Raw genomic sequence first — 128,326 nt, 5'->3', positions numbered from 1 at the left:
TAGCATTAATAGCTTTCTACTCATGCCCTGCACCTGATCTTTATGCTGTGACCCCTCCAGAGAAAGCCTGCTTTTGTGTCTGTACAATATTGTGTGTGATGAGACAATGCTGAATGAAGCTTTTGACTTCAATACATGTTTGACCAAATGATGAAAAGAACGGTAGGACTGGGGCTCACTGCTAGATCTGTTGTCGGCTTTGTGATTTCAGGCAAATGACTTCACCTCTGTACAGCAGGATCAATGTTTCAACTTTGCTTAATATGTATTTAAAATTCACGGACAAAAGCACTCTATAGAGGCTCGATGTTATATTATTACAAAATTAAATATGATTATGCCCTGAAACATGGAGAGTTCCTGATCTGTATATCCTCTTTTCATCTGGTCACATCTGGCCAACCAGAAGGTTCCCATCATGTTTGAGGATCCAGCCACATATTGCCAGAAGGAAATCTGAGAATTTACGATGCTAAAAATCAGATTTGTGGGACACTTGTGTGAAGCTGAAGCACTGTTCACGGGAGAGTTAACTTTCCAGTAACTGTGCTAATGACCAGTGAGTTAGCTGCCAGGCTGCCAAAAGTCCTTTCCAAAGGATGATCGATGCTAAAAGTTTACTCTTCCAAATATGGCATTAATTCCCTTCAAGAATCAAGTGCAGAACGTGCTTCTGTTGTGCTTACTGATACAAATAGGACATGGCTCCACCTTTTACATGGTCAGTTCCATTTCCTAAAGAGTGAAAATAAAGTAAATAAAACTGGGTAAAAGTCTACCTTCTCTTGTGTTGTCTATTGTTGCTTCATTAGTGCTGTTAACATGGACTCAGGAAATTACCAGTGAATCTCCTTGCCACTGCTGCTCACACATTGCTTGAGCTTGCTCTGCTGCTTCATTGGCTGCAAGTCATGACACGGGGTTCAGAGGATGCTGGAGGTACAAATTCAGTGGCTGTGCTACGCCAGGATTCCCTTAGATAAAACTATGTAGCGTTGAGTAGGTTGCTGGTATGAACTTTGTAAAATAACTGGCTCAGCTACAACCGCAGATGTACACTCAAGAGTGCAGATGGGCATGTAATGTTCATGACACAATAGGTGAACGACGCAACACAATCCAGGTATCCCTTATCCTTTAGCAGAGTAAAAACCACACCCTCACCTTTTGTCAATAATAGTAGAACATATAGCCTTGAAACTCTTTCAAAAGAATATTTAGTAACAGAATATGGAAACATTTGTCTTGTGTTCCTAGGCAAGAATTTCAGGAGTCAGAAAAGATGGTAACAGTCAACACTGGCAGTAATAGCTTAGGTCATCTTGAGATAAAATGCCTAACATTTTAGAATTAAAACATGAGAATGGCTGTAATGAAATAATTTCAATGCATAAATAGAGTTTCATTGTTCTAGATAATTGGCTAGTTGGGTGGGTAAAACAAAAGGATCATTATGCCTACGAATGGGTTAGGAATAGGAAAATTGAATTTTCAGTGAGGTGCTTGTGTTACACAAAATTATCACTGTATAGATCTACATTCATGAAGGAATCTATATTAAACATTGCTTTAATGATTACCAAATATCTGTACACTGCATTTATAAGTGTTGCCTAGTTGTATTTCTGGTTGCAACCTCTTGTACTTAGCAGAAGATGTAAATATTTAAACCTCAGGAAATTTTTGTTCGCTTTACTGATTACATGGTCATGATTTAGCCTTGAATAATTAATCCTTTCATATCTTTGCTTCCTTCTCTTTTCTTCTGTGGTTTCACCTTAGAAATAACTTATTCCTGCTTTTTATTAAGTTGAAAACAACATGTATTCTTAGTAGAATGGCTATGTAGCAGTCTTCCTCCCTTACATACCATTTTGCCTTGGTTGGTCCTGGCTGCAAAACAGCTGACCCGTTTACCAAACAAATATGCTAGAGACCTAGTTGTACCCTGAGACGTGTCCAACATAATTTGACTGTGTTGATTTTCTGGCCAGTTTTTTCTTTCCAGTAAGTCTCTTTGGTGATTTGGTAACAAATGAGGAACTATTTGTGTAGCACAGGCAGAAGGGAGAGTTCTCAAATTGAGTTTACTTTTTTCTTGCAATTATTTTTGAGAATCGTTATTTGTTCAAAAGAGCCTTCTTCACCTCAATTTTGATTAGTATTTTTGTCAAACAGCCATTGGGAGACTATCCAGCACCTTCCCATTATTCATAGCAAATATTCCCTCAGAAATACAAATCAGAAGAAATATGCTTGTGTTTGTAAATCAGTTCCTGAATATCAGACTATTCTTATGGCTGTCTTGGAAAAACAACTGTTTTTTAAACTTATGAACATACTTACATGTCTTAAGAATCTAACTTGAAAAATCAGTCTATACCATTTCAGAAATGCTACAGTGATCCATTTTAACATTTCCAGTGGGGTTTTGTTATTGTTTTAACTGAAAGTGTTCAGTGGACTTGACTTGAACACGTAGATTTTTTTTTTTTTCAGATACTCCAGAAGTTGATTTTCTTATGTAAAAATAAATGCCAAAAAGAAATGTTGAAAACCCCAAAAAAGTAAATATTGAAAAAAGTTGCCTACTTTGCTTTGCTATCCATCATCAATATGCATTACGCTGCTTGTACTACTAGTAAACTATACGGATTAGTGGGCAAAATGGCCTTCGCTAGGTCAATCAATGAGTGAGTGATAATTAGAATGAGAAATAGAGATGACTAAAAAGCTGTCTAGTATTGAAGTTATGCTGCTAGTGTGCTATAAAACCAACTGCTTTAAAAACAGAAGCAAAAAGTGAAAATGAAAAAAAAGTTTTGTAAGTCATCTTTCTCTTTCTCTTTCAATATGCAAAACTTGGGTAAAAGGTACATGGCAACATTTTTGCCAATCCGATAGTCCACTCTGTGCAACAGACATTCTTCCTCACCCTTCCTGAAGTGAAATACCTGGAGGATTCGTTGAGTCAGCAAAAAACAGCTCTTAGTTGCTCTGCACGGAGAAACTTTTGTTTCTTTTCACTTATGAAACCGGTGCAGATATTCACTACGCTTCAGTTCAAATACAGGATGGAAATGGTTCTGTTTCTAAGGAAAAGTATGAAATTTATGTATTTCATGTCAGTTATGGCTTTCCATTTTGGAAAGAATTCATGGGATATTTTGCTGCATGCACACTGTGAATACAGAAAATTTACTCACTTTAGAATGTATTCTTAATTAATGATGGGATATTACATTTTTTAAAATCTAAGCAGGGAAACTGCACCGATGCATGATTGCTAAAAGTCATTTGGTCTGTGACTCATGTTTTGGTGGTCATTTTTTCCAGTACTTTTTCTACAGCATATAACAATGTAAAAGACCCTTCGATCTCTGTAAAGAATAACCAAGTTTGGGGTTTTTTTTTTAGCTAATGCATCATTGCTTCAAAACATAGTTCTTATTTTGATTTAAAATATTATTACAAAGTTTCAAAATTATTTAACAATCAAAAAGGCCAAAAGTCAAGACACCTCACCTTTACACTACTTCTGAAAATACCTCATTTCCATAAGTCAGATGTTTGATGGTTTGAATGAGCTATTATCTTATTTTTAAAAAATCCTATAGCCTTTCCTTTTCATGCTTACTTACTTTCATACAGTTCAGATTTTATTTAAGCTTCATTCAAATGTTAAGGAATTAAAAGAGAACCTATCTCCAAAAAACAACAGAAATGTGTTATAAAGGAACAAAATCAATATAGTTCAGAAGATTACATATATTATTGCATTGTCACAGCTGAGGTTTTTCTGAGTCCCAGAGCATAGGATGTTATACCTCAACATGCTGAAAATCTACTAAAATACTACAAACCCCCAAACCATGAGTTGGGCTCAATTAAACATCATTATTGAGCTTTGAGCTGTTTGTGCCTTATATAGGGGTATCAGATGCAACATGGCAAGTTCTCTCTCTTTACTGATTTACAGAGATCATTTTCAACTGTTGATTCACTTAGGAAAGGCTGGTTTTCAGACTGTCTGCAAAAGAGAGATTGCAGTGTATGCTTTACCTTGGGGGCAAGAGCAGTGAACTCCATTTGTTAAACAAAGAGATGCACTAATTTGTGGGAATGAGATAAGTAATAAATTCAAATATTTGCTGAATATTTTGTAATTACTTGAGAGGACAGAGCCTCAATAAACTAAACAGAGCCTCCTCAATAAACTGAAATATTTGTCAGTATCTGCTGATAGTATTGGTTTGGACTGGAACTTATTTACAGTGACATTAAAGGAAACAGAGCAAAAATGTAATATATTTCACAATAAAACCCTGGCCTGTGAAATACTTTGCTTGTACTTTTTTAAGCCATCAGAGGAAGCCTGACTGTCAAAAAAATCCTAGAAAAATGATGGAAAGTGTATTTGCTTTGGAAAAATGTACTCCGCATTGTCCTGCCTGACTTCCAGGATTAGGTCTGAACGCTATTAATTCAGGATGATGGTAGTAGAAAAATGAATGTCACATTTCTTTTACACATCATCTGCGCTCCACGCTGGTGCACAAATCTGTTTACAGGGAGGGAAGCACAGGCCTACATTTGAAACATTAATGGCACCAGCATAATAAAAGCAAATCTAAGTATTTAGGGTCAGTGAAGGAAACTGAATCTCAGACTGACATACATTTGAACCATGAACAGGAAAACAATTATATGCTTGAATTTATTTTTTTACTCTGTAACCTTTTTCTTTCTCCAGGTTAAAAATTAAAGCCAGAAGAATTTTTTCCCCTTCCTTCTCACAATTTATGAGAGGTATAAAAAATCTGGCCTATTCTTAAAAGTTGTACATTAAGCATGGATGTGGATTCCTACCATGCGACAGAGTTATAGCATCTATTATTCTTGACCCACATCCCCTATATAGGCCACAAATTGAGCCAAGTTTTTTACTAGCACCTCCGTGTATGAATTTCACATAGGCTGTTACTGACTGTAGCTTCTGGGCTTCACTGACAAGCACAGAGTGCCATCTGATGTCCTGAGAGAGCAATAAACTGTTTCTAAAATCTGTTAAGTCACATAAACGCCAAAATCTCAAAATTATAACTTGACCATCACAGAACATGGCTTCCCAAGCCTACCTGGAAAAGAGCCTCTAAACAACGTGCCTCTGTTTTCATCAAAACAATCCTAACCTCGCGTATGAAACAATGAGCTCTGAACTAATAATTACTGCAGTACTGTCTTAGTATCTTATACATGTTGGATATTAATTCTCTCACACACATGTAAACAGCTATATGCAAATTTGCTAAAATTGTATTCGTGCTCCATAAGGGCTTTAAAATGGTTTCTGACAAAGCAAGATCCAGCCCATCGCAGAACCGTGAGCAGCTGCTGTCAAAATCCATGCTACAAAAATATCTGAAAGAAGTTAAAAGAATAAAGCACCTTCTAGACTCCAAGACTGTTCTACCCATGTACACATGTGCGTGTGAATATTTACATCTTAATATGGATAAAATGCATTTGTTCATCTGGGGGGAGATGCACACATTTGCCTCCCTGCATAGTGCAGACAGCACAGGGGATGCTGGCGGGAGTGGATGACAATTTTGGGGGCCAGGGATGGTTTTGCATGTGCGGTGGATGTGGATGGTGGTGAAACACAGCCATCTACCGGCCTCCGGCTCGCTTTGTTTGAGCAGCCTTGTCTTCTCACGTCCCAAAATTCCGTTTGGTAACACGAAAATTTAGCCTAACCCGTTTCAGCAGGAGTTTTACTTACATTTATGGGTTATAAATGATTATGTTTGTTAGTGATGGGCATTTATTTTAGATACATTTAAGCACAGAAGAGAGTTGGAGCTGCAGACTGGATTATGGAGTCTCAGCCAAGGTAAACTGCATTTGAATTTCAAGATGGGATCTGAGCCCGTTGGGAGACTTGCTGAGGCTTAGCCATGTTTCCTGCTACGTTACAGTATGTTGGAACCTTACTGCAATGTATTCCATATTGAAACACACATGGAAGACACTTTAAAATTTAACTACAGAAAGCATTTGCCTTTATGGCTATATTGATAGCTGTGTATTTTGTACCAGACAGTGCTCTTTCTGGTTCTTGCTTCAAAGTTTACTTCAAGGACCTACAATAAAAACATATTTAGGACAAAGCTATCTGGAGTCAGCTATGTATACACAACATGTTTTTTTCCCACTGTGATTATTTGGATGTTTACTAGTTTATAGGGACTCAAAACCTGCAGGCTTTCAACATAATAATTAAATACTTTAATCATTTAATAATCAAAAGTTAGGTCCTCTCTAGGTGCAGGGAAGCAACTTTTCTTTCTCTGTGACGTCCTTGGTTCTGCCTGTTTAATAACTTAGGACAGTAATTGTTCATCACTTCTTAGGCACTGAGAAGGTTAGAAGATGGTGCTTGAGATGGCCTTTTTGCAATAGGAAAACATTGCCCCTCCCTAAATAAAGAACCAAATTCTAAGACCACAGCATGACTATTTTCTGTCTTCTCTCAACTGCATCATATCTAACTGCAATTAGAAATTAGGCTATTTGGAGAATTTATCAACAATTTGCAAAAGTACCTATTTAAATATTTTCAACATGGCTACTTTCTACATCAGTAAAACCAGCTCTCGTCATTATATACTTAGCACTGTCAGTGTTGCACTGGACATTGTATTTTTCAGCGTTCCTGCAAAGACCCCAGATTTTATTATTGTTTCATTCACAAGAGATAATTCAAAACCACTTACAGTCAAAGCGTACGTGTTAAGGGAGGCCTAGCATTTATGGCATGAGATTAGCACCTAAGAGACTGATTCGGTCACAGCCCTTGTCACATCAGACGAACAATGTGGATTTCCTGTAGACAGGGAGTCCCTCTGAAGTACCTCTACGTGATTAGCCCTCTGTGGAGACGTTCAAGGACAGCTCTCCGATTCAGGCTTCAAGACTGGGAAATCGTTCCTCCTCATATACTGGGGAATTTGCTGGTTTGGTGACGTTTACCTCATGTCCACCGACTAGAAATTCAGTCTGGGACCTGATAAACCCTTCCTGTCAAAACTGAGATGGGTACTCCCACAGAAAGTCTGACTTTTTAATACACACATTTTTTTATTGAGGGAAGGAGGAAGGGGTTTCATAAAAATTTCATTAGCAGACTATCCGACAAGCTTTTGACGTCACCACAACCCTGAACGGGGTTTCCACTCTTAAGGCTAACCCCACCACCCCACACGTGGTGCTTCGGTAGTGACACTGGCGCCCTTGCCAACCCTGCAGCACCTCAGGGATGCAGCAGCCCCAAACCCGTCTGCCACTGATCCCCATCCAATGCGGGCCAGAACAAAACCAGAGCCAAACCGGACGCCCCGTTCAGGCACATCCCGGCGTGCAGCCACCACAGCCGTTCCCTGGCCTGGCGCTACGCGTTGAGCAAAGAGGGCCGGCCGGGCCGAGCGGCGACTCCCAGAGCGCCTGTCATTTCCCCAAGCGAAGTCGGGGTTCACAAACTTTCTCCCCTCCCTTTCCCCAACCACCTCCACCGGCCCCCAGCGCGTCCCCATCAATCTGTTAGGCCGCTGCCGCGGGTTGGGCCGGGCCGGGGCGGGCAGCGGGGCGGGACCGGGCCTCAGCCAGGGGCGGCGCCCACCAGCCCGCCCGCCGCCACCATGAGCTGCGCCGCGCTGCTCGGGCTCCGGGGGCCGGGGCTCCTGGGGGCCGCCGCCCGCCCGTCCCGCTGGAGCAGGCGGCGCAGCACCGGCTGCGAGCCCCCGGCGGGCGCCGCCGTGCGCATCGGCTGCGCCTCGGGCTTCTGGGGGGACACGGCGGCCGCAGGTAGGCGGCGGCGCGGGGCCGGCAGCGGCTTGCCCGCGGGTCGGCGGGGAGACCCGGCTGGGCGGCGGGGGCGGTCGTTGGGGCGCCGAGGCCTGGTGGGGCCGCCGGTCGGGCCTGCAGGCGAGCGGCGGCTGCGAGCGCCGCGAACAGCCCCGTTGCGTAAGCGGCCGGGCCGGGGCTGCCGCCGCACGCCCGGGAGGGGCGGGTCGGCCGCCCGCAAGGCCGTCACCAAGGGCAGGGGCGGGACGGCCCGGCTCGCCTCAGCTCTGCGCCGCGGCTGGGCTGGGCCGGGCCGGGCCGGGCCGGGCCGGGCCCGCCGGGCGCTGCCCCCGGCGCCGGGTGGCCCCCGGGCTGCGGGCGGGGGGGGGTACCGCGGTGCTGACGGCGGGTTCTCCCCTGCCCCGCCAGTGCCGCAGCTGCTGTACGGAGGGAAGCTGGATTTCCTCGTCTTCGATTATCTCTCGGAGATCACCATGTCGCTGCTGACGGCCGCCAAAGCCCGGTCTCCCGTAAGTAGCCGCCGGGAGCCGCTGCCCAGCCCCTGCGTGCCCGGCTTGGCTCGGGCCAGAGGGCCGGGCTGGGCGGGCTGTGTCCCCGCGGTGAGGCGGGCGGGCTGTGGTGCCTCCCGAGCGCTCCTCCGACCCAAATCACGCTCGGAGGCTGTTTAAAACATGTCAGGTTATGGGGACACGTTTGCTTTTGTATACTTCTTACATGCATGTATTTGTTTACTTCCATATATTCAGTTTCATCTAGTAAAAGCGTTCACATCCTTTTCTATAGCATTATCCGAACATTTTGATGGCTAGTTGATCTTCCCTGTTTTCTCTTTTCTGTTAACCAAGAAAAGGGATTGGGTTGACTTAACCATAACAAATGGTTATAGCTTTTAATTCTTTCAGGTTTTAGGTTACACTCCGGATTTTGTCTCTGCTGCCATGGGTCCCTATATAAAAGATATTCACAGGAAAGGTATGCTACTCTTTGCAGAAGTTTGTATATTAATTAAGTTCACTTGCTTTAGATGAGTTTTGTATAGCTTCTGTTTTGCTGTCCTCTAGGAATAATGTTTTAAACGTCAGCAAAAATCCCATCGTAATAGATGTGAAGTGCAGGTCTGACGGGGACGTTTAAATTGGGTTAATTTGAAATGTTTGCTGTAATTATAAATATATACGTATATCTCCATATATTTCTTATTGTATCTTTAATTTGTGAGTGGAAGATTGCTTTACAGATCTTTGTTAAAACGTGAGATCTAGGTGTTTTCAACGCAAACTAAAAGTTTTTTTAACATTTCCATACAGTTCTAGAATATCAGTTATCTTCTGATGACTTTTTTTCTGTTTACATTCTGTTTACATTTCACAACTTTCTAAGCTTGAGAGGAGAAAGGGAATTACTTCTAAGTACCCGATACCTTGCTAACACAGTCTGGAATTTATAGAGATAGATGCATATTTCTGCTAAAATTCAGTTGTTTGGAGAGCATGGATGCTTGAGTGACTGGTGTCAAATGCTGTTCCTGTAGGAGCTGCTTTGATTCTGTCTGTCTGCCTCATCATGTATGTCTTTTTGGTCACTTTCTCCTTCTGGGCATAAAGGAAAGATGAGAAGTATCTATAACAATTCTTTTTCTGTAAACAATTTTGCATTGGCTTATTCCGATCTTTTCACAGATTAAATGACGTTCATATTTTAATGTGATTTTAATACTTTACTTGATTAGATGTCTGACACCTTGCAAAGATGACACCTTGCAAAGATGACACCTTGCAAAGATGACACCTTGCAAAGATGACACCTTGCAAAGATGACACCTTGCTTGTGTTTCAGCACGCTTTGTTTTTAAAATACAAGTGATTGTTGACGCTGCTGAACTTAATTTGTCTTTTTTGTTTAGGTGTTCGTGTCATCAGTAACGCTGGTGGAATTAATCCACTTGCTTGTGCAGCTGCCCTTCAGGAGGTGGCAAAGAAAGCAGATGTTGATTTGAAAATAGCTGTTGTTGCTGGAGATGACCTAATGAGTGAGGTATTTTACTTTATCTTAATGCTTAGTAGCGTTGTGGAAATTATTTTAGTCTATGTAGCATGAAGATGGCATTTACCGTCCTATAGGAGCTTATTTTGTGTATCTTTATCCAGTAGCCTTCTACCATTAAAAGCATCTAAAAATTGTTGCTTCCTTTTATTTTTTTAATGCATGAAAACAGTTCTTAGCACATCTTAAGTTTGTTGTGTGTTGGGGGTGAATTTTATAAGACTGTGTATCTGTTGTGTATCTTTTTGAAGCAAACTGTGAATCTGATCTAAGGTCTGCTTGTTCTGCAGGAGGAGCTAGGATGTGGTGTTACTTATTGTTTCTGTCTAAACTAAATAATCGTGAACGTTAAATCTCTTAAATTTAAATGTGGTGTAGTTTTCGTGTGTTCAAATGTTCATCCCTTCTAACTGTTTTTAATAGTTAACAGGCATTTCCTGTTGTTATTTTGTTTACAGGTAGCTGTTTTTCTGTTTTTAAGTAATTAGTTTATAGCCAGTAAGGTAATGTTAAGTGGAAGGATTGACGTTTTAATATTTTAAAAAAATCTTGAAATCTAGAGATGAAATATATGGCTTTTTTGACTTAAAGGATGATGTTTTATGTATGAAGTCTGATTCCGCAAGAAGTGTCGGCCATACATGAAGAGATACTGTGAAAACAGTTTATACATTGATAGTGGTTGAGAGGGGATAGGCTTGCACTATGGTTAAATCTCTGCCTATAACTTGGAAAATTATTTATCTGTGTAGACTCTGTTACTCCTTGCATTTTATTGAATGTGGGAGATGGTCAAATAAGATTCTTTATTTGCAAATTATGTGCAGTGCTTGGACTTCCTTTCAGGAAACTTCTGCCCTACTGAAATTACTTTAGCATCAGTGGTCCAGAATTCCATTACTGGTACGACAGTGAAATGGTTGTTACTTGAGCTTGGCATAGACGTTTCTGATCTGAAATGGATTATTTTCTATGCTATTATCAGTACATAACTTAGAGGAGACAAAAAGAGACAACTTTTACTGTCTAGAGACAGCTTTCACTGTTGATACCAAACATCATAAATTACACTAAGAAATGTTATTTGTGGTTTGGAGGATTTCAATCCTTAACATAAAATACCAAGTTAATTCAAAATGGGAGGATTTTTTCCACACTATAGATCCCCCCTGTAACTGTTGTTAGACATTGAGTCTATGCAGTCATTGGCCCTTGGGTTTCCCAAGCTGCCTAATGTGTGGTCAACCTGTCCCCTGCACCCCCCACCTACTACCTCTTTGGAAACACAATGTATTCTAAGTATCACCTGAAGCTGCAGAATTAGACTTGTTTTCTGGCCACTCCACCATTGCTGTTATGGCAGACATATTTCTGTTTGCAGAGTTTGATTTATTCAGTCCTGCAGCAATTAAAGACGGTTTAAAAGCCTAAGGAATATACCAGTTCATTGTAGTTGATCATCTGTGAATGGACTAGCATTCTTTATAGACTGGCTTTTTTTCTGTGAGCTGGAAAACTATGGTTAAAAGTGTGTCTAGGGCTTTTAGCCATTCAACTTATTTGTATTGTTTCTAATTTTAATGATTATACTTTGCTTAGGGTTGTTATGAAGTGGATCTATTGTCTGATAAAAGGCTTACAGTAGATACTACAAAATACTCATAGATTTGGTGTTTTGTTTGTTTTCTAACAGAAAGAGAACCTAAAAGGAGCTGGTATCACTGATTTAGAGAGTGGCAAACAATTTCCAGAGAGCATTCATAGCATGAATGTGTATCTTGGGTGAGTTATTTTAAGAAGTTGGTTTTATTATGGAAAAATAATTTTAACACGTTGACTACATGAAATTGTTTTGGTTTGTAAGTAGAGCCACCTAGTATGTGAGGTTCACCTTTGCATTATTCAGTCAACCAGAAAAAAAATTTTGCTTGCAACTTGTAAATAAACTTCTAATTTAGAACCTTGCCAGTTGTGACTCCTTAGCATTACATCTCCTGTGAATCCTCAGGTATTAGTTCAAGCCAAAATAGTTTTATTTTAATTATAACAATTGCAAAAATCCTTTTTCATACGTGAAGCATCCTGTTGCTGCATGGAGCAGTTGTTTAGGATGCTGTCACTAGAAAAGTGCAACTGAGGGATTAAAGTACTGGGACATGTTCTGAGTGCTGTAGGAGGTTCCATTAGGCTGCGCTGCATTGTGTGTCAGGCTTTGTACCGTTGAAATTTTGGAAGCTGGCTTTCCAGGATGGATCACTGTTTTGAAAGACCTCCCTTGCCTCCTTTATGATACTAAAGGCTCCCATAAATCTCTAAATGTAGGTGTTCTACCTACCTGTTTGTGAACAGTCGCATTTTCATTGTCACTATTAACTTCTTCTGATGAATCAGTGTCAATCAACTCTGTCAAAGGGGAAGGACTGAGAAATGGGACAATGGTCAGGTGTTCCTAAAAGCCAGTATCTCTTCCAGTTGATGACCCTGATGATCCTGTTGTTGCTTTTCCATCCTCCATATCAAATATATGTATCATCCCTCTTGTATTTCTGTTCAGTGTATTTCTAAAGTCTGCACAGTCTCCGCTCTTTTACATTAATCTTTATGGAAAAACCGCTGTGCTCTCTTATCATTATCATTGCACTTTCCAAAAATGCATCACTGGCAGATACCAGCATATGGCTGTACCTAATACAGCATGTATTTTTTCTCTGTAATATAAGAACCTTTTAATAGATGAGTCTTTTTGAATTCATATTTAGTGTTTTCTGTTGTTGCTGGATTTCTGTTTGTTAAACTTTGACTTGCAACATTTGCAGATCGTCAGTAACTGTAAATGAAATCTAAGAAATAATGTTTAAGATTTGTAATTGTGAGAAAGCGTTCATTTCAGTTCTGGTGATTCATGATTTACTCACAAATTAAAAAAACAAGGCAAATCAAAGCAGAGAGGACTAAAGCAGGCTAGTATGAGGATGAGGCATTTTAAAAATCCTTTACCTCTCTCTCTGCTTCATTAACAGATGCTAGAACAGCGGACTCTTGGTTTTCTAATAAAAGTGGTATTTCTTTATAGGCCCTTTAATCTCAGTTGCATTGACATGTAAAGCTAATACCAGCCTCTTAAATTAGTTGTTTCGTAAGTTAGATTTGTCTTTGACAGCATCAGCAGTGGATGCTTATTCGTAAAACAAATGATAAATTTATACATGCCTGTAAAACAAGTCAACATCAGAGTGTATTGGGTAAAATCTGTGTGTAGATAGTTCACTTTTAATTCTTTGAATCTGATGATCTTTACAGTTTGATTCTTGAATCAAGTGTGTAAACTCCTTCTGAAAAATTTGCATTGGGGTATCAATTCTGAAGTGTTTCTTCTGTCCCTCCTGATGTGGGCTATTAGGAGTTGTATGGACTGAGTTCATGTGCATTTTTAACAATAAGAGCCAAATGGCTTTATTTACTGCTTTTTAAAGGTAGTTACACAGTTTTTCTATCAGTATCCTGTATATATATATGCAGAAACCCCATTTGTGCTTTTTACCTGTTACTGTTACTTAATGCTATGCCCAGAGGTGTAAATTGTTTCTGTATGCTGTATATTTGCTTGTTGTTCTAGCTAGTATCCCTTGGTTCATGCAGCATTGGGGAAAAAAAAGTACATACTTACATTTTATGTTTACATCACTAAGAAAACGTCTGTGTCTTCTAACTTACTTAACTTGCTTCTTGACAAAAACGGGGCTAAGTCTATAGAAACTGTAGAAAAACACTGCTCGTGGTTTTGTTCTTCAAGGCACATAATTTACGTGGTTTGTGTTTTCAGCCTGCCTATCTCATGAAGAATAGAAGGATCCAGCAGATAGCATGAGTTTAGAAGCCAGGAGCCACACACTTTAGTCAAAGCTTGCTTGCTAAAGTGTATAAACTTGAGCGGTTCACTTGGGTGAATATTTTCAAGCCTGACTGATTTTTGACTGGGCCAACTCTTACCTGGCCAATTTGGAAAATCTGTTGCCTGAGTTTCTTTGAAAATGATGACTGCACAATGCTGCTCTTGAAGTTGGTTGATATTGCAAGTTCTGAAAACACTAACGAAAATTGACCTGAAAGGTTTCAAATTGGAGGGCAAAGTCACCAAGCTTTCTCTGTGAAGAATATTGGTCTTTAGATACTCATCTACAAATGAAATAAGAGTAATGAATCTCTGAAAAACAGTTACTATTTTTTGTTACTGATAATAGAAGTGACCCTTTATGCACTATGTTCAAGACAGTTTCTATGAGCATCAAGACAAGCGGTTCAATTATGTCATTTAGGTACCTGAATTTGATAGTGTGTTCTGATGATTGCTTTTTAAAATATTCTTGTTGTATGTACAAAATGACAGATCAGTTGTTAAAATTAATTTCATTGATTTCCTATGGGATTTTTAAGTGATTTTTATCCTGTGTGTGGCAGGGACCTGATTTTCTTTTTTCTCTTTTAAATGATGCTTTAAAAAGTAAAGGTACTTACCGTTGTGTTTTGTCATCTTTAGAGCAAGACCAATAAGCAGGGCTCTTGACCTTGGAGCCGATATTGTTGTGACAGGTAGATGCGTTGACAGTGGGATTGTATTAGGACCGCTCATTCATTCTGTAAGTACAAGTTAATTTCCATATGATAATGAACATATGTGAGTGAATATTCAGCAATCATTTTCAGTCAACTTTTGCTTCTTACGAAAATGTAGATACTAAATTAAAAATAATGAGCACCTTAAGTTTTTTTTTCCTTACTTGCATGAAAGTTGCTAGCTTTCACTTCTCTTAAACTTATAGCAGGGATATTTATGAACTTAGGTATCATGAAGCTGGAAAGTGTTGTGAAGTTAAGGGAAGTCTTACCATGTTTCACCAGTATTTCACTCTTGCTTTTTTCCCCCCCTCTTTAAAATTTGGTGTGTAAGGTTAAGAAACAAGTATATTTTTCTTTACCACAAGGTGGTGATAGTAGAGCTCACTTTGGTTTTGGGGAGGGGAAGGCACATGAGGTGGTCTAAAACACTGGTCTTTTTCAGTCAGTAAGCAGTTTTTATTTTAAGTAGTCGAGTTTCAATGCAACATTTCTCAAATTCGTTGAATTTCAACAAATTACAGAAGCAGGAAATGTGGTTTTCTGAAGTATTTTGAATAGGTTATACATTTTTGTGAATGGCTGCACACTGTGAAGTATGGTAGCTTTATTTTGGTGCGTATTTAAAAAACAATGAGGGTATGTGTTAGTGTCCAGTTACAAACATCCTTTCTAAAACTTCATACTCTTCTGACTTCATGCATGTCAAACACTGCCTAATCGAGAATTAAACTCTCCCATTTATAATTGCCATTATGACTTGTTATTTTATTTCTAGCTATTTACATTCTCAAAATAGCTGTCAATATTATCTATTCCAGAGAGGTCTTATCTAATTTATTTAAAGGTTTCAGGGAGATTTCTGCGAAGTTCTAAGTAAGAAACAATTAATATATTGCTTGTACTGTGGTGAACTCAGGGAAAATAATTTCTAGTTAAACAGAAAACATATTTACAGTTTTTAAGGGTGACTAGTAGTACTCCAGGAACTGATAGTTTTCAAATATTGAAAAAATATAGTGGTTTGTTTACATGTCACAAAATAGGTGCTAGACATTTAAACCTCTGGGTTATGCAAATTTTGAATGATACGAATATTGCACTTCCAATTTTTTTGAAGAGGGTGTGACTTTGAGAATTTATATTTGGGTGTATTAATAAGAGGAAAACTGAAATACATCAGAGCTCTTTTACTAATTTACTGTATAGAAACTCAAATACATGTACAGTGCCTGCCAATTATTGTTCTTTAGATTTCTGCAGTTAAGTAAAAATATAGTCAATGCATTGTTACTCAAAGCAGTGAACATACTATGCATTCTTCTGTACTGTATGAAACTTCTATATATGTAACATGCTTGTATTTTTCTTCTAGTTTGGCTGGAATAGGGATGAATTTGACTTGCTAGCTGCGGGAAGGTAAATGATATAAGAAGAAATGGGTAAATTTATGTTTCGTATCATATAATGTCAGGATAACAGAACTTTTTAAGCACTTAGTGATTTTTGCATATTATTACTGAATTAATTTATTTGAATATTTTTGTTAGGTTTTGGGTTCTTTTTTAAGGCTCACTTAATACTCTCATTTGGAATTGAAATTATAGAAACTTCATTCTGGAACTACTTAAAATAACAAAATGAGGGAAGGATGTGATGACCAAACAGAAAAAGCTGGGAATCACTGTTTGGTCATCACAGTTGATAGTTGAGATGGTAGCAGGTCTTATCCTCAAAGATGCACAGAAGGAGATTCAGTCAGAGGTCAGCATCCATGTATGGTTTTGCAGAAGCTCAGTGTCAGTACTCCCATTTGCAAATCCTAGTTTTAAGTCCTAAGGTTAGGAATCTGATGCAGAAAGCGTAGGGTAAAATTCTGTCACCTAATTTAGTTTTCGGCATCATCTGACTGTGAAGTCCATAAAAATGAGTGACTACTTTGGTAACCTGAGTACACCTAGTAGTAGTATGCTTGGACCTTCTGTTGCTGAAGAATAAATGTGGAGCTAAGCTCCAGCTCCAGTGAATTGGGGATGACAGAGATGAGGATTTTCCCTGTAATTCTATTGAGTGTTTATGGACTATGACAATCAAAGATTTGAAAATTATACTACTTTCTGTCCTTCACATTGAAAGTGAGATCTTATAAATCTTGGTTTAAAAATGGGCTTTGCATATTTAGTTAAACAAAGTGCAGACTGCTAAGATGCTGAATTTAGATAGAATTCTTGAAATGACCGAAGAAACTTGGTTCTTAGTGTCAGGTAGTCTTTTAGGTGTTCATTTTTTTTCAGGAAATTAATTTGATTCTTCATGTAGAAGTTACTCCTTTCAACTCTTCATATATTCATCTTTCAGAATCCCTTGATATGTTTAATGTGTAATTTAGAAATGTATTAGAAGCCTATGGAGGAAAAAAATAGCGTGTTCCGTTATTTAGCTTTATTTCCACTGTACTGTTATATTTTTAAAGCTGGATTTGTGAAACTTTATTTTTACAGAATATTTAGTTATTTGAATGCCATTTTCCCAGCCTTGCAGGTCATCTCATTGAATGTGGTGCTCAATGTACAGGTGGAATATTCACTGACTGGCATGCAGTACCAGACTGGTAGGTAACAGTGACATCAGCATGTGTGTTATAGTAGGAAACCTCGTCTTTGGTCCACTACTATCTGTATTGTGAAAACTGCTTCTGCTTTATTCTTTTGGGGGAGGCAATATGGGCCTCTTGATATTTTTCTGCCTTAATGTTACTCTTCTACAATTCTATTCTCCCTATTGCAGTTTTCCTTTCTGGTCAACTGGGGGCTTTCTTTCTTAACTAAGCAGCAGATGATTTGAAAAAAAATTTAGCCCTTTGATTTTCTTTTTCTTTTAGATTATTTTTTCTGATTCCTTTTTTATCATCTGCTTTTGGAAAGATTTGTTACTGGCTTTCATGTGTGATTGTCACAGAAAAGACAATGTGCATATTGTGGATGCTGTTTCATCAGTCTTCAGTTGGATCAGAGTTGTCTACTGTTCAGTCACAAATTTTATGTAATTTGCTATGGTAGGGATGAGTGTATGCCACAGTTCTCTCCTGCTGTATGACCTGATCTCCACAAATGTGTTGAGCTGTCAGTCCTTTCAAAAAGTTACGTGTGTATCTTGTGAAAGTCTAATTCAGTAGGTTTGAACATGTAGGTAGGTCCTTCTGCCCACTGAGAAGTACCACAAGAAAGGACTAATGTAGCCTGCTTTTGACCAACTTGTTTTTAAGAGTAGTTTAAAAGTAGTCAGGGAACATCTTTTGCATAGGATTAGTGATTCTGGCTGCTGTTTATTCCTGTTTTCCTTGGGATTAGAGGGAGGAATCGTGCCCTGTGCTGTGTCATGAGAAAGACAGTGCTTGCTTTACCTTATGGAGGAAAGGGCTGAAGAGCAGTGGGAGACATGCAGGAGATAAGGGTGGCTTTCATCGGGTGTGTTCTTGCTCCCAAGTTGACTCTGGGAAGGAGGCCACTGGGGGCAGCCTGTAGTCCAGGTGGATGAACCAGCAGGACACTGTGCCCTGTAATCTGAAGAGCCGCTCTCCTTAGTTCCCTAGGGCTGCTAAGCTTTTTTCTTCTACTTGTAGTGACTGTTTCTGATTCAGAGCGTGATCCTGAAAGATGTATTCTGCTTTTCTGAGTTCCTGAACACTGCTGATTTACAGGTGAAGCCACATACAGCATTGAAAGAAACAGGGTCAGACATTTCTTTTCACCTGTTAGAAGGCTACTAGCCCTGAACAAACTGCACTTACTCTTCACTATTGTGTTCAATGGGAAATCAAATGAGAGGGTTTACAGTAACGAGACACTCTGTTCAGTTTGGAAACTTGTAACTGCTAATCTTATTCCTATTTTGATATGTCTCCTGATGATTTTATTGGGCTGTATCATGAAATTTCTTAAAATCTCCAGTAACTGTGACTCCAAAAGACCTCGCTCTGTAAAAGAATGAAAGAAAACCCCAGAATATTACTTTTCTTATTAAAATGCTTGGTAGTTCTTTATTTTTAAGAATTTTTCTGTGACAAATGGCAGCTGGGTTAAAAAAAAAAAAGGAAGTTTGAGTATACTAAGCGATGAGCTACTGGACCGGGGATAGCTAATTTTATGGACAGGTATGAGTACATTGTATATGCATAGCTAATACTTTTGTGTGTGTATGTAAAAATCATATAACTGTCTCTAAAATTATAGTAGTCTTGTGCTATAGAGCTGACTGGTGCTGACTTGAATCACTACTAAAGAATATAGAAGGTTAGCACTCAATACTGCTGTGTTACCTTGTCCCCATTGATCTGCATGCGTACTTCTGAACCGTGCATGACCGTATCTGTGCTAATATAACTAACTTATTTACCTTCAGGTTAAGTGTACTAAAGAATTGATCATGGTGACTTAAAACTGGTGGTTCTGTTTGCAAATTCAGAAAGTCTTAGGCATTTAATATTAAATTATTGAAATAAAAGCATGTTACACGTCAGCCTGTATGATAAACTCCTAAAACTAGTCAAAACCAAAATAATGTGTGAGCTTTAATTTTGTATTTGGAGAGGCAGAGTAGAAGACTGACTAAAATGGACTTGTGGTTTAGCACATCCATTTAGGGTACAGCGGGAAGGAAGGAGTGGAGGAGATTTGTCAGAGAGCTTTGCTGCTTCCCCCTCCCACCCCGATAAATAGTTGTTTACTATATTTAGGCCCAAATGCAGGAAGGGGAAATACTTGGGCTGCAGAAAAATGCATTTTTCCTTTTGATAGCTTAGTAGTAACCTGTTGACTCCTTAAGTTAAAGAAACTAGGTGGGGTGGGGTTTTTGTTATTTAGACAGTCTGAATCCGTTTTCAATGTATACAGATAATGCATTGCATAGTAACGCACAATAATAATGTGATAATTCATAGTTTCAGTAATGACCAAAACATGCAATAACTGCTGTCACCAACATTACTTATATTGCAAATAGGTTGACAGAGCTCTGACAGAGTTTGCAGAAGTTACTTGACTGTAGTCTATTAATAATTTCTCCTTCGTTTAAGAAAAGCTATGTTTTTAGCAGTCTCCTGAAAATAAGCGTGTGTCATTTAGATCTCAGTAAATTACAGCGTCTGTGCTACATAAGGTTAAATCCAAACCAGCCCAATGAAGTCATTAGATGTGGGGGGAAGAAGCCAAGTCAAATCTCTGTGTTTGTAGTTAGAAGTGCCTTTCACATAGGAATGTCTCACTGCCATGAGTGTGTTCCTGCAGCCAAGACCACTTACAATGCAGCTTTGCAAACATTTACTGGACCTTCACGTTAGAGCTTAAGAAAACCTTTCACAGCATTTGTGCTGTTCGCTGGTGACTAAACACTAGAGGGCAATCTCTCTCTTTTCCTCACATCTTACTGCAGAGCGTAGGTTTGGTTACGATTAGACTCAGGTAATTTTTTGACTATCTTTTGGGTTTTTTTCTCCCTGAGAACAGTAGTCCACGTTGCTGTCTGTCTTTGGCTGCTGAAAAAGGGGTAGGTGTACTACTAAGGACTGATGTGTATGAGTTTTTCTAACTTTTAAGCAAAAAAAGGAAGAATTTATGAAATTTTAGGTTTATGGACCTTAGCTGTCTATTGTTTATGTATAAGCAAAAATAATAAACTATGTAAACAAGAGCACTTTAAACTGAGTAAAGCCGGGCAAGTCAGAGTCAGAGCTCACATTCCATGCATATATTATCATGTCCCTATGAGTATTGAGGCACTGGATTGGACCCATTTCATTTATCCAACATAGTTTTTTAGTTTGGTTTTTTAATTTTCTTGTAATATTTGATGCAGACCACTTGTGGGAACTCAATTCTACTGCAAAAGGGTGCTTTAAGTCTCAGGAATGTTCATGTAGGTATATTGTGGCCATTGAATGGTTAGCTATTAAAACCTAAGCTATTCTTTCTTTTTCTTTGTTGTCTTGGTAAAGTAAGTTTTTAATGTAAAACAAGTAAAGTGCATGTTCCAACTCACGACTCTCCGAGTTACTTTAGTTGATAGAAGCCAGACTTAGTTGATTTCTGTCTGCTGACCTAAGGCACTGGGATTTCTTTAATTGTGCTGGGTATATCTCCTTAATGTATTTGACTTAAAGGCAGAAATCTTGAAGCTGTAAAGTTTCGTTCAGTTTTCGTGAAAATGGGCAAACATGTAGAGGGGATAGATACTGTTTACTTTTCCAGTGAGAGGAAGGCTGCTTGACTCACCTCTTGTGTGGATTCTCTGATGTTTGGCAGAGCAAATGCAAGAAACCATTAGTTCACAGTTTATAGAAGACTAATGTGCATTCTTAAATGACCGATTTTAAGTAAATGTTATCAAAAAAGGCACTTACTCCTTTTCTGTTATTTGTATAGTAATATATGTCAGCAGACGGTCAGAAGGAGTGGTAATACATCACTGCTCCCTATTTAATGTCTAATGCAAAGCACTCAATAGGGAGTTCGCGGAATGTGTCAAAATGAACCGTGATGCTGGAACTATATTGATAATGCACAGCTCTGTATTTAATTCCATTTAATCCCAGACATTGCTGTCTCTTATTTAGTGCCAGTGGGTGATTAGTACATTGTTTTGTTTTGTTTTGAAATGCAGGAGAGAATAAACTAATGCTGATCAGTAGAGTAATCATTTTGAGGAGGTGATAAACACTGACATTTTGCCCTAAGCCAGGAGTGTACAATGGTTGAGACTGCATAATCCTCTGGCCTGGGATGACCAAAAGGGTAAGTCAATAGTTGCAGTCTCTTAAGGGCTGGATCCAGATTGCTGATTGGGACTCACATGCTGGATTCTGTTCAAGTCCCAAATTAAGCAATGTGGAATGCCTTTTTCTCTGCAGCACCATCTATTCCAGGCAGCTGAAAACACCAGGCAGCCTGTCTGATTGGCCTGAAATTGTCTAGGCATTAAGAGTTTACATACGATGCGTACTCTGAAATGCCCTAGTCAGACGAGATAAGTGATGCAATCAATAAATTTTGCCTAAATCGGAGCTGGAGCAGAAGTTAGGAAGCATGTTGGTACCTACATGTAAAGAGATGCATATACCTTACCCATAAGTTTGTGCTGACACATGTTAGCAGTTTTGAATTGGTTGAAAAAACACAGCCAGAAATGGTAGCAGTTTCTACTTTTTGCTTGATAGCATTGCAGTTAAAATACATGCCCAGGGAGTTGAGAAGATTGCCTTAGAGCTCTCCTCAGTGTGATGTTCATGGCATCACATCCCAGGAAACTGCATTAGCTGCAAAGTTAAAAGTTCATACCACAGCCTAGTTGGACCCTGGTTCGCTTCCATGTCACATGCATTGCTGTGGCTTTTTTTTGTTCTTTGTTTCCTTTCTTGCAGCATCTTCCCCTGCAAGTAAATTTACTACACTAACTGTCCCATCTTTTGTCACCAGTAATTTCCTTAGTCTAACGGTAGTGGCCAGAATGAGATACTTGAGGGGTTTGGCACCTTATGAGGGAAGAAATACCTATTTTATCTCGGACAATGTCTTTCTCCCTGAGCCAAACAGGACCCAGTGCTGATCATGGATTTTATTTTTTTTGTAATGCAAATGGTGTAAGATACGCGGCAAAACAAGAAGGAAGGCTGTCTTCATAGCTGCGTAGAGGTTGAATGAATAGTGCATTGTCCAAGAGTAGACAGAGAGGAGGTTTCTACTTAGTTCATGTAACCACCTGTGACATGCCCATAAACTGTAACCTTTCTGAGAGCCAAAACTGAAGAAAAAACAGCATTTTACATGGAAAAAATTAATCCAAGAGTAAGTCGTTGGCAGGCAGAGAACTGACAGGGGTCTCAATTTTAGGGTCCTGATTCCTATTGGAGTAGGACAGCAGCTATAGGTGGTTGATGAGAAGGTGGCTTCAGCAGCAAAACCGGTTTTGGAACTTTGTTAACCTTGTGCTGTAGTCAGTGAGGACCTGCTTTAACTGTTAACTCCTCACCTGACCTCAACTTGGAGGGGGTTTCTGAGGTTTAATCTTAGCTTGGATTTATTCAGTGCTCTGGTTTATTAAGGCATATAATTTATTTAATTGTTATATACCAAGCATGCAACCTGAAACAGACATTTTGGATAAAAGAATGGTAGTTGTCATCACCTTTCACAAACTGATGTATATTGCTTCTGTATTTTAATTCTGAGTTAAAAGAACTGCTCAAAATGTTTTAAAAGTAGTACTTTCATATTTCTCTCTAGTATTGTATTTTATTAATTACAAAATCATATAATAGAATTAATTTTAGTAGTTTCCTTTCAGGATTGTTTACATTGCTTGATATTGCCCCATCCTACTAGGGGATTTTTGTCACTAAACTGATGCAATTCTTTTATTATTGAAGGGTGCCACTTTTGATGCCATGACTGTAGTTGCTGCTGAAGTTCAAGTTCATAATTCTGTGTTTTAACTCCCCTGCTACGCTGTACAAAATTACAACTCGGCTGTGGGTTGTGGCCAGCATAAAGTTGGCGTGTTGCAGGGTGGATGTCATATAGTCTGTAGTCATTCAGCAAAACCTACCAGTGAATCGGACAGAGTTACTTCTTTCAGTGGAAGCGCTGATCAGGGTGATGGTGTGATCATAGTACCTGTGGTATGTGCTAGAATACCCCATCCAGGTAGCTATTGCTGTTAGTGAGCTCTAACACTAGATTTAAGTAGCTGTCACTTGACTGAATCATGCCATAGGGGGTGACTTAGCCCAGTTTGTTTCAAAGCTGAAAATACCTCGTAGCAGATGCCAGTATAGCATGTATGTATTTTCTCAGTTATCCAGTTACAATACAGATGGAATCCGGGGACTTCTTGCTCAATTCATTGCATATCTATGTTTTGGATTGTTGAAAAGCGAGGGAAGCTTTCAGGGCTGACGTGGCCTGGGAGAACACATATCTTCTGCAACTAACTGAGCATTCAGGAAAGTTCATGGGTGGCGTTGGACCTTGAGAAGGAAATATCCCTCACGCTTACCTCAGACGAAGGGAAAACGTCTTCCTTGATACCTTCACTAACTGTTGAAACAGAGTAACAATGAAAGAGATGACCAAAGAGTAAGTCACAGATTGTAGTGTTCTTTTCATTGACTTTCTGGTTTGTGGATTTCAGAATGGTTTAAATACAGCTAAAAATTCCTATCATGCTGGGACATTCTAGTGTCCTGTGTCAGCATGCCTTTCCTAGGAAGACTTTTGTTTTTTCCCTTTGTGTTTGTTTTTGGGTTTTGGTTTTTTTTTCGGAGGGGGTGGTGGTGTTTGTGTTTCTTTTGGTTTTTGCTTGGTGTTGTGTGTGTGTGTGTGTGTTAGAATGTCTTCTCTCCTTCATACAATTTTCTTACAAGCTTTGGGTCAACACTTTGCTGCAAGTGGTAAGAGCTGAGTGTCTTTTTTTATATAGCAAATATGTCTCAATCTTAGAGACAGTTTAGAGTCTGTTCCAGAAAGTACATTTGTACCTATATGATCTCCTTCCAGCTACTCTGACAGCATAAAAAATTCCGCCATAAAGATCCTCTGACTTTGATGGCCCTAAGACAACAGGAAAATCAGAGTCTGTCCTTTTTGCATACTAAGGGACCTGAATGATAGCGTTGTTTATACTGATACTGTTGTCTTCCATGATTGGTCTGCTTCTAATGACTTAAGTGTTTGCCAGATGTTAACCATTTTAGGGGTGACATTTCTCTCTTCCCCTCACTATATTGTTGTTGGTTTTTGGTTTTAATGGTTTGGATCTTTTGAGAGCGGAGCTTGGGCAAACAAGTTTAATCGATGTTACTCAATGGTTCAGAGTAGAAAGCTGAGTGTCTACACTTTACCTCTTCTTCCTTCAAAACAAAGATCACTGGGGGAGTAGGTGCAGGAATGTGTCATAAGAGTTGCATGTGCTGATGACTTAAATCAAATTGGGCTGCAGCAAGGATACCAGTTGTCACTGCAGGGGGATATACTTCACTGGGTAATCTGTCTTCTTGGAATTGGTTTCACTTTTGGGTGATTCAAGTAAGCTGCATTGAGCCTGCTAGCAAGGCACTTGGTGCTCTTGCCTTAAGACAAGACGGATAGATGGTAGGGTCAAAGCACACAAGCACGGCACGAAGAGGGTAAAAGCTCCTTAATTCTAGCCTTGTTCAGTCACTGATCCTGCTGTGTAACACTGGCAAATCATGATGCTTCCTGTATGTGTCTCCTTACCTGTAAAATTGGGATAATTACGTATGTTAGTCTGTTACCGTACATTAATGTTCAAGACCAAGAATTGAGAGGGGTTTTTTTATGTCACACTTTAAAACGTTGAATGTTACATACTTCATTTCAAAGACCAGTCTAATGAAGTATAATTTTTACTGATCTGTCATGGGCTTTTCTAGGTGTCCTCCCTCTCAGTATTAAAGTTGCTGATCTCTGGTAACAGAGCTTGTCTCTTAATCCTTTTTTTTAATAACGGGGTTATGTTTGAAGCTTCCTGAAGATAAGGAATCTGTTCAAACTCCCATGAACTTTTAGAAATGTCACTTAAGAGTTCACTGGTTTCTTTGCTTACTTCCTTCAAAACTTTGTGGATTTATGTTATACAAACTATGTTCATCTAACCTTTGCTGATAACCAATTTGTTTGTATGTTCAGCACGTTGTTCCCACTAGCACCCAAAAATAATTAATTTCAGGGATGGACTGATTTTAAGTATGTACAAAGGATCTGAGGGTCATTGATTTTAATGAGAATGGTGATATTCACCACCTTTCATTATTAGGACCTTTTTAGAACAGTTTTGCTTTTGTGAGCAGCTGTATCTTCTTAACTCCTCGTTTTCTGTTCTTTTTGTGTCTCTGGGACACTTTATTTGCAGAAATTTCTAAATTCCTGTGAGAGAGGGGTGAGCCAGGTAGCATTTTTAGAAGATTATTAGGGCTCTATTTTAATTTTCAGGTACTCTTAATTTATTTTCTTATTTTAAGTCATTACTTTTGCACAAATTCTCTGTAAGTAAAATAAACGCTTTTTAGCTGGGAAAGCAGATATGTACATCTCGTCCACATAACCCTGAAAATTCTGCCCTGCTACTGTAATGACCAGCATGTGCATCTTACTATGAGTTATTTGATCACTTTCTGTATATTAGTCTTACGAGAATGTGTGAGGAGGAGTATTTTCATTTACAAACATGTCTATAATTCTCTGTTTTACTGCTTTTCTTTTTGCTATGCCTCATAATTTTCTGTTCATTCTGTCTTTTATTATTGTTCTGGGCTGAAGATCTTAACTTTAATATACCTTTCTGTTTTCTGATTATAACTTCTCTTGTATAATTTATTATTAACATGTGAAATTGTCCTTAATAGGTGTGATTATTCCTGTTTCCTACTTCCCTTCATCTCTGAGGCTTCCAGCACAGTCTATTATTCTTCCTGCTTTGACTGCTTTTTTAATCCAGAGTGCAGGATGTATTTACACGTCTTCACCTTCATGCTGTGTGTGGTGCTGTAGCCAAACTAGCAATCATGTTTTTTCTTCTGAATTTACGTCTTTAATCATAGTCCTCTAATTATTTCAGCTTCTTTCTACTTTAACCATTTCTGTAAGTGTCCTTCTCTGTTCCCTTCCCCACTTCCATCTGTTTACTGTTGGTATCTCTTGTTGTATCTGCACTCCTTTGCCAGGCAATAAAATGTATCCTCTTATTGTTTTGGTTGAGCAGTTTGTCCAATGCTTTTTCTTGTGTATGTTTCTGTAGAAACAACCAGATATATTCTAACTCTTGGTCATTTTTATTTAATTAGTCATTACCATAAAATTCTGGTATGTCATTACTCATTTTTTTTCTTTTTGCTTCCCCTTTGTATTTATAGGGTTTTTTCAATGTTTTTCATATTCTAGGCACAACATAGGCTTTCCAATTGTAGAATGTTCCTCTGAAGGAGACTTCATTCTTTCCAAACCACCAGACACAGGGGGACTAATTTCTTTCGGAACTGTAGCTGAACAGTTAGTGTATGAATTGGGCAATCCTCAGCGCTATCTTTTACCAGATGTCACGTGTGACTTTTCTGAAGTTTCCATCACTGAAATTCCAGGTTAGTTCACTTACATGTTAAGAGATCTGTGACAATGAACTGGGTTATCAAACTAAAGCAGTTACTTTAATTTCCATGTTTTCTCTGCACATGTCTTGCTAAGTCAGTTCCTTAGAGTGTGATACTGTATTAAATTTTCAAGGACTTTTGCTAGAAATCCCTTTAGAAATTTTAACTATACTCTTACTTATCTTGCTGGCTGACTAATTTAAGTCTTTGATCACTACTCCTTTTGCTTTACTTTTTAATGCACACCTTGCACCTACCAAGTTTTTAAACTATGTATTCTGTGTGAGCAACGTTGAGACAGCTCCGCTATGATTTCAGTGGGTTTTCTAAACTGCAGCTCAGTTTCTTTGCTCAAAAAAAGGCATGTTTTGTACACGTTTTCTCATATGGCATTTGAAATGTTAGTAACAATGGAAAGTTGTGCCTTTCAAAGCACTACTTGGTAATGGTGTTTTTTCTTAGACATTTAGTTGGATCATCTTAAGTGGTAGAAGTGTGCTTAGCTGCAGGATTTCCACCAGAGAACCTCTGTTCAAAAAAGTTGATTTGCTCTCCTTGAAACTCTCAACAGCCAGTAGGCTAAAGATGGATATATATTGTATGTTCTGGATTTAGCTTTAAAAGCAAAACAAACAAAAAAACACAGGCTTAACAGATTTGAAGATCTGTAGGTTGGATAAGGCAGCTTGAAAAAAATGTTTAGCTACAGTAATTTGAAGTTTGTTTTTACTGCATCTGTATTGTATATCCTTTGTCATTCTAATGGTACTTATTTGTGACAGTATGCCAAGTGTCTTTATAAAACTTTAGAACAATTGAAATATCAAATTAAAAACTTACTGTGATAAAACTCAAAACACTGTAGCATGAAAAATATTTTGCTTCAATAATAAAAGTACTGTAAAATTGTACAGTGAACCTTCTGCTCATGCAACATAACCAAATGGCAGTCTGATAAGGCCAGCTTGCTGCTTTTAGCCACTAGTCTTTTTTTTTCCAAAAGAAAAAAAAAAAAACACACCCTAACCTTGCTATGAACTTTTAGCTTGTAAATGACCTGATATGACATGGTTGAACTTAAAATGAACTTTCACATGAACTTTCAGTTAGCCCTCTTAGAAATATAACAGATGGAAAATGGGCAGATTTCTTAAATATTTTTAGTTTGAAGTACTTTGACATGTACACCAGTAAAAACAGGCAAGCTATCTATTTTTGCTGTTTACATCGGCGATTTTATTGTCCTGTTGGATTACTTGACGTGTTTGAACTGAGAGGTGCTTCTGTTTTCTTTTTGTCAATGGATGCTATGCACTTTGTTTTGCAGGGTTTTTTCTTGGTATTACTCCTTCACTTTTAACATGAAACTCTTCCAGATCTTTACCCTGACTGTAGGGATATTGTTCTGTATTGAGAGAGTTAAATTAACCTTATGTCAATCTTGCAGAGAGAGTGATGATGTTGTTTGAGTGATGTGTAAAATTTCTGCTAGTCACATTCACTTTTTCAGATATGTTATGATTTGATCTCTTCAGAGTATTTGTGTAAAGCTTTGAGCTGCTTCCTAAATATGCAAATGCAGGTTAGGTACAGGTGAGCTACAGTATAATCCTGTCTCTGACATGAGGTGCTGATCCTGCACTGCTAATTTTCAAGGAATCACACCTATTGATTTTCTCGAGTTGAACCTTGAACCTGATGCTATGACAGTAATTTTCTCCAGTTTCTCTTTGGCATTCATATTCCTAATACTGAACATGGTAGTTGCCCTGGAACATACATTCAGACTGTTCTGTTTCTGTTATTGACAAGAAAGCTGAAGTTAAGTTATCCCTTCACTTACTGAGCTATCAGCAAATAAGCTCTCACTGGTTTCTCATCTTTTTTTGTTTTGTTTTTTTACCGAGTGAAGGACTGCAGTCCACTCCAGCCAACTACAGTAAATTGTATGCTCTGTGTGTGTGTGTGCGCGCAATAACTGGCTGTTAAGTGTAAAGTAACTATTGGGTCTGAAGTCCTAAGACTCCTTTCTGTGTTAAGTATTTTTTAAGTACATGAATAAACATTTCAAGTGCTCTATTAAAAGGCTTATTGAAGTCATAAATTCAGTCACCAATTTGCTGTTTGTGTTTCTAAGGCAGGGAGGACTGTTTTGTGAAAGGTTCTCTCTTCTGTGGCAGTACAGCTATCAGTGATACGCTTTTTAATTAAGTGCATTTGATTAATATGTATCACAAAAGAATGTCCTTGAAGTTATATTGAAGAAGCTTAAATATTGGGTTTTTTAACCACTATAGGTTTTGATGGTGGGGCAGTGAAAGTTCATGGAGCAAAAGGATCGCCTCCTTCAACATTTTATAAGGTATTACCTCTTTCTGTGGAGTGTAAGGTATTTTTGATTTACACAATTTTATATTTTGGAGAAGATACTAAGTATTTTCTGCCAAAAATGTTTCCACTTTAAAATCATCATCCTCCCTGTCCCAAGAGTAAAAGAAGGAAGGGAAAAAGAAGAAAATATAAACCTTAATCGATGCATAAAAACATGTTGATTTGTGTCACAGGCTTATCCACAAACCTCCAGAGAAGGCTGGGATGGTTCTTTTATAGTAATAATAATAATTTTTAAAACATCTTAGCCCACTAACACCTTTATACTTGTTGATTTTTATACTGGTGTGTTAATTTTGTTCTATTTCATTGTGAAATTTGTCTGCCAAGTAGTTTTCAAAAGGTAAGTAATGAGTAACTACATCTGGTAAGAGAGCAACTAAGAATGAGACTGATAGTCTCCTGAAATATTCTGTTGAAAGAAACCCGCACTTCCAGTAAAACTGTGGAGTTTTATGTTTGTTACTGTAGTCTTCTAGTGGTCTCCATTCCCTGAATGGATGCTAAGGTAATACAGTTCTGGTGAAGTACCAGTAGGGCTGGATCCTTTTCTTGTTTAAACTAGTGGCAAAACTGACTTTTACAGAAGCAAGGTTGAGATCAGAAATTAACTGCTTAGCACAGCCATATCAAAAGTGAGTCAACCTAAGGAGGGAATTGTGCTAATATTTCTGTTTAAATAATATAATGTATGTCTGAGCATATTTTTTCTTTGAAACTTTTTACTGCATTTTAAAAATATTTTTGACACTTCTAAAACCAGTTTTATTTAAGTTAGAGTTTCAGCTTTTAAAAGACACAGTATTTCAAAGGTAAATAATGACATGACCAAAGCAGGTTTGGTTTTGATGAGCTGTAAAGTCAGCATAGGAGATCTCTCTAAAGGCTCCATAATTGAAGTATACTGACAAAGCATTTTTAGAATCAAGTAGTATACCACAGGTCACTTTTCTCATGCCCTTATTTAGTTTTTCACTTCTGTCAGCTTTCTAGTAATCACGTTTGTATCAGCTTTATGAAAAAGGGGTTTGAGATTTTAAAAGTATTTTGGGAGTGTAATCGGAACATGAATTTTTCTGAACTTTCACCTAATATAATGAAGCATTGATTTTATATTTTATTTTTTTTAATTTTTTTGGTAGGCAGCCTACAACTTCAGTACAATATTGTCTTGTCAGCTTTTTGCATCTCCTCAGAATTTTAATTATTAGTTCAAGAGTTCTAGTTAAGTAACTCTAGAACAACAAATTTCCCTTCTCTGAGTGGTCTGTGTCTGCATTATCTGCATCTGGGAATAACTGTGTCTTTTTAATCTGAAAATACTTTTTTGTTGTGTTTGAAACAACAACAAAAAAGTCTTAAAACATAAGTTATAAGCACATTTCTAAAAGATGTTTAGTTTTAAAAATCAGCTTACAATGTAATTGTATAACTGACGGACAAGTCAATTTAGAAGTAATTCCTAAAAATGGCATAGAGTGAAGAGTACACTTTTGTAAAAAACATCAAATTCCATCAATCAAATGCTAATGCTCTTATTCCTGTAGTAAATAGTGGAATTTGATATGGGCAAATACAGAAGGCAGTGAATGTACGAAGCAGGAAATACTTTTTCTTCCTTTGTCCGAGCGTGCAGTTTGAAGCAGAATGTGTTTTGCTGCTTCTCAGCAGCTTTCAGCGACTGTTCTGTTCAGCAGCCTTGTCCTTCTGCAGTTTTTGTTCTTTACTTTACATTTCGATACTTCTGTATATCTAAAGGAAATAACTGAGATTTGAGATTTTCAGTTGATGAGCCATGAAATGGAATAAACAAAACAGAATGACCGTTTGTTTTTTACATAGGAGTAAAATAGAAATAAGTTTTAATTTATTTCTTATTTATTTATTATTATTTCTTAAGTAGGACAGTTGAAATATATGTGTTTAGGAATATTTTTTAATATATCTTATGTTTTGTACATTAAACAGTGTAATGATACTCTAAAATACGTAAGTTAGACTTCCTGTGAAATATTTCTATTTTTTGAAACTGTTTAATTGGCTGTCAGTGATAAATGGACATATGCTTTTCACACCTGTTTTGGAAGTAGTTTTTAGGAAACAAACTTGTATGTTCAACTTGGCTAGGAAGTGACTGAATGGACATAAGCTAGAAATACTTTAAGGGTGTGTTACATCTTTCTGTAACTTTGAATATAGAGGAAAATTATTTAATTGCTGCATTAAAGGTGAAGTGGAATTAGTAAAACAATGATAACAGAAAGTGAGATATAAGGTAAACTTCAGGGAAGATCATGAGAAATACATTACCTGTGGAATAGCTTCTCAAAAGAAATAGCTGAAACACGTTTTTTTGGGACATTTAAAAGTAGGCTGGGTAAAGTGAAAATATACTGTAGGAAAAACATTTCTGGTTGTAGTTATGCTAAATGTCTTATCAGGTTCTTCAATTTCTGGTTTTGTTTTTCTGTTAGGTAACAAATGTTGAAAATGCTCATCACGCTTAGTTTAGATATATCTACTAAAGCTTTTCTACCATTTATGGCCATGCATTATGGTCATTACTTTCACTGTATTAGAGCTCTGTTAAATAGCTGTAGCACTCTTAAGTCTAGTAAAATGCTTATTAGTTAAATGTTTGCATAGCATGTTCTTTTGTGCATGCATGTGTGTGTATATGATATTTTTCCACATTTACTGTAATACTTCTGGGAAACTTATGTCTAATCTATTTCACTGTGATTAGATGATTCAGCTTTTCAACATTAGAATATGTCCTATGTACCAAAATAGATAAGTGCAGGAGAATTTAAGGATGACAATGAGAAGTGATTCAGAGTTCCACAGTTTTGCAGATTTTAATCTTCCTCCAACAGAATTTTGAATTTTAAATAATGGAGTAAATTTTTGTGATAATGATGATGGTTTCTTGCTATTCTGCTTCTGCTTCATGTGTGGATAATGATTGTCAGAGAACATTTATAACACATCAGTACTGAATCCCATGTAATTTCATAATCTCTTTATCGTTAGGTAAATGCCACTTACCTTGATGGCTTCAGAGCTACTGCTGTCTGTCCAGTGGGAGGTCCAAAGGCAGTACAAAAAGGAAAACGCACTGCAGAAAGTATTCTGCAACGGTTAGTATTTCAGTCTTGGAAGGGGTTTTGGCTTTTTTCGTTTCAGAGATGATGAAAATAGAACTGTGACATACAATGGCAACCATATTAACCTTATAAGAACCCTGGAAGACTATAGTCTTCCAACTGGGAGGACATTTCAAGACTTAAGTAGCCTGTTTATGAAACATGTTTTCAACATATAACTACACTTCAGCTACATTTGACAGAGTGAGAAAGGTCTCAAATATTGTTGAAAATAGATGCCTGGATAGTGGAGAAAAACCCAAATTAATGAGGGAAAAGCTGTGATTTAGATTAAAATTTATTAGGTGCCAGAGAGAAACCCATGTGAAACTAGTTCTTCTTATCAAAACTTACCAGAACTACTACTTATCAAAAATCTTAGGGCTATGAAATGTAGACAGTTTACCAAGTTTGTGTGTTAAACAAAATTATCTTAGTACCTTGTAAAATGTGACTAATGATTTTGTTTACTAGAACAATTTTACAATTTTAAGACAGACTGAGAAACCTTTAGTCATATTGTCATGCCGGTATATTTGGGCGAGGAGGGATTCCTCTTAAATATAATTCCATATCCTCACGAAAGTCTCTGAGCATTTACTCCAATAGCCCCAGTCTTTCTAGTTATGAGATCTATCTCTGTGCCATACTTTATATACAACTTCCCCCCCATCCTATTATAGACCCATGCAGCAATTACAGCAGGATAGACACCTGCCAGAAATGCAAGGTTTACTGTGGACTTAGAGTGACTTATTGCTCATGTGCCCATGTACAGCACTGTGATGAAGCAGGAGCTGTGTGACTTCCCTCAAGAGACATAGTAGATGAGAGTGGGCTGAGGCAGGATGCGTAATTAAGCTACGGAATCCCTTTCTTCAGAGTGGTACGAATGCTAGAAGTATACATGTCCAGGGGCTACTGAGAAAATAAGTAAAGAAAAAAACCCTTCAAGAGCTGTTAAATACAAAGACTCAGGGACTCAAAAGTCCTCGAAAAGCAATCTTTTTGGAAGCTAGGTGATTATTTTGGAAAAAAAAATAGAATGGTATATTTTCCCTTTCATGTTTGCTCTTGGACATTATTTCAGACCAGACTATATGAATCTTCTGTCTGATTAAAACAGCTTGTGGTGCTGCTGCCTCTGGGACCACTAGAAAATTAATTCAGCCTGCTTACTGTGCTGTCCTGAGTAATCATCAGAAGAGGGCTGATGTGAGATAGCCAAAGGATGGTTAACTGGCTTGATAAGTAGTCTCTAGCCCATGAGGCATGCCTGGAGTAGCTGTGGCTTGTTCTGTGTCTTAAAAATCACAATATACAGTATTGCCGATCAATATGTTCTCCATCTCAAACGCAGTCTTAAACAGCTTGATGTGTGGAATTGCTTAGTCAGCACGTTCAAAAGATTTTTGTACGTCAACCTAGATACAGAATAAGAGTTAAGCTATTCTGATCACTGTCAGAGAATCCTCTACCAGCAACTACATCTCTTTAGGAAGCTCTGACTTCAGTCTTTCCACCAATTCCTGTTGCAAGAGAATGTCGTAAGGACATGATCTTTCAGGTAGCCAGCTTCCAGTCTGTTCTAGATTAAATTCTGCCCGGTAGTCTAATGGCAACAAGTAGAGAATAAGGTGCACAAATTTAAGGTGCTTCAATTGTACAGGTCAAATTAGTTGGCAGCCTAAGACATTAGGCAGTTTTGGCAGCTTGTAATATGACTTCTTCCACTACTTTCTTGCATGCTTCTCCTTTATTTGTTTATTCATTTTTGAAAACAGAAGAGATTTGGAGTAGTCTTTGGTGTCCTTTTATTTTTGATGGTTCTCTGTTGCATTACCAAGACACATGAAAGGCCTAAAAATTACCCATAGATTGTATTTTGAACTCTAGTATATCTAACTGTAATGTCTGTAGATAAATAACTTAAAATAAATTGTTACAGATGCGGTTTGCAAATTTAGATACCTTAAATCAAGTATCTGTCTTTCTGTGGTCATCAAAATAAAGATGGCCTCATTTGTGGTACATGGACCACCTTCGTCTCTTTACAACAGTTAGAAAATTACATTTTTGTATTTAAGTCGTGTACACTGCTTCATTTTTCAATAATCATGATATATTAGCAGTATCTTCAAAATGTTCCACTGATGCAAAATACTTTTCTCATCCTAACATAATTCCAATGTTTCAGCTGATAAAATCTTTTATACAGCTAGAAGGGTACCAGACCAAAATTACTGGGAAACCTGTTTAGGTGCTTCAGAATTTAACTTTTTTTTCCAATATGCAACATGTTAATAAGTTGGACTATTTTTAATGGTTGGATTCTTTTAAAACTTGGTTCTAACTTTTTTTACTGTGTTTTTTTTTATTTTGTACTTCACATGGTTATTTTTTTTAAAGCTATAGTGGCCATTTTCAGTTTTAGTGCTTGAGAGTTTGGCTGTTTTCCAAGAGTTGTTGCAAACAGTCTATTTAATCCAAATTCAATATTTGTCAAAAACCGGTATTAATTCCTGTTTCTCTTAAAACAGTGTGTGTTTTCATGGTGTATAAAAAGAAGGTAATGTTCATCCTCATTATTAGTTGTTACGAGACAAACTTGGCACACTTGACACAATGTGCTTTTGCTGGCAATGTCCTTACAGAAAGAGTTTGAGGAATTTCAGTGCCAGACTGGAAAGACACGATTAATGAAGAAATGTTGTCTTTAAAAACTTTGTCTACTTTTTGGCATTTGAGCTGTATGTTCATTAATCCCAGATAAAGACCTTTAAGGTTTTGATAAAAGCTCCTTCTTCAGTTTGATTTTTTTTTTTTTTTTCTTCCCTTCATTGGTGCCTGTGATGTAATGAGGTAGTTTCACATATTTATTGGTAGTTCATAATGCCTTATATCAGAAACAGAGTTAAGAGCTGAATTATCAGTATGAAACCCAGGAAGGCTGCATATACTGTAATTACATTTCAAGCTGTCTTTGTTTTAAAGAAATCCATTCATTTGTCTTTGCCTGTCATCTTTCAAATAATTTGAGTAAACAAAGGCTCAATTTGAAACCTAGGGATGAATTCAGAGCCATAGGTTCCTTGTCAGTAATCGCTCAATTTGTAGTATACAGATATATTTGTTTAGTGTAAAGTATTCATAGTCCAGTTTACATGACAGAGCTAACTCCTGTGGATGACACAGGGCTACTTCAGATAATCATTTTGAGGCAGTTTACTAATAAAAAAAAAATCATTTGTTGCAGGACTCGTCTTATTTTCAGTCAGCTTGGGTATGAAGATTACAGTGCAGTTAACATACAGGTTTTAGGGTCTGAAGATACATATGGACCTCATGCTAGAAGGAGTATAGATGGTGTAAGTATTCAGTGGAGTGTTCTTAAACTTTTACTGACCTCTTTTAATCTCTCCATATTGTTATCTTTTCCATAACTTTAAAGGAAGTCACTATCATCTTGGGAATTTCACCCCATCATCTTGCAAAGAATTCAGTGTCACTACTTAGTGTACAAAATTAACACTGACAAGGTTTTTGCAGTATTGGGTCTTCCAGAAGCACTGATATGAAATCTTACAAAAATGTTGTTGTAGTCTATTCTAATGTTGTTCGTCTAAAGAAATATCTTCTTATAAAAGTTCTTATGATGTAGACTTAAATTGTGTTAGATGTAACTCTAAACGACCACATTATAAAGATTGCAGACTCTAAAACTTTAAAACTGACTGTGAGTACTATTTGTGAAGCAGTCTTGAATTTTATAATTCTGCATTGTATTTGGTGACTTAATAAATTTGTATGTAAGAATATGAACGATGGCTGTAACCACTGCAGCTGTGATATCCATGGTCTGTTTTCCTAATCTAGGATATGAAAGTCCTTTTTAAAGGAACAAGACTGTAAATCTTGTCTTCACTTACATGCACTTTAAATATTTAGACAGTTTAGTTTTGTTCCAGAACAGTAGCATCTAATTCTTCTTTGTCAGTGGCAGTCTTGCAAAACTTTTAAGGTACACGTGGGAAAACTCAGTTCTGAGTTTGGTCTTAGGGGTTTCAACACTTAAAATAGCCAACAATTTGTATGTATAGGAAACACGAACATGATGTGGAGAAAGGCAGCAAACTTCTTATTATAGAAATCAAGTAGTCTTAGAAATTGGGCAAGTTATATCTGCAGCTATTCATTTTAGGGCTTGACCTTCAATTTCATTCTGCCCAGCAGCAGGAGTTGCTGCCTGAGGAACCAGCTTTATAATGTGGTCTTTTTCCTTTTAGGACCATAAACCCTGCAATGTTAAGTGTGTTACTGAGATTGCAGAATCAAAATTTTGAAACATAGGAACAGATGTTCCAGATGTTGAACTTGTCTGTGTTCTGTTCGTACCAGCTCCTAATGATGATGCATTGTAATACATTCTTTAATTAAATTGTTACATAGAAAGTTTTCTGTCTTGTTGTATAGAGTGCATAATGATTTGAAAAAGAGCAGTTTCTCCTTCCTTATTGTTCAGTTTGCCTTGTTTACGGTACATTAAATAAATTTTCCAAAGGAAGTTGAATATTTGTAGTATTTTCTGTATTGCCAGCCTCAACTCCCAGGTCTTATGAAAAGTAAGTAGAACGTTATCTCCATTGTATGTGCTTCCCATACATGCCTGAAATAGGATGTGAGAGCTGAAGCTGAAATACAGGAAATCACTCTATTGCCTCCCCCCTTCACCCGGTTCCTCCAACAGTTTAGAAGAAACTAACCAGAGGAGTTTTCATCTGGAAAGCAGCCATAGTAGCTTGAGAAAAAGGGTGGGGTGTGGGGTTTGCTTTTCCATTTAAAATACAAAGTCATAGAATCCTGAGGAAAACATCTGCCCTTTGGGGCTGCAGGTAGGAATAATGTAGTCTCTTAAATGCTCTTTCCTACCACATCTTTCCATACAAAATTAGGCATGCTTATTTGGGTTGCAAATAACAGTGCCGAAAACCAGAGCCCTGTTAGGCAGTGTATTAACACATAAGGAAAACAGTTCCTGCTTTAAAGATTCTATCATCTATATTTAAAGAGGAGAAGCAAATATGTGTAATGAATACCAAGTCAGGATAAGTTGAACAATATTTGGAGCTCAGTGTAGATGGTGTGGCTGGACTAATTCTCACATGGGTCTGTCAAAGTGTATGCAAAGGTTTGCCTTTGCAACTGTGAAATCACTGTATATCCCAGGCTTACGTAGGCCTGTATACTGTAGTCTGAGCTGCTGTGTGGAGTATTGACTGTTCGTGACAACACAAAGTATCCTTGAGAAATCAAGAAATGCTTGCCTACTTTCCTTTCTCAGTCTTTCCCACCTGTTTATGTGGTTGTTGCTTGCCACTCTGATAGCTTACTTTGACAGCAGCAGCCCAGCATGAGCAGGAAAGGGACCTGAATCGGCACTGAGTAACCCTAGTGGCATTTAATTTTTAGTATATCTTGCTCTGTGGTTTTCTTTTGAGGAGGAAGAGCGGTTATGACAGTGTCACAGTGTCAATGAGTTCATGGTTTAGAAATACTGGATGTGTTTAACGTGAAAGGTATCTATTAATAGTACATCAGGTATTAGAGTTTGCTATATAAAAACTGTATGTGCTGTGTCTGTTAGTTTTCTACTAACCCTTTGTTAACCAAGTTACAACACATTGTTAAGACTTGATTAAGTATAACTTTGTTTTGCTATTTTTTGTTTTAATTAAGATACTGTAAGATAAATGACTTTAAAATAGTCTATATATACAGTTTTAATACTGGATTCACCCACTCAGAACAGGACTCAGCTCATTATTTTCATACACCACGGTATCTTGCATCTGTGGGCAAGGAAGTAAACCTAGAACTTAAATGGAATATTGAAGACATGGTACAGTTTAGAACTAGGAAGTGGGTATGAATGCATAAGTATGTTTTCTGCAAGAGTATCTCCTATTAATTATTATTTGTGGTAATTGAATGAATCTCTTGGTAGCTTTGGGAACACTGAATGTTAAAAAAAAAAAAGCATTTGTTGAGTTTGTGGCATGGCTGCATATTTTCTGTGTAGCAACAATTTTTTACAATAATCTAGTGAAACTTTTTTAAACTGGAGAACTGATTGGTTTCTTATTTATATTATCTTGATCAGGATGTCTGTTTCTGTATTCACAGAAGGAAATTTCAGTCCTTTCAGTGATACATGATCTGCTGGAATAATATAACCTCTCCTACCTTGGCTCTGCTAAACTTTTATTTTAGGCTTTGCCTACATGAGTATCGAGATAAACTAATAAAACTGTGAATCAAGTTTGTAGAATTTCCTGCATGATAGTATTGTAGCAAGTATTTTCCAGGCTGGGAGCTTGGAGGCTGAGAAATGAACTGTGGGTGTCTGTCTCCCTGTGGGTATGTCTACATAGGGGTATTTAAGAAAGATGAAAGCAATTATATTTACTTCACGGTACCTCCATGTGGATATGCCCCTAGAATAGGAAGTAGAGAAAAACCATCTTTCAACTTCATGAATATTTAGAACTTAGGTTTAAACATATTAAAACAAGAAGGCCCTTCATTATTGGGTTTTAGGTGATCACCAGCTATAAAGGCAGGAAGTTTTCCTCCCTTGGTGTAAGCTGGAATAAGTGAGCTTGTTCGTGTTGGGGGTTTGTCGTGCATTTGAGTTGGAATAGAGGGTTTAGCAGTCTGTTAACTTAACGGTCTATTTGGGATATTTTTACAGTAACCAGAATGCTTGGTGCAGCATATTAAAACATTTATGATAAACACCATTTCAGCAGCTGCCACTAGAAAATACATCCATGTTCCTGCATTGCTGAAGTTACTTAAATTCCTGAAATTGACTTGAGATTTTCGAATGTTGACATGTTCAACAGTATTGCTTTTGGGAAAAATGTACTGTATACACACAGGAAAATGATACTAATATACAAGACATCAGTATTTCAAAAGCTAATACTCAATTTGCTGGTTTATGTAATGTTTTTAAAGAATGCAGCTTTACAGAAATGTGGGCAATTAAAATAAGTAGCACTAGTTAGGAGTTGTCTTAAAAGACAGGCATTTTAGGAGTTCAGATCCAGCATGTAGTTTCTCAGGTTATTTTGAAGAGGAAAAAAATATTTTTTTAAGTTTAAAATGTTTAGTCAAGTCGTAAAATTTGAGGGGAGGCAGGGAAAGACAGTTTGTTTTGTTGTGATACTGTTAAATTTACTAGAATTCTAATGAGTAAATTTGTATTTTGTTAGGCATAATAGTCTAGCATTTTTCACTGCCAGCTGTGTAAATTGACAATTGCTTCAAGTAATTTTAGAATTGTTCTTGACATAACTTCTAGTTCTTGAAATCAGGGATACCCGTTCAACTTTGGGTAGGGAATAAACATCAAAACATATAGCAAGAAGGATGAGACATGGTTTTGTTTGATCACAACTTTAATTCAGTTCATCTAACAACTGCCTGCATATAACAACAACTTCAAGGTGTTTATCTTTTCTCTCCTGTTCCTATCTATCAAAGGAAAGATGCTATTAGCATGAAGAAAGGTTCCTCTGTCTTTTCAGTGTTAAGTCATAAAAAATCTGGTACTGTGTAGGATGATGCTGTTCCTTAGCCCAGAGGAGGGAGGACTCCTTTAAGGAGTTATGGCTCCATTTTTTTCATTTGACCAAAAAACCATGTCCCCTCTGCTCCACACCTCAACCCCTGCATTTTGAAGTTGGGGCTGTTGAATTCTAGCAGCATCTGTCTCCTTCCTGTCTGCTGAGTATTTAATCTCTGATGCTTTCAGAAATGTCACTGGTTTCTGTATTTGTAAAGAAATAGGCTTTTTGCTAAAGTCTGTTAGAAGTGTTACACTAGGAGGAAAAATGTTATTTTATAATATTCTTCAATTTTTATGCACAATTGAGAAGCTATCAAATGCTTCAGAAACTATTATATGTAAGGAAAAAAGTTGGAATAAACTAAAAATTGGTTATTTAGTCATGTATACTCATTTCCTGGTATAGCAAACATCTGGCATGGAAGATCCAAGCCCATCTGAATCTAAATTGTTCCTTTCTTCCAGGAAAATGTCCTCTTCAGTATCCTAAGTAGCTGTATGTTCAATTTTCCTTTACTTTTCTACATTTTTAGTGGAACAGCTACCAAATCTACAAGAATTCTTTAGACAGGGCATTTAGAGAGTTATGAAGTCCTCTGAGCTCTGTAGAATAACAAAAAAAAAACCCACACCCAAACTTTGATATGTTTTTCATGCTTCCATGAAATATATCCTTTCCTGTTGACATAAAAAAAGGTCGTAAACACTGGAAGAAATCCCCTAGTATGTTGCAGTGAAACTCTTCCTTTTTTGAATTTTACATTGGCTTAGGTAAGCCAAGAATTTTATGTAAGGTTACCAAAGAACCTTTAGAAACTTTCTTTGTGCTCATTAACAAAAAAACCTGACTTCCAGAGAGCTGACGACCAGAGAGGAGGAATACCCTGCTACGTAACTCCATACTTGAAGTAGTGCTGTATGAGAAACGCCTGACGAGTAGATTTTGAGACCTTGTGCAGTCCCATTTCGTGTGTATGATGGAAGCGGTTGTGCTTGTGCTTTGGGACAAGTAAGAGACACTTAGGGACAGACTTGTATTTTGAGCAGGTTTCACATTTAGAGATTCAAAGGTAGACCAAGGGTGGTTCTTACTGGCAGATGCAAATTCTTGAATAAATACTGTCTTTGCCCTCAGTGAGACCTAATGTTCACTCTAAGGCTTTTGCCAGTGCATTGATTCCAGTCATAGATCTTTCAGTGCCAGAAAAGAGATTTTTAGAAAAGTAAAATCTTAAGTGAGAGAGAATTCTTGTCTGCAAAGGCAGGTGTGTTAGTTGACTATAGAGTAGGGAGCAGAGTACTGGTTGGGTTTACCTTTAGAGAAGTGTCTGCTCTTTTCTCTGGATATGGGGTGGCTTTTAAAAGTTCTGTTCTCCCATTTAACTCCCAAGGATTAGGTTTGAATGCTGTTCTGTGGACAGATCTGCTTATTTCTTGATGATAAGAACCCGGCTCTCTAACTTGACCACAAAGTATTCTCAGTGCACTTAAAAGAGGCAAGTTTGCCAGTTCCACTGAGAGTGAACCCAAGTATTGAGTTTCTTACAAAGTACTGTTAGTTATAGTACTTGATTCTTTGAGAACGCTGGAGAAGAGCAGTGTCCTAGCAGTCTGAAATATCCAATAGTTGATTTCATGGTAGCAAAATAAAAAAGATAATTTTCTGTTAACGTTTCATTATAGTGACGCTGGATGAAAAGTCACTCAATGAGAATTGTAGTTTGTAGCAGTGAGTACTAAACATTTCCATTAGATTTAACTTGAATGCTGAGCTACAGTTATTTTTCAGTTTGGTAAATTTAACTGATGTTCTGCATCTAAGCTGATTTAATTTCTACTTTTTTGAAGCAGGGTCCTCGGGAAGCTGTTATTTGGCTTGCTGTACACCATAGGCAAAAAGAAGCTTTAGAAATCTTCTCCAGGGAAATTGCACCAGCTGGAACTGGCATGGGTAAATATTCACATCATCTTCTGAAAATTTTAGAGTTACTTTATTTTTTTCCTGAGCATGACTAGCACCCAAAGACTTAGTTGTGTTCAGTTTCATTGCACTGTGCATACTGAAATCGTGATTTTTTTAAAGGTATTTACATTTGGTGTAGAAGTGGGACCTGCAGACATTAGCAAAATGATAAAATGGAAGTTCTGGAAGTCCATCTTTTTGTTCCTTTGAGACTCTTTATCCTTCCATTGCTGCCACCATCCCTTCCTGCCTTTTTTTCCTTTTCCTCATTTGTCTTTGTTTTCCTACCCATAGTTACACTGATGTGCAACAGTGTCTTACTCTGTTTTACCATGTTATTAAAACTCAGTAATGCTGTTAGACTTCACTGGCAATAAACATTAAGAATGTTACTCAGGTGGCAAAAATTTACCCCAGTGCCATATAACATTGCAGTTCCTGAAGAGCTGTACAGTTTGAGGGTTTTGAAGGTGTTCTCTTCAGCACTTCGTTATCTGATGTTACTGCAAAGGATTTTTATAGATACTACTGTACTTCTAACCTGTTTAATGTATAGCTGCTTGTGTAGGTAATTACAACTTTCAGATATAATTCAAAACTTTTTAATATGATACTGCAGTGAGAATGCTAACAACCTGCATCTAATTATTTATTCACAGTGTATATTACTATCCAACTTAAATTCTCATCCTGTACTATTAAGTCTAACGTCAAATTAATCTGTCTTTAACATTTGATTTTGTATGCATTTGACTTGTGAGGTAAAGTCAAAATACTGGGATTTAATTACATCCATCTTAGTTTTGAGTGTATATTTTAAGTGTTTGCATAAGGGTCACCTAGTGTGAAATGATCTGTGCTGCTATTGTTTACCAAATGTTTGTTCTGAAAACACTTTACATTTGCGCTTTGTAAATGTCATTGGATTCTCTTCACTTTCTAGGAGGACTTACTGTTTGATTATTTTGAACAAACTTTTTTTTCCTTTTATTCTCCTCCCAAATCACTTAAGTGTCACCACTGTATCCATCTCAGTTGCAAGTAGCACATTCATATGTTGTGATTTGCTACTTATATTATAGATACACATCCCACTTATGTTATCTATTTAAAATTTGGACAGCTTATTTTGAGGACTAGAGCTCAGATATTTTGCAGTGCCTTCTATGTATCTAAATGAAGACTATATCAAGGATTTACATAGATCTTAAAAATTAAATTACATGAGCTTAACCTGAATCTCTCAACTTGCATAGCAAATCTAGAATCCTGATTAATGGAGGGATGGGTAGGTGTTGCCTTACAGATAAGGAACTAATAAACATTTTATTTTGAGTGGATTCAAAATTGTATGGAAGTGTGCACATTCTGTGTTGTAGTCTTTACAGTGGTAGCAGAGATATAGTTAATGCAGGGCGGGTGTGGTTTTTTTTTTAAAGTTGTGTTTATAGAGGCAAGGTCAATGCATGGTCATCCTTTTTTTTCTTTTTTTTTTTCTTTTTCCTACAAGATAAAATATGGTCATGTAGAACTAATTGCAAATATTCATTGAGATAATTTTTAAAGATTTTGCAATTCTGAAGTCTGGTTAGTAGGTCAGCATTTAGCATAGATGTCAGTTGCTTCAAAAGACTTTTTTCTAATGAATGAAAGACGGTATTTTCACAGTTGGACCAAACTACCATTTCTATAATTAGTTAAGCGTTCATAATTGAAGTAGTTTCTCCTTTTTCATTATTAAATATTTTACACTATTAAATATGTTATATTATTATGTAACATACCTGAAAGTAAAGATCTAAACTTATTTATTTTATATATGCATAGACAATCCCCTAGAAAATATCTTTTTGAATAAAGGAAAGCTGGGTGGATTTTAAAACAACTACTTATTTTTAAGATCCGAAGCTAATGGACGTGTACTTGTCTCTCCAAATTCTTAATCTGTGCCTCTTTTATAAAGCAACTGCGGTATAGATAAACCTTGTTTGAAGTCTGGAAGTGCTAGGTTTATTAACGTTTCAGTTTTTTCCTTTCACCCCGTTCTTCGCAGAATGAAAGAAGTAAAAAATCTGCTCTGCCTGGGTTGGGTGGAGTATGTACAGTATTGAAATTTGAGTTACCAGAATATGTGAACATCTGTGTCTTAAGGTGGCTGGCAAGCTTTCAGTTCATGTTATCAGGGCTCTTCATGATGAAACAGATGCATTCCTGTGTAGAATCACGTTAGGCAGTCCACGTGGATGGTGGTGGGGGTGCAGGTGTTGTTTCCTAAAGGAAAGCTTAAATTTTTTAGAACATTCTGTTATCATTTATTCTCTTACAAAAAAAAAAAAACCAACAACAAACCCCCCCCCCCAAAATATCTGTTTCAATTTGTAGAACCGGTGCTAATGAGCAGCAAAGGGAAAGAGCATATTTCTGGAATCATCTGGGGCATCTGGTGATAAATAGCACTTTTGCTTGCCAGGTACAGAACTGCAACAAGGTTTTTGGCCTCCATGATGTAAATTACGAGTGTCAGAGGGTATCAGGGCTGTTTACTGACATACTTCTGAGTGCTTGAACAACCCCATAAATAGTCATTTTCTTAATTTGTTGAAGATCCATTGAGACTGCTTCATACAGTCACTTCTTTGAGTTGCTGTTGTGTGGTAGATTACCCTATTACCTGCACAGATAAACATTCTCTGTATGCAGAGAAGGATCAGATTTGGGATCTAAATGCTTAGTAGGCTGCTTGTTGATGTGGAATACTTTTAAGGCAGTGGTTATGAAGAGCCTTTTTTTCTTTTCTTATTTTCTTCAGTGAGACTTAGCAAAAAAAAAATAATTGTGCAGTACTGCCAAACAGTAATTAGCGGTGTACTAATAACTGAATCAGCTTAATGATGCTTAGTTTCTGACAGTGGTGTAGGCTGCCAGAACTTGCTGTGAAGAGCAGAATGAGGAATGCCTGCTGCTTAATTGTCTTTAAAAAGACAGCTCCATAGACAAGACTTAAATTAAAACTCTTGTTGGATGGATGGATCTATAAGTGATCTCGGGAACAGAAGCCAGAACCAAGATGATTGTTGTCCTAGGTGAATTCTCTAATAACAGGATCTGATGTTCATTTCCTGCCCCCTTCTCCCTTGGCTTTTTCCTCCCCCCGTGTTTCACCGGGCCGTTTTTGCAAATGACTACTGTTCTCCAAAGTCTTAACAGCTTCAGCGAGAAGCAGAGCATGCCCCATGGGAGTTTGGTCACTCTTACAGGAGGGCTGGAGTGTCCACAGGCAGGGAAGAACCCAGAACTCAAACCTCCCATACCCTGAGTAAGTGCTCTGGGCAGTGAGCACCTGAGGTCCCTTTTTGTACAGTGCTGCACCAATTTTTCTTGCTGGGCATTGAGTGAAAATAGCTGTGGCTGCTGTCTCTTATGTGAATGGAGCATGCCTGTCAGATGTGGTTTTGCACATCCCACACGGATCTATGTATGATGTAACCTTGTGTGGCTTTGTTCCGTGAAAATAGTGGCAGTTGTGGGTATGCACACCAAGTGAGGTTTTAAGCATGTGTGGCTTTTCCTGATGAAAATACAGGCACCCTTTAAGCAACGAAGTCCTGCATTTCAAGGATTGCCAGCTTGGTTGTGTGTGTGTGTGTCCCCAGCTGTCCTGTGTCAGTGCTCTTCCAGGAGAGGTAGTGACTATGAGAGTGCTTGTAAATAATTCTTCTTTCTTACTTTGGCTATTCTTTTGATGAAAAACTGAGGAAAAGCAGGAACAAATTATAAATCCTTCATAACAAGCAGCAAGGAGAAAGGAGGAGTTGTTGACCTGCAGGGTGATGTCTCCTGAACTGAAACATGTCATTCCATTATTTTTTGGACATTTTGAGAGTGACCTTTAGGAAACAAAGAACACTTACTCGATCTGTACCAGACAAAAAGGAAAAAAGAAAAAAAGGAAAAGTTTTGCTCTTACTGTATCTAGTGATTGTGAAGTACTGTTTTTAACTATATTCTTCTTTCACCTCAGTAGCAGTTTGGCGTTTATTACTTTAAGTGATGTGTGGACAGTTGTACAGATAATGATTTTCATATATAGCACCTTTCATCCAAGAGTCTTGAGCAGGCTGTGTAAACATCGACTACGCTTTCTAACATCTAGTAACATTGGAAAGTATTCTGTCTGCTTTACAGATGGTTTCCTGAGATAGTGGAAGGAAGCATAACCACAAAAGAATTTGAATTAGAGTCCTTGGTTCTGCTTTCCTTGTAAGAAATGCTAGAGAGGAATTCCACTAATATTTAAGGGAACCAGGCTGGCTAAAATTTAGGAATGGGGAGTAGAGGAGAAGAGGGATAGAGAAAGGAGACTTGGTAGTTTGGAATAAGGGTGGGGAGTCCTAATTGCTCCTGATTTGGTCCATGGGATTTTCCAGTACTCGCATATCTGAGGGGAAGGCAGCACCAAGCCTAGGCTATTAGATTTACCTCTGTTTATCAGCTGCGTCTTTTGAGATGAAGTCCAGCAGCACTGTCACTCTTGGTGTTCTGTCAGGTTGTTTCAGCCTGCTAGTCACTACTTGTGGAGCCCTGAGCTAGATTTGGTAGGCGGTTTTATTTTGGCAATAGCATTATAATATGAGAATTAGAAACTGTAGGTAAGAGAGGTATTAATTTATTTAATAGCCAGTACTAAAAGCCTAGTTTTGATGGCTTTCACTTAGGCTAAATCTAAATCACTTGAGTCAAAATTTTTTGAGCTATTTGCCTGATAAACTTTTTGAGGGAGTTTTCAGTTACAGTTTTACAGACATTGCAGGGAACAACAGTAAGACAAAAAAATTATTTTTTTTCCTGTGATTAAAAAGTATATTACAACAATTTTATTGAGGAGTGGTCTTCATAATGCTTCACAGCAGAGACTTAAAACATAGGATGTTAGGTCTTGAGTGTCAGAGATGTGCTTTTTAGCTCTTCTAGTGAATTTAAAGTCTTAATGTCAGTATTTCTTAACTTTTGACTGATTTTGCAGCTCTGATTATTTAAAAAAAAATTTGGCTATGATACATTTTTTGTGTATTTGTATATGTAAAGGATAATAAAACTTAGGCCTCATAAAAGGAGAGCACTCTATAACTTCCCATCAGTTTGAGAGTGCTGATTCCCCACCACCACCCCATGTATGATAGATCTTTTACTTCTTATAATCAGTAGAGGGACAACCATCTCAAGGCATTGTGCTGATTTGAAATTTCCTATTTCTTATGAAATCTCATCCTCTGTGTCAGAAAGAAAAGATAATGTAGTGCTACCTATATGTTGGGTTGAAGTGTGTGTGTGTTTGTGCTCTGCAATATAGACAAGGAGTTAGACCTGCAAGAGAGAAGTTTGGGAAGGTGGCATCTTTTAAAAAGCTTCCATAATCAAGAGTGAAAGACAGATTTTCATAGCTATTCCCTAACATTTTTTTTCTAATGCTTTTTTGAATTCCCATTGTTTTTGTTGAAGACCGTGAGGCACATGAGTGTACTTGCACAGAAATTTTCTGAAGTATTTTTAAAACTGCAAATGAGATTCTTAAGCCCAGAGAAGAATTTGAAGTTACTGTATATAGACATGCCATATGTTAGAGCGTGATTTGTTGTTTATTTTTTGTTTGGAATGGAAGGCTTTTACTGTAACTTTATGTTGAGCATGCTATTTAGTTTGCCAGTTTGAACATTTTATCAGTTTTCATTTGGATTATGCTTTTCTGATGGGCTTAAAGAGATACAAGCTATTAAAAAAAACCCAAAACCAAACACATCTAATCTAATCTTTTTATCTTTTTTTACAATTAACACCTGAGTTTGTTAAACTTCCAATTGGTAAATGTATGCTTTCTGTTTATTTCTCAATACTTTGAAAGTTGATAATAGCCAGGTTTTTTAACAGCAACTAGCAAGTTTGTTTGGTTTTTATGCATGTATGGTCTTCTGAAAAAAAGAAAAACTTTGAATTTGTCTGTAATGGTCAGTCTTAATAGTGGGGTCTTTGCAGCTGTTTTCCTGCTATAAAGTGTGCTTTTCTATACTTGGCAGTGAAGAATCCTAGACAAACAGACTCAAATTTTTAAATCTGTAGTAGCCTGTGGGAGTTCAGTGCAGTTCTGCAGCAGTTCTGTATTGCCCAGTCTATAGAAATTCACCCTCACTTCATAAAAGTTAGCAATCACAGACTAGGTTTGTACTACTCAGTGGAAATGTTTTCATTATATAAAGTCCAGTCAGCCATATGGTTAACATTTAAATAGTCTCTGTTGATGTAGCATATTTATTTTGTCTTCTTTAATTCAGATATTTTATTCTGAATAAAATGCAGTGTAAAAGAGGCTCAAGAAGAGCCTTGCTGTGGGAAACTGACATTTATAGTTTAATAGGGGTTCAGTAGCTAAGAAATGTTTTACTAATAGCTGAAATCATGTGCTGACCCTTATTTCACATTAAAATGACCGGAGTTTGACACTAAGATGACAGCTGGTTAATACAACTTGAGATTTTAAAGTGCTTGAGTATATGTAAATATTATGACTGATGACTTAAGCGTGTTGGAAGATACTTCCAGAAATGTCCTTGTTCTAACAGTTTACTGCAGTCCCCATTTTTTGAGAAGAATATTGCAGAAGATAGTTTATCTGCTGTGTTCAGAGGACATAGATAGAATAATTAAGATCATATAATTGACCCCTGTAAACAAAGTTTGTATGCATTTTGTACTTCTACTCAACTATATTGTAAGAACTGCTGAGTATAAAACCTTGAATTTCAGATTTGTCTAGTTTGGTCACTTATAATAATGTTTGAGAAGTAGACTTCTTTGGTGTCTGGTTTTTTATGTAAAGATATCATATATATCATTCGTTAGAATATGCAGTAAGTAGATTAATAACTTTCTGGTCGAGCTGATTCAGTCAGTGGAAATGTAAGGGAGAAACCATTTAGGGTCAAAAACTGTAAGTTGGTGAGCAAGAGACATCATTGTATTTTGGAACTCAGTGAAGTTTCAAAGCAAATAGTGTCACCTGTTGAATTTAAAGTACTTAAAGCTTTTTAGGTTTCCACTAGTCAGAGCGTTTTCGTGCTTTTTTACGCCAAAACATTTTACAAAATGTTTCATCCAGTCTAGCATCTTTCTTTCATATATTGCATAATGTTTTATTCTGTTGAAAAATGTACATATTTGTACAGAAATATTTATTATTTTTGACAGAAGTAGATTAAAGAATAAAAGTAATAAGCCAAAATTGGGTGTGGCCATTAAGGTAGGTTTTTAATAAGATAGAGAAACTATTAAGGACGCAAAACATAAGGCTCTCCCACCATCAGAAAATCCAGTGGGGAATTAAGAGAGCTGGAAGCAATGAAGCTTGTTTTGCTGGGAATTTGCATCTCATGGGTTCCAGCCAGAGCTTTTCCTGCCGTGGGGCATTTTACAGGGTGCCATATCTATGGCATAGATTATAATGTATTAGAACAGGGTGGTTCTACATATTGAAATAGTTGCTTGTTTGGGCTGATTTTATGCATTCTTTTTGCAAGGGCTGGTTTTCAGTGGATCCACTCCCTGAAATACTTGTCTGAACACTAAAGTGGTGCAGGGGAGGAGAGAAGAATGAGTGACAAAGGATGAGGAGGGGGGACCTGTGACAGCCCCCGACTGGGAGCGACATTGGTTTTCCCAGTACTGTTTTGTTTGCCTGCTACTACTGTTGATTAAATTTATCAGAAATTTGCTGTCTTTTCCAGCATATCACATATGAACTTTAAAAGTATTGGTATTTATAAGTCCATCCTCGGATGAATTTTGTAGGGTGAGAAAATAAAAAAAGGATTGAGAGGCAGCTTGAGAAAGAAAACATACATGGAGTATCAGAAATGTTGGAACTGCTGTATCAAGGAGTGTATCTTGAGTGGACTTCACCTTGTATTATCTACATGCACATCTGTTACCACACGGCTACCAAATCATAGAGGGGGTGGTCGTGGGGTGTTAGCATGCTTCGATATTCTTGAGATTCCTCTCCATCCTTCAGATTTGGGTGAAATTTGCCATTGGACCCAAAATTTGAGGTCTTGCAGGTGTGCTGGAAGAATCATGAACACAAAGGAAAAAACCTGACAAATACAAATATGCATACATGTACACACAGAGGATGATGGTTTGTTTTTCCGAAGGTAATTGGGCAGAAAATGGGTAAGATTGAAAGTTGACTAGAGGGAAGAGTCATAAAATGAAGACAGGTTAAGACTATATGAAGAATTGTGCAGATTAACCAAAGAGAAGCATTTGCTAAATAATAATTGATTCTTTATTTTGGAGTCAGTGTAGATTCAAGCCTTTAAGCACAGAATCCAAAGGAAGGGTCCTATACCAGTGCTTAGTCACCTAGAAAGAAGTAAAACTAGTGGACTTAGTGCCTGACATTTCTCCAATCATGCCATATATTTGGGAGTTAATGAAATCACTGAAATTCAAGTGTTGTATTCCCCAGTACTGACTCCTTGCTTTTAAATGCCCAGCCATCTGGAGTTACCAGGCTAGGTCCTCAGGTACTGCGAGGGAAAATGTTCTCAGAAATGGTGGGCTTTTGGATCATACACACTTGGAGCAAAATAAATATGATATTCAGTGTGATGATTGCACCAGACAAATACTGTACCTACAGATGAGCATGAACAGAATATAAATAGATTGAAAGGAAGGTCTCCAACTTACAGGCATTCAGCTCATTTTGCAATGCATCAGCTTTATGCTATTCTGAGGCACAAACGGGCAGATAGTGGTGGTGAGTAGTTCATCAACTTGAAGCGAAGCAACTTGTTCAGGAGGGTGACTGGTGGCAGACAGGATGACACTGTGCTTAGTGATACTTTGTCTGTCTTGAGGAACTAATGAACACAGTTGTGATAGCAAAAAGTGATTATGTAAAGTTTCTGGGAAGGGAGATCAGCAGCTTCAATTTAGCTGATAATCTTATCAACTTGATACTGCGGCCTGATTGATACTCTCCACAAGTATGACAAATCATTCATGTAATTGTAGGTAAAGATAAGTCTTCTTCCAGAAAGGAAGGAGGGAGGTCATCTGCGCAGATATTTAAGCAATCAGTGTAAAGTAAGCATAAAGTACAGCATGAGTAGATCTTCTTAAAAAAAGATGTCTTGGGCCAACAGTTGATCTAAGGAGATCACAATTAACTTAGCAGAAGTAAGTCTGGCCACAGTGAAAAGCTCACTGTTAACCTGGTTGTGCTTCACCTTCCATTGCCTTCTTTGTTTTGCTGGAGAATTGTAATGGGGATCTGAGCCCTGGATTGAGGTGAGGTGGTGTGCTCTAGTGCTGTTTAGACAAATGACAAATCACGGATTATAAGCCATAATCAATTTAAGATTTGCTTCTTCATCTCTGCCTGAAGTCTAAATAGGAATTGCATATAGTTAAAATGAAATTGTACTTACAAGTGCTCCCATCTTACTTAACATAAACAATGGATTGAATAATTGTAAGATAGAAATGAATAAAGCTGCAACTCGGATATTGGTGTAGCTTTGCTCTGCAATTGCATTTATGTGCAGGGGTAGCTGTAGTATCTCCAGAGACAGATCTACTGTTGCAGTAGCTTATGCTGGAGAACTTCGCAAGACTAGCAAGAGCAAGCAGCAGTAGTAGGTTATCATAGCCTCGAGGTGTGAGCAGTGGTTGTTCTTAGATGGATTGTTTTCTTGTCAGTGTTTAGAGGACTGCTTTGTTGTAGGAGCCAAGTTCCATTGTATGAGAGCAGGCAAGTGAAGAGCTTTCTTTGAGAGCTTTCAGGAAGTTGAAATTGATGTCTGAGCAAAATCTGGTATCCTTAATGAGCAGATCAGCTGCCTAGCAGGAAGTGAGCCATGGGACAATCCACAGATAATTTAAATTAACTAACTTTCTGAACCTATATTTTCAACATGCCCTTACCACATCCAGCCTCGTCCTCCAACAACCTAAATAAACAAACTAGGCGCATAATTCAATAAAGTTACTGCAGTTGGTTTTAATGTTGAATGGCAGTTTTCTGCTTGAAAGATTGCACGGGCTGAATATTCACTGCATCATTTAAAATTGTGTAACACTAATGGATTCTTTCACATTCTATCCACTACCACATTTTTTGCAGCAGAACTTAGTGGGTAGGGAGGTGGTTATTCATGCCTTTTTTGTTGTTGTTGAAGGCATTCTTTTTTCCTATACTAAAAACATCACAGGCTTTTTTTGGGAGAGAGGGGGAGTTAATGCTAACACCCCTAATCCCTTCCAATTGTTCTCAACTGTAGCACTTTCTAAAGGTTGCTGTGGTTTGAGGTTGGTTGGTTTGTTTTTTCAGGCTCTGGCTAAAAATATAGTCAGTGAAGTCTGTTTATCTTGTGAATTAGTTATAATGTGCAAGTACTGTAGTAGCACACTGGCCAAGCTGGCAGAGTGAATATGGACTAGCCTTAGGCAAAAGACCTCTTCCATAACTTCAGGTTTAGTTACTCTAATTACCATCTCCGAATCAGTCATTCAGATGTGTACTGAATTTTAGATTTGTTGATTCCAAATGTGTCTCCAATTATAGAGCAGTGTGATCAAGATAAGGACTACGTAACAGCATCCCTCTTCAAAAACTTCATTAAAATACCTTGTTAACCACTATCTGAGGGAAATCACTTCAATGAATGTGAATATGGCAAGACTCTAGTCTATGCGATGTTGTATCATCTATGCTGCCACTGGTATGCGTCTACATTACCAAGGCACTGAATGCAAGCTAAAAAAGTCTGTTGAGAAGTAGAGGTTATCAGTGTGAGCTTAGTACCACAACGGCACAGTTACGTGGCCTTTCATCTGTTTGGAGCACAAACAGAGAATTTATACCTGCAGGAAGCATGAAGCCCATTTTAGCCAGGATTAATTTGGGTAAATATACCGTGTGGGCAGCTTTCCACAGCATTTATTTCTAAGGATCTGCTTAACACACTTGTTAATTCCTAGACTGATTTAATGTATGTACTTTACAGTTTCTTTCCCGTGCAATACCATATGGAGCTCTGATGTATTGTGTACGCATGCTATCCATGCTAGAAAGAAGGGTGAGAAGCTGTGCTCAGGATGAGGAGAGCAGAACTGTTTCTTTCAGAGATACTGAGCTGGGTAGATGGGTTTAATGGTAGTAAAGCCTGGCAACCTGATAACTGTGAATTAACAAGAGTCTAATCACAGTGCTGACTTACTGTAAATCTAGGATCATGCTAGTGACTTAAGCCTCTAAATTACCTATGTATCAAAGAGAGAGAATGGGATCTGCAGTACCCAGCACCTGAAAAAAGTGAAGTTAGACAGTGATAAGGCTAAAGAGAAAGATGCCAAGTTAATCTCAAACAGTTAATCTAATAAGAAAAGTCATATTAAACACATACTAAAACAAACCATGGTTCAGGTCAGAATTGTTTCTCTGCCCTCTTTAAAAGTAAATAAAACAGCAACAAAAAACCCAAAGCTAACTTCTTCTTCTATCAAATGTATCACCTGACTGGCATTGGTATACAAAATAATCTTTAGGTTCTTCTTCCATATTAGTTTATACTTTGCATATTTTGAAAGAAATTCTTTTTTTGTTAAAACTCACAGTACCTTTTACATGTTTTGCCTTTTCAACTGTTATATAAAGTATTCAGTTTTATTAATTTATGAGAACCTATGTAATTTGCTAGATATTTCCCCATATTTATTAAATCTGCATTATAGGAAGGATTCAAGCTATGGTAAGCTATGAGCTCTAGTGTTTCGAAGATGGCTTTAACAGTTCTTTTGTGAATTTAATTTCCATTTCCAGCACCTGGCCTCACTGGAATTGTTGGAGGGCGCCCCAGAGTGTAAGTTAACTTATGATCATTAACTTCTTATAACATGTGATGGTGGTGTTCCTACCACTCACTATCACAACTTCCCCACCTTGAAACAGCAACCACAGAAGCAACTAAAGTCTTTCCATTGCACACTATGCTTAATAACTGATAACAAGATGATAGTGAGTGCTACAAAATATGTATGCAAATAATAAAATTCTTTAATTATTGAATATGAGTTACGTTAAGTCTCTGATCAGTTCATAACAATGTCTTTGCTTAATGAGCTGTAGGGAGAACTTTAAATGTGACTTTATGGCAGGCCAGTAGCTCAAGCATGTGCCAATACATGCAGATTTCTGGACCAGATTTCTCTTGTACCTGTTAGTTTGGAATATGGGCACAGCAAATTTATGTCTGTACCAGCCCACTTCACCTAGAAATGTGAGGTCAAGTGTTCCAGAACATCCTACAAAATGTTAGCATGAATCCATTACGTGAGCGAGCCAAACAGAATAATGTTGACCATATTAAAAAAAAAAAAATAATCCTGGTTTGATACAGTGTTTTTCTAGAGATGGCTAAAACCTGCTGGTGATTTATATGCTCACCTTTTCATGCTTATTCACGAGAGCATCTAAAACTTTCCTGTCCCTAAGCAAATACTTCAGTATGTCTGTCTTGCATATGGAGATGGGGGAAGAAACTGTAGCTTATTTCCAGTGGCTCTGTGTAACTAGCCTAGGTATCAATGTGGGGCTAAACACAGTGCAATGGACTTCAATGTCATGAAGTGCATCCTTTTTCAAGAAAATATTTTTGCTACTCCCCCCTGCAAATTTTTTTTTAAACAAAATCTTACTTAATAATGAAATTTAAAGGTTTTCTGCACTTCTCAGGCTTTCCAAAATTGTTTGGAAAACCATTGCTAATCACGGCTAAATAGCTTTTAATTTCCAAAGTGTTTGTCTGGTGTATGAATAGTCTAAAGATGTATGATCTGACATCTTCATTAATTTGTGGTTAAATGGATTTATGCTTGTTGTTCTGTGTGTCTAGGTCTCCAGTTTTGAAGCCATTTTTCTTCTATTATCCCAAAAGCAATGTTCAGGTAAGATTTACTGCTTAAAGCCTGCGCTGTTCTCTTTGAAGTAATTTGAAAAATTCTGCTGACTCTGGCATTTTTCAGTTACTTTGAGTCCTAAAACTGCAAAGTATTCTGGTAACTTTGATTAAAAAATATTTTCCCAGAGACTAATGTTATTCACACAGAATGTTTTTCAACAGTTGAACTTGCCAACCTTGCATTTTAATTGCTGTGAATTTTGACATATCTTGCATCAAAACTGAACTTCTCTTTTCAGGTTCCTAAAATTGTAGGTTTGAATTATTCTTACTGTATTTGCAAAGAGTGCGTATGAAAATTACGTATTTTCTGAAAGTTAATGGTCCCTCTTTAAAGGGAAGGCAGTTGGGTGTTCAGAGAGTTGAACATTAATCTTGTGAACCTGGACACATCTTCAGACTTTTTTGGGGGGAAGTCTACTTTTTTTTTATATACTGCTAGAAATAACTATTAAAATAGTGCATTTCCTCTGATTCACACAGGTTTTACCGTAACAGAGACTTGGGCCTTTTCCTTCCAAATACCCTGTCTATAAAAATGGGAGTGGTAATTTCTGCTCTTACCTATATTACAAAAGCTGTGAAATTAGGAAAGCCTGTGAGACTATTGTGATGAGTAACGTGGAGGAGCCTGTGAATGAAATCTACCTCTGTGGCCCTATTCAGTTCATAACAATAGTTTCTTTCAGTCTGAGAAGTTACAGTTCAGATGACTAGGCAGTCCTAGGTGAGAAATTACAGTGTAAGATGAAATGTTGAGGTAGAGCACTACTTCTTTTCTGTTATGCATGTACCTCTGTGTAGATTGAAGTCTTCAAGATAAACTTGAGGAAACTGGTTTTACTGAAAACGTCAAATATTTGGATTTATAAATGTTGGTCTCTGCTTTTCTGAATGCCATTAGATACTTAATTTATCCTTTGGAGACTGCAGACAAAACTGCGTATATGCCCTTCTTGTTCAGAGTTCTTTAACTGACTTTTAGCTGTTGCATGCATCTTCTGCCAAGGCATCCTAATAATGATGCTTCTCACTCGGTAAGAGCTTTCTCACTCATTCACCATCAAGAAAGTGGCCAAAGGCCAGAACGTTGGTCGGTGTTAGACCACAGGTGTTGTGACAGGCGTCTGCTTAGGGTGGTGAAGGGAAGCCTTAGGAGCAGAGGCAGCAAGTGAAGCAGGGGGGGGGAGAAAACAAACAAAACAAAACCCAACTGATTAAAAAAACAACTTTGTAGAACGATTATCAGTAATCAATTTAAGTATTCTAAGCATTTCAGAAAAGGACTGTATCATTATTAACATGCGTGTAGTGCTTAGCACAAATAAGCTCAAACGTTAATTTTTTCTTTAGATAGTACTCTGCATTAGTGGGAAATAATTCAAGATTAATTTCACATAGGAAATACTATTTAGTTATTAAAACTAGGTTTATAAACTGTGCATAGTGGAAAAGCATTAAAAAAACCCCCACCTTTCTTGTTGTTTAAAGAAGTTCAAGTACTCATTTTTATTGTCCCTTACATTTTGCTTTATACAAATGGCTTGTCTTTGCCAAGTTTAATATGAAATTATTATCTTTATGGAAGTTTAGCCTACCACTGTTTTTGTTCATCAATTTAAATGTAAACTTACTCATCAGCGCTGTGTTCCAGAATTGACAAAATGCTGTTGAGATTAAATAGTAACCTAATTTAGCAGGGAAAGAAGGCACTGTCCCATCTACTCTTTTCAATACAGAAAATCAAAATCCTTGCTCTAGGTAACTAATCTGATGAATGCACTGACACCCTATTAACAAAATGCCATGTGACCTATCACTGTTGTACTGCAGTAATATTAAAGGTTACGTAAAAGTGTGGTGTAAGTGATTCAAATCCTGGACTCAAAGTTTTAGCCAGGTATTAACAACAACGGTCTAGCTAAAGATTACAGAGCAAGTAAGGTATGAATTAACTGCTTTTCTAGATTGGAAGTTCAGTTACAAAGAGTCTAGTTGCTCTAGTTCAGCATTTGACCTAAAACCAAAAAAACTGCATAAGGAGATTTTCAGATATGTTACCATTGCCACAGTGGGTTCATTTGTTTTGTGTTTGATAACACCTTTTTGGGTGTCAGTTTGGATTCAATATCTCGTTTGTTGTTTCCACTGCTCTTACACAATTGTCCAGACTTGTATCATAGATCACCAGTGCAAACTAGTAGTTAGTTTCCATGTGTGGTTTTTCATGTTTAAAAAGTAACCTAAAACTTTTTCCCTAGCGAGAAAAATTCTAGCAAACCTCCTGAAGGCAAGAACAGCTTTTCTGAAATATTTGTATTTTTTTAATCTTCCTCTTGCATAAGCATTGGAGGCCTTTGTCACTATTAGCTATTCTCTAAGAATGATCTTAAGAGGGCTGAGTAGAATTATCTTGCGTTTGCTGACGACTGAGCACTGATAACTGCTGCAGCTAAGTTGGTGTATATTGTTTTGTTGTGGCAGTGTAACCTGCTTGTATATCTGAGTCTTTAGTACTGGAGTCCTCCAATGCAGATGAAATGGATGCAGTTGATTGTTCTACATGATTGTGCTATATGATTTAACCAGAGAGACCTTTGCTTACATCTTAAGTGAATAGCCCCATTGGCTAATGAAATAGCACACTTGACTATGTATTTTTTCAGATTTCTTGGTGGGCAGTGGGTGGTTAGGGAAAGCTCATCATGCAAGATGAACAGCATGGTATTTTTTTAGTTCATATTTTCATTTCAACATAAACCCAAAATATCCAGTATTAATTTGTTTTTATAAGTTGCATTCACAAAATTTATTTGGAGATGAATATGGGATGAATATAGGATCCAAAGAGAAGTTTGTCATTAATACAGACAGTGACATTAAGAAGAGAAGGGGGTTATATCATGGAAGAGCTGGAAGCTTTCAAGTTTTGGGATCCAACTGTCGAGAATTCTGACACAAAATTCCATGTAGTACTGCTGTATATAGAGAGAGATGGAAAGAGAGAGGTTTGTCTTCCTTTAAAACATACCCAACTGGATAGATTATTTTGTTGATTTTTATGCGTTTTTCCCTACACGAAGGTTTCTTTTAGCTTTATAATGGATCATTATTGCTATTGTGACTTTTTAAGAAGGAACAACAGAACCTTATCCCTAAAGCTGTTACTGAAAATGTGCCAGATCAATACTTAATTAGAAATACGCTTTATTTACTCACATTGCACTGGATTTCTAATTTGATGGCTTGAAAATGGGTATTTTTTTCCAGATCAGCCTATTTTTAAATGGGCAGCATGTTGAGACATTTGAGGAGGATCTCACGTTTACATCAGATGAGGTTGTTTCGTCTGATCCACCTAAGATCAGCAGTGAATTGAAAGGTATGTTCATCTTTGTATTTGTGAAGGTATCATTCGCTGTCTTGGTCCTGGAAGATCATGTGCTAGATTTTGCCTGTGAAATATGTTTTACCTCTTTATATTTTTAAGTCCGTTGCAAAACACTTAAGCTACTGTTCTTGGAAGGAACGAGGTTAGCATCACACAGTATAAAAAGTATTTGTGACTATAGCAAGTATGTAAGTAAATTGTTATTCAAAAAACCTAAGCCTTAGACACAATTGAAGACAGTTGAACGCTGGCTTGAAATTGAAACATGGTTTCAAAGTATACTGCAATCTTACTTCGTTAATCCTGGAAATAGTTGGTTTTACCTTCTATCAAAATAGTTGTGTTCAGAATGGAGGATAGACTTACAGAATGCTTAGCATTTAGATAATTAAAATTTGGCTCTATTCCATGTGGCAGCCGTCACAAAATGAAAAAGAATGAGATCAGCCTGGAACTGGTGACTTTTAAAGAAAAGACAGTAGGCTAATGATCCAGCATGATAATTCCTGTGTTGCTATTAGACTTGTCTAACCAAATTCTCTGCAGAAAGAGAAGAAGAAACTTAAGAAGGGCAAACCAGTGAGCTGAATGGAACAGGTCAGGATGTCCTGCAATGAAAAGGAGGTGTTCAATCAGAGTTTTTCATACAAGCTAGGTACTTGGTTATGGAATGTTGAAAGTGCTAGACACTTGAAAATTTTTATATTCTTTCTAATGGCAGAACTATATACAGTATTTCTTAATGTATAGCACACTTAATCATTCCATTTTGGGCTAAACAGAATCTTTATTACCTTATTCCTGCCCACCAGAGAAATGAGAGAATTAGTTTAAAGCTGTGGGTAGATATTTTCAAATGTAAATCAGGTGACTGTATCTGAAGATTACTTGTTAGAAGTATTTCTAAAAATAATTCTAAAGCTGAAAGAGTAACTCAGGTGTTTAAGTCTGTGTATACTCAAAAAATTGATGCTGTGAATGCACCAATATGTTAAGATTTATTCTGGATTCCAGATAGAGGTGAGTAGTATTTCTCAAAACTAGTAATAGAATAGTGTAACAAAGAATTACAAGTTAGTAGGGAATGTTCTGTATCATGTAGAGAAATTTTGAAATACACATATGACTATGTGTTTATTGCCATTTGAAAGTCACTGATACCGGATGCCTGATTTTCTCTATCTATTCAAACATGACTTCAGTGCAATGATTTGTGTGTCGCGCAGAAACAAGTTAAACTCTTAAGTATATCTTCAGCTCGTATGTCTGTTGCAAATCTAATGTCACACCAAAATCTCTCTGATACCTGGGAGTTCCCAGGAGAGCAGTGGGGGATTTGCACTGTCAGACTGGGCGAGTTAAGGAATAAGAAGTCATTGTTCTGTTTAATAAAGGGGTTAGCAAAGGTCCTGGTATTTTTTTTTTTTCCCCCAAGGTGACTACAGTGCTAAATATTGGAGAAATGAAAAGCTATTAGACTCCCTGTTGCCACCTTATCATTTGAGAAAACTTTGAGATGCCTGACACCAGCTTTTAAGTACTGAATTCTTCAGGCTTTATTCAGGGAAAACCCCACTTTTGAGGGACAGCAGAGCTCCTCTGGTTGTTTCCCCTGAGAAGGATCTCTAAACTTTTGCCCTTAGTTGTAAATAGAAATGTTTTCTGTATGTGAACAAGTACCTACTTCTGTGGCTTAACGCATGGACAGCATGGATGAGAAATAGACAAATGGGTTAGCCTGTAAAAGGAGTAACTTCTGCTAAAACATTTTCTGTCAGCATTTAGTAAGGAGGGAAGTATTTTTCTTAGTTTCATGGTTATCTCAAGTGTGAAGGACTGTTAGTTGTCTTTGAACAGATAAGAGAAATATGTGAAAATAGATTTCAAAAATGCTGCTAGATGTGGTTCTGGGAGGGTGGAATTTGAATTTACCATGTGCCCTAGCTTTGAAGGGAATTCTTTTGTAGATTTGTTTAAGATGTTTATTAAATGAAAACAATTTCCTGATAAACAGATCATGAAGGATAAATCAATTAGGGTAATAATAAATGAGAACACCAGAACATTGTCTTGAACTGGGTTTGTTTAAAGGGAGATTGTCAAAGACTGTCTGTGTAAAATGTCTGACAGAAGAGACTTCTACAGCATATACAGTTTAAACATCATCTTTCTTTGACCTTTGAAGAAACACTACGTTTTTTTTCTTGAATTGTGTCTTGAAAAAAACCTCTTAAAATAAGGTGATTTCTGTGGTGTATGAAGTGTGATAGTCTTGTCCAAAATGAACAGTGAGCTTTAGATGGACTTTTTCAGATCCTTTCCTGATGGAACCGCTTAATCAAAAATAATATTCCCCAATTAAATAAATACCACCTTTAATATTTTCTGACAGTTTTCTTGGTACATCGCTGCATGCATTTTTCATGGAAGTGAACATGGAAAAGACTGTGAGCATCAAGCTCAAAACAAACCTCCTGTGTTAACTCCTTCATTGTATGCTTTCACCGTTTCAAATTTCATGCTACTATGACTAACAGTGAAGAACCATTGTGTCATACTAAACTACAGTCATTCTTTCAGTTCGTCTTTTGACAGCGACCTGATCTACACTATAAAATTTAAGTCTCAGTTAAAGCAGTTTAACATTAATATGTTGTTGTTTGGTGTGTGGGTGTATGGACCAGAATGATCTGATCCAGCTGCGCCAATAGAAGAGGTTGCTGTGGTGAGCCCCCAGTTGTTCGTTACTGTTTTCCCTGTTATTGCCACTCAGATGTGTTAGTTAGTAAAGCTACTCTTGTAAATGTTGCCTGATCTGTTTCAACCAAGTACCGTGAACTAAGATACACTCTACAAGGTATGTGTCAATGTTGTAGTGAGGCATTTTTGCCATTCACAGTATCTACCACCCTATACCCAAATGAACTTTTGGGATCTGTCCAGCTGCCACTGCCATAGACTTGCAGCTTCCCTTTCTGATAGGGACAGTAAAAACCGCAGCCAGTAGGACTTGGACATAGTTTCTGTCTTACCCAGCTTTGCTAAAGCTCTGCGTGTCAGCCTGGCTCATGTCTGAGGATTAGCAATTCTCTGTGGACAGAAAGGAGTTGAAGGTAAAGGCGATTTGGCTAGGGCTGAGTTTACCTCATTGCTTGACACGGTTCACAAAGTGCTATCTATCCATGCCTTAATAGTAGGTGCGCTTTAATTTAGATCATACTGGAACTTACCACAGTGTTAATTTTGATTTTAAGTGTAATTTAGACATTCACTGGTATCTTGTGGTTGAATTTAAATCGGTGTAGTTGCACTTCTTACTATAGTCTGCCTTTGGCCAGCATTGCATATGTGGCACATGTAAAGTATATCTTTAGTGTTGGGTCTTTTACTTCCTAAAATAATAAAAAAAGCCTAAAGAACACAGTATATTCTTAGCAGAAGCAGTAACAATACAGAAAAGGTAGACTGCATTTTCAAATTGCATTGTATCTTGCAATGTGAAGTTTGTTCAACATAATTGGTTTACAATACGCTCCCTTCAGTTCCTTAAAATTTGACAGTTTTTAACACATTAGACTGAAATTTTCTGACGAGCATGTGCCCAGGGCTGAATTGTTTGGTGTTTAACAAAAAAAAACAACAACAAAAAACCAAACCAAGACAAAAAAACCCCAACACGTTGGACATTGGTCAGTTGCTTCCTGTGGCTGCCACCAGTAGCTGTAGCACCGGAGGTTGTGACAGAAAGCAAAGCAGGAAGGCTGTCCTTCCGTGCTCTGACTGTTCCCCCTGCGGGTGTCCAAGGAGCAGGGAGGGGGAGAGCTGCCCCTTGAGTGCAGCAGGGTGAGGAAACGGCAGGAAGGGGACAGAGGAGAAGGCAGCTGAGGGGTGAGGAGACTACTGCAAGTCAGGAGCGTAGGTGAGTCTGGGACTGAAAAGCCAGGAATGCCGGGAGAGCTGATATGGCTGTAGGGAAGTTGGATCAGAAGCAAACCTGGCTGGAAACTACTTAGAGTCTCACTGCCTAAAAACGGGGATATAACCTACGCTTCAGGTTTCTGTATTATGCTGCTATCGGCGAATAACTGAAGCTCAGTGGCAAAGTGACCGCTCCATCTCTCACTTTGGTGACAGTCCACTAACTACTCTTGGTAATCAATGATTGCAAGAGGTCTGTGCTGTGTAACTTAACTATCAAACCTCACATGTAAACTGTGTGGATCCCACGAGATTGAATTTCTGGATATGGGCAGGAGTGGGTTTGCTTTTTTGATATGTAAATGGATAAAAATAATACTTAATATAAACTTTGTTCAATGAAGTGCAACAATATATTCCTAAAGGCTTGAAAGTCCAATACACAGACATCGGCAAGTTAAAAAATTAAGATTGTCTTCCTATAGAGCATACATTTATGACCTTTTCTTATATAATACTAAGATATTTATAAAATTAGTAATTTGAAAAGGAAATCTTGTGTTTCTTCTATGCAGCTGAATAAGTAACTGTTATAATAGTGCGTATGAAACTGAGAGACACATGTTGTCTTGAAAAGGTATTTTAATGTCTGTAGAAAACAGTCACAATTTATCAGAATAAACAGACATTACAGAATTATCAGGACAGTAGAAACTGCATGTATTTTCTACCTGCACTGGAACCAGAGAGATCTGTGTGTTAAGGGGACAAAAGTTGTCAGCTGGTCAAGAAATGACAAGTAGCTGCTATGCCTCCTTCAGAGATACCACATTGCTAAGACTAAGATGAATTTTCATATTCAAGGGTGGTGGAAGGGGGGATGCCTGGCACAGCATTCGTATGTAAAAAGATAAAAGGGATTTGGGAGATGGAGCAGGAAGGATCAATTTTGCAATTTTGGCCCCCAGTCTAACCTCTTGTTCTCTAGGTTTTCCTGTGGGAAGAGAGCTTTGGACATGTTTTCAGGAGTACGACAAACAATGTAAAAGTATACACTTAAAGTGACAGTTGCTTCTTCAAAACATACTATTATTTGTAGCTGTCATTAAAATGTATTCATTTTTATATTGCATAGATCTGCCAAGTGGTCCACATACTTATCGCTTAGAAGATCTTGCCTATACCAGAAGTGGAGACAAAGGCAACTCTGCAAACATAGGTATTTTTCTTTTTCTTGCTTTCTGAAATGATGTAAGATTCTTAAATAAGTTACGTATCAAGTGCTCTTCTTTAATTTTTTTGAAATCTGTCACAAACTTGATTTTTTTTTAATTGTCTCCATGCTGAAACAAAAAATTATCTGTATAGAACAAGGATTTTACTAATGAAATACTGTAGTTTTCTGTTTAGCAGCTGTTGAAATCTGAGGTACTAAGAAAAAATTCTTGCATGTCATACTATAAAGATCTTTGATTATGGTTGCAAAGTTGAGCTCCCCAAAGTTAAAAATGCCTTTTTAAGGTTTCCTTAATGCGTTAGTTGCTGCTCCTTCATGTGTATGTGTTATGTAATATAATCTTTTGGTTGTCTGATCATGTATAATATTTCCATACATGAATTTTGTAACGTATGTATATGGCTAAAACATTGACAGTGTTAGGAAATACCAAAGTTGTTCTTGAATGTAAGAGAATGTTTTTAATTATATTGTTAATCCAAATGGTATATTTCAGTGTGCAGTCTCTTTACATTGATTGTGCTGCTTCTTGCATTGTTTAATAATTCCTTCTATTCCTTACTTCTGCATGCAACAATTGGCTCTCTTACTTGTTGGAAGATGAGAGCGTGTGGTGTTCAAAGCTCAGTATGAATTAAAGGTGCGTTTGGGATTTGATTTGCTATTAGCTGTTGTGCTAAAACTGATTAATTTTGTTTATTTATATTTAGGAATATAGTTTTATTGTCCTTGTTTGTGAAACTTTTTTGGGTTGAAGAATGAAGGAATGTTGATTTTTCTCTTTTTTCTTTTTTTTTTTTTTTTTGCTTTCCCCATGGTTGACCACCGTTGCAATGTAGCATTGCCAAATCATGAATGATGCATAGCTAAGGGACTTCCTCAGATACAAAGACACTACTGCTTTATTAAGGAACAACAACAATAACAACAAACTTGACCTCTAAGATTAATTTAGCTTTGAAGTCAACAGATAAAAGGATCCCTGTGACACAGATCTGCTTTCCTGATCCTGCTGTGCAACCTCAGCTTCAGCATAAGGTTATCTGAAGCTTATGAAAGCATATTTACAGCAATAAAAATGCAATTGTGATTTCTCACACTTACGTCAGGAAATCATGCATGGGGCAAGGACCAAACCTTCAGTCACTGATCATGGCTTCTTATGGTTAATTGCGATTACTTGTCTAAGTCTTGCAAACCATTTAGGAGAAGAGAACTGCATGTGGGTTGTTTGTTGTGATGTTGTTGTTCTTTAGGTGTCTTTCAGTGGCAGGGACTATTTGCAGCCAGAAAAAGTCTAATAATCACTTAGTCTGGGAGCATTCTTTCATGTCATGCTCCACACTACCTTTCTAGTGACAGAGGGAAAGCTGTCATACTGTTGTTTTTTTATCCAGGAGCTCATTAAAGAGGATCCATATGTACAGTTTCAGTTAAGAGGAGGACCTCAAATCAGTTTTGAAAGGATAAATACAAATTGGTTTTAACAGCTCCTGTTCCAACTAACACCAGTTATACCTAACAGGTGTGATAGCACGGCATCCCCTCTACTATCCATACCTAAAGAAAACTTTAACTGCTCAAGCCCTGGAGAATTACTTCCAACACCTTTTAGAGCGAGAAAAACCTGAAGAAGAACTAGTAACACGGTGAGTAGCTTGCTGCTTAGTCCACAGTTGTACGGTAACTTCTGATACCATCATGTATCTATCTTAAAGTATGTTAACATAAGTATTGAAAACCTGTGTGCATTGTCTTCAATATTTTTTATATATCTTTCTTTGCCTTTTTAAATAACAACTTCAGCAATACTCACTGAAAAAGAACACAGACTTGGGCTTCTCCTGAAGCTGGACAAAGGCAGTGAATCCGTTTAGTGAAGGCATTTAAATTCCCAGAATTAGCATATTAGTGTTGGGGCTATTTGTTTCTTTTGTTCCAGTACAGAATGTCTCTACAAAATAGAAATAACTTCTAATGTCCTTTGAGAAATATGTCTTTTCATTGTTTTTGAACCATTTGGAGACTTCAGGAGCCTTAGTAACTGAAGCTTCCCAAGCCTCAGAGCCACTGCAGATCTGGGAGTTTGAAAACCTCGAAAGACATTCACATAGCCAGTGTAGACTGGAGCCCAAACTTACCTGGTCTTCCATCAGAAATATGCCTCATCCTATCCCTGTCTCTGCAAAACATCTTTATGAAGTTCAATCAGTTTAGAGAGAGTATTCCTTTGAGTACCCCACTCTCACCCACTTTTTTTGCCACATATACCAAGCCATAATTTAAAGAAAAAAACACAGCTGATTTCTGTTTTTAAAATATGAAAGCGAATACATCCTAAACAGGACACTTCTACCTGGTATTCATCTACAAAACAATATCCTCTGCCAGCAGACAGCATATGTAACATTTTTGTTTTCATGGTATCTTCGGCTGATGCTCAGGGTCCTTCCTGGGGACTGGCAAATGAGACCCATACTGTTGTAGCATGAGGTAATAGGGCTCATTCTCCTAAGGATGTCTGATAAAACAGTCAACAGATTTTAAACCTTTGTCTCTCTTCAAAAAACAAATAAAAGCTTAATATTGCAACAAACCATTCAGTCTTCTAAAACCTGTTTTGATACAAAGTCAATATTCTACAAACATGGCAATTCTGCCAAAATCATTATATATTTCCATGGGTGATGGATAAACTGTTACGTGTCTTTTTGCTTGTTCAGAGAGCTTGAGTCAGAAAGGTGCAGCTTTAATTCCAAGCTCTCTCTGAGCTCTTTTTAACCCCCGATCTTTGAGTTGTAAGTGCCGTTCTTGTCTTCATAAGCGGCTCAGTGCAGATCTCACCCCCTGTTTCATAAGTGCTAACAAATCTGTGTATCTAATAAATTGTAATACCAAGAAATGTAATTGAATTTCCTCTGGAGCAGAGAAGGGAAGAAATCAAAAATGTCATGCCTCCTAATGATACTTCTAGAAATTGATTTATTGTTGTTCCTTACTACTGTTTATGTTCATAAATAAAAGTTGAAATTTGCTGTGTCTGGATGAAGCCAATTTATTTTGATTAATTAGATTATCTGTTCCTGGGTTTGGCTTCCTTTAATGATGTGATAATGGAGCTCTGTGAGTGAATTGAAAAACTACTGAGGAAAAAGAATAAATCCTTTTGTGGAAATATTTAGGATTATAAGGATTATGCTCATGTGCTTCAGATTGTATAGTTTCTTTTTAAATTACTTGTTTATTTTTTTGTTTTAACTGTCATAAAAAGAGCTATCTTACTCTTTCATTTTCCTTCATTTCCTTTATTTAAATTGTGAGTGGTTAAAAAAAAAAAAATTATTGCTTTTGCTACTAAAAACATACCAACCATGGCTCTGTCTCACTGCAGAACTCAGATTTGTCAGCCAGTTGCCTTTCATTCTTTTTCATTAAAGCCCCTGAAAAGGTGTACTAAACAGAGAAAAGGTGGGATTATTTTGATAGAGAACACTGAAAACTCATAAACTTCCAGATTTTCACATACATAGTAACAAAAGATGGTCTTTCAAACCCCTCCCTCCATACCCCAAAACCCCAAACCTATGTGATTGCTTCCCCCCCTATGTAGAGCACATTCTTAGCAGTTAATCGCAGTTTTTCTTGGGCATAGGAGTGATGCACAAGCTCAGTGTGAAAGGTCAGACCAATCTAAGTGAGAGTAAGGAAGAGCAGTATTCAGACCGAAATTTGCTCAAAGTTTAGAAAAGGATGTCAGTTTCTCAAATTCTGATGGGTACCATCATTAAAAATAGCATCAGTGCTGTAGTAAGGTGAGTAGCTAGAAGATCATACTGCATGTGAGAGATTTTTTTAATTTTTTTTTCATTTCCTTTAGCCATCTTACCCTTTGCGTTATTACTAGGTTATCTGTGTCATGTTTTGTATACAAGACTTTCATAAATTGAGATCTGATAATCTTAAGAAATGGAATAAGAAACTGTGCATTTAGTCGTATTAGGTCAGTCATTTAAGAAGGATACTAAATTTATTCTGTGAGAATTTGCTGTTTTCATCTTCTGATATATGGTTACCTTCTGTATGTCTTCAGAGCATTCCAGTGCTCAGAAATAAAAATATGACAGCTGATTTCTTCCTATGGGATATTTTTACTAAAAGCTGAAGAACAAGAAATATGGATACTGATGCTTCTGGATTGCTTTTTTGTATGTTTGTTTATTGTGGGGAAAAAATTACTTCTCTACAGTATATTTCATATGCAAATACCTCTTTTAGCCTATGGGTTCAGTTCCTGCTTTCCTCTGATGGGAGGAATCCTATCTTTTTCTGGATTTAAATGCACTAAACAATTTTGGTACCATTATTATTTCCATGCATTTTTGACAGGGAATTCACAGGGAAACCTGACTTCTTTGAATATGTACAGACAGCACTTTAAAGGAAGTAGTTAAGCAGGCACCCCATTGTGCATAAGCATAGGAATTCAGCTAGAACAGTGAATTTTCCTTGTTTTATTGCTTTCTGTCACAGCCTTAGTCTTCTTTGAAGGGTTTACTTGTTTTCTGTGCTTTATAAAAGCAGCTCTTAAAACTTTTGAGTTGTACAATTAGATAATAGTTTTTTAGATCTCAGTTAATTAAACTTAAATTGTTTAATTATGCTGGGTAAATGCATGCCAACATTTTGGTTGACGTATTGTTGTTGCTTAAGACTATTATGATGGTTATAGTGTTTTTCTTCTTTTTTTGTTGTGGGAATGTATTTTTTGTGCAGAAATAATTTGGATGCTCAGATGTTTCAAACAGGCCTTAAAATATTGAAAATGCTGTCCTTTGTATATGATTTTGTAATCCTAGTTTTAGCTAGAGTATCTCACTGTAAACATTTCCTCAAAGTACTTGAAGTGAATGTGCTGTTCTGTGATGTTCCAAATTAAGATCGGTTGCTTGTATTACATACTCCCTCTGCCAGAATTACTGCAGAAAGTGAAATGAAATTCTTCCGCTCTTTTTGTCATTTGCTTCTGCTCTTGTATGCTCTTCAACATCTCTCCTGATTTTTTTTAAATAATTGATTTTCATGAAACTTCTTTTGAGATCTGAGGTATTAGCTTCTGGAATACATATTCCATTAGTCTAGTTCTCATGGAGAGATCTGCCAGTTGTGAAATTGCTTGCTGCCTGGAAGTCTTTGCCAGTTTTTCAGGGTAAAATTTACAGTTTAGTATTTTGGTAGACCTCTAGCTCTCATGGTATGTGGTTATTGGTAATTTATATTGAGTTTTTAGTTGAAAATTTTGTGAGGTCCTCTGATCCTGCTATGTAGTTGATTACACTATTAAATTTAGTAAATTATGTAGATGACTTATTGTGGAAATGGCTTTATTCTTCATATTCCTGTTGTCTAGTAGAGCACTGGATTAATCGAACTTTCCTGCCTTCCCAATGGATTTGCCTTTAAGCGTGATAGTGTTGCCTGGTAACTAGTTTTCAAGGAAGGTCAACAGAATGCTAACACCAGTTTTCTTCTTAATAACAACTAATAATGTTAATACTAAAGTAGAGCGTGGTAATGAAGAGTAGAAGGAAGAGTGAAAACTCTTTGCCTGGGAGACAGGTGCAGACACACCATGACTACTGCTTGCAAGAGCATAACAAGAACTAAAGTGTTTGCCAGGCCACTCAGCAGAACGATAGGCTGATCACATCTCCTTCCATGAAAGGTTTGGGTCATACGCCCAAGATACAAGAGCATACAAAGCTGTGAATATCAACAACAGCCATAATTTTCACAATGCTAAAAAGGACCTGAAAAAGATAAACCTCAGTGACAAAATTGGCTGTACAAGAGCACTGCAAGAAATTGCAGCTATTTCAGAGGACAGATTTGAAGAATCTGTCCCAAACAGATCAAGATCAGTTAGATGACTAAAAAATAGGTGGCGTTGGAGGAAGCATGATTTAAATTGCAGCAGTCAAACATCTGAAGACAGAGCAAGAATTGGATATCGTCTTTCTCCGTTATTCCTCATGTCTTGCTGATGTTCTAATGAAATCCTTTCCTATGGAAAAAAAGAAAGCTATCAACTCCTTAGACAAAGAAAATATTGGATGAAAGCAAAAACAAAGAAAAACATGAATACAAGGAAGATGACAAAACACCGAAAAACTGTGCAAGGAGATGCAAATGGAAATATGCTATAGACCTATTTATGGAATTTGAAACAACTTTGTTAAGAAAACACAGAGCCATTTGCCAAACTTCTACAAAAGTTTCTAAGCTGGAACTGCACCAGTCAAAAGCAAGGATGGAAAAATGCTTACAGTGGCAATGGAACAGAAAAATCGTCTGTCACACTAAAATAAAATTTTATCTGAACAAAGTACATGGCTCCAAGAAAGCATTGAAATGTAGCTCTACTTTTCATTTGTTATAAAATTATATGTAGTTGGTCATGAGAGTTTAATCTAGTGAGTCATAGTAACTTCTCAGTAACAAAAACGATGCCTTCCCAATTAGCTGGCAGCCTTTGTTAGCAACAGTGAGTTCCAGGAATTAAGTGATTGTATCTTTCAGTATCAGAACTAGGAAATACTAAAAATACTTCCCTCTGCCCACTGTGCTCTCTGAGTTCATACTGGATCTTGAACCTCTTGCCTATGGAGCTTTCTATATGGGCTTTTACTCTTAGAAAAAAATGTGGAAAACAACCTCATTAGAAGTGAATGAGTTCTGAAGTTGAATGAGGGGAGAATGATTACTTTATGGTCCTACTTTGAAGCTATTAAGGACTGCTGATTTGGAGTAAGGCGAAGGAACAAGAAGGCAGGGAAGGCCATGAGTTAATCTTCAGTTAAGTTTTAGGCTTGACTCAGCAGTGGGGGATGCCATCACAAGCATGAAGTTTTTGCATGCTGTCTTTTGCTTGATGTGCTATACAAGTGTTTCTTTCATAATCTTGTAAGAAACAACGTGTAGATTTTATTTTACAGATACGAGTTGCCAGGAATCCATGGATTAAATTTTGTTCTGAAGAATTCCCTTGGTGGTGGTGGCATAGCATCCCTAAGAAGTGACCCACAGGCATGTATCAAAGCACTGATTTTGATGTAGTTGTCTTTTACAACCATGTATTACACAGTCTCTTTATAACAGACTTTTGGGCTGGAACTGTAAGCTTTTGAGTTTGACTTTTTAGTTCCTTTTAATTTCCTGTTAACATATATTATCTACTTAATTGTTTGAAGGTTTGAAAACCACATAGGGAAGTAGAAAGTTGATTTAGAATATTTTGTGAAAAAGATGTGCACAAGAAACTATTAAGAGAGTCTTCAAATGAGTTATGGTCTTTGTAATATGCTACCGGTGTTTTTGGATGCACCAGCAAAATTAGCTTTTCAAAAAGTCTGTCATGTTTTGGAGAATGCAGATTTACAAGACAATTCTGATTAAGTGTTTCCTAGTACATGCAGGAACCATTAAGTGTGTGACAACTCCTCTAGCTTAGCCTATGACTCCTATAATTAAAATACTGATAATTAATATAAATCTGGAAGAGGAATATAGATGGATAGGAGATCTTTTGTGTTGACCACATTATGTGAATCTGAAACTTAACATTTTTTGCAAGCATACAGTTTGAGTATTAAATATTTGAAACATGTAAACCTTAAGATGTGATCCCTTAATGTGGCAATGCTGTGGCTACAGCAAAGCACGGTTCTGCCACCATAGGCTGAAAAATGCTTCCGTGTACAAATAATCTCAGCATAGTCAAGAAGACTGTTCACCAAATAAGATGATGCTATGTATGAATCTGATGGCAGAATTGAACCCCAAATAAATTGATTTTAGCACTAGGTACCAAATAAATTGAAGAAACTATTCAATCTGTTCAGGTTTAGATGCTTGAAAACTCAACTGTATAGTTTTCCTTACTTAATTATATTAATTCACAAGTGAGAAGGCCAAATAAATGGAAAAGGTAAATATAACTTTGGATAACCTACAATCCAAGGCTTGATAAAACTCACCCAAAATTTATATATATGTAAAGATAAATACTCCATAAAACTTACAAAACATACTGAATTATTCACTGATTATAGGAAAAATACCTTATTGAACCATTTTTAAAAACTTCAATTTACAAAGGTGTTACATTTAGATAATAAAATGAAATGTTGGTTTGGGTTTTTTTTCTTACAGGGCAAAGCACTTGGACAGATGCTGTTGGATTTCCAGATTAAAAATGTTCCTGACTTAAAATCACTGATAGAGTAATAGGTGTTTAATACATATGCTTTTAACACTGAGTGGTATAAAAACATGTTATAAACAAGAACTGGCTTCTTGAGTGAGATTTTTTTTTTAAAGTCAAAGAGTAGAAATTAGTGACAGTTATCTCTCAGAGGCTTAGCTATATGGCACAGATTAGCAAATGTTTTGAGTAATACCAGACTAATAGCTTTGTCTGTGACTGATAACATTTCCTGTCTAGATAATACATTGGATGAAGAATTAATTTATTTCCTGTAAAATAGAATTAATCAAATTACAACGTAACATTTAATTATGAGACAAGATAATCTTTGTTCTAAGATGGAAATGACCTCCTGTGCAGTCCGTCTTTCTTTTTCCTTATCTCAATCTTTATTTGAAAATGAAATGGACTGATGTAGTTGAGCTCCTGTCAGCTGTGTTTGTCCTGTGCATAGAGTGAGGCTGGGTAACCTGTTGTGCATAGCTGTGAAGTCAGCGCTGTCTGGTACTGGGGAACAGCTTTCCCCAATGGGCAATAAAGAAGAGTAATAATTGTTACTGTTATAGAGTGATGGGTAATAAATGCTGACCGTTGATGGTGAACCATCAAACTTCCAGCGCTTTGTCCAATTAATGACAGACTTTATTGTTACAATTTCCAACATCTCTTACTAATTAATCCATCGGTTGAAAGCACTGACTAGTAGTAAATCACAGATCCTGGTGTGGGAATAAATTTGAAGATGAGGAAAGGAGAGTGCTGGGGGGTAGTCCGCCTGCTCGCTCTCTCTTGGTGCAATCCTGGCAGGGAGGAAGTGGGGCCAGGTGGTGGAGGGATACCTCGTTTTGTTTCAGGGCTGCTAAATCCTCATTTTGTGTAGCAGTCCTGCCTGGATTAAGTTCATTTGACTGTCATTGCATTGCCCTTCCCACAGAAAGGTCCACAAACTTCACAGAAAAATCTGTCTCTTTCTGGGAAGGAATAGTATGTTGAATGCAGTGTGCTCTGTGTCTCTTCTGACTCCCAGTTACCACCTCTCCATCTCCCTTCCTGCACAATATTACTAGCATGTTCAAATTAGGATGCCTCTGAACTTCTTCACCTGATTAAGCAGAGACTTAAAAATCCGTATCATACTTGCTGGGACAATATCAAGGTGGAAATTCTGGCCCAATAACTGTCTGTATTTCCTCCACAGGAGCCATATAAATATTAGTCTGCATGTTCAGGCATTTTATATTCAGCAATTAATATTTTCCTTTATTTTGGGGAGACTGTATTAATTGTTTAGTGCTGACAAAATGAGACATTACTAATATCAGATAAAATGATGAAAACAGTTTCGGTGACAATTACAAAATACCTATCTGTTAATTGTTCCTAAATCTCAATCTGTGCTACTGTTATTACTAATTTCCTAGCCTCTTGCTTGCTAATAAGGACTATACAATGAATTGTTCCCACCTTTTCTGTGGTTTTGTTCATTTGAATTGAAGGTATCATAAATGAACGTTTTATCCATCCGAACATGTTATTCTCATAGCGAGTCATAAGTACTATCTGTGTATACAGCATGGTTCAGTCTAGTTGTCAAAAAATGAATCATTACTTCATTGCAGAAAAATACGCGACTGCATAACTTTAAAGGGAAAAGTGGCATGCTGTTTTTATGTTTACAGTCATTGTTTGTTAGAAAACTGTTAATAATTTGAAGCCTGTTAGTTTAGCAAAACAGACAAAGGTATTGAGAGGAAATAAAAAAGTGATAGACCTCAGCAGCAAACCTACAAGGTTAAAAAGGCTACGGTAAATATTTGCAGTTCACTCAATATGCTGCTTAAGTGACTGTAAATGTGTATGCAATAATTTTTGAATAAAACTGAACATCTGTAAAGTATAAATTTGTTTTAGTCATTTATGTTTCTTCTGCTGGAAGAGTGTGATATGTAGTTCAAAGGTTCTTTTGTTTTGAGGTTGTTTCACTTGCCTGCAGTTTCGTGCGTTGTTGTGCTGGTTCCCTTCTTCCTTCAGATTTTGTCTGTTCTGTCTCTAGTCTTTGTTAAATACAAAAACTGAAAAAGGAAATGATACTATTTTCTAGAGAGCTGGTCATTTACAGCTCTACAATGGAAGCTGTAATTTGCTGAAAAGAATGGTACAGTGTTCAAATGGATTGGATATAAAGGCGATATTTTTTTATCTCTGGAATTGCCCTTTTGGATGCTGTGAAACCATCCTTTGCAAACATGTTTTCTGTCCGTTATTTCTTTCAGTGCATTGGCTTAAACCAAGTGGCATTGCTTTTGAGATACTTTTCTCACAAATTATAGCTTCCAAAAATCCCTATCCAAAGATTTTTATCCTCCTTGACCTCCTTAACGTGTTTTGAATTCATGAACCTGTACTTGTTCCAGCAATCCCAGCTGACCTGAAAGCTTGTTAAAGCTGCATTTGTTTCTTAATCTACGGTAGAGATTGAGTAATTGAGAAAAGTTTTTGGTAAAATGTAAATTGTAATTGAAGGTGAGCTTGTATGCAGTCAGCGTTGGTTTAACTTCAGTCAGTTAAAAAATGCATTTTGCTTGCTTGTTAAACCAGAGCTGTTCCTCGGAGGGGCAAGAACTTACCCTTCCAATTGCCTGCCTTTCCTGCTTTTCCCCTAGTGCGTTAGCTGTGAGGACAGGATGGAAATAGTAATGCCTAGCCTATAAAAGAAGGGTCCATCTAATATAGTAGAGTTTCAGTGTAATGGGAACCGGCTCATGCCTCTTACCTGGTGAGTTTTTGTGCTGTGACTCACCTGCACTACAAAGCAAAGGCTGCGTTCTCTTACTTCTCACAGTTGTCTTAACTGCATCTCACCTAACTCTTGAAAATAAATCGTGGTGTTTATCATGAAATTATTCTATAGCAGCTAACAGTCCAAACAAATGCTTTTTCAGTGTTTGCTTTGTTATATTAAATATTTCAAAGGGATTTTCCCACTGCAATTTGTGTACTAAAGGTACAAAAGTTATTATACGAAAGTGAACCAAGATAAAGAATGTGCTGGTGTTTGAGGCACAAAGTATGTTTTCAGTTTAGCCATCTCTAATGAAGCCATTTTTCCACTAAAATATGGGTGGTTTTCCCCTTCAGAGCAGAGGAAAAATAATTGTAATTATACCTTTTAAATTTTGTTTTGCATCGTGGCAGTTTGAAAGTAATAGGAGTGCAGCCCTTAAAGTTTGAAATGAGAAATTATTGGGTCGCAGATTGCCTTTCAAGAATCTGAATGGTTTCATTCAGAGATGACTTTGATACGTTGCATTCAGCGCTCTGCACACAGTAATGCGCACAACAGTCGCAAGGTAGTGGCGAGGCGTTGCTTGTGCGGATTTCACTTGCTGCAACTGGGTATGCGTGCTGGCTGGAGGAGCGACACTGTTTCACAGACCTGTCTGCTGTGTGATGCCTTTTGTGCTTGTTCGTTGGGGTTTCCGGGCCTGAGAGTGAGTGAGTGGTTTGGGGAGGGGGGAAGAGAGTAGGCTCCTTAGTGCCTCAGGTGTGACGAAATTACACTGCAGAAATGTCACACCTCTCATCTTCTTTCTTTGAAACCCTCCCATGCAGTAAGACTTCGAGTCTCCGCATTGCAATTCCTCCTCTTCGGTTTCATCCTGGTTTCCTTTCCGGATTTACTTGAAATGGACCCTGGTGATTTTGGGATTAAAGGTAACTGGCATTAAGAAAGCAAACAAAGGATGCCTCCAAGTAAAAGACCTGTTGGGAAACATCTGTTTCTGCCAGGGAGTTCAGCTGAAGTCCTCTACCTTCCTTTGGGCAGGGGAGAGAAATCTGAACTGTGGGACTGAAGCATCTCTAACACCTATTTCAACAAAGACCAGCCAGACACTCCCTTGACAGCTTTGAGAAAGGGGAGGGGGAGGTCTTTAGAGAGCAGCACAGGGCAGGAGCAGTGCTTGTCCTCACAGGAGGGTGACTGGGAACCTTTCTGTGCCAGGACTTTCTGTGGAGACGTCGTTAACCTTCTGGCTGTGGCGTTGTGCTTCAGCTCTGGGCCAGCTGCTGTGACCATTGCCAAATGGGTGTGACCCGTTATCATGATGAGGGGTTTTAATATTTTTTTCCCCTGTTCCTTAAAAATAATGCACTAGTTACAAGTAAGAAAAGTTCCCCCTTCTCCCCCCTTTTTTATTGACTAGTAAGTGTAAGCAAAAGCTTCAAACCTTCCAAATATATTTAGACATCTAGATTTGAAAAGATGCTGTTTTAATGATACAATTATGTGTGGCTGGTGGCTAATCCACAGGGTTCTTACTAGCATCATGAGCCACATCTATAAGGTATTTTCTCTTTTGTAAGTGATGCAATTTGAAGTAGGGGGCTTGAGAGGGCTAAGCCTCTGTTGTGTAAAAATTTGGCTGAGGCTCTCCAGAGAAAATCCCAAATGCCTGATCACTCTGGTAAGAAGTGCTGGGGCTCTGGCCTGTAATCAGTGACCAAACGAGGTTACTGTGAGCCTCTCTCTTTGCAGGTGAAGCAAGGTGAGGATCATCCTCTGTTCCCCAGGAAGCTGCTCTCTGCTCCGAGCAGGAGGAAATAGGAGGGCAACACCAGCCGTTGCTTCTTGTGGGCAAGCAGTGAGGTAACCTGCTCCCCTGAAATATTTTCTTCACTGAGGAACGGAAAACTTGCTTTGGCTTATTGATAAGCCCCATCTTTCCCGTGCACTAGCTCTCCTATTCTTACCTCCCTTTTTTGTACTTGGCATCGCGTACGTTGTGTTTGCCTGAGCATCCACAGCCTGCAAGAAGACACAGCAGGCAAGGGGGCAGCTTTAGAGCCTGGGTTTGGGGGAAGATGCTCTACCAAACTCCTTCTCCAGCATTGCTTTCCGAGTTTCTCACAGAGGCGAAAGCTTCCCCCTGCGGCCGGAGCGACAGCACGGGAGCAGGAGCGTCTGCGGCACCAACGAGAGTCAATGGCAGCGGGCCGGGGGTGGCGGCGGGGGCTCGGTGACAGGCTGCAGCCGCGGCGGGTGAGGGGGGCGGGCGGCCCCCTCCCTGCCCCTCTCCGGGCCCTGTCATCTTCCAGGTAAGATGAATGTCTGTCCCATCCATCATCCCGCACTCCCCGGGGGGGCGAGAATTTGCTCGGCTACTGAAACTTATTAGCCTCAGACGGGGCGGCTTTGTTGACCTGACAGGGCTGCTCTTTGTGGGCTCTGTTGCCAGGGTTTAGCCATTTACATAATGGATTAGCATGAAACAAAACGCACGAGAATGCCTCTCCGCCTTTTCCCACTCTTTCGCAGCCGGCGGACCTTGCGGGCGAGTTAATTTATAAATGTGACTTCCCCCTCTTCCTCGGGGACCTGTTTTCTTCCGCGGCAGAAAGGCGCGCTCAGCAGCCACCGCTCCGCTCCGCTCCGCTCTCCTCCCCCCCCGCCGAGCGAGCACCGCGGCAGCCTCCGCCTGGCCCCGCCGTCAGCGGGGCGGCAACGCGGCTGCCGGGGCGGGCGCCCCTTAGGTCCCACCGGCGGGGAAAGGTGAACGAAGCGGCCGCGGCCCCGGGAGCCCTCCGCCGTACTCCTGGGGCGGACGAGGGCTTTGGACGCACTTTTTCTTGCCCTTCTACCTGGGCAGCGCCGGGGGCAGGCGGGGAAGAGCTGCGAGTGGCACCCGGCCCTGCGTCCGGGCTGCGGGCACCGCGCCCGCCCGTCGGCTGAGCCGCTGCCGGGTGGCCTCGGTGCGCCCGCCGCGCTCCCCAATAAAGGCGGCCGCTCCTCGGGGCGGGCGCTCCCCGCACGCCGCTCAGCCGGTGGGCTGGCCCGGGTGCCCGCCCCGCCCCGCCCGGTAGCCTAGAAAAGCGGGGCCGGGCGGCGGGGGCTGCTCGGCGGCAGCGACCCCCACCACCACCCCCCCCCCCCACCCCGCCCGCCGACCATGAAGAACCCGGTGCCGCAGGCGGCCTCGCTGCTGCTGGAGAAGCTGCTGCTCCTCGTCCACGTCCGGCCCCTGCCCGCGGACTCCGGCGGGGACCCGCCGGCGGCGGCGGCCCCCGGCTACTACGACACCAGCTGCTTCAAGCGGGGGGACGTGCTGGAGGTGCCCCGCACCCTCTTCATCCACTTCGGCATCTACCTGGGCGAGAACCGCGTGGCCCACCTGATGCCCGACATCCTGCCCGCCTTCACCGGCGACCGCCGGCAGATCGAGCAGGTGGTGACCAACAAGCGGCTCATCCTGGGCGTCATCACCAAAACGGCCAGCATCCGCGTGGACACGGTGGAGGACTTCGCCTACGGCGGCAGCATCCTGGTCAACCACATGGACCGGCTCTTCGAGGACCAGGTGCTGGGCAGCGAGGAGGCGGCCCGCCGGGCGGAGAAGCTGGTGGGCGCCACGGCCTACAGCCTGCTCTGGAACAACTGCGAGCACTTCGTCACCTACTGCCGCTACGGAGCCCCGGTCAGCTTCCAGACCGACAAGGTACGCCCCGGCCGTCGGCGCTGGGGAGCCCCGCGGGAGCCGCCCCGCCGGCAGGGCGCGCAGCTGCCGGGAGAGGCGGCGCTGCCCGTCCTGGCGCCGGCGGCGGCCCCGCTGGGCGCTCCGCTCCCCGGAACCGGGTCAGCCGCCGCCGCGGGCCCCCGGGAGCTGCTGCCCGGTACCGCCGGCCGTCCTCCCCGCAGCGGGCGCTGCCGCGTGTGCGGAGCCGCTCGGGAAGGCGGGTAGCCTGGCCTCTGCTGGCTTCAAGCGGCGAGGAGAGCCAGGCTGAATTGGTAGGGCAATCTATAGGGTCTGAAAACGCTCCGAAGCTTCCCGTCCCTGCCGGAGCCGCCGGCAGCGCTGGGGCCAACGCTCGGGTCGTGAGCCAGCGCCCGACGCGCTCTTCGCCCCGTTCCGTGCTCCAGAGAGCCCGCCCGAGCGCTGAGGTGTCACTGCGAGGGAGAGAGCGGGCACCGCCAGCTGCCGCTTACCCCCTTCCTCTTTAGCCCTGACCTTTCTCCTTTTTTTTTGTCTCTTACAGTTCTGTGAGACTGTGAAGATGATTATTCGGGACCAGAGGAGTGTTCTCGCTTCAGTGCTCGTGGGATTAGCATCAATAGTCTGCCTAGGTTTGGCACCCTCCACCACGCTCCCCACTATCTTTATTCCCTTCTTTCTCTGGATGGCTGGCTAACAGCCTTTCCGGAGGCTCGCAGCCCGCATCTGTATATAGGATGTATACTACTGTATTTATGAAAGCACAGATTACTCATCGGCGTCGTGTAAAGTTTCTTAACCTTGTGTGCCATTCTCAAATACAACTTTGTCTAGAACACAGTGCACAAGGCATAGCTTACTGTGTAAGCCAAATAATAGATTTCCTGAAAATCTCAGTACATTTTAACACGCCTTCAAATCATTAAAAAGTAGGGTTGCGATGCAGTTCTGCTCCTTGCCTGTAGCCATAAGATACTCTGGTAATATTCTTCATATTCTTCAGTTTCTTAGCTGCATACCTGGGTGCCATAACTATTAAGAAAAATGGATGATGGAGTACCACGAAGTGATGGGTATTTAGAGCAAACTACTTACCTCTTCCTTTGATAGATACAGCGTATATTCAGAAGTTACTGTCTCCATTCCAAAAATACCCTTTAGTGGAGATACAAGTAAGTAAACTGACTTCTTGATAGCAAAGAAGAAAAACCAACCCTAAGCTGGGTGCTGTGTGCTGCTGGAGCGCATCTGGCCGGATCGGCTACAGTCATTTCCCTTCTGGGAAATGCTCACAGATCTCTCATTCATATTAATTGCAAAAAAACACCTGCTACCATATTGAACAACTTTTTGATTGGGTTAGAGGTCAGGAAAGACAGCGATTCCTCACCATTTTCCTTGCTACTGATGGTGGTTAGTATGGCTGATATAAATGGCTACAGAGGGGTTTAGGGGCTACAGGAAGAAACTAGCTTGCTTTATGACAACTAGTGACATACAAACATTGGAAATTTCCAGTGTTCCAGGGCACGGGGTGGGGAGGAGGAGGAGGACAGACGCCAATTTAGTTCCTATCTTCCCTCAGCAATGGGACCCGTGTGGGTGCCTTAAAGCATCAGGGATCATTGGAGCAGTTTCTGTGGTGGCTATATTGTCATTTTTGATACTGCCTTAAAACAAGGTGCTTCAGTGAAAGATGACATGTCTTTCAGTACTCGTCTCTTGCGAGTAAGTATTCACTTGCAAGCCAGCAGCTGGTGCTAAAAATGTTTCGTCTTCAATGTTGAGGCCTTTCCGTTTATCAAGAACGTGTAAAGTTGGATTTGAAATTGAGTTCATCTAGCCAATTGTTTGAGTGCTAAAAACCTTTGCTATTTGTTTTCTTAGCAATGTCTTGATGTATGCAGAGAAATTGTTCAGCACCTGGAATGCTTTGCATGCGATACATGCGCTTACACGTTCATGCGCTATGCTTGCCCTCCTGTCTAGTCAAAGGCGAATACGATGGTGTCTTCACCAAGGACTGAACCTCAGATTTACTTCTTTCTATGAGTGGTGTTCAGTAACCTGTCATCAGCTCTGCTACTGCCGTGGCCACTTCCCCATTTTTAGAGAGACTCATTTTAACAGGGCTATAAACCCCCTTCTCCTTCCCCGAGACCTTACAGCTGCTTGAAGATTGGATTCTTGAACTGTGAGTCTACTTGGCTGCCCTCTAATCATCTATCTTTCTTCTGGCTGCTCCACTATAACCGACGAAGAATGTAAAGACTGGGGTGAAATTCCAGGCTGGTAGGAAACAGCAGCGTGATGGCTGCTGCCATCAACCGAGAGGGGATTTCAGCCCAGCTCTTGGTACGCGTTCAGTCTGCAGCCCAGCTCCAAGCAGCTGGGTATCAATTACTGTTGGATCCTTGTAAACAACTTCTGTTCTGCTTTCAAAGATTGCAATGCGCAGTGTAACTGTTTCTGGTAAACTTTTGAAATTAAGGTGTTTTTTAATTAATGTGAATTGCTTTTTCATAGTGTACGCGTTAGTAATATTTACATAAATTCCAGTGTGGTTTTTTTACTTGCTGTGCATAAGGTATGAACTGTAGTCATTACTGTAATTATATAAATAGAATTTATTCATTTAAAAACGTCTACTGGCCTCTTGAAATTGAGTATAATGCTATAGCATTTCTCTAACATATCCCAGTAGAGCACTGAACAGTTCGTTAACATGCAGTTACATGGTGTCTGATTACAGGTGGGCTTTTCTTTCCCCCTTTATTTACTTGGGATTTATAAGAATTCCAGTAATTCTTACGATTCATTTATACAATAAACAACAGGGTCATGACCAGTAACCAAATCATAAGTGGGATTGTTGGAAGGCAGAGAATTGTTCCTGTTCTGGTTTCAATATCAAAGGACCAATGCTCCTGATTTGCTGATGTTGTTGAGCAAGAAGCATCCAGATTAAACTGGGGGACTAAGCTGGGATTTTCATAGGGTTGTCTATGGAAGAAATAAAAGCAGTTCCTTGCAGACTTTCAGCTGTATTAGTAGAGAATTCTCCTTCAAAGTGTAAAGTTTTAAGCTTATGAAATACTATGAAATGGTCTAGAATGTCCTGCTGTATCCTTTCATCTGAGACAAGTAATAACATGGGCATGGGAAGAGAAATTCAGCTGCATGTTTAGGAATTTTTCCCTACCAACTATTAATTCTAGCAGAGATCTGGAAATTTTGTTAATGTCAGGCATGAGTCAAATCAGTCATAGTCTGAGAGGAAAAACAAGACTAGCAGGCATGAATTCTCATGTTCAGCTCAGCGGGTGGTGTTTGTGCTCTGAAATATTTTGGTAAATGTCAGTGTCAACTTTTTTTCTGCAATTACTTGAGTAAAAATAAGCACTTGCCCTAGGTGGAGCATTGCATTTCAGACTTGAGCTCAACTGTGATGCCACTGAAAGGAAGGAGCTAGTTATAATAAGAAAAACACAGAAAACTGTGGAACAGTTCAGCTGTTTGGAAATGTGTGTGCTTAGAAGTGAAATTGTTCATCGGTAACTGTAAGTGATGGTGATGGAGAGTGTAAATCTAGAGCTGCAGCTCATTTTAGTGGTGGGGCTGTTTTGAAAAGTTGTGTGGTTAAACTAAGAGTATGTAATGGAGGAGTATAACCATCACCCCTGTGCCACTGGGAAAGGCAAGTAGTGGAGACATGAAGTTAAAAGGATAGATGTTTCGCTTCAGGCTTTCCAAAGAAAACAAAAATAAAATGAGCATTCACAAGGCTCGAAATGTTTCTACAAAACCTACGTTTAAAAGAAAAAAAAAAAAAGTAAGTTGCTAAATGAAGACATTAGAACAGTGAGCTTTCTGTTTGTATTTATTTTAGCTTGGAACATAAATGAGTACTCATTTTGTGGTGAACAGTCATCTGTTGCTTGATTTCACCTTTGGGTCCTCCTGTGCTGAAGGAGAATGCTACATATAAATACCATTGAGGCTTTTAATGAAAACAAAATCATAGCAATACTTGTTAAAAGTCTGAGGGGGTGGGGAAGAGGGAATTAAACTTGTGTGTGACTTGACATCGTCCAGACAGGTTTTAGAAAGCAAGCTGCAGCAACAAGAAACATTAGAACTGTGATCTCTAGAAATGATATGGCGTTGTATTATTTATTGCATGTTCTCACATTAAACAACGCATCACACACCACTGAATGATACAGAACTGTGTGAGACAGTCATTAGTTAGCATCTCCTTTCTCCACTGAAATTTTTTTAAAAAAAAAAAGTTCTCGTGTGACTCTAGGAGCCATTTGCTCCTTATGCTTTGTCATAGCAGCTTAGGACCTGATCCCTCTGAGCAGTGGACTGTCATGAATGGGCTTACTGATGGGAAGTGAAGATACAAAAGCTTCTTAGTTTTGAGGCTCTTTGCTGTAGTGCATTGCACTCTCCTGTAAACCTTAGAGAAATCTTTTAGAACGCTGTGCTGGTAAAATCAATGATCTCATCTGCTGTAGGAATATATCACTGAAAGTATTTGAGGGCTATTTTGGGGCATAATTTCTTAAAAATTGATTCTGTGCTGTGTTGCGTGGCATAGCTTCGCTTCTGAAGCCAAGGAAACGTTTAGGATATGGTCCTGAGTGTTCAGAGACTGTTGGGAGAAGGGGGGAAGTAGTGTGATCTTTAGGAGACTTGAATCAGAATTACATTGATTGCAGTACTGCAGTTCTGTCTGTGACAGAACTGTCTCACAGGGTAGAAACCTTTCTGTGAGATGTTCTGTAACTTTTTAATGTTTTCCCTGTTTATTAGGGAACTTTTTATTTAGCCCTGTGACCTTGTTTTAGTAGTTACCTCTTCTCTATAGCGTATCTGCAAACTGGAAAACAGTTGGTGGCTGCTCTGTGATAGTGCGGTTCAGAGCAAATCAGCTGCATAGTCCCCTGTAACTACATCCCACCACCTACAACTAGGTGCTTGGTCTGAAAAAGGCAGTGAAAGTGTGGGAGGTAGATAATGTAGATTTGTTTTCCTTGCAAAGGCAGGGCATATGAAGCATGCTGAAGGACCAGTCAGAGGTCTGAACAGAGAAGTGTGTGCCTGTGAAGACTCAGATGCTGCTTAGTTGGGCACACTGGGCACAGTGATGTGCCCGCTCTCCTGTCCCCAGCTGGAGCTTAGGAGGCTTGAGATGGGTTTGCATGTTAGGGCTGAGATAAATGGATGGATTTGCCTTCCCTTAAATTGAGAGGTATGCCATTAATGCCACAGGCTGTAATCTAACCTAGTAAATAAAATGGGCTGAGGTCCATCTTCTGACTACGTGGTGGTACACTGGGACTTGTGTTGGAGCTAAACTCCTTTACCAGTACAGCGTAGCTTCACCTCCAGTGGCTATTGGCAGTGCTCCCTGGCCTGCCTTGTCCCAAGGCACGCTCCAAGAGAGAACTAGTTACCACGGGCTGCAGCTGGCATCATGCAAACGTAGATGACCATGTACAAATGCACAAACCTATTCTGTGACCTTGTTTAGCTGATTAACCTGGCCAGAATTTTAAGGCAGACATCCCCATTTGTTACCCAAAACCATGAGTCCTTCCTGATGGAGCAGCACTTTGAATGGAAACAGCAATACCATTTTATAAAAAGTGCAAGAATGTGATGGTTACAGCATTTCCGGGGATTTGGGAGACCTGTTCCTAGGACCTTCTCAGTCCATCCTGCAGGAGACTCACCAGACTTTGGACAAGGCTATGATGTGGCTACCCTTCACCTTTTCTAATTTTATCTCATGCTTAGGACAGTGGATTTTTTTTTTTTTATGAAGTCAAGCAACACCTGTGGCTTTGAGTTAGAAGGACAAAATGGCTCTCTGGCCACTCAGTATTGGAACAGGCTCTGTCTGGGCTCTGCATGTTTGCCCCCTCCTAGGGGGGGTGTCACTTCTCACGGTCTGTGGGCCTCAGTGAGGTTCTGAGTGGGAACCAGACCCCTAGATGCAGCCAGGAACTAGAAATGCTAAGATTGGGACGTTTCTGACTTTGTCACACCACCAGCTGCAGCCATTCAGAAAACTTTCAGGTAAAAATAAGGGAGAGACTAGCAGGTTAGATCAAAGGTTTTCTGCTTTGCTGCAGTGTAATTTTAGCTAAAGCAAACTCTTTTAGTTAAAGCAGGTATCTGCTGTACCCCTCTAACTATTGCCTTATAGTGTCTCTTTTTTAATTCTTTCCCATTTCTATAACTGGGACAATAATCATCTCTCTGTTTTCTGGCCAGCTGCAAGCCTTGGTTAATATTTGCATAACTTGGGGTTCCTTGCATTGGACTTACTGAATAAATAAAATGCATGGTTCCTTACCAGGAGGCAACTTCCCCGCCTGTGAAACCAGAGTTTTCTGGGAGGCTAAGGAGGTGTACTATTTTATATAATTAATAATACGTGCAAATGAAGGGTTCTGCTCTGCTAAACTTGCCAATCCACCTTATCTTTTGCATAATCTTAGACCCAACTCAGATTTGCACCTGTGTTCCTTGCAATTTTGCAGAAAGTACCTGCACATTTCCATTTAGCACTGCATAGAAACACAGGGAGGGGTGGGTCTGCTACTGCCACACAGTAGGTAAAAAGTTAGTAATTAATTCTCATCAAAAGTGATGAAATGTGGGTGAGATGATGAGAGGTCTCCTGCACCCCTGGTGGAAAGATTAGAGTTAGATATTGAACAGAGTAACTTTTGCTATTTGTGTTTGCAGACAAGATTGCACATAGCTCCAAGTGAAAGCTCAGGAGGAGGGAAGCACCTGGTTTCAACCACATTCATTTAAAGTCTGTCTAAACAACATGGTAGCGCACCACATAAGTAGCCTGGAGCCAATGATGACTTGGTTGCCTCCAGAACCAGAAACAGCATAGCTGTGAAAAACAGAACTGCATTTAGCCCTCGGGGAAGAAGGCTGCTTGGTTCAGCATCGTGCTATCACAGCTCTGTCGCTTTTGGAGCCTGAACAGATAACACCTCATGATCCCATCCTGTTTTACAGTCATACCAACTCACCTGAAGCAAGAGCTTTGAATCATGCAGATATGCCCCAGACTGTTTAAATTCCATGCCAAGCCTTGTTTTATTCACGGGTTACTTTACACAGGTTCCAGCTCTGCCAGTTCCTGAGGAGTCCTTCCTGAGGTATCTAACTCTTCCCAAGCTTTGGAAGAGGAGCCTGAAGGCCTTGCTTGGGGCTGAGAATCACCACAGATTGGCAAGTGTGTAAGGCTGCAATGCCTGAAGTATACGTGAAGATGTAGCCTGTGATATCCACAGTCACATTGCCATGTGTCATTCCTCAGTCTTTCATCAAGCTCAGGATGTGCACAAAACTCAGCTCCTCTGGAAATCCAAATGCGTAATAAACTAGGACATGGCCTTGACGAACAGACAAAAGTAACATCTCTTCATCCAGTACACCAGCCATTTAGCACTGATAATCGCATGGTAAAGACAGCTTTTTACTTTCATTACTACTCCCAATTTCTGACAGCAAGTAAGTTTGGTCATGCTGTATGTAAGAAAGAACCACTCCGTTGTACAAGTAACTATTTTAGAATGACAATGTGATCATATATTGACGGAGAAGGTGTAGACTGGGAATAATGTCTTTTCAAAAACTTGCCTGGAGAAAGCAGTAATTCTGCTTGGCCAATGAACTGAAATTCCAGTGAGGAACGGAGCATTTCTATTTCTGATGTCTTTGAGCAATTCCAGTAACATTAATGGTGTTAAAGCACTGAGAATTGCACAGGCAGCAGACCTGATGCATAGTCATGAAATGTGTTTCAAAATTATAATGAGGCTTTTATGACTTGCAAAGAGGTTTTTTTACAAGCAAACTGAAAATATCCACCCAAACCAGTTATAGAAATCACTTTCCCTCAGTAACTTTCTAGTTTGCATTTTTCAGTTTGGGGAATGTTTGTGTTAAAAGCTCTCTTACAGACAGTACTCAATCCTGCAATTAAATACAAATTTGTGGTTGCAACAAGTGTCTGTTCTTATGGGAAAGACACTGGATTTATGACATTGATTGTGAGCTCACTGTAAAATTGAGAAGGAAGGGAACAGGGGATGTGAGCAAGATGTCTGTTCGTACAAAAAATTTTATCCTAATAAAAGAAATAGGAAGAGAAGTTACTTTAAAAAAAACCCCACACTTTACCAGCCCTGCATATTTAAAAATTACCCCATTAGGACAGGTTCTCAGTAATTCACCAGATCTACCACTGACTACATAGTACTCCAGGTTTCTTTATTACAACAGCATCATTGGGTTATGCTTTTTCCAGCTAAAATCAACAGGAGCTTTGTCACTGTCTTCATAGAGAGCAAGATGAAGTATGAAGTATTCCCACCCATTCCCTGACCTCCCCAAAGTCTTGTACCTGTGGGAATTTAATAATGATATTCAGAAATGAACCCCTGATGATTATGAATTTTACACTGAATTATGATTTGAAGAATCTTACAGGTCATGAACTGTGCAGCTTTTTTTTTTTTTTGTATTTTTTCAAATCTGTTCTGACAGCTGCCTAGAGCCAGTTGCTTTTGTGCTGCTACCAGTGTTTCTACCTAGTTTTTTTGCTGGTCTAGGCAATGCACCTTTCAGCTGGCTTCTGAGATCTTTTTCTGTGAACACAACTACCCCATTAATCTTTAGGAAAACCGGACTCTCAATCCAGAGCTGCAGCAAGACAACCAGACACTGTTAACAACTTAACTACCTTTGAAAGCCTTGTGCGTATAGACAAAGACCAAATTTTTCAGCATCACAGGAACACAGGAATGAACTTGGCAATACCCGAAGGTCAGTTTAGCCCCGTATCATTCTCCACCAATGAGCAACAGTGAGCACTTGGGGACAGGGTATGGGTACAGACAGTCTTGATACATTCTCAAAAATTTCCGTAAGCAACAATTCACAAAATTCGAGCCTTAAAGCTTGCATTCATTTCATCATGTTTAATACTCTTACCCTACATGAACTTGTCTTACTCCTTTTTTAGCTTACCTGTCTGGTCTCTGAAAGGTTCTACGGCAAGATTAATTATGACATACGAAAAAGCACTTTATTTTAAATTTGCTGCCTGATGACTTCATTAGCTGTCCCTCCCCTTCTTGTACTACAGGGAACAATGAATAATCATTTTGTGTTCATTTTTTCCACTAACAGTCTTACAACTCAGATATTCATGATGTGGAAGTCAGAGTTTTTGCAGTTTCCACAAATTTGTCCTGAAATTCTTTGGAAAGCAACTCATTTGGCACCATCCTTCTAGTACCATGGCTGCCCTCAGAAATTTATTACACATTACACCTCCCAGTCCAACAATATCATCCTGGAGTTTCTTTAGACTTGAATACACTCAGCTTTGTCAGTTTGTTACTTTGAGTTTACTCATCTGTCCTAAAATGCCTGTTACTGACCCCTCAGTTTAGGACTAATGTGAGGCTCTGTTGCCTGTAAAAAAGAACCGGCTTACTCTGAAAACTCCTCTATCACTTTTGTGTTGAATATTGCTACAAAAAACTTTTTTTTTTTTTTCCCCTACAGCCTAATTACTCAAAAGGTCCTTTCTGTATCATTTGTCAGTTCTCTCTCTGGCAAACGCCTGGCTTTTGATTTATTTTAACAAGACTTTTTTAATTATTAGCTTTTATGTTAGCAAGGTGATCCTCTGAATCTATTTTAGGCTGGGTCCTTGGGGCTTTCTATGTAACTAGCTTATGCAGAGTGCTTGTGCTCCTTGTTTGGGCAAGAGATCCGCTTTTTGAAGGGTGGCACTTGTAGTAAGCCTTTGCCTTTGCCTTTGCCCCAGCTCGAGTCCCGGCTGAAGGAGCAGGAAGGCGGGCGGTGGCTGCCCAGCCTCCAGCCTGGAGACGAGCGTCACAAAACCCCACCTCGGTCACCAGCTCGAGCCGGTGTGGACGGTGTTCCAGCGTCTCCCGGATGCTGGGAAAAGGGAGGTGCAGAGCTCCTTCAAAAGGGAAGCAGCGGGGGCTGACAAACCTTCTTCTAAGATAACATACTCCCACCTAGTGGCTCCCTTACCGTCAGGAAAATGCAAACTCCAGCAAACTGGGAAGTTAACTACGAAACTCGCATTTAAAGAACGGGTGAATCAGGTAGTTACTCAGCCGACGTAACTGCCCACTAGATTTAGAAACATCGACTTCGAATTCCTGTTTCACTGTTGTAACAGCTAACCAGATATGAGGAAGGAAGAGTTAAACTGTGTAACACTGATATTGTTCACAGCTGCCCATGATGTAGTGGCTCTTGTTTTTCATCGCAGTTTTAGTTGTGTCACTAGGCTTTCTGGGAAAGACAATAGCTAGATACAAAAAAGCATTTAAAAATCATTCTGTTACCTGTACTCAATGAATACTATAAAAAAAACCCCAAAGATAAGTCATGGGATTCTATGTGTGTATAATACACAAATATATATAAATATGTATATATAAAAATGAAAGAAACGCACAAAACCACAGGTTACATTGCTTCAGACTTTCTTAATTGTGTCTCCAAGCATAGCACTATATCCTCAAAGCTGCAGGAAAAATACAAAGAAAATGACACGGAAGCATCATAAGTTGTTTAACTATAATTGGCATTGACAGTCCAGAGTTCCCTGACTTAAAAGCTAGTTAGCAGCTCACAGCAGCTGGATTATAAATTAAAAGGATGTGAGCTTGATAAATCGATGCCTTTTAGGATTCTCAGAATAAGCTGAAATTCAAAGCCAAATATGAACAGCCTAAAGAAAGAGTGGACTCTTTCCGCCTTTCAAACTACAGTTAAGGTATTTTAAATATTTAAATCTAGGAAAAGTAAAAATTAAATCTTGTTCTCCACTCTTGCACTCAATGTGATTTATTTCCAGAATTATTAAATATTCAAAACGTAATGTGATATAAAAAACTTCAGCCTCCCTGGCAAACTTCCAGTTAATGTCTGGGTCAGATCAGGTATGATGAAAGACTTTACAGTTTGATGCCTGATGTCTGCTTGCTTCCAATGCTGAAACATGCTCTAAGACTTTCACAGAAGCTACCATAAATTCAAGTATTTTCTGACAATATTTGCAGAGAAATAAAAAACTGAGCAGCGACTGAGAGGGGATTGTCTCCGATCTTTCTGAGCCCTCCGGTGAGAACTGAGACACCAGCGGTGTGATGAAAGGAAGCCCGCTCCGTAGCTCTTTGTGCTTCACGTCCTTGTGGAAAGAAAACTTTGGTTTCAAGGTTGTTGGGGCAGTAGCCACTTTCAGAAGCACTAAAACCACCAAACCGCTTTAATTGCTGCTGCACAGACGTGTGGAGGATATACTGCCATTTTAGAACTCATTTAAAACGTCTGCCTAAAAAGCAGATGGGAAAGCATTCTCTAACGGTGGAGCATCAAAAGGCGGCAGTACTGCAGGACAGGATTCTCCATCTCCCTTGGCTCTTCCCTCCTTCCCGTCCTTTCTTCCCTTCTATTTCCTGACATTCACCTCTTCTTCCACCAACCCTATGCGGTGTTACTTTTTTCAGCAATTCCCATCTGCTCCTTCCCTCTGGGGGTTAGCCGTATGGCCAGAAAACAGCCGTTTCACTCAGTGATTAAAGGCATGGCTTCGTCACACAGGGTCCAGATTTTGAGAGTGAGGTACAGAGGGAGCAGAAAGCAATAGTTCTAGAAGTAATGAGGGGAAAAACAAGCCAAGAGATTTTATACACTTTGTTATGCACGTTTTACATCACTCTGCACTCAGCAATACTGGCTTAAAGTTGATTTAATTCAATTTACGTCAGTGAAATTGTTGATATTCATACTCATCTAAGTGAAGACAGAACATGCTTCAGGATGCATTTTTTCATATTCATTGCATATCTGCGTATTAAAATCACACGGCATGTGTGTCTCAAAGTGGTTTACAAAAAAAAGAAAGCAATTCTGTATGATGTTTTTTCTACAATTAATATTCTGTTCCCCCAAATGCTTATTCCAGCAATAGCAGATGTTTAATTTTATAATTAAAAAAGATTCCAACTCTTTCAAGGCAGAAAGCTGAACGAAAGCAAACACCATCTTTCAAGGAAAAAGACCCTTTAGGCACTAGGATACCATGTTAGGAGGATCCCACTAAACAGGCATTGCAGCTACTTGATAAAATGAAACCCAAAATAAAATGGACTGATTGACTGAAATGAAGCCTTTCTAGACAGCTTACTATAATTAGATTTACAATCGTATTATGTCTAGGTTTTCTACAGAGACCTTTGTCTAAACTTCAAAGGACGTCTGCTTCCTTTTAAAGTATTTCCACTACTACATATCAAACCTGTCAGAGTGCAGAAATACTATATACCCCCTTTTCCTGCTCCAGGCCACAGTAAAATTTACACCGACAAAAAAAAGCTTATGCTTGTATTAAAGTATATTACAACTGCAGTAATAGCCCACTCCAGGAATATATATGCTGGGGCTTGCTAGCATTCCAATGAAACAGAAGTTAAAAAACATCAAGGATTTCTGTGTTACAGCTACCTAAAATAACTTAGAAGGACAATAAAAGCAACTGTCTGGTGCAGTGCTATAAAATAAAACATGTAAGAAAAAGACCTCCTTCACATTTTCAAATTTAGCCAAAGGAATAAAAATGTCATAATCTTGGCAGGACTCTGCCCTCATTCCTCATCCATCAGATTTGTGACAGTTTCAAAATGACATTTGTGAGGAAACTAACTCAGTGTTAATAGGAACTGTATAAAGCTTTAGGGCAAACAGCATCTTATTCGCAATCTAAAGTAATTTTCTAACCAGAATTTGTGCCACATGCTTTTTGGTAAATTATGCTGTAACTCTTGTAAAATAATCCTAAAATAAGTCTCTATTTATCAGGTTTAAAAGTTAAACAGTTATGTCCTAAGGTACTGATTCAATAAAGCAGTAAAAAACTAAACGCTCTGATAAATAACAAACATTGTTCTGGGCCTGGTCTTCTTCCCATCCTTTAGTAAATCTTGATTAAAAATAAGTGAATTAAAATACAGCATTAATTCGGATGACTAGTATTTATATATGTATGGGGAGAGAGAAAGAAATTACAACTGTGAGAAACTGTCCCTTTGCGGTGAGCAGTTTTCACTCCTAGAAACGGTAATTAAAATGTTAATCGTTCTTCTCCTTCTACCACACTTATCCTAACGATGGCTACTGATAAATGAGTGAGATATGTCTTTTGAATGCACAATGCAATCAAGTACTATGTGAGAGAAAGGGCAAGACATTAAAACAAGGTAGAATTCACTGGGGGCAGTGCCTACCTGAAGGATAAGCACTTCCTCCCTACAACTGTTCCAACTTGATAGAATTACACATTGTGTTAAAGGTTAAAAGTAACTACACCTAACTTTTTAAAATGGAATATTGACTGAAGGGTTTGCTTGGTGAGGATTTGGCTTGTTGTAGTACAAGAAAAGCGACGTTTCAGAGAGTGCTGAGGTGAATAACTAGTTTTGATTTAGCTGTGAGAAGCTTTCAAGTGTGCAAACTCTTTTTTGAAGACCTGAAGTTATCAGATATACTGCTTGATTTAATAAAAATATTGTATTCCCCTGTAAATCTTGTCTTATTAGAAAAGAAATAAAAATACTCAGCTCAGACTTCATCACGACTCACAGCAAAATCCAAGACAAATACAGGTTAGAAACAGTTGTTCTTAGTAAAACCTAATTATACTGAACAATTAGACTGTCAGAAAATAAAAAGCAGCTAGCACCTGTGGGCCAGGGGGTAGTGAGAACTCTGATACCTAATTAGCACATGGGGAACAAAGGAAGAAAAGGATCATTAATTTCTTTTAGAGAGGCAGGGGTCAGCGAGAAAACCAAATGGGTCTTTAGTTCGTATGTCTGACTTTCATGTTTAATAAGAGATAATAATGGAGACATTGAATACTTTTCGGTTATTTTGATTTTCTCTTTTATTCACGTTATGTCACAAAGTGAAAAACCTGATGGCAAATTTGTATGTTTTCCTTGAGATTTTCTGCTGTTAAGTGTTGGAATGGGTTAACATTTTCAGCTGAGCAGCTGCTCAGCTCTTCTATCCTAGAGCAGCAAACGGTCATTTGTACTCCAGAAATGGCTGTACATGGTAACCCATCCAGTAAGATGTCACTTACATGAAATACAAAGAAAATGCTGAGGAGTTGTGTTTTAGGTTTTTTTCACTTAGAAGAGATTGTCCGTATTCTTTCAGCACTTCCCCCCCAGCAGTAACAACCCAGACACATAGAGTTTTCTGCCAGGGAGTGAGCACTCTCTAAGGTAACAGGGACACCGAGCTGCAGTCAAAATGCCCCAAAATTTATTTAACTTAATATACCCCAAATTCATTCCTATTAGAGGCTTCGTGGCTGATTTAGATGTGGCTAAAAAACAAGCAGACACCTGAAATGAAAAGGTGATGAAATTTAATCTTGAAGGCAATAGCTTTCGTACTTTGGCCGTTCAGAACTTTTAAATGGAGACATATAATGTGTAAAATACATTAGTGTATCATGCCATTATTAATTAAAGGATAATAAACTTTCTCTTTGAAAAATAAGCAAACGCAAATAGGTAAACGTCTAGTACGATGTTGTCACAACTTTATGGCAGTACGTATTTAAAATGAGATTGCTAAAAGCTCTGGAATGTATTCATAATAAAGCTGAATTTGCATGTCCCTAAGTTAAAATTTCTGGCATTCTCTGCCTTATTAAAAAGTAGAGTTGAGCATTTAAACCTTAGGAAAAGGGAGGGGAAGAAGCCTTTGGCGAGAGTATTTTGGCTTGAGAGACTTTCATTTGCTAGATGGGGAAAACAGACCGCAACATTTTGGTAACAGCAAATTGAAGAACTCAAATTAATCCCATAGTCCTTATTGATGCTGGTGCATTTGATGAGTGCCCATCAAAGTGCCAGGCTGCAGCTGCACGGCTGTGACCCCTGAAGGGTTTTGATGGGAGTTTAGGAGCAGCGCTAGAACCGCAAGGCCTCCCACCCAACTACCTTGAGAAGCGCCTGTAGCCGTTGTTAAGCTAACGCGGCGCATTTCTAAGAGACTGAAATACTAACTAAACCAGTAGGGATTGAACACTGACCCATTTCACTTAGGTATTTTGGGTCACTACGGACCTGCACGAGCATAAACGCTCCCTGAAGCGCAAACACACACTGGAGCATACCCTAAAGGCCCAGACGTGCCCTTTAAGAGCGGATACAAGACAAAAGACACACAATCCACCAGCCAGGTTTTGAAGACCTAAGGGTGACTCTAACAAATGGCCCGCCTTTTGGAACGGAGGGCGGGGTGGAGCGGCGGCGGGCAGTCAGCAGACCTCCCTCAGGAGGGGCTCTGAGGCGGCGGCGGCACCCCTGCCCTCAGGGCGGCCACGCGGCGCCGGCAGCACGCGACGTTCCAATGGCGCCCGCAGCCGCCCCACCCCGGTCAGCTGCTCCACGCGCACCAACACTATTTCGTCCAACGGTCGCCTGTTTTAAAACAGCTCGCGGGCCGGGCACCGCCCTTTTCCTTGCTATGATTGGCTGGCGTGGCCTGTCAATTATGCCCGTGCCCACCCTGGCCGCCTGGTGATTGGCTAGGCGGGGGCAGAGCGAGGGAAAGCTGTGGCGGCAGGGCCAGGCGAGTGGGGTGGTTGGCGGAGGTGTCGGGAGGGGTTAGTTTATCCGGTCCGTTCTCCCGGTGTGGCGCAGAGCTGGTACGGGAGAGTGGGAAGTCGTGTCGCGGCCTCGCCTCCCTGGGGATAGCGGTGGGTTCGGGCCCTTGCTGTGCTGTGGGGAAAGGTGGAGGCGGCGTGAGGGACGAGGGCGTGAGGAGAAGGGGCCGCGGCGGCCGCCCTCAACGTGCAAGTCGGCGGCAGTAGCGCAGGGTATTTCCGGGGCAGCTGTTTTTCTCTCTTCTCTTTCCCTGTCTCACATGCCCGTCTTGCCTCCTCAGGTGGCGTTTTCGCCGTGGGGCCTGTCTCTGGTCCGCTTGCTTCCTCCGCTGGTCTCTTACCCTAACTCCTCAGTGCCTCTTCTCTCTGTGCGCTGTGGGCACCCTCATCGACTCCCATGATTTTAATCTGGTGTCCCCTTACTGCTCTTACAGATAACGTTCTTCTTGGCTGGATGTTGGAACTCACTGAGGCAATGGGAAAATAAATTTACGTTTCCCTTTGCCCCAACTTTGTTGCTGTCTATTCCCATACCTTGTTAGGCCTGGAACTGCCAAGAGAGTTCCCAATTACGGAATCTCCATGCAGCTTGTAGTCTGTGAAACACAGTAAATGTAATTCATTTGCTGAAAGGAGGTGGGACACCATTTGTAGCAGATGGGAGTCACGCTGTTACTGCTGTTGTCTGTCGGGGTTTTTTTTGTGCTCTACCTTGCTTCCTTTTTGGAATCTTATTTTGATGAAGCCTGGAGTTCTTTGGGGATTAGCTATTTTAATGACCAGCAATGGGTGTCGTATAAACTTAACTTCTCTAGAGTGGTTGCTTGCATGGATTCCTTCCCCAAAATGAATACCAGCTTGATAGAAAAGACAAAATACCTGTATCTCCACCAAAATAATTCTTTTTCTAGGATGGAAAAAATCTGCAGTTTTATTTATTCTGTCACCATTCTAATTAAGGGATGTGTAGAGTCTGTTACAAAGTCATATGAAGGCTGTTGTGAAAAGAATGCACTGAAGAATAGTTTCATTACTACTTTGTTTCAAAGTGCATTTGAAATGACCAAGCTGTTGGGGGGGGGGGGCGGAAAAGTCCACCTCTGGACAGTAGTATCATTGCATAACATGCAAAAATGTGGCAGTGGAAGGGGCTTAATCACTCCATGAATGTAGTGTATAATCTTTTGAAAAACTTGAATTTATGCAAAATCATTTTAGTCTGAGATACTGGGGTAGGTTCAGTGGAATGTGTAAGTGAAGTATAAAAAAGCACTAGCAACCATGGGGACGGTTAATGTTTTGAGTATGGAGGCAAAAGCTTGCTGGGTGTGAACCTTCATATACAAAGATGGATGGGATAACATTTGCTACGTTAACTACTGTGTATGGCTTTATTTTTACTAATTCTTGTTTCTGCTAGTGGTAGGGAGTTATGCAGTCAACTGTCAGGTAAAATAAATAATCTGTGTAGATAATGGTGCTCAGTTTGGATAGTCAAGCTAAAAGTAATAGTTTAGTTTATACAAAAGCACCAGAAGTGACAAGCTGAAGAGGAGAAGGTGGCTTTAGACTGTAGAAAAAGGATGCAATTGTAACTGTTTTTGAACTCTTCTTCCTTCCCTTTTGGCAGTGTTCAGTACAGTGCAACAAGTTTGAGTTTGCTGCAGTGCTTGAGATAATTGATTTCTTGGGACCTTGAGTAGCGGAAGTCTAATGAAGAGGCAGACATGTGAATGTTTGTGCACTCTTTACTGTCGTTGATTTGGTTTCCTTTATTCTCTGCTTTCCAGATACTTCATTAATAGAGGCCTTAACTAGGAAGCCGCATTGTTCAGCAAATAATAGTGAGTTGACAAGAAACATTTGTGTGAAATTGAAGCTGGTTTTAACTGTTTTTCTTGGAAAAAATAAACTGCTGAGGTCTCAGGACATTATTTATTGGAGCCTGATCCTGAAGACAAGCTGAAAATATAAGTGACATTAAAGAACAAACAGGCGTGTATGTTATTTTTCTGCTGGTGATTTTCTGGGCAGCATTTCTTTTGGAGAATGAGTGACATAGCACTTGGACATAGCATTTGGGCAAAGGATTGAAGTGTTGAAGATTGCTTGTCTAAGTATTGCCGACCTTAAGGCAGATAATCTTGGGAAAAGAAGATATAAATTGGGGAAGGAAAACGAGGCAGTGAAAAAAAAAAATTGACTTGAAAGTTAATTTGTTTTAGAGGCTTGATTAGTGAAGTTGATAATTACCAAATGGGTTCCTCGGTGTGATTGTTTCCCATCACCTAGGTGACAGAAACCTAAAGTTTTGTATGAGATCTTGGTATGCCAGGGAAATAGTGGATAGAGCAGCAACAACTGTATTGATAAGCTTTTTTAGTTTTGGAAATTGTGAAAATGGATAAAGGCATGAAAATGAGGACCCCAGAGGTGGGATTATTTTAAACCCTTACTTTTGTCAGACAGTTCTGCCTAGTTTTATTATATATTAGCTTTAATTAAATTACTTTAGTTCTTGAATTCTGTGAATTCTTTATATTAATTAGGTATGAACTTAATGTATTTTTGTACTAAAATACAGTTTTCAAATAATTGGTATTTCTATAAAATGTAGTAATAAGAAGTGGAACTTGTCACTTCGGGTAGCATACAGGTCTCTACACAACTGTGATAACATGATTTATGAAAGAATTCATTATTATACTTGAAGGGCTGCATACTTAGAAAATATTGGTGATATCACTTAGGAAAGTTTGGTTATAGAATATATAGTTGCTGGTTAAAGTTCAAGATTATCACAGCTACAAAACAATGTTTTGAAAGCAAATATATAGATGACAGTAGTTGGATGTAGGATTGAAGCCTTATGCTAAACACAGTCACAGTAAATAGGCAAGTATAGCATAAGTTGTCTTTCTGTGCTTTGGTAGCTTCTGTATACATAGAACAACTTATAACTATCTGAATTTAAATATTTGCAATGTTACATTGAAGCTATTGCAGATATGCACGAGGAAAATAAAGCTGCAGCAAATGGATGTGGCAAAATCCGAAGTGGCACTCAGAATGAGGCTGCTTTACTGGCCCTGATGGAGAAGACTGGATATAGCATGGTTCAAGAAAATGGGCAAAGAAAATTTGGTGGTCCTCCACCAGGTAAGCATTTCTTTTGAGATTACGAAGTTGGAGTTTATTTGCTGTAAGGAGAGCTATATTGAATCAGGCCGAAAATTTGTGTAGCCCCACATCCTATATCTTGACAGTGACCAGTGGTAGATGCTTAGTGAAGGATTGCAAGGAACACAACACATAGAGGGTTCTGATATGCTTTACAGTTCCCAGCAGTTTAAGATTTCTTGTGCTAGACTATGTTGAACATTTGCTCTTGGTGGATTTAAGAAGTCACAGCTTTAAAAGCAGCTAAAGTTGACAGGTAGCAAAACAAATGTGGAGTTGAAGATACTGAGCGTGTTCCAGAACACGCTTGAGAATTTAGTGGCACAGAAGGGACAAACAAGTTGGTGATAGCAGGCACAGCCTACTTTATTTCTTATTTCTTATCTTACCACTTATATTGGCTAAAGCGTGGGTTTGGTGTTTCTCTTTTTTTTTTTTTTTTTTTTTTACAAACCTGTTTTCTGAGATAGCACCCGTGAAGATAATCGTAAGTCATTTTGTTTTCAGACTTGAATAATCTGTTCTCCATATCTAATGTACACCACCCCCCCCCCACCCCCCCCCCCCCATTCTGAGAAGAAACATTGGTAAATGCTGAGCTTCTGGAGCTTTTATCATTCATTGGATGTGTTTTTAACAGTGAAGTACAACAGTCGGAGTTTATTATTCATGTGTCATTGTTATTTCACTTAATACTCTGGAAAACAGAAATAGTTCAGTATGTATCCATGTGTAAACAGAAAATAACAGTTAATTAAAGTCCCAGAGAATAGTGGAGATTGTATTGATGCTATAAAAACTACCATCATCTTCTTGGTTTGTTTATGGTGGCTTGGGATTTATTGTCACTGTGCAAAAGGGAGACTTCCACACTTGAACGGGAAAGATATTGCTGCAGTGAAAACAAGCTTTGTCGCTAAAATGTTTTTCTATATGCCCAATTATATTTCTACTAAAGTCAGTGACAAAAAAAAAAGTAGAATTAAGTCCTGCAGTATATGGAATATGTAGATTGCAATTTGGAAGCAGTGGCTATTTGATTTAGTAAACACTTTTCAGGATGTTACTGCATTGGAAGACTTAATTTTTTCTTGTGTATTAAATGCACAATGTGATTTAAGTTACTTAGCAATAATAAATCTCTTGAAATAGCCCTATGCCCTGCTAAAATACTTTTGCTGAGACTGCTGCTGCAGATTTATTTTATAGAAAACGAGTAACACTCAGTTAATGCAAGGAGAAGCTTTTGTTCAGCACTTTAAATTTGCTTTCCAAAATAAATTTAAATGACTCTTAATTTTAAGTAGACTGATAAAGGGTGGTTTTGTTTGAAGATGTTCTAAGATCATTCAGCTTTAATGCATGTTTATATGAATGCTGGAAACTGGTGGGTTTGTCTCCTGCTGCAAAGGCTGAAAGTTAGTAAAATAAATGGATAAAACCCAAATGATTGAATTTGTTATTGTTTTGAGTGAAGACACTTGAACAGAGGAGGAGGAATAATTCAATAGGTATATTATTTTTCTTTCCTAATTATCTTTTTTTGTCATTATTCCCCTATTCAAGAGTTAAAACTTATGTTAAGAATACATTAAGAAAGTAAGTCGCTTCTAGATCATTTAGTTTGAACCTCTGTGTATCTTACACACTTACTTTCTGCTTAGTTATTGTGTTGAGCCTGATGACTTTGTTTGGCTAAGACACATTTTCAGAAAAGTATCTGGGTTTGATTTTGAGACCTCTAAAAGGTGGGATTATCTACTCTTACACTTTGCTTGTTAAAATTGTTAGCATCTTTCCTGCTGAATTTGGGCTTTATTTCTAGTCTGAAATAGTTTTTTTTAATTTTCTTAATGAAACACCTAGTGCTGTAATTCTCTGTAATAACACTGTGTCAGTTACCTTTATCTTGACATTTCTTGTTATTCTGATGAAGTGAATCAAATGCCTTAAATCTTTATGAAGCATGTCTTCTACTTTGAATAATTTTTCCAGCATCGTTGTTGACAGCAATGTAAAAGAATTTTGCCATTAGTCCTGTTGTATCACATGGAGTACAGTAACTCTTCTTTTTGAGTCAGATTATGCACTTACACAAGCAGAAAGAAGGAAAATTCTTTGTGCTACCCTTCCAGTTCATTCTCACTTGGGGCCTGTGACCCTGTATCTTTGTAAGTTATGCTTGTAAGCATGAACTGTTTCCTCATTGCTATATGTAGTTTAAGATACAACTGCATCGAAATAGTTTCTCTTTGGAAGTTTTTCCTGTCTAAAATTACATACATACTTTTACTAGCCTATATAAAATAGGCAAAGGGAGCCCTGTGAAACCATTTTAAAAATGGCACTGAGAAAAGAGCTGCAGGGCTCACTGACTACTTTCTGAGGGCTCAGCTTGTTCTTACATTATTTAATACATTTTTTTACATTATAATTATGATTTTTAATTAGAGCATTAGGCAGTATTAAGTATATTTGTTTGGCAAAGTTACTTTTATTAATGAAATTTGTTAATCTTTTCTGAAACTAGATTTGTTTGACAAGGTATATCGTCCATAAATCTGTTCATTGACATTAATTATATACCTCTCCTTTAAATGTTCATGTATTTTCATACTTGGCTTAGGCAGGAAATTACCCCAAGTTGCTATAAATGGTTTTCTAGGCCAGATGAGACTTGAATGTTCGAGATGGCTTGTAAGAAATTACAATTACTGTTTGTAAATGAAGAGTTTCACTGTGAATTTTGCTTGTCTAAGATGTGGCTTCTATAAGTTTGTGTTGCTGCCAAAGGAGTTAGTATCACTGTCAGCTCTGTTTTCCTGTTACCATCTTGTTTATCTGACTGGCAGGTATCCAGAGCAAGAAGCTGATCTGGCTCAAAGTTACCCTAAAAAGCGGTATCTTTTTTTCCACCTCAATTGGCAGCAGCACAGTTCTTGTTCAGCTTATGCCACTCATGGAAAATGTATTTATACAGGGTAACAAAAAAAAAAAAAAAATTTAGAAAATGAATTTTCATTACATGGAGAAAAATTTGAGATGACGTGGATCTCGCTAACAGTGAGATGATTATAACTATAACGTTGATTGAAGTTTGATTACTTGAACTACTGCAAAAAAAGGAATCCCATAATCTATCGTCCAGTGATGAATCAAGTACCCAGTCAAAGAAACTCTCTGGTCAGTTGGTGGCTACTGGAGGAATGGTGCTGTTAGTGAAGTGTTTCCATGTTTGCTCTGTTAATTACATGTCACTCATTGGCAAACGTGGCACAGACCAGGTTTTCTTTAAGTCAGGAGTCATAACTTACTCCCAGTTGGCAGGAATGTGCTGTAATGCTAGGTTAGTATGCAGCTTTAAAATTAGAACACGGGCTTTTTGAATGGTAGATGGCTTTTGCTTACTGAGAATCACTGTTTAATCAGTTATCAGGCTGAGGATGATGGTAAAAATTCATCTAATTAATAAATGAACATTGTTGTTTAATTTCATGACTTCCCTACACAACCAAGCATAGCCGCCTCTCTTTTTTCCTGATAAAGGTGTGCAGTTGCTTTTGTCTTTGGAGTTCCTAAAGGGTCTACTGTTGGTTTATGCTTTTTTATGTGGGCAACTGACTGGCACAATGTGAGTGATGGCAGTACTAGCTTGCAAACTGTGTTACTTGCTGTGTCCTGTCAGACCTCAGTTGAAGTGGTCATAAATGTTTATAAAGCTGAAAATTACAAAGATGTTGAATGATGTGTGGAACAGAGCCATACTTTTTCCTAGATAAGCCATGGCAGCGTGGCTCCAAATGCATGTCAATTCTGAGGCCTTGGTAGCTTCCCTGTGTACCATGTAGTTCTTAGTGTACAGCTTACAGATGAAAATCTATTCTGTGAGAAGACAAAAATTTCCCAATTCTTTTAAAAAATTTTTTCACGAGTAAATTACATGCTCTTTGATGATACTTACATGAAGCAAAAAGTTTTTAGTTAATTACAAAATCACCTAAATACAATTTATTCTGAACTTCAAGTCAAAGTAAAATACTTAATTATCTTCTTGTTTTAACTTGTCAACAGTAATTTTTTTTCACCTTGCCTCCTTATGCTTTGTCATTTCTACTAGTACTTACTTACCAAATTTTGTGTTACTGTTTCTTTTTTTACCAGCTTTGTACTCCTTGCTTTCTCCTGTGGAGAACCTTTCTTGTGAAAGCTTGAGAAAAAGCTGTTAGTTATGATTTAACTGTTTGTCTGCCTTTGAAACTTCTGCCTGATTTGTTTGTCTAATGTGTTCTAAAAAAACGCAAAATACAACCAAACTTTTTTTTTAATGTGTATTTTGGGAAAATGGAGTGCCATATTTGCAGACCATAACTCCATATTTTTAAATGTATGTATGTATTTTTACATTATCTGTTGAACATACATTTCAGTGTATATAGCAGAGATATAAAAGAGCGTATGAACATCCTTGGCTTAAGGACAGAAGCATGGATCTTCTTGTAACTTTTAGATGTGAACTTACTTGTTTGTGGATTTTTTTTTTTTTTTTAATTTATTTTTTTCCTACCATCCAGCTCCAGCCCATGAAAACTGTGGTCTGTTTTTAGAGGAAAAGTGTTCAGTCTTTTTGGCTATTGAAGAAAGGATGGCTCCATATCTTACCTTCCTTAGGGAGTCCTGCTTTAGTGGATGAATAGCGAAGGTGGAAGCAAAATGTTTGGACCCTTTGAATGATATCAAGGGGAAAAAAAAAAAACCGCACTGGGGACCCTGACCAAAATTTCTTAAAATACGGGCAAGACATGCAGAGAAACCTTTGCAACTTTAAAAAGTTAGAGTAGAAAATACAACTTAGGTTCTTTCTTGATTATCACCTATCAGTTGCATTAATAACTGACATAGAATTTTAAGGGGCAAAAAATGATTGAAATGGAGACTCTGACAGCAAACCTATCAGTGTTTTCAATAATACTAGGTTCAGTGGGTTGTCATACAGATTCCACTGAAAGAAACAGAAGATGGAATTAAATTAAAAAAATGCCATGAGCACAGAGTTTGTATTTAAACATAACAAAAATAATAATTAAATAATGGATGAGAATATGCTAGTTTTAAATTGAGACTAAAAATAAATTAGTCCACCTCCAAATTGGGGGTACAGGAAGTGTGCCTATGTGGCATTTGTACTAAGATTGTTGTTGGACAATTTATTTTAAGGTTGGGAAGGTCCTCCACCGCCTCGTGGATGTGAAGTTTTTGTGGGTAAGATCCCTCGTGATATGTATGAAGATGAATTAGTTCCTGTTTTCGAGAGAGCTGGCAAGATCTATGAGTTCAGACTGATGATGGAATTCAGCGGTGAGAATCGAGGCTATGCTTTTGTGATGTACACTACTAAAGAGGAAGCCCAGCTAGCCATCAAGATTCTTAATAATTATGAAATTCGTCCAGGGAAATTTATTGGTGTCTGTGTAAGCTTGGACAACTGCAGACTATTTATTGGAGCAATTCCAAAAGAAAAGAAGAAAGAAGAAATACTGAATGAAATGAAAAAAGTTACGGAAGGAGTGGTGGATGTCATTGTTTATCCAAATGCTACTGACAAAACTAAAAATCGTGGCTTTGCTTTTGTAGAATATGAATCTCACAGAGCAGCTGCGATGGCTAGAAGGCGGCTAATCCCAGGTAAACCTATTTGTTAATTAAATTGAGTTTTTGAGGGAGTATCTGTTTCCATTTTGCAGGGGGGTGGGGTGGTGGGTCATCCCTGTTTTCCTTTCTTTAAGGTATTTTGAGAGTTACAAAACTGCAGTAGTGCCTTTCAGCTGAAGGGGGGGGGGGGTTGGTTCATGAATCAGGGTTTTTTGTTCGTTTTTTTTGTTTGTTTGTTTTGTTTTTTGTTTATTTTTTTAAGAAGCTGAAATTTAAGCAGTTCTGAGAATAAAAGAGCAGACACCTGTTTTATAAACACAAGTTACTGTAATTTATACCAAGATATGTATTTGCTTGGGCGCACATCCACTTTTCATTTGCATGCACTAGTTCCTGCATGTGAATTCTCTTAAAGCTGAGCTTGAAAATTATAGTGCTTGGAATGTGTCCCTTTACTTTCTTTGAGTGTTATGAGTGATGTTACTAATGTTTCATATTTTAAAAATGTTTGAAAGTAGGTCTTTAATGTACTAGAAAATAATTTTAAGAGTTTAACAAGTAGAAGACAACTTTTTTCTTTGCACCTTTTTTATATCTTTGAGGGAGGGAAAGTAGAAGGAATTAAATATACTGAAAGAGGAGTGAATAGGTAAAGGTACAGTTAAAAAGAGAAATTCTGGAAGGGAAAGGAAGAGAAATTAAATAGGGAGGAAATGAAACAACATAGTTGGAGAAGCAAAGTCATTAGAACAGATAATACAGCATTGGCCTTGCTGAAATGAATGACAAAACTCCCTGTGTTTATTAAGGCTAAGATTTAGGCAAGTCTTGCATTAATAACTGACAGAGTGTTAAGAAGGAGTGTTACCCAAGACTTACATAGGCCTTGCAAAGTAATGGGAGAAATATGGCCAGGTCACTGAATGTAAAATAAACTAGTTGTGTAATACTCAAAATGTTGGCTTGAAATGAGTAACAAAGTGGGCCTTCTTTTAGTTTTATGGTTTTGGTGTCTGCTGTGACATAGAGTAAAGCTTGTGCTAGTGCATATACATTTAGATTACTTTTTCCAGGTGTTGACCTTACTTTTTAAGGTGGCAATACTATTGAAGAGGCTGTGTTTACTAGTTAGTAAAATAATATGTTGCTTATGATTGCTTTATATATGTGTGTATATGCATGTCACAAAATCACGAAGTCTGTGTTTTGACAGCTTATGGTGCTTAATGAACCCAGAGGGTACAGATAGAACATTTTGAATTTTTGCAGAGTCTTATTTTCTTTAATTATTTCAAGCAGTAATATTTTACATCTTTTGCTTAAGTAGATGGAGGCAACAAAAAACAGTTTCGGCTGGCATGCATCATGTTTGCTTTTTCTAGAGGTAGTTGATAAGAATGATTTTATTTTCCTCTGCATATTTCTTACTGATGTAATGCTTCTTTGCTGTAGGAACATTCCAGCTCTGGGGCCATACTATTCAAGTAGATTGGGCAGACCCAGAAAAAGAAGTTGATGAAGAAACAATGCAGAGAGTTAAAGTATTGTATGTAAGAAATTTAATGATATCCACTACAGAGGACACAATCAAAGCTGAATTCAACAAGTTCAAGCCAGGAGTAGTTGAACGTGTAAAGAAGCTGAGAGACTATGCTTTTGTTCATTTTTTCCACCGCGAAGATGCAGTTGCTGCTATGTCTGTAATGAATGGAAAGTGTATTGATGGAGCTAGTATTGAGGTAACACTGGCAAAGCCGGTTAACAAAGAAAGTGCTTGGAAGCAACATTTTAATGGTCAGATAAGTCCCAGTTCTGAAAATCTCTTTGGGTTTCCTAACAAAGATGATGGTCATCAAAAATCCTTAGGGAAACCAGCAAGTCTTTCAGTTCGTCTTAATGGTCAGCACAGTCCAGGCCCTCCTGAAGTTGAAAGATGTACATACCCGTTTTTTCCAGGAATAAAGCTCACTCCAATTAGCATGTATTCTTTAAAATCCAGTCACTTCAGTTCTGCAGTAATGCATCTGGATTATTTTTGCAATAAAAATAACTGGGCACCACCAGAATACTACTTGTATTCAACCACAAGTCAGGACGGGAAAGTACTTTTGGTGTACAAGGTGATCATTCCTAGTATTGCAGATGGTTCCCAGAGTTATTTCATGCCAGACAAACTCTGTACAACAGTAGAAGGTGCAAAGGAGTTGGCAGCACAGTTCACACTTCTACATCTAGGTAAGCATAAAAGCTTTCAATTTGTTCTTGAGAGCTGAAGCTAGAAAGTTAATTTAAAATTGTTCTTTGTGTATCTGTCTTGGCTTGTGTGTGTATCTTTATATAAAGTATAAGTTAGTCTACAGAAGAATTGTTTCTTGTGTAGTCAGCAGAGTCTGGACCATCAGGAGAGAGCACTGAAGATGTGTAAACATCTACACAGTGCAATGTTCAGGTCATCTTTGCTTGCATTTATCTAACGTAATGATTTATAACGAAGAACTAGATGACATGTTAAGTAACTTAGGTATAAGGTCATCTGTGTGATGATTATGGTGCTCAAAATTTATCTGAAAGGCTGTCTGTGTTCTTGACTTATTACCAATAGGGAAATCAGAAGTGGTAGATTCATATTCAGATAAATAAATAGTTTTGGGAAGCTTTTTTTGATTCTTCTTTATAGACATTCTTAAGGCTATAGCAGAGTATCATATGGCTCTCCAGGTATTATCTTTGGGTAACGAGTGCTGTCATTTAGTGTTCTCTTTTTTTTTTAACCAGAAAATGGGAGAAAATAAGGATACAGTTATTCTTGATTACTTTCTAAGTCTAGCATCTTCATTTATATATATTCCATTTCTTAAAGTTAGAATGCAACTACTAGAAAAGGGAAGCTTTTACATTATAAACAGCTATGGTAAAATCTCTTCGTAACTAAGAAGACAGAGCACTGCAGTTCTGACAGTGTTATCCCTGTTGCTCTGTAACATGAAATACATAAATAACGAAAAACGTAACACTTTTGCTATCTAGTTCCTGCCCAGCATTTGAAGGCTGTTACAGAGCCATACTGTAATGGTTTGAAAACTCCTCATACTTCCAAGCAAAGCTTTGTTTAATTTATTCCACTTGTTATTTTTGAGCAGTTTCTCTTCTGCTCAGTTAGCTTTTATTCTCTTTCTGGTCTTTACATCCTGGTATATTTGAAGATGAGATAGGACTGATCTTTATAATTTTGCAAGTATTATGAACCATCATGTAATGTCTCTGATCTGCTGAGTAATGTTCTTGTGTATTTGTTGCACGGTTTCTTTCAGGATTACGAGATCAGTAGATGCTGTATCTTGAAATGAGTTCTTGCTAGCCTTTTGTAGAACAACATAAATATTTTTCTGTCATTACAAAAAAATGTTTCTAATGAATCCTAAAGCCAGAGGTATGGGTTTTTTCTTTTTTTTTTCTTTAAGTGTAGAATTCTCTCTGTGAAGAAGTACATTTGGCGATGATAGGCTTGTTCAGATGATACAAATTAGTTTCTTGTCTAATTGTAGAAAGTTTTGGGGATTTTTGTTGTTGGTTTGTTTTGGTTTTTTTTTTTTTTTAATTCAAAATTAGAGCAATGCTAGAGTTGTCTGGGAGGAAGTGTTTTGGTTTTTGGGGTGGTGGTAGGCAAGTTCTTTCCAAGTTTCTTGTAATATCTAATAAGTTCAAACAGGTTGTGTGTCAATTACTATTATTTCAGTTTATTAATAGACTGCTGTGGTTTTTCACATTCTAGTTTATATATCAGCCTTCTTAAGCAGTGGACTTCCAGGTTTGAGATAAGGAGTGGCATTCTCTGTGCATAGTGTCTCTACTGTGTGTGGGCCAGGCAGTGTCTGAGGCATCAGACTTGGTGATCCTGTATATGGCCGCTCTGGATAGAAGCACAATGAGATTGTACAATACAGTAAATAATCCTTTTCTGATTAGCTGTGCATGCATACAGGGCTCGGGACTGCATCCACAAGATTTAAAGCTTGATTGTGCTTTAGGAATGGAAGGAGGAGAAATGAGAACAGATAAAGAAGTGTATATTAAAAGGCTTTTACTTAATAATTTTGGCCCAGTGAAACTAAATCTTCAGGGAAATGGAAGCAGAAATAGTAATTGAAAAGTTGAGTCCTGTGTTAGTGATGACTGCTTCTGTTCCTGAGAAATGCTTTAAGAAAGACTTCTCTGTCCAACTCTATTCCCCTTTTTTTTTCCCCCCTTTTTTTAATTCTTCTCACCTGTTCTAGTTTTAGTGGATTGGAAAAGCTACTGCTGATAGCGAACTGTTAAAATAGTGTTGCCACCCTTCTCTTCCTAATACTGCTACTTCGCACTTGTTCTGGAAGTCTTTTGACTATGGTGACATTTTTCTTTAAGATGAGTTTGTAGCAGACTTATTTCAGGCTAGATGCCTTTTTTGCAATACTTGACTGAAATGTAAACAAGTTTTTTCTTTTTGCTTAGAATCTTACCTTGGTTTATTTTTGCATGCCCAAAAGGTCTTTGAGGCAGAAGAATCTCCAAAACGCAAAGCCTTATACATTGTCTCCACTTTAGCAGTGATATCTTTTGGTTTGCATTAGTAGGTCACCTCCAGAAGGTGGTACTTCCAGATGGTCAAAGTGATCAGAATCATTTTTAATAATAAAACAGCTAAGTATCTGTGCCTCGTTTTGTACATGCTGTGGGGGGCATTTTACTGATTGAGTGTCTGTTTCAATTTTTTTCTAGCTATGAAAATTAGGGCCGTACCTTTGTAACCTGTGTAATCCTGAACACAAAAGATAAAAAGGATGCTACACTCAAAGTAGTGGTGTGAGGCTGTTCTTTAAAGAATAATGAAGACAGTTTCAGGTTCTATGCCTAACCATGCATACCTGCCCATTTTGTGGCTTACAGATAGCATTATATAAAGATAATATTTTCTTCTATACTTCTCTGGGAGAGAATGACTAGAACAATTAAAAAAAAAAAATAGACTAAGAATGATTATTGACAGCTGTGGTCAAATGCAGAATGCAAAAAAGTTTAAAAATCTCACACACTTCCATTTTTTTTAATCTCTTCAATTATAGTTATAAGTGCTATAGGGAAAACTTTTTATGGTGAATTTTAATTAACAGTATTTTAAAGCTTTTTAGCACTTCAGTGAGCCATATTATCACAATTAATGTGAATTCTTACTTAGCAGAATTCCCAAATTCCAGGTTTGGATTTTAAAAGCCATCCACCTAATGACCTAGTGCTGGTAATGCTGTCTTGTTATCTTTGCACGATAAAACATACTTGTTTTGCTGGCCTCTGTGCATTCTTGTTTCTGAGGATTTGGCCCCGCATGGAGCATGGAGAGTCCTATTTCAAAACAAACGTACAGGGCTGACTTTTGAAAGATACACCTCTTTCATGTTGATAAAACCCCTCTTTTTGATGTTGGCATTGTTGCGATACTGAAACATATCCCTGTGGAGTCTAGAAATAGAATTTCTTTTCCCTATCTCATCTACAGCAGTTGGTTTTGTTCCAACCTTATTTATACACTATGTTGAAAGAAACATCTGAAGCTAAAGAAGAATTGCTAGATGTGACAGAGGATCACTTCTTCTCACTGAAGTGTTTGTTGTATGGTTTGGCATGTTGAATGATGTTGCATGTATGCATGTGTTGTGGGTTTTGGTTTGTGTTTTTTGGGCTTTTTTGTAACTAGCAGTGATTTTGAGAAAAGTCTTAAGTGTGTTTCTTCATGGAAGCAGCTTGCTATAAGCCTGACTGTACAAAGATGACACAGGCAATAATTCCTTCTGGTAAGTAACTTCTCTTACAGGAACTTGATTTTCTTTCCCACTCAATTTGTGATGATGTATACAGGTTTTTTTTCTTTTGAAAGCATGTAAGTAGATTGAGGTAAGTGAATGAAAAGAGGGCTCCTTTGATAGAATTTTAAAATTGAACTGTTGTGATTAATAATCTCAAAGCACTCTGTTGGCTTTTTTGGTGATACCTATTTCTGTATTTACTTCCACGTAACATAATACTTGGTTGTTCCTGCATACAGTGATCCTGAACAGACAGCAGTACAACAGTTTACCACTTGATGTCGCCTGAATGTTTTTGAAAACTGTGCTTGGAGAAAATACAGAAAGCTATGATTTCACTGAAAGATGAATAAGCTATATTTTAATGTTACTAGATAAATCGTGAACAGATCAAGGAAGTGAAAAAACTCAGGCTTGTTTAAATATATGGAAATTACATGTCTGGATGTCCACTTGTGAGAAGGGGAGCAGAGCTACATGTTGAAGTTCTGGAAGAAGGTGAATGTTTACAGGGGGGCAGGCACACAGAATAGGCAAAAACCTGAATGCCCTGTAGAAGAAATTATTACCTTTTCCATTAATTTGAATCTCATTTCAACACAAGTAAGTCTGTGTCTTTAGAAATTACACAACACCTTAGTGGTGTTTGCAAAATAGTGCTTGGCAGTTAAATGTGGTATTCAGTTGTAAGACTTCCTACTCTTGCCTGTCCTGGAGGCTGACTAGATGTGAGGCAGCTCCAGTTTGGAGGCTGTATGGTTGTGCTAATTAACACGAACTTTATATTCCACCTCTGGTCCAGAAGCAGTGCTAGTGCAGAGTCAATCCCAAAGTAGAAAGCCTACTGAAGTGTTACGTATAGTTCAGGTACTTTGCATCAGTAATGTAGATTTGTAGCTTCTGGAATCAAGCTGGCTTGTCCAGATGACTTCGAAGTATGGGCAGAAGAGAACTCGAAGTTGCATAGGTGTGCTCTGAATTGTAGGAGAACTTCCACCTCCTGTTCTTTAGTGAGAGTAAACATCTGAATCCTGGAAAACCAGAACATTCTTAGAATGATTTTTTTGTTGTTTTGTTTTGTTCTGGGTTTTTTTGGGTTGTTTTTTTTTTTTGTTTGGTTTTTTGTTTTCACTTACTGCTGGTGGAATTCCACTGGTTTAAGGAAATACCAGATGATGTCAGAACCTCTTTCTAGTCCTTAAGATAACACCCTCTGTAGCAAAGGCTACGTTTTGGGGAGTTCTTACCCTACTGAGTCTGACTTGAGGGTGTTGGGGAAGAAGGGAGGATGTTTCAGTAAAGTTCTGTCACTTTTGAGGATCTGCCAGGTTTTAGACATGTATTCCACAATAGGGTATTTTTTGTTCACTCACACATACTATTCCATGTGGTGTCTCACTGAGACACAATTTAAGAAATTAATTTTTAGGTAGAAGAGAGTATTTAAAAGAAAAATACCCTGCTAAATCTCTGAATCAAAGAAAAGCATTTTAATAACTAACTATAGCACGTAAATAACAGTTTAATTCCAGTTCACCACCTAGAATGTATATAGTAAACTGTACTGAAACATGTGGAGCAAGCATTATATCTTATTACTGTGAATTCACTTGTTTAAGCTTCTTAAATACTGCATGCAGTAGCAATTTACAAGTCAGTGATAAAACTTGCATAAACTAGTTCAAGAGACTGTACTCAGCATCTGGGTCTCAGAACAAGCATATCGGTAGACTGCTGTCCTAGATTTTGAACATCAGACTTAAAGGTGTCACAGTTCAAGTGAAACGTTTTTATTCTACTGTTCCATTGTAGGGTTTTTCTTTACTTCAACACTGCCTTGGTCTGCTTTATCAAAATTAACTATATTGCTGTTGGAACAAGCAACAGCCTGGTACAAAATCTAAGATGTTTAAAGAAAAATACAGAAATTGTTGACTTTCTTCAGGAACTACAGATGATAAGTGGTGATTGGTGGGGTTATTTATTAGTGATTTTTTCTTTTTTTTTAGAAAGGCTCAGAATGTAGTATAAGATGTTCCTTAACAGTATGAATTTAGAAGTCTTAAATATTTATCAGATGATTTATACATAATTGTTTTTATCACTGCTCTGAGCAACTATGTATAACTTTGCTGTCCCTGAATGCAGCACAGTGGGATAGTAGAGGTGAGTGAACCTCCCAGGATTGTGTTTCGTGCAGGTGTTTTCCCCCTCAGAGACATTGTCTTAGCTGCACTGTTTGGGCTGTTAGAGTTGGTCTCAAGGTTATTTCCCGACATACACACCTGGGAGAAGGCTTGTAGAAATACTCTGCCCAGTTGTTTTTTTTTTTTAAAGGAGACCATAGCTCTACTGCTGTAGACCTGCTAATGGATCACCCAGTCTGATGTTTGTGTGGATTGTACAGCATAAAGGAAGGTTATGGTTTTTTTACTCCTAAAATGACTCTGAGTAATTTTTCAGCCATTTCTGAATTATTTGCATTTCCAGCTTGGGTTTAAATTTATGTTCAGAAGTGGAATTGTTACTACACTGGTGACTTGAGCTGTTTCTTTGGGCAGTCAGTTTCATGTAAAAGAAAGAGAACTAATGTCTCCTCTGATTTGCAGAAAGTGTTATTTTTAAGTTTCTGTATTTTATGCTACAAGGGTAAATGTTCTCTTTTTTCAAATACGCTATTGTGGATAAATTTAACTGTGGATGTCTGTCACTTCTGAGGCCTCTTTCATATTTTAAAATGGGGATTACTATCTTCTCCGAGTGTTGTGAGATTGGTTTTTGAAAGCTTACAAGGCAGTTTGAAAATAGCATTAAATCAATGCTCAGTCTTAACTTTGCTGCTGGAAGCTTCTAATCTGAGTCACCCAGGATTTGTCCTGAAGATTCAGTTATTTTTCTGTTGCTGCTGCTTATCCTTGTAAATCTGGGCCTGTGTAGGAGAACTTGGAGAAAAAGAAGTAAGAAAGTTCCAACAGTGTTGGGCTATGTTTATCCATGAAATAACTTGACTGACTTCAGTAGAGTCAGTCACTTCAAAACAGGACTGATTTTAGTGCCTTTTTCTAGTCTGTTGATGACCACAGAAGAAGTTGGGTTTTGTTCACGCAGTGTGTGTCTGGCAGAACTTTGTACTTAGTTAATAGTACATCCTGATCTAAAGTGTTAAATATGCAATATGAAAGACTGCTGCTATGATATGTATGATATAGGTGACAAAGTAATGTAACTCAGAACATTAAAGTTGTCTTGATTAATACTTCGTGTTCAGTGGAGGTGAAACAAACAGTTTTTATTGTAAAGTTTGGTTAAAAATATAGGCTGAGAAAATACCTTCAGTATTAAAAAAAAAATCTTCCAAGTATAAGGCTTTTAGGGAAAAATTGCAAGATTAATAAGTTCTCATTTTTCATTTGTCTTTTTTAACTAGGTTCTTTCTGATGTTGCTTGAACTGTTGACTAAATAATTTCTTAGTGATTTGAGTTAGTATTAGGGGTGCAGAGGAAAGGGAAGAATGCAGCATTGACATAAGACTGTGAATGCTTTCCTTAACTATTGTCTTAAGTTCCTTAATAGTTAAGTCCATCTTGGAATAGGTAATACAGTATGCTTGCTGAAATCAAAAGTCTCTTTCTTCCCCCCTTCCCCCTCTTTTTCTGCAGCCAACTGTACACCCTATTTGGCTTGAATTGCCCTGAAGAAGAAAAGTTCAGAATTTGTTGCTTTGGAACTTGCCACGAAAGAAGAAAAGAACACCACACTGATACGTAATTACTGGAAATTCACATTACATCTTTATTGATAAATAATTCTTCAAAGCACATATGTGTATTAAACATATCACTTTAAAGATCAGTGAAATTGAATGTTAAATTGTTTTGGTTCACTTGATTAAATTTGTTTTGAAAAGATAATTTGTTTAAAATATTTTTATTACCTGTAATAGTTTATATAACAGTAGCTTATTTTTAGTGTTGAAATAATTTGCTATGCTTTCTACTCTTGTATTTTGAGTTTCACACAGAATTTTTACAGCTTGTATTGTAAGTAATAAATTTTAAGCAAACATTAAAAAAACCAAACAAACAAAAAAACCCAAACCACACCACCCTGGCACCTCTGCCTTTTCACATATAAACATACATAATATGAAACTTAAATGCCACACTCAGATTTGTTTCTGTAACTTGATGCAAAATCTTATAGGAAGAGCATGTCCAGTAAAATCCTTGCTTCCTGTACAGCATTACATCAATGGAGGAGTGGTATTTTGAAGGGCTTTATGTCAACTTACCATCAAGCTACATGAGAGACATTGCTGTAGTCATAACGTTGAGGTTCAATACCTTAGATAATTCTTTGAGATAAAGATGAGCAAAAAAAAAAAATCTTGACACATACAAATTACATGTACTTTTATATACAGCTCACTAAGTTGCATTTCCTGTTGTTGGCACCTCTCTGCTGGGACACATGTGTGCTTCCATGTTTACAGAGGTCTTACTCTTATCCAGGTTCTCTCTTGTAACCAGCACTTCTACTTGCCCGTGGTAGCCTTGTTGAACAGCAGCTTGCTCACTTTCTAATCAGGCCGCATTCTTCTTAAGAAATGTTGTTTAGCGTTAAACTGAATATAATTTTCAAGTTTTTAAATCGGGTCTATGTAATTAATTTTGAGTGAGCCATCTTTATTGTGACTATTTAGCATTTCTCAGTAAAGTGCTTTATTTATTGAATGACAAAAAATAAAGGCCTTTTTTTTCTTTTTTAAAATCTGAAACTAATACAGTAGATCAGACTTCTTTTTGAATTTGGTAATATAGTTTCAGTTCCTGGTCAAGGAATGGGCCAAGTGGCATATGTTAATAGTCTAAGGGCCTGACCTCTGCAAGTATTGGTTGTAAGCTGTTTTGTCTGAAAAGCGCTTGTAAAAAAGAAATATTATGTAGACAGAAAACGATGCAATGGAAAGATTTAAAGTTGAACAATTTTTCTTAAAAGCAGTCAACTATTTGTGGTCCATTACATATTTTAGTTCAACATGTTTCATCAGCATATTAATTGTCTTTTTGGTGTTAATTTAGGTGCAGTTGTACCAGTTCAATTTTATTTGCATTTGATATTAGCTACATAGTAGTTGTTTTAAGTGTTGTAATTTTTAATGTTGAAATCATGTGTTTGACTTCTGTACTTGAATTAACATTTATATTAAATTTATGCTGTTAGTATTTGGTGTGAGTAAAAAATACTTATTTTTACACATGGTACCTTTACAAACTTACTTCACAGGATTCACTTTGCTTCCTCTAGTAGCAAAGCTTTGGCCAGAGGCTCCAGTGCAGGTGCTTTGCTGAACAAGAGGAAGGGTAATTAAGTGGCTTAGTGAAACCTTGAAAAAAGAAAAGTAATTTTTAAAAAGCACGTTTGCTTAGTAGCTTCTGTCACATTTGAAAGTTGTTAAACTGTTATGATATCCTAAGAAACTCTTTCGGGAGGAAAGAAGAAGGGGCTTGCTTTACTTTATGTTTAAACCAAGCAGTCCCTGAGGCCAAGACAAAAATCAGTGTTTGAGATAGAATAATACAGTATAATGCTGATAAGATATGGGGGAACTAATTTAAAAGTGTTTGTGCCTACAGACTGCTGAAATGAGCTTTATTTTTATTTTTCAGGTGTCCCGATTAAGACTCACTTTTTCATTGCAAGTTTTTTTTTATATAGACATCTTTAATGACACCTTGAAAAGATGGTAGACTTTTTGTATGTGTGAGAGAGATTTGATAAAACAATATTCTGTAATACTTCTAATGGAAATCTGGGTGAACCAAACCTAGGCAGAATTAGTATTGTTAGCTACTTAAGCGAACTATGTGACAAGCTGCACAAAGACTGCGTAGCGTTAAAATGAATACCTGTAGGAGAGGTGACTTACCCAGTGGAGGAGGAGGAGGTACTGACCAGTACTGTGGAAAGCCATGGGATTGTATTTTTCAGGTGTGTAACATCCTTCTTGTTCAGATTTCTTAACTGTGCTCCCATCTTTGAAGCAGTCTTGTGCTAATAGCAGTTTTTGCTACAAACTAACAACTCCCATCATTATGATCATGAGCATGTAGCTTGGAATTAATTTCAGTATTCACAACAAACATGGCTGTACAAAAATCATGATCAAACATTTTGGTGTGATGAGTACTGGGTGGATGTAAACCAAATACAGCTTTCAGACAGAATTTGGTCATTTTTTTTTTTTTTTTTCAGATAAGAACAAAGGTGTAAGGAATAAGCACCGAAAGCAGCAGTAGCACTCAGTAGCTGTAATTCAGGGTTTTTGAAGTTTATGTAGAACACAGAATTAAAAATACCTAATGAGTGTACAGAATTGCAAGCATATATTTCATATTTATAAAAGTCTCACTGGAGCTTATTAACCTTTAAAAAAGCCCTGTGTATTTCTTCTAAAATTGTTGTGACAAAGGGAGAAGATTCTGTTGCATGTTTTTTACACTACTGTTGTGTAACTGATAAAAGTGAATCTGTGTGCTGTAATTGGTGTAGAAACCAGAAGAAATCCCTCTACTTTCAGAGGTCACTGACTTTAGTGAACCAAAGTTTTGTTCCTTTGTGCTAAACCCACTGCATTAAAAACTTGCCCTAAATAAGGAAAGGTGGTCCTTATTTTTACAGTTACCTTGCCTTTGGTGACAGATGGTAAAGCCAATGTTACAGAGCAAGCATGTTGTGGACAGCAGCCTCTTTCTTCCAACCTGTTTTTTTTCCTGGGAAAAAATAGATGGGGTGGGGGGAACCAAGACTTGTTTGTCCCCAGGAGCTAGCATCCTATATGATAACACGAACAAGAGTAACTAAATTAATGGGAATTTCTTTTAAATAGGAGACAGTATTAAAGAGCAAGTCATCTGGGAGTTACTAGCTTAAATCACTCGAGGTAAAAGCAACCCTAAGTAGTCAGTTGTTACAAGTCTTCTCTTTCAGTGAATTTCTTAGCACAGTTGCTATGCGTTAGAATGAATGACCAGTTTAGCATCTCTTCTCGCTATCTAGTGTTCAACTTAAGTTAATGGACAACCAGAGGAAGGAAAACAGGTACTGATCCAGCAGTCTCCAGTATAACTTCCCTGCATTTAGAAAGAGCTGTTAGACCCCAAAACGACCAGGAAGAGGGGAGGTTTAGAGCTGTCATTTAGAGCGCCTTCTCTACTCCTTGGTTTTTCACCATGCTAACACAGCTGTTACAAGCCACCATGACTTGAAATTGTTGCTCCAAGTTGCCTGGAGCTGAACTTCAGCTTAAGAGTCAGAAAGAGTTAAAAAGGTTTGCCCTCCTCACTACATTGCAGGCTGCATCAGTGATAAAATAACTAACACCCTTAACCTCCCTTAGGAGGCAGAACCCCTGTTTCCTTGTGAAAGCAGCACTCAAGCCACCAAGATGGCACTGGGTATGGGGAATGCTGCCAGGCATATGAGGCCGGGATGAGGGCAGGCCTTTTGCAAAGGTACAGGCACTATAAAACTACCATGGGGAAGCATTAATTGATAAGAATTATTTACGTATACTTCAATAATAGCTTAATTCTTGTTTAAATGGTCTTCAGTCCAACTGACATAGCTTTGGCCTTACTGCAGAAGGGCTTAATTTTTGTAAGGCTGGCCCTTTTCTTGAAAAGAAGCTTTTCTGTCTCCAAAAATGTAAACAACAGCCATAGAACAATTAATGACACAACCACTGTCAAACCAGGTGGACTTTTTAGGACTCTCAAATGCAAATAGCTGCTCACAGGACCTGAAAGAAAGTATTACGTAGTGCTTGAAGGTGGGTGAAGTTTCAAGAAGTACAAGGACACTTAAATATCTTTAAAAAGAAGCCTGTGAAACCAAGATGGTTCCAGTCTTGCATTTTGAGAATGCAGGGATGCTTTTAACTAAGCCAACATACAAAGTTTTAGACTTGAAAGAGGTGAATAATCCAGGTTAATAACCACCGAGCATAGTACTGGCTTGTGGATCAAACAGTAGTGATCATAGTCTGCATTTTAGAACTTGCGGTGCTTCAGAAAGAAGGCATAATATTGGAATTTTTAGATGGGGAGGGGAAAACACTGAGGTACAGGAGTTTGACTGTCACAAAATAATTGACACAATCAGAAATTGGAGTTAGGCAGTGCAGGAACTAGAAGCATCCGCAAAGGCAGACTGTAGCTCACAGAGGCTGGTCTGTTTGCTACAGTTCAGTTTAGGTAGGAAGTCAAGTTCCTTTAGAAAGGCATGGCAGGGTATGATTGACATGAAAGATGACCCTCTCTGCTCTGACAATCCAAGGAGGGTGATACTTGTAAGCACCCGTGTTAGAATATTCTGCGTGGGTTATGGCAGATTATTTATGTGCTGTCAAAATCCACTGGAAAAAGGAATAATAATAATGCGAAAGTCAGTGGAAATACCAGGATGGAAAACTTAATGTAAAACACAGCCATAGCACTAGGGCAGCTTGCCAAGAAAGTACCCGTTTCAGTAAATTTAACTATGAGTTACCACTTCTGGCCTCAAACATTTTTTCTGCGCTGCCAGAGGCTATGGCTGCTATTGCGTTACAGCTTCCTGCAGAGGGAAGTGTTCACTAGTGTATGAAAAACAAATACTGAGTCAAATTATTTTTGTCAAAGCTGGAAATGTCTCTATGTGTAAGCAAAGAGCAAAAGATTAGAATGTCAATAATGGCATTCACCAAGTTACATAGTTTATTTAGAATTCAAAACATTTCAAGCGATAAAATAGCTCTCAGAGCAAAGGAAGCTTATCAAATCAATGGGAAATATAAAAGAGGCATCTTCAATCTTACCCCTTTATGATTTAGGACCCTACCTCTGGGCTGCGATACTGATGCTGTCACTCCAATGATAAAGAAAAAAAAGTTACTGTTTTAAAAAGAATGGCCCTGGAGGTTCCTGCTTTTCCCTGGACGTGTGCTTCCATCTCATCTCTCTATTCGTTTCTGCCCAAACAGATTTATCTCCTGTGTTTGAGGAGAGGACATAACTCTTGGATCCTGGGCTGTCCTGAGGTGGGCAGGCATTCCTGAAGCAGCATGTGGGACCTTCCCTCCCTGTGCCGAGTGCTTCAGCCGGTCCCTGCAGCAACAGGGCCCTTCTCTCCCACGTCCTGATGTCTCCCTTGCTCTGCTCTACACGTTCAACAGCAAGGGACGGGAAGAACGATTCTTCCCATTTCCCAGTACCTTCTCACAGGCAGAACTCAGCATTTGCAACACACTCCCAGAGAAGACGTAGTAGGTTGGATTCAAGCTGAGGAAGGAAGAGACCTTTGACCCTCCCCTACTCCCTCCCCACCCCCTTTTTTTTTTTTAAAAGTGACAAGGATCATTGTGATGTTTTTAAATACGTACTTTAACATACGCACCTTCAGCATAGTTAAACAGGCTCAGGAAGATTAGGCAGAATAACATCTATTGGGAAGGTCTGTCTGGGCTCAGGGCAGGAAGCTGTCAGTCATGGTCTTTCAGAAATTAAGTGGTTCTGCCTGAGGAGGAGATGCCTCAGAAACGTAAATAGCAAAGGAGGGCCTGGGTGCATGCAAAAAGAAATAATCAAGATGCCTACAGGATGACACAGATTTTGAGGACCACACAATGAGGTCTAAGTGCCCAATTTCAGTTCCCTTTGTAGACGGCTACAGCTAAAGCTCAAGTTCTTCATGGAATCCAAGTAGATGATTGTTTTTTAATATATTATTTTTATACAGGGAATAGAGGCATGTCAGAAAATGGATGACAGCTCATTTGCAGCACTAGCTTTCTAAGGAGCGGTGGTGAGCAGCTTTCACACATGAAGTCTTACGGTGAAAACTATGATTGTAGGAACACTGATTAAAGGTTTTGGGTTTTAACTATGATCATAGGAACACTGATTAAAGGTTTTGGTTTTTTTTTTTTTTGAACTAGACAAAGGTGTAAAAAGGCAACCCCCCACCCTCCAAAAACCCACCTCCACGATCTAAAGCAACATTGATGAGAGAAAGTGTTAAAGAGAGTTCAGGTAGCTAAGGCATATATTTTGGTAAACCTTTCACTACATATTTTTCCTTAAAAAAAAGCATATGGTTTTCAGCTACCATGAAGTCTCATTTATTTTATCCATTCATCCTAGTCAAGGATTTAAGCTATGAAAGTGGTAGAGGAAACAATCATATCACCCAGTTTGTCCAGCAGTCCAAACACATCACTGAACTTCATTACATGCCCCTGCAGCAAGCCCAATAACAGCTGATGAAAGCACATCTTCCAGAAAGGCATCAAAGTCCACAAGGTGCCAAATTTTGGGACATAAATTTGATCAGGGTTTCCTAACTTTGAACAGGTGGAATACTTTATTGCAAAAAGACTTGATTTCTCCCACATACAGAGGGTATTTCCTAAGCTCTTGATACCGCCTCTTGCTTTGAGCTCAGGAAATTTTCAAAGCTACCTACCAGCTCTACATACTGGTAACAGCTTGTCTTTAGTAATATCTGTCAGCTATGTTTTCCTGCTTCTCTTTCACAACCTCATGTGAAGTTTGTCTAGTATTTCAGTAACTACTTAATGCTGCCGTGAATAAAGCGATAGGAGGGCTCCAGCGAGCTGTGAAGCACGGGGAGTCCAGCCGTATTTAACTCTGGTGAACCTGCACAACAGAGCTCACGAGCTGGTCCCATCCCACAGCTGAACAGGTGAGGAACGCCAACACACAGCTCACTCCCCTGATTTTGATTTATCTGACCTGGAGGAGGACGCAGCCTCCAATTCCTGGGGCCCGTGGAGGTGAGCCGCTGGTGAACCACGGGTCTGCGGTTTCTGAGGGGAGCTGGAGCTAGGTGCTCTCACCGGAGAGTTCGGGGGCACACGTGGGTGCAAGTATTCACAGAAGGACAGTATGTCTGTCTGTCAGAGAAAGTCTTTCAGGGATCGTTTGGACAAAAACGTGTATTTAAAGACCTCACACCATGTGAAAAATTTTCATCCTAAAGTAGAACAGGAATTCTTTAAGAGCATCAGATCTTGTCATTTTTGTAAACAATTCTGCTAATGCTTATTTAGGCTCTTCTAATGCAGGGGCAAGGGATGTATAGTGCCTACTGTACCAGTTAGGGCAGGAATTCAGTGAACTCTCAAATGCTGCTGTACAAAGCTAATGAATAGATTAATGCTACGGTCTTTTGGAAGCTCAGGTTCCTGTTTTCCTCCCCCAGACTTCAAACCCCGATAAAAGCAAGCAGGCATAGCTGCTGTAAGGGTTAGTGAAAGGCTGGCACGAGAATCCTGCTGTAGTAGAGTGTATGCCGAACTTTTGCTCTCCTACTCTCGAATTATTTGCTAGAAAAGCAGTTTTTCCACTGCATGCTGGATTTGCATTTGTTAAATCCATTTCAATTGCACAATATACCAGTATTTCATAATGGAAAGAAGCTGCTCTCCTGTATAGGTAGGACTTTTTTTCTAAGCTGTTCTTCCTTAAATTTTCAGCAATCTACTGGAACAGGGAGAATACTGTATTAGGGGAAGAAAACTGAAAAAAGTCACGTTGCGTATTTTGAGGGTTCTTATTTTGGTGCTAAGCCTTCCACATCCCTTCCTCGCCCTGTACTAGTTCTACAGCTTTTCTGCTTCAAGAAGAAGTGAATGCATGTTGGACTTCCAAGATCTTAGAAAATTCTGGATAGTGATAGCCTCCAGTGCAGAGGGCAACCTGATTAGACACTCTGCCAGGTTATTAACAGCCTCATCATTACAAGCTAGCCAGCAGTAATTTAAAAGCCTCTTTCTTTTCTTTTTTTTTTTTTTTTTTTGCCAGCCAGAGTAGAGAGATTCATATATTATGTGCTCACATCCTAGTACGCTGTTTGTCAAACAGGAGCCGGCAGAGATAGGAGAGGCATCTAAACATGGAAGAATGTACTAGCAGCCTGAGAGGAGAACCAACATAACTTATGGAAGTTTCACGTCAGTATCTTGTTTGACAGTTTATGAAAGAGTTTATGAAGTATTTTTTGAAACATTTTAAAAATTCCACTTGAAATGAAATTTACTCATACTCTTGGCAGTTGAACAGTTCATTAAAAAAAAAAAGGCAATTTAATTACTGTTGCATGGGAGGGAGTTGCAGAGAAGATGAGAAAAGTAGGGATAAAGATCTAAGTACCAGTAGACATTTTTAATTGCATTACATGGATAACTGTTTCATAACTTAAAAAACTTGTTGGATTATTAGGATTCATAATGCTAGCATAAGCAGATGTTTGACTATAAATGAGAATATCCTACTCAAACAATCTTAGTCAGTGTAGATAAGACTCAGATGTATTACAGCTCCTGAAAGTGAAATATGATCAACTTTTTCACTATATTGTATGTTTGCTCTTTTTGGCCTAATTTTCAAGATTGTTCAGCAAGCTGTATCTCAAACTGTACTGCCTTTTTCATCAGCTCTCTTTAGATTCTCCTCGCTTCATTGCTACTTCATCATTCTGTGGACCTTGCTTGGCATTTCCCTGCCCCCCCCCCCCCTTGAATATTTTTCTGTGTCATAGAATCATAGAACAGTTTGGGTTGGAAGGGACCTTTAAAGGTCATCTAGTCCAACCCCTGCTGCAATGAGCAGGGACATCTTCAACTAGATCAGGTTGCTCAGAGCCGTGTCCAACCTGACCTTGGCCATGGATTTTTCTTCCACAATAGGCTTCAGTCTACTACTGTATTTAAGCGAAAACTATTCTCTCCTTTTTCCTTGCCAGCTCACATTGGTTTTTCTTTAAAAAGAAATCCAAAACACAGCACACCCCTCAAGCATATCTATTCTGATTCTTTTACTTAAAACAGTGCTGACTGCTCTCAGTTATATTGTTTAGTATTAAAATGTTTTCTGCTTGTGTATTTCCAGACTATTTCCAAATAGACTACGTCTATCTTTAAGGGTGCTTTTGAGATAAGGCACCAGAATATCGCTCTGAGTATGGATTCAGCATCACTACCACACAGGCTCCTGCAGCTCAGCTGTGTCTGTCACTGGTTATGTTTTCTCATATCCTTAACAGAGCCTGCAACAGAGTGCTGTTGGAAGTTTACATTACAGACTTCTGCTAAGTATCAAATATAATCTCAGTTCTTTTCATGATGATCTTATACAGATGTTGTTTTACAAAGGGAGAGTTCGGTGCATCTACATCTCTCATTCTTCGGCAAGAAGATACCTACTCAGTGGAAAGACGGTCCCACGTGATCATTGCATGTATTTTATGTTAATCTATCTAATAAACAGGTACTGTGGTACTACAGTATCTTTGTAGAATCATTTCAAGTGTGTAAACACAATTCACTAAGCACCTGACGAACTTTCAGTGTTCATTATCTGGTCAGTTCTGGGAGATGCAGGGAGTGGAGGATGTATAGAACAAACTCAGGGCATGGCAGCCAAAATCTCTACTGAAAATGAATTAGGGGATTGCAAGAGGAGGTTAGAAGTGAAGTATAGAGGAAGTATATGAAAGTTCATAGTTAAGTTGGTCTCCAGGTGGCAGAGGTATATGGGGTAAAAATCCCCAAAGCAAAGAACAGCTTTCTGAAATGAGATGTCAAGCTAGGGGTGCAGAAAGACGCAGACTGCACAAACCCAGTTCGCTGCTAACGCTCCCAGGCTGCGTTCCCTAACCCAGGGCGCACCCAGATTTCCACAACGTCCGCGTTAGCTGCTCTCATCAAAAAGCTCTTGCAGCACATTCGGAATCCTTTCTCCAGAAAACTACTTTTGTGAAGGGCCATCCATCCTAACAGAATTTGTAACAGAAAGAAATGACTATTTAGTTTTGGTATTATAAACTTAGTTCCTGTACAATCAGTGGCTAAGTGATACTCAATTGAAGTTTTTCAAAAGTAGACACAGGGTTATGACAGGTAGGGCAAGATCCTTCTTGTTGATGGAAGAGGGAGAGCTGAAGGGTGATTTCCCTTCCTCCCGTGGAGATTTCCTCTCCATCCTGCCAAGTTTCACCTCCCTGAGCTGTCCCCGCTGTGCTGTAAATGCCTCTGCCAGGCTCTTGCTTAGCCTGGGCAAGAGCAGCAGCCCTCTCCATCTCCAAACTGTTTCCTGCATGATGTCCAACTAGTCAGAGTCAGATTTTTATTTTTAATGTACAAATTAACAAGTCGATACACATTAAGACATGCATTTGTGTGCCTCTACATTTTAATTAATTTTTAGCTTCCAATCTTTTTGGACTTGCCTGAGGCTTCCCGATGCCCAGAGGCATTGGGTTAGGCTACCTGGACCTGGTTAGACACAGTCCCTGACGAACGGAGCTCAAAGAAGGGAAGAGAGAGGTTTCAAACATCTGACTGCAGGAAAGGCAGGGCACTGAGGAGCTGGGATTATCCCAGATCCCCTGCTGAGGGAGGTAACAGAGGGTCTGCAAAGCCCTTACCAGCCCGCAAGGTAGATCAGCCTCTCTAATTGTTCTGCTAAGTAAGTTAGGAGTGGAGAACGAAAAGGGCTGTCAACAAGTGGCATTTAAAGCCAACACCAACCCAAACAAGAAATAAATATTTGGTGCATGTATTTGCCAACACATGTGTCTTAAGACCTGACCTATATGAGAAAATAAATGCATTATTGGAGTTACAAAGTGTCCTCAACCTGGAAACGTTCCAGTTATCGGTGAGAAAAATGTACAGTTCCAGAACAGACAGTAACATGATTTTTTGGCTTGAAAATATGAAAACTATTACCTCTGGGGAAAAATAATCCAAAACAAAGACATTCACATGAAGCTCAGAGAAAAGCATCAAAGGGACTGTGGTACTGGAGGGACAAATGTTTGAGAAAAGATTATAAAAGCTAAATATGAATATTTGGCTAAGCACTAATTTAATAAGGGATCAAAAGATAAATCTACAACTATTTAATTTACAGAATGTTAATGTTATTGGTGAAGCAGACTTTTTTTTTTAAAGTACCGAGAAGTTAATTTTCCAGTATATACACGTCAAAATTTTGGAGAGCAAAATGAAGACACTGGTTTCTTAAACATCCCATCAAAACATTAAAGCCAATTCCTAATCAAATCCTATCTGAATCAGGTCTTAAAGTCTTGGGCAATTAAATTACAACACGGGGGGAAAATGCAGAGTCTTGCTTGTGATTTCTGTGTTAGTTTCTTCCAGAAATGTCTACTTCTGTTTTTTTTTTGAAACTAGAAGTTTCATACCACACACTAACTTGCGCTGGAAAGGCAGGTTACACCTCAGCTGGGAAGAAAATGAGCACAAGACTGACAAGGGAAAAACTCATTATCAATCATGAATTTCTGATACGACTGCACTATCCCTATCGGACTGAATCCTGATGGAAATCAGGGGAATAAAGTCAGTAGCTCAAGTTAGGCTTTGAAGGCAACTGAGCTCAGTAATAGCAGTAATAGCAGCAGTTATGTGAAAGATGAAACATGGTATCATGATGAATCCTTGTACTTCCAAGGTACCAGACGGAGAGCAATATCTAACAGTCTTTATTAATATCAGCCTGTAATGACAAGACAACTAATGGTAATTTAAATTACCGAGACAATGAAGGCTCTGATTATTAAATTAACTTACAGCTTTATGAAATGAAAGATATTCTAATTTTTTTTAATGTCAGTTACTTTTATCTCCAACTTTGCAATACCTGATTATAAATGAAGAATTTTAGAGGCTTTCAAGAAACAGATTCTCGTGTGACTATGAGCTTCTTATTTAATATTCCTTTTTTTTTTCCCAAAGCACTTATTCATGCTATCATAATCAAAGACACTCACTGCGATAACAACTTTTCAGAATAAATTTTCACTGAACAAAGCCTCTGTACTGCAACTAATTCATCAGTTTTTACAAGTGAATGAGTATCACAGAAGGATGACAAGATCAGTCCTGAGTCTGCCTTGGCTATGTTCAGCTGCGATGGACCAGAACCTGCATTAAGTGTAACACCTCCACAGCCAAAACTCAGCACTAAGTTCTTCAGCATCAAATGTTTAAAATAACAGCTGGTTTTGAAAGGTGTGCACACCTAATAAACCTCAGACATATGCTTATATTTTCATACCCTGAAATATCCAGGCAGGCTACAGAAGAGGCAAAGGGGGAAGAAGCAAGGCTTGGCTTGAAGAATTTCTTTTTGCTGCTGTTGAAGACAAGTTTAACGGAGAAAGCCCAGGGACAGGGCAATGCCAGCAATATCCCGAGCCACGGAGAAGGGTGCTGCCCTCCTGAGCAGGGGCTGGGAGCGCTGCTGTCCCCCAGGCAACCAAGGGCAGCTCCATGGGAACACCTGCCTTAGTGGGAACCCCAGGGGCAACAAAGGGCTGTAAATGTGCAAAACCTCCCCTTTCAGCCATACAGTAAATTTCAGCACGCTCAAAAGGTAGGGATTTGGCTAACTTCCAGTTTTAAAAGAAATTAAGGCTGCCTTTCAAGTCATACGTTTTGAATAATTCCCCTGGCTTCTCTCTGGCAGGAACAGCTTGGCTTTTTTTTTTTTTTTTTGTTACACTGCTGTTATTTTCAACCAGGGTCTCAACACACAGGCACAGAAAATAAGTTTTTAAAAAGTGAATTCAAAAAGTCATAATTCTAACACCATGGCTAAGAGATTAATCTGAGAGAGGAAAAAAAAAGCCATTTTATTTATCGGACTTAATTGGCCCAGACAGATGAAATATAATTCTGCAGTAGCCTGCGATGTGAAGAACAAGGCACATGTGAGTGCCGCGGGGCGCCCTTGGGCTCAGAGTGCCGGCTTGTGCCGGGTGGGAGAAGGAAGCAGCTCCCAAGGGGCAGCCCTACAGCATCGGCACCATCTCCCACTTCTCTTGCCCCTCAAAGTTCATCAGGAATACTTACACAAGCCAAAAATATTTGATCAATAAGTTTTAGCACAGGTACTGCAAATTCAGCCTTTTGATGCAAGTAATCTTGGTGTGTCCTAGCTCTGTGCCCTTAATAACTTGCCTCCCCTCCTATGTGTTTAGTCTGCCATAAATATATTACTGGAGACCTATCCAAGCTGTTGTACCCTGAGGGACAAAGCCTATCCTTGCTTCTTTTTCTTTCCCCATTTCCCAGTCCACCCTCCTCAGGCTTGAAGCACCTCCAGCTGTGTTTTAGGGCAGCCGCCACTGTAAGCACAGACGAGTTTACTCACGAGGTGCAAGCGGCAAGGAAAGGGGAGAAACGTTGCCCTGTGTGGCAGGGTCCATCCTGTGGTATTTCTCTACCCCCCACCTCCCACTAACTTGTTAAGGAAATTGGAAAAGGTCCTCACAGCCTGATGGCCGCATCCCAGTGGCAACAGCCACGTTTGCTGGTGGAAGCATCCTATAGTTTAAGTAATACTGCCACTGTGGAGGCATTCCTCTGGTGTCACACCTGCACAACTTCAGTCTATTCATGCAATTAAAATAGGCTAAAAATCGGATTCAAAACAGGAGGTAAGACAAACAGAGACTTGTTCTGGCTCAGGGAAGAATTTCACTGAATTACAACAAACTGAATTCCCCACAGGCAACGTGCTCACATTTCTGACTGATTCAACCTTCTTCCTTCAGTGGAAAAAGGGTGTAAAGGAAGCTCAGCAACAAAATTGCTGGCAAAAATCCCATTGACTTCAGTGAGCTGATATTTTAATGTTGAACTTTTATTATGCAATTTTTTTTTAAAGAGGCACTGGATTAGAAACATGCTTTTTGTTTCTTTCCCTTTTTGGGGGAAAAAAGCACCAACTGTTTCAAACTTCCCCCCTCATTACTTCATGAAAAAATAATCAAAGTGTTAGGAGAGACCTACCGGAGAGTATTTAAAAATACTTGATGGTTGTACAGTATCATTTTTATCCTTAGTCACCGAGTTCAGAACTAAATAGTAAAACAACCTATAAATAGTACTCAGCTTCAGCAATAACTTGTCAAATGTTTGCTACATTAGGAAAAGGATTAAGTCACAGCTTTTTGATTTACTGAGGGAACGTTATCAGACCAGCGTATACAAGAATACAATGTCAAATACATATTATTTACACATAGCATGCCAACAAGAGGATGGAGGAGCTCAGTCATCCCAAATCACCCAGTGTCACTCTGGAGTACTTCTTTACTGTCAAGTGTCATTCTTTGCAAGAGGTAGGCACTAATCTTATCTACACAGCAATGTAGTATGTGACTGATAAAAACATGGTTCATGCAAAATGGGATTCAGCACGTGAGGAAAAGGATTATGTGGTAAACTGGCAGACAAACTCTGTCCTGCTGGGTAGCTGCAGCATGCTGGCTGTGCACGCAGCACAGGAGTTGCTGGGGACCAGCTCTGCAGAAGAGCACAGGCGGGCAGACGGGTCGGTGGTACAGCCTTGTGGCAATGAAGGCTAGCTGCATATGGGCTTAGGTAAGAATTAGCCAACAGGTCAAGGGAAGCGGTTTTCCCCACTACCCATTGCTCAAAGCTGCACCTGGAACAATGTCTAGCTGTTTCCCCCTGCACAGAAGAGAGGGAGCTCAGTGGAGAGCTACTGCAATGGTCGAGAGCTGGAGCACACGATGCTCGAGGAGCCGCAGAGGGAGCTGAGCACGCTCAGCCTGCAGAAGCGCAGGCTGAGGGAGGGTCTGGTGGCTGGCTGCCACTACCGCTGGGGTGGGGAGGGCTGGACAGAAGACAGACAGATCCTACTCAGAGGTGCATGGTGAAAGCACAAGAAGCAACGGTCATGGGTAGGAGCAAGGGAAATTCCAACTAACTTTTCTTTCTTTCCCCTCCCCCCCAACGCAGGTGGTTAAGCACTGCAAAAGGATGCCTGGAGAGGATGCGAAATCCCTGTCAACTCAAAATCCCCCTGGACAAGATCCCCAGTGGCTGATCTGACTTAGATGTTGGTCTTGCTGGAGCAAGGGTTGGACTAGAGACCTCCAGAGGTCCCATCCAACTTGAATGAGGCCATGAAACTAGAAAGCACATGGGGTAAGCCAAACAAAATCCGTTAGTTGCCTGGATGGGAGATGGTAAAGGCTGGTCACACCCAGCATCACCAGCACTTCCAGAGGGTAACTAAGTCAGGAAATATAACATTTGTGAAAGCAGGAAGGCCTGAGATTGAAGGACAGCCTTGCATCCCTCTCTCCCATCAAGCCATGAACCAAAGGGATGGGAAACTATCAGGCATCCCCCTGCCTCCCATCCGAGCATACCTCCCCTGGTTGCTGCCCGAGGACAAAGGATGTTCAGCACAGCAGGAGTCCCAGCAATGCATGTCAGGTAAGTCTGCTTCTCACTGGGCTGTGGGAAGAGAAGCCTTTAAAGGTTCCCTCATGTAACATCTTGACTGCACGCAGTTTGTTTTCCTTTCTGTTCTGCATCTTCAAAAACCTCCATAAGCTCTGTTTGAATTCCATAAATATTTTTGTTTGCTTTAACCTTAACCTGGCTTGAATTAAAATGAGTCTCACAATCTTTAAAATCAAGCCAGTATGTAAAAATCACATCTGTATACTCCTCCTAATATATCCAAAAAGTTACGAATTGTATCCCTACCTGACTGCTCCGGGGGGTGAGGAGTTGGTAACGTGTTGGTGTCTGTGTGGAAGAAACTAGTTTCCAGCAAAGGACATAATGCGGAAAGGTGCAAGGGCCTCCTTGCAGTAGGCTGGCATGCTAGCAAGCAGCAC

At 38.8% G+C, this 128,326-nt stretch overlaps 3 protein-coding genes across 3 annotated transcripts; all 3 read left to right on the top strand.

The window, feature by feature from the left end:
* The first annotated feature begins 7,700 nt into the window (after positions 1-7,700).
* On the top strand, positions 7,701-73,536 carry LOC104258444 (uncharacterized). The gene is made up of 20 exons (XM_059818209.1): positions 7,701-7,866; positions 8,275-8,375; positions 8,769-8,838; positions 9,770-9,900; positions 11,603-11,691; positions 14,447-14,546; positions 15,899-15,942; positions 17,057-17,134; positions 26,475-26,671; positions 28,978-29,042; positions 32,105-32,211; positions 35,474-35,585; positions 41,702-41,801; positions 53,695-53,734; positions 54,767-54,818; positions 58,103-58,214; positions 63,277-63,360; positions 64,904-65,027; positions 70,371-70,461; positions 71,587-73,536. The coding sequence occupies exons 1-20, from the start codon at positions 7,701-7,703 to the stop codon at positions 71,659-71,661; spliced, it is 1,938 nt and encodes a 645-aa protein (XP_059674192.1). The 3' UTR covers positions 71,662-73,536.
* Positions 73,537-77,589: 4,053 nt separating this feature from the next.
* Positions 77,590-78,826, top strand: LRAT (lecithin retinol acyltransferase). The gene is made up of 2 exons (XM_059818148.1): positions 77,590-78,135; positions 78,674-78,826. The coding sequence occupies exons 1-2, from the start codon at positions 77,590-77,592 to the stop codon at positions 78,824-78,826; spliced, it is 699 nt and encodes a 232-aa protein (XP_059674131.1).
* A 15,146-nt stretch (positions 78,827-93,972) lies between these two features.
* RBM46 (RNA binding motif protein 46) lies at positions 93,973-112,259 on the top strand. The gene is made up of 6 exons (XM_059817963.1): positions 93,973-93,997; positions 96,902-97,063; positions 102,299-102,766; positions 104,186-104,991; positions 110,688-110,739; positions 112,234-112,259. Exons 2-6 carry the CDS (start codon positions 96,913-96,915, stop codon positions 112,257-112,259), a joined length of 1,503 nt encoding a protein of 500 aa, XP_059673946.1. The 5' UTR covers positions 93,973-93,997; positions 96,902-96,912.
* Positions 112,260-128,326: the final 16,067 nt, after the last annotated feature.

This window comes from Gavia stellata, chromosome 5 (assembly GCF_030936135.1).
Source record: "Gavia stellata isolate bGavSte3 chromosome 5, bGavSte3.hap2, whole genome shotgun sequence".
NCBI classification, from domain to species: Eukaryota; Metazoa; Chordata; class Aves; order Gaviiformes; family Gaviidae; genus Gavia; species Gavia stellata.
This window is presented reverse-complemented; position numbering and strand designations above follow the sequence as displayed.

Coding starts and splice junctions, on each gene's coding strand:
- RBM46 (XM_059817963.1), top strand. CDS start 96,913: ATGCACGAGGAAAATAAAGCTGCAGCAAATGGATGTGGCAAAATCCGA. Junction 102,767..104,185: donor TAGAAGGCGGCTAATCCCAG/GTAAACCTATTT, acceptor TCTTTGCTGTAG/GAACATTCCAGCTCTGGGGC. Junction 110,740..112,233: donor AGCACAGTGGGATAGTAGAG/GTGAGTGAACCT, acceptor CTTTTTCTGCAG/CCAACTGTACACCCTATTTG.
- LRAT (XM_059818148.1), top strand. CDS start 77,590: ATGAAGAACCCGGTGCCGCAGGCGGCCTCGCTGCTGCTGGAGAAGCTG. Junction 78,136..78,673: donor TCAGCTTCCAGACCGACAAG/GTACGCCCCGGC, acceptor TGTCTCTTACAG/TTCTGTGAGACTGTGAAGAT.
- LOC104258444 (XM_059818209.1), top strand. CDS start 7,701: ATGAGCTGCGCCGCGCTGCTCGGGCTCCGGGGGCCGGGGCTCCTGGGG. Junction 8,839..9,769: donor AAAAGATATTCACAGGAAAG/GTATGCTACTCT, acceptor TTTTTTGTTTAG/GTGTTCGTGTCATCAGTAAC. Junction 65,028..70,370: donor GAAGAAGAACTAGTAACACG/GTGAGTAGCTTG, acceptor TTTATTTTACAG/ATACGAGTTGCCAGGAATCC.